The sequence below is a fragment of the Notothenia rossii genome (assembly GCF_949606895.1).
Source record: "Notothenia rossii genome assembly, chromosome: 9".
Lineage (NCBI taxonomy): Eukaryota > Metazoa > Chordata > Actinopteri > Perciformes > Nototheniidae > Notothenia > Notothenia rossii.
The window spans coordinates 27359512-27475452 of NC_136907.1; the positions used below are offsets into that span (position 1 = coordinate 27359512).

The 115941-nt window shown below is 41.3% G+C and overlaps 4 protein-coding genes and 1 long non-coding RNA gene across 8 annotated transcripts; 4 read left to right on the forward strand and 1 right to left on the reverse strand.

Annotated features, from left to right (window-relative positions):
• Positions 1 to 5900: 5900 nt before the first annotated feature.
• On the forward strand, positions 5901 to 8662 carry LOC307019844 (uncharacterized protein; the record flags this gene model as incomplete). The annotated part of the gene is made up of 2 exons (XM_079650947.1): positions 5901 to 6401; positions 6889 to 8662. Exon 2 carries the CDS (start codon positions 6923 to 6925, stop codon positions 8660 to 8662), a length of 1740 nt encoding a protein of 579 aa, XP_079507073.1. The 5' UTR covers positions 5901 to 6401; positions 6889 to 6922.
• Positions 8663 to 31529: 22867 nt separating this feature from the next.
• LOC307018541 lies at positions 31530 to 34284 on the forward strand. The gene is made up of 2 exons (XR_013802425.1): positions 31530 to 31868; positions 33581 to 34284. It is a non-coding gene; the product is annotated as an uncharacterized lncRNA (long non-coding RNA).
• Positions 34018 to 62588, reverse strand: ophn1 (oligophrenin 1). Of its 2 annotated transcripts, none has more exons than XM_079648818.1 (24): positions 61925 to 62588; positions 60405 to 60500; positions 59679 to 59740; positions 58157 to 58228; positions 56833 to 56934; positions 56649 to 56759; positions 55077 to 55181; positions 54847 to 54976; positions 54646 to 54746; positions 53366 to 53457; positions 52196 to 52274; positions 44767 to 44800; positions 44564 to 44626; positions 43942 to 44016; positions 43040 to 43124; positions 42620 to 42678; positions 41407 to 41512; positions 41108 to 41267; positions 40138 to 40282; positions 38870 to 39169; positions 36749 to 36884; positions 35563 to 35613; positions 34968 to 35015; positions 34018 to 34840 (listed from the first exon to the last, which is right to left on the reverse strand). In XM_079648818.1, the coding sequence occupies exons 1-23, from the start codon at positions 62076 to 62078 to the stop codon at positions 34970 to 34972; spliced, it is 2364 nt and encodes a 787-aa protein (XP_079504944.1). In that variant the 5' UTR covers positions 62079 to 62588; the 3' UTR covers positions 34018 to 34840; positions 34968 to 34969. The 2 variants fall into 2 exon arrangements, with proteins under 2 accessions (XP_079504944.1, XP_079504943.1); XM_079648817.1 differs by having other exon boundaries at positions 36749 to 36887; positions 61925 to 62587.
• Positions 62589 to 68727: 6139 nt separating this feature from the next.
• Positions 68728 to 73601, forward strand: gjb1a (gap junction protein beta 1a). 3 transcript variants are annotated; one of them, XM_079651632.1, is made up of 2 exons: positions 68728 to 68885; positions 70714 to 73601. In XM_079651632.1, the coding sequence occupies exon 2, from the start codon at positions 70728 to 70730 to the stop codon at positions 71445 to 71447; it is 720 nt and encodes a 239-aa protein (XP_079507758.1). In that variant the 5' UTR covers positions 68728 to 68885; positions 70714 to 70727; the 3' UTR covers positions 71448 to 73601. The 3 variants fall into 3 exon arrangements, with proteins under 3 accessions (XP_079507758.1, XP_079507757.1, XP_079507759.1); XM_079651631.1 differs by lacking the exon at positions 68728 to 68885 and adding an exon at positions 68933 to 69457; XM_079651633.1 differs by lacking the exon at positions 68728 to 68885 and adding an exon at positions 69471 to 69616.
• A 33222-nt stretch (positions 73602 to 106823) lies between these two features.
• LOC307019682 (gap junction alpha-3 protein-like) lies at positions 106824 to 110092 on the forward strand. The gene is made up of 2 exons (XM_079650727.1): positions 106824 to 107070; positions 108400 to 110092. The coding sequence occupies exon 2, from the start codon at positions 108451 to 108453 to the stop codon at positions 109498 to 109500; it is 1050 nt and encodes a 349-aa protein (XP_079506853.1). The 5' UTR covers positions 106824 to 107070; positions 108400 to 108450; the 3' UTR covers positions 109501 to 110092.
• The last annotated feature ends 5849 nt before the right edge of the window (positions 110093 to 115941 follow it).

Below are 115941 nucleotides of genomic sequence, written 5' to 3' on the forward strand. Positions count from 1 at the left end.
TAGAATGAATCTTTTATTTACAATGCAACAGTTTTCCATATTATGGTATCTAAATGTGTTGTATATTTGCATTGATAATTTAGCACTGCACAGTTATGATATTTGATGCACATGTGTTGAAGATACATTTGCAATGTTTTAAGCTGTGTTATATTACACAGGCTGGGTTTTTTATGATACCCTTGGATTGTGGATTCTGGATTTTCTGGATTCTGGATTGTGGACTCTGGATTTTCTCCCTGACGAGGGGGATGGCGAGCTACCAATGACAACCTGAATACCTCATCTTTCCACTACCAGTGGTAGGATTTTGAGAGGACCTTACAGGAACTGATCAAAGAACTATTTTCTTTTGGGGGTTTATTTTAATTTTATTTCGGGTGCACCCAAGTGTCAAGCGCTTTATTTAGAAGAATGTTGTTTATTCCTGTGCCAATATATATATTTTTTCCTTTATAAAATCTCAGTATTCACTTCATTCACTCTGGTGTTCAACTTCATTTATTACCCATCCTTTAAGAACCTGGAATACTGGTCCAGTTTTCACACACCTGACAGACTGGTTACATTACCATTACGAAATAAAATAATATAGATTACTTTAGAGCTAACGAGAAAAAGATACCAGAACTGATGGAGGGCAAATTAAAACATGACTGACCTGCTTGGAGCATCAGCGCTAACTGAAGCTGGACTCGGACGTGCAACAGCGAAATACACCCCCGGGTACAAAATAAAGGTGTGCATAAACAAACAAAGGCAGAACCAATTTACATATGAAAAGAATATATCATGTTGGTGAAGTTCACAATGAAAGAAAATAAAGATTTTCAATTATACAAATAGCCAAAATAAAAAAGTCATAGAATAGCAATTTTATTTAAAAATAATTATATCAGTTAGGCCAGGGGTTCCCAACATTTTTCACCCAGGGCCCCCCCAAATGACTCCTGTTGGAATTTGCGACCCCCCAAAACTTTGAAACTTTAATTATCGCTGTTGCCGATTTGCCCCCCTGCCCGATCTGTACTGCGCATGTGCGAGATGGTCTGCCATACTGGACAACTCCGTACGGCAACCCAAGTAGGACACTTGACACAGTGGCGTTTGGCAAAGCACAAAAAGAAAACTAAAAAAACCGAGAGAGATGAGTTATTTTTATTACAACGTGACTTCACTATTATTTAACAACTCTTTTTATTGGATTCTTTTATTTGGGGTTAAGTACATTGTCAGAATAAGTGAGAAATGGATTTAATTTCTGTTTGGCAGCTATCATACTGAATAAATATTTACTGTGCATGTATGCAAGAATGTATGGGATATAGCTGTCTAACAGAATTTAAATCCATGTCTCACTTATTCTGACAATGTACTTAACCCCAAATAAAAGAACCCAATAAAAAGAGTTGTTAAATAATAGTGAAGTCACGTTGTAATAACAATAACTCATCTCTCCCTGTTTTTTGTGTTCTTTTTCTGCTTTGCCAAACGCCACTGTGTGAAGTGTCCTATTAGAGTTGCCGTATGTAGTTGTCCAGTATGGCGGACCATCTCGCACATGCGCAGTACAGATCGGGCAGTGGGGCAGATCGGGTAGTGAAAGCCGTGCCTGGTAACAGCGGTTACCCCCCCACACACACACACACATGGCAACAGCGGTAATTAAAGTCTAAAAGTCTCAAAAATGCTACAACTACTGTCACAAACTGGATGAATGTGAAGTATTTCATTAAAGGAGGATGAAAGCGTAATTAAGGAGCAGTATTGGAGTGACTTTGATGGTTATTGGACTCAGGATTAATTAATTTGGATGCCCGCTGTATGAAGAAATTAAAGGACGGCGCAAGTGGAAACAGCTCACAAAGGGATTTAACTGTTTAAAACACATGCTCAAAGTAAGCCGGATTTTGGCGATGTGTTTATGTGGATTCAAAAATCGTGAATAATCTACAAAATGGAGGACACCGATCTGATCGGAGCAGATGTGACAAATAATCCAACTGAAACCGACACTTTACGCGCAGAAGAAACATTTCTGTCTTTGTATGCTTTTATTAGCTACTAACTTGCAAATGTATTCATCATATTTATTTCAAATGTCGAAGAACAGGACACTTCAAAAGAATAGACTACGTCTAATAAAAAAATGCTAATACGGTTGCATAGGCCTGTATAAAACAAAAATCAAAAACTGGTATACAGTATTAAGCAGGTAAATCAAATGCTTGTCTGCCATGGAACAGGTAGCAGAGAGAAGACGAGGTTCAAGTAGGTTCATTAATGTGAACCTTGGGCTTGCCCGCCCGCAACCAGGGATGGAATGTCCGGTGTAATGTGAGTGACAGCCAGTCTAAAGTCGTTGTGAGCGTCCAGTGTGTTGCGTGCTTTTGTTTTGATGGCAACAAGTGCGCTGAAGGCTGTTTCTGATAGATATGTCGTACTGAATGGGAGTATAATCCTGGTCGTGGCATGCAGTGTGAGCTTTGGAGCGAGGCTTGGTCCTTTGACAATCCAAAACGTTTTAAATCCTTTTTCCTGGAAGTATTTCTTTGACAGCGAGTCAGCTTGGATGTCGGTGAGCTCATCTTCGCAATCCAGGTATTCCTCATCCTCAACTTTGGCAATAAAGGGATCTAAAACCCACAATTCCTTGGAGACGTACTCGTCTATGTCAGCGAACCGTGATTGCATTTCCGTTTGCAGTAAGTTCATATGGCGGATGAACTCGCGACGTACAGACACAGGCACCGTTTCAGGATTGTTTTTGGATTGTTTCAGCAGTAGTGGAAACTGTTTCAGCTCCCCCCTCTCCATTTTCCCGACCCTGTACTCCAGTTTGCGCACAAATGCATCGAGCGCCTCTTTACATTGGAGAATGTTGGACTCCACGCCTTGCAGACGCTTGTTTGTTTCATTGTAGAGACTGAAGATGTCGGCCAGGTATGCTGTTTTAATCCAGAATGACTCAGTCACTTGCTCTGACAGTGCGCGGTTACGAGTTTGTAGAAACCCTTCAATTTTTTCCTTCAGTTCTACAAAGCGTGCCAGCACTCGGCCGTGTGAGAGCCAGCGCACCTCAGTGTGCAGGAGGAGGGTTTGGTGCGCTTCATCCTCGCACAAGTCTGCGAATAGACGCTTGTTGGTGGGGCGAACTTTGATGAAATTGACTATTTTAACAACAGTTGAGAGTGTTTCGCTGAGGTCTTCTGACAGTTTCTTGCTGGCCAGGGCCTGGCGATGTATCACACAGTGAAATATTTTGCAGTGTGGGGCCTTTTCTTTCAAGCAACTGTTAAATCCCTTTTTTTTCCACATCATTGAGGCAGCTCCCTCTGTGCAACATGCAACTAAATTCTCATAGGAAAGATTGTGGGATGAGAGGTAAGAATCCACTGCAGTAAAAATGTCCTCACCCCGGGTGGTAGTGGTAAGGTTGACTGACATAAGAATGTCCTGCTTCAAATCTTCCCCATCGATATATTGCACATAAATGATCAGCACAGTCTCGTCTGCTACAGTTGTGGTTTCATCAAGTTGTATGGCAAATGGCCCCTTTCCAAGCTTTTCGAGCAGCTGCAGCTCGCAGTTACTTGCCATATTGTCAATTCTGTCTTTCACCGTATTGTTTGACAGTGGTACAGTTTTTAGCTTCTCCGCCATCTGCGGGCCGCACAGTTTCTGAACAATCTTAATGCAAGCTGGCTTAATGAGCTGCTCGCCAATGTTGTGCGTTTTTTTTGCCTTTGCTATTAAAAGTGCACATTCAAAAGAGGCCTCGGTGGCCTTCTGTGCATCGCTGCCAGCCCTAACAAATGCTGTTCTAATATCCATTGGCTTGTTTGCCTTTGCAAGGTGTTGTTTCTTTATGAAAAATTCCCGATCACGCCCGACTGTTTCTGGGTGCATGGTCTATTGATGTCTCTTCATTTTGCTGGGTTTCATGCTTTCGTTGGCTAGCTTCTCTCTGCATATCACACACTCTGGGCGGGTTTTGTCCGTTCCCTCCATGAAACCGAAGTTAAGATAGCTCTCTAGGTAGGTCCTCATTTTCTTTTTGATTGCAGATGAGCTGTCATCTCCTTTACGTTTTTCAGACTTTTTTAGACAAAAATATTCACCTTATGAAGTCGGTCGCTAGCTAGCAAGTGCAGCAAACTGTTATTATTATGAAAGCTGACACGTTTTTCATTTGGTTTTAAGCGTGAACGTTTAGCATCTTATCTTTTTCCTTAAATTATGAATTAATTTCCTGTTGTTCAAGATATTTGAATGGAATTGAATAAAGGCCAAACATAATGGAAACCCACCACATAAATCATGTCCCTGGAGCCAATGTGGTTTGGTTTCACAGTCAGATAGCTCCATGATGTTTTTCAAGTTTTAAACACTGCAGGGGATGAACATAGAGACACACACAGACTTCAAAGTAAAAGTTTTGGATTGTAAGGCCAACATTATTCTTATATTATTATACATGTTTGCAGCATTGCTTTAGGTGTTTTAGGCTGCGCCAAATTCATGGTCATTCATGGTACCCTCAGAATAAAGCCATCTGGGATTCTCTGAAGTTTAGTTTGGTCCAAGTTAATGACCTTGGTAATCCCCTTTTTTATCTGGCACTTTCAACACACTTACTTATTGGGCAACACACTCTCACTCCATAAACGTCCAGGAGCGACGCTTGGTCAGGGTCCCGTGGCGTGCAGTTGTGACGCTCCGAGGCTCCTTCAGCTTCATAAAGGAACGCAAATAGCTTTCAACTGATTGCAATGTATTCCCATCTGCGGCGGGATTTTACGCTCATGGAAGCACGGCATTCGTTTGTGTCGGCTGCCCTTAAAGAGCATCTTGCAGGTTTTTTTTTTCTACATTTATGCTTAAACTTGCTTGAAAATTACAATTAAAAACGTGAATGTAGGATTTGATATGTTTTACGAGACATAAGGGCAGGAATTCAGAGGGAAAGGAGCAATTTTGAGCTCTGCTCTTAAAAACGGCTTTTTTTTAAGGTCATACGTCAAACGCGTCATATTACATCACACAGGGGACACATCTCCGCTCTCTGACCGCGGGTATAGTTAGTAGTTGCGTTGAGTTGAGCGGTTGTTTTTTAGTGAGCTGGTATTTTTCGGTAGTTTTACATTGTATTTCACCATTTGTAATCATGGTGCAGTATTGTGTTTGTGCAGGTTGCACAAATACCAGCCTGTCAGGACATCGAGTCCACAGTAAAAAGGACCGGAGCTAGCGTTCGTTCCTGGGTGCGTTGTGCATCCACCTCCCTGCAGCACATACTCTCCACAGCTTTATCAGGAAACCGTATTACTTCTCTCTCCCCCCCCTTCGCTGCTCTCTCTCTCTCTCTCTCCCCTCCGGTACGCGGCACCGTAAGACATAGTCTGGAGTTGCATCAGGTAGACCCTCCAGAAAAACGTGATTCTGCGATCGCAGAATTTACCGCATAATCAGCAAAATGGCGCAGATTTTTAACAGGCCGCATATTTGTCAAAAGAACCCATAATCCCTGCATTTTTCCACACAAAGTTGAGGGGAAAAAAAGTTAACTCGTCTTGACGTGACGGCATCAGCTCGCGCATCACAGAATGTAAACAACACTGTATAGAGTGATAGAGATAGAGAAAACACCAAGATGAAAAGATCTAATCCATCTCATTTACCGACGAACATTTCTACTAAAGACCGGGCAAAAAGTGGGGGGAAACTATTCTGCACCCCGTGCAACTGTGTGTTGGAGCATATAGTACAGCGGTTAAGCCCTCAAATCAAGGGAAATTGTGCACTTTTTGAAAGAAACATGAAACTTCTACCATAGTTAGTTTATATCATGAGGTTTATTTTTAGATGTGGAGGGAAGTCAGATTTGACCTCTGAGGCCCGGGAGAGGTCAAATCGGGGATGGCCACCAATAATATTCAAAACTGACTCACTTTGGAACCGAACACTGTAGAAAAACACTTAAGGTGTCATTTCCCACAAATGTTAGGGTGCCCATTCTGTTGGTGATACATTTGAGACCAATATAATTCAAGAAAATGCATTTATGTTAAAGTCAAGGTAAAAATATATCAAAATATTTTTTTTTTATGTACCCAAGAACATTCTTCAATTGATTTCTTTGTAGTCTCAGTATTATTTAGTTATAAGTTATTATTTCATGGGGTGTGTGGATATTTGTATGCATTCTCAGCACAGATTTATCAGCAGTTGACCCCCCTAGACCATTTCCACAGACTACCTGCAATACCACCGCGGACCACTGGTTGAAAACCCCCTGCTCTAAAGCTTCAGTAGCCTACTTATTCGAGGGGTTGTTGCTAGACAACATGGTGAGAAGTATTCAGAAATGCCACTTCTGACACTTCGGACATTTCTAACAGGTAAAAAGATTGACTATGAACAAACAATATTATTAAAAACAATATTAATATTAATATATGCCTTTGAATGCGAATGTATTGAATTTGACTGTAGCCAGGAAGGAGTTTTCCTTGCTAGCTAGCTAGGAAAACTCCTAGCTAGCTAGCTAGCGTGATCAAAATAATTATCCTAGCTTAAGTAGAAGACAGTCTGGAACATTTATGTTTGAGCTGAGTAGTTTAATGATTGAACAGAGTATTTTCTAGAGATGTCAACTTGGTTATTATGTCAAATTTGGGTAACATTTTACCTGTCATAACAGTAAAAAAACACAGTCACGGACATGTCACGAACATGTCATAAACATTATGTCAATGTCATATATATATGACACATATATGTCATATCATTGTCATTAAGTGTCATTTGGTTTAACCTAACCCTACAAAAACCGAATGACACAATGACAACAGTGTTTAATACAATGTTAAATTGTTATCTTTTCAGATTCCCACGTCTTGCTGGAATTTTAACCCTCACCATGTCAAAGCGTCACAGCTTGATGGTCCCTACCCAGCCCTCGTTATCCAAGCAATCCAAGCCACCCCCCAGCACTAACTGGGACATTTGTGTCCTCTGTCAAGTCAAAACAGATGAACCTTTACAGTGTCCTCTCAGAAACAAATATAAACAGTCTGTTGGTAGTGGCTATGTATCCCTCACAGAAGACCTTCTCCGGTTCCATACCCTTCAGCATATGCCAATGGACCTCAACCTGGAGCGATTAGATGATGGAGATGGCATAGAATCCACTTTGAAGAGACACAAGGCAGAGTGGCACAAGAGATGTCGGCTAAAATTCAACAAAAAAGCATATGATGAGCTAAGTCGGGGGAAATTAACTACAGCACAACAACAAAGTACCTCATCTGTACACACGCGATCTGCCCACAGCCATTCACAGTCCACAGAACCTACTTGCTTCTTTTGCAATGAGCCTGCTGCAGGTTCCTCAGGTTTGCATAATGCATCAACCTACAACATTGACAGAAATGTGAGGAAGTGTGCCCTTGAGCTTGAGGACACTGCTCTGTTGGCCAAGCTCGCAGAGGGTGACATGATTGCCATTGAGGCCAAGTACCATCATCGCTGTCTGTCTTCATTGTACAACAAAGCCAGGCAGGCTGCATCTAAACACAATGATGGAGATGATACTTGCCTACATGGCATAGCCTTTGCACAGTTAGTGGCATATCTGGAAGACAAGAACAGTGATGAGAACACTTCCCCTGTCTTGAAATTGACTGACATCGCTCAGTTGTACAAGACCAGGCTGGAACAACTTGGTCTGACTGTAGATAAACGGATTCACACCACCAGACTGAAAGAACGACTGCTTTCTGAGCTTCCACATCTGAGGGCACATTCACAAGGAAGAGACACACTTCTGAGTTTTGAGAATGACATTGGACCAGCTCTCATGATAGCCTGTCAAACTGACAGTGATGCCATGCACTTAATGCGAGCAGCACAAGTAGTGCGCAAAGAAATCTTTGGTTCGTCTTTCTCTTTTGACGGATCATTCCAAGAAAACTGCCAGCAGAGGGCTGTGCCACCATCTCTCTTGGCTCTCGTCAACATGGTACTTGATGGTACAAACATTAAGCATCAGACCACCACAAAACCTGCCCTAACAATCTCCCAATTGATGGTCTTTAACAGTAAGAAGCAGGCACGGAACATGGATTCACCAAGCTCAGCACGTACAAGGCACACCCGAGAAACTCCACTCCCTCTATATCTGTCCCTCAAGATCCATGCAGTTACACGAAGTAGGGGGTTAGTTGACACACTGTTCAACCTGGGATTGTGTGTTTCCTATGACAGGCTGCTGCAAGTCACATCAAACATTGCCAATGGTGTCTGCCAGCAATTTAGGATGGAAGATGTTGTGTGCCCACCAAAGTTGCGTAATGGACTGTTCACAACAGGAGCTGTGGACAATATAGACCATAACCCAAGTTCTGCAACAGCCAAAGATTCCTTCCACAGCACTGGAATCTCACTAATGCAGCATCCATCACACACACAAAGCGGAACTGATCGTGGTGTACTAGTGATTAGTCAAGATGGCTCTTCCACCAAGTCAGTGAAACCTCTGCCAACATCATACACAGTCGTGCCACCAGCTTCCCTCCACAAAAAGGAATTTAGTGTGCCACCTGTACAAGGTCCTGAGACCCTCCACCCTCCTAGTTTCTACAGCCGCCACAGAGGATGAATATGCATGGCTCAGAAAAGTCAAGACAGCTGTTGAAACGTCAGCCATTGATGGCATGATATCGTGGTCTGCCTACCATGCCTGTGTTCACCATGCCGTCATCCCTCCTGCAGCAATCAATGCATTATTACCTCTCTTTCTTGACAATGCACATTCAGTAGCAATGATTCGGCACTCTATGGAAATCGTAAAAAGAGCAATTCAACATGGTCAGATTCAACATGGTCAGATTCCTGTCATTGCTGCTGACCAACCACTGTATGCTCTCGCTAAACAAGTACAGTGGACCTGGCCAGACACTTATGGAGAAGATCACTTTGTGATCATGTTTGGTGGTCTACACATCGAAATGGCTATGTTGAAGTTGCTGGGAGACTGGCTAGAAGACAGTGGCTGGACCAATGCTCTGGTCCAGGCTGATATTGCAAGTTCTGGAACAGCAAATTCCTTCATACATGCCAAACATGTCACCAAGACCCGCCATGCACACCAGGTCACAGCTGCAAGCCTCTATACACTACTGCAATGAGCATACAATGAAAATTGCATATCTGATGATACAGATGCCATGCCACCTGACAGTCTATCTTTTGAGGAGTGGTGCATACAACAAGCAAAGGCTAGTGTTCACTTTGACTACTGGCATAAGACCCTGTCATTGCAGCTTCTCGTTTTGCGGTACATGAGGTCCATTCGTGAAGGCAACTTCCAGCTGTACGTGGAATCCCTAACACAGATCATGCCCTGGATGTTCGCCCTGGATCACACACACTACAGCAGATGGCTTCCCGTACACATCCGTGATATGATGACTCTTGCGGACAGACACCCAGATGTCCTGGCAGAATTCAAGTCTGGACATTTCGTGGTGCACAAAACCAGCAACCAGTTCTCTGCCATGGCACTTGACCAGTGCCATGAACAGAACAATGCCATGGTCAAAGGTTCTGGTGGGGCTATCGGACTGACTGGCAATCCAGAAGCACTCAGACGCTGGATGGTAGCAGGACCAGAAATCGCCAGGATCACTAAAGAGTTTGAAGAACAGGCAACACACCAACAGCATGGACCCAGTGACTCTAGACACCATGACCAGCAACCTGGAGTGCAAGCCACATTCCTGAAGGAGGTTAAGGCCCTTGTCACGGTGCTGGAAGAGATGGGGAATCCATTTCTAGAACACAGCCAAGATCTTTTAGTCATTGACACAAGAGACATCGTTGATACCCAAGTTGCTGATACTGTAAGAAGGATTTATACCATTGGTGAGGAGCAGTACACCGAGTTTGTGACCCAAAGGCTGGAAAGGTGTACAACACCTATCACACACCCTCTTCCAAAAAAAAAGTTGCCACTATTCAGCAGACCACCTGTGAAGGTCAAATCAAAAGAGAAAGCACAACTCGCTGCACTGAAGAGTGACTGTGGTCTTTTTTCAAGGCTGTACATCTCATGTCAAACACGAGATGGAGACATCAACCACTTCTTTTCCCACGAAAACCAGGCAGCACCTCCAGCTCTGTCAAGTGGAGGAAAACTTCGGTTCGGGGTTAAAGCAGATCTGCTTCGCTGCCTGGAGTCAAATCTGCTTGAAATCAAGAGTGTTCCTAAGACTGATGCAGTAATTCTAGATGGTGCAGCTGTGGTTCAAATGCTGAATCCAAAGTTATCAAGAACATTTCAAGAGTATGGAGAAACAGTGTTCATACCATACATCTCTGCTCAACTAGAGGTAAGCATCCGTGTTGACCTTGTCTGGGATGTATACCTATCTGCCAGCCTGAAAGCTTCAACAAGACAGAAAAGGGGAAATGGCAAGAGGAAAAGGGTGGCTCCCCTTACTGTGATGCCCAAGAACTGGAAAGACTTCCTTCGATGGGATGAAAACAAAACAGAGTTATTTTCCTTCCTGGCCCGAGAAGCCGTAAGTCTGCCAGTAGCACAGGGCAAGGAACTGTATGCAACAGATGGAACTGGAGTCCTCTGCTCTCCTGCCGATTCATGTGTGACCTGCCTTGCCCCATGTTCACAAGAAGAGGCAGACACCCGGCTACTTCTGCATGTGGCAGACGCTGTGCATAAAGGTTGTAAGAAGGTGACCATACGTACCGTTGATACAGATGTGGTGGTGTTGGCAGTGGCTTGTTTTAGCAAAATAGCTCCCGATGAACTGTGGGTTTCCTTTGGTGTTGGGTCGAGTTTCCGGTTTATCGCTATTCATGAAATGGTTGCCACAATGACTCCTATCCAATGCCTGACTCTCCCTGTCTTTCACGCTTTCATTGGATGTGACACCGTGTCTGCATTTGCTGGCCGTGGAAAGAAGATTGCCTGGGAGAGATGGAAGTCTTTCCCAGAGGTCAGTGATGCTTTCCAGGAACTCCTGTGCATGCCAAGTGAGGTCAGTGAAGATTCCATGTTACTGCTGGAAAGATTCGTGGTGCTCATGTATGACCGAACGAGTGAGTGCATGGAAGTGAATGATGCCAGGAAACAGCTTTTCTCCCAGAAGTCCAGGAGTTTAGAAAACATCCCTCCAACCCAGGCTGCCCTCAAACAGCAAATCAAGCGTACTTGCTTTCAGGCTAACGTTTGGAACCAGTCACTGGTCCTGGACCCAGAGATGCCAGAGCCATCTGATTGGGGCTGGACAAAAGAAACCACTGGGTGGCAGCCACTTTGGACAACTCTACCTGAAGCAGCAAAGTCTTGCCATGAGCTGATCCGCTGTAACTGTCAGAAAGGGTGCACTGGACGGTGCTCATGTGTCAAAGCTGCACTTAAGTGTACAGATCTCTGCTTTTGTTCTGGGGACTGTTAAGATTTTTGATCACTACCAATATGTGATCCTGACATGAAAGGACTGTGGTGTTGTTAACCACTTCTCCGTCCCTTGATGATGATTAAAAAGTTAAATAATAAATCAGTTAAAAAATTACTTATTATTTCAATGACTGTTGTTATTGGCATTGTTATTATTGTTATTGACATCATTATTAACCTTATCATTACTGTTATTATTTAGAAAATAAACTACCTTTTTGCATCGTTCACCACCCTATGTTTGCATTATTTGACCTCCACATTGATCTAAATGCATTTTCTTGAATTCTATTGGTCTCAAAGGTATCACCAACAGAATGGGCACCCTAAAATGTGTGGGAAATGACACCTTAAGTGTTTTTCTACAGTGTTTGGTTCCAAAGTGAGGCATTTTTGAGTATTATTGGCAGCCATCTTGGATTTGACCTCTCCCGGGCCTCAGAGGTCAAATCTGACTTCCCTCCACATCTGAAAATAAACCTCATGGTATAAACTAACTATGGTAGAAGTTTCATGTTTCTTTCAAAAAGTGCACAATTTCATGGTTATCCGCTCTACTAATAAGAGAAAATCGACGGTGACTTTGATTCATTCAAATATTCGAAAATGCTTTCTGCTGCTGCGGACAAGAAAGCCAAACAACTCACGTTCACCGAGGCATCAACCTCCAAAACCCTTTCGAGGGCTACAAGAAACGAAGTGAGTAGCCTACAAGATTGAAGCTGGTCAGATAACGAACGAGTCAATGAAAACAGAATGAGGCGGAGAAGTGTGTGTCTGTGTGTGTGTGTGTGTGTGTGTGTGTGTGTGTGTGTGTGTGTGTGTGTGTGTGTGTGTGTGTGTGTGTGTGTGTGCCAGCCACAGTCCCTGCTTGCAGACTGCAGGATGAAATAATAAACATTGAATGTGTTTAATTGAATAGTAAAGGGGTTTAACGTTAGTGCGCAGGTTGTGTGTGAGAGAGAATAAATAAGACAGCCAAATATTTAAAAAAATTGTTATTCTTTTTTCCCGCATATTTAGCATATTTCGCAACTTCCCGCAATTTCACCGCATAAAGTCACATAAAAACCCTGCGTGTTTAATCGCATAATCAAGGAATTTAGCCCGCATAATCAAGGATTTTTGCCCGCGTTTTTCTGGAGGGTCTAATTAGGTAACGCTGTGGTGGCTGTACTGCTCCAGCCGTCTCCTTTGTGTTTGTTTGTTTCCCCCTGTCTGTGTTGTTTGTGTGTGCGTGGTGGCTGTCACTCCTGGCTCCTGGCTCCTGGCTCAACCTCCACTCACCTGCTGCAATCAGCTGTGCACCCCCCCCGACTACACACCTGCTTTCCATCAAGCCATTTACAACGGCATATCAACGGAGGCTCCACAACCTTTCTCCGCCAGATCGTCAAGTATCCGCCATATCTCGCGTCTCTCCTCCAGTACACAGCACCGTAGTGTGGAGTTGCATTAGGTAACGCGAGATACGGCTGATACTTGCGCATTAGTTTCTGTTATGGATCAGTATCAACAGTCCTGCCAGTAACGTTACTATATTATCAATGCTACGTTAGTTATAGCCTGATATATGATAGCTAACTTCACAATGTTGTGATGTGACGTTAACTAACATTCTGTAGCTAACTCCGGTCACTCACCAAGATAGCTGCCCAGTTCTCCACTGGTTCTCCTCACACCACAGCTCAATTTCTCTCCGATGGCCGTTATTTCTTCTAATCCTTGGCTGCTCCTGGTCTCTTGGACGCCTAGCAGGCTCATAATTATAAGGTTGTGGTCTGTCATATGCATTTGAATATTCATGTTCAACTTCTTCTGTGTCTTTTGTGTCGAAGCTAGCATTGGGATCCATGTTTATTAATACGTTACACCGGCCGCTCTCCCCCTTTTTTCCCCCATGTTACGTCACACGCGGGAGGTCACGTGCCGAGACTTTTTTATGCGGAAGTGAAAATGTCTTACAAAAACGACGCCAGATGTCACTGAAGTGTATATTTCTGTATATTTTTTTGAAGATCTAGTGTATTCGTCATTTTCCTACACATTTATTCAAGTTGCTCTTTAAAGGCAATGTGAGCGTCCATTCCCATTGGATAACGGAGAATTGTACACCCGGAAGTAAGTATTCCCCTTACTGTCGATTGATTTTACAGTGATATCTGCACTACTCATCGACTAAAAAACACCAGATTATCCTTGCTAATTACACAACATTGATTGGTTTAAATTGTGTGCAATGCTTTTGTATTTTTCCCCTTCAATTCAGAGAAACAAATATTTTTTCGGAGTAAAGGATGGCAGAAGACAATACACTACCCAGAATCCCCAGCTATTGTTTAGGACAGGGATGGGCAACTTTGAGGATTGTGAGGGCCAAAAAAAAATGTCCTCACTACCAGAGGGCCACTTCGTGACCATTCACTTCCATCGGCAGGATACTATATCCACAACATTTAAATAGCCAACTTTAGCTACTAATTTAATGAAAATAACTAAATATCTATAGGCAATAAATGTTTATTGTACCAAACACTAACACTGAGTTTAACAACGAATATTCATCTTTGTATTGTGTTTCTATGCTTCCCTCACATTCCATACATAAAACCAAGAACATATGCATTTTTCTGAACTTCACCCACAGCTGGATCAGTAAGCTATACATCTTAATGAGATACTTGTGGCCTCTCCTGCTGCTGCACAATAGACTGAATGTCAATCAACATTTGTACATCCGATTTGCATGAGATGGAACAGTGTCTCATCTGTCAGTCTGTTTCTCTCCCTTGACTTGATGTGCTTCATCATAGAGAAGTTGCTCTCGCAGATGTAAGTGCTGCCAAACATGCTGGCCATTGAGAGCGCAAAATCCCTGAGGAGTGGAAAGCGGGACTCGGGTAGCAGTCTCCAAAAGGAAATTCCCCTCTCCTGGCGCTTTGCTAGAAAGGGGTCTGACTGTAGTTCGCACATTTCAAGCTGCAACTCAGGGGGCTGCTCGATGATTGCAGCCGAGAGGGGGTTAGTGAATAACTCGATGCGTGGCTGCATGGTGTGGAAATCTTGAAAGCGCTTCTTAAACTGCTGCTGCAGTGTTTCTATGTCGGCTCTGTACTTGGGTAATGTTTTCTCACATTCGGGGGCATTTTTGCGCATCTCTTCACATGACGGGAAGTGCGCCAGATTAGGACGGTCGGCTGAAAATCCGTCTTTAAACAGAGTCAGTTTAGTAACAAATGCGTTCATGTGCGCATATAGATCCAACACGGTTTGGCAACCGCATATTCAGGTGATTAAGATGCGAGGTAATGTCCGCAAGGAAAGCCATGTCGAGAAGAAAATCTGTATTCCTGAGTTTTGCGCAGTACGCACTTGTATCACATTGGATGGTGTCCTCCAAGAACACAGGGATTTCTGCGCGTAGCGCAAAAAACCTCTCCAAGCATTTTCCACGGCTCATCCACCTTATCTGTAAATCACCGTATGCGGCGTTCACTTCATCCAAAAAGGCTATAAACTTCCTGTGATTGAGAGACTGGTTCCCTCCTCGAATGAGATTAGTAGTCTTGGTAACTAAATCCATGACATGGCTAACGTTCGTTGATTTGGCACACAGAGCCTCCTGCAATATCAAAACGAAATTTGATTTAGCCTGATTTTTTTTTTACAAAGAATGCCCACATTCAAAACCATTAGAATAGATAACAATAATGTTACCCACCTGATGTATGATGCAGTGCACTATTGGACAGTCAACGCCACTCTGGCGGAGGAGGCCGGCAAATCCAGTGCGCTTTCCTTGCATTGCTGGCGCACCATCGGTAACAACAGCTGAGAGCTTGTGAAATCCTCAGTGCGCACTTACAACATTTTCAACAGCGGCGAAAATATCTTGTCCTTTGGTAGTGCCATGCAAAGAAGCCAGTTTCAATAACTCCTTGTGCACTTCAAATGAACTGTTAATGTCCCGTGTGTAGATGAGAAGCTGGCTCACATCAGTCACATCAGTGCTCTCATCCAACGCTAAGGAAAAGTATGCACAGTCATGCATGACTTGTTTTACCTTTTGTTCGACATGATTTTGTATTTCAAATATTCTTCGTGTCACTGTCCGACGGGACAAAGAGACGGTTTCAAAGTTTTTAGCCATGTTGTCATCTCCGAATGCTTTAGCCATCTGGACTGCACAACTTTTCACCATTTCGCCGTCAGACAGGGGCTTCTTAGCTTTAGCAAGCTCAAGGGAAACGGCATAAGACGCCGTGAGAGACGATTGCTGTGTAGTCGTGGCTCTGGTAAAAAAGGTCTGCTGCATATTTTCCCTTTCAGGTCAGCAACGATGGCGACTCTGGCAGCTCCTGTGTGCTTTTCATATTTGTCTTTATGGGTGCTGTTGTAGTGGCGACTTAAATTGTAGTCCTTCATTGCCGATTTAGTTTCAAGACACACCAAACACATAGGTTTGCCTTTGAATTCTGTAAACAGATAATCTATTTCCCATTTTGGCTGAAAGAGACGGTTTTCTAGGTTCAGTTTTCTTTTTTGGGCGCTCATGTTTCTTTTCCCGCTAACGGAGGAAAGCCGAGAGGTAAACAGAAGACAATATACACTTGGCTGCAGGCCTCATGAATTTGGGGGGAGCGCCCTCTAGCGGTGAATATTATTAATTACAAGTGGGGTCTGGTTCAAATGATTTGCTTGTTTACAACTGTGAAACCAATATATTTTTGTAAATTGACTCGCGGGCCGCCCAAAGTGAGGGCGGTGGCCACATGCGGCCCGCGGGCCGCCAGTTGCCCATCCCTGGTTTAGGACTACACTGTTTGACAACCCCCGTGATTAGTTCTCAAGCTCTGTGATTGGTTGACCTCCAACTGCATTCCATATGAAAAAAAACATTTCGTAAAAGATAAATTCATACTTTATTCAGCAGTGCTTGCTTTACTCTGAAAGTCATCACATGAATGCATTGTAATAAATTATTTGGCTGCATTAAATATATTACACATCTGTCATAGTTCTTTATTTTTATTTATCTACAGAGATCGGGCTCAGAATAGACCGGAAACTATTCTTTTACCGTTCAGTTTGAATTTCACAATAAAGTTAGTAGTAATATTTTGTTTTGATATTATTGTTTTGTATTAACTAGACCGCTGGGTCATGTTAAGACCATCTTTTCTGTGTTGCTGTGGGTTTTTTCCATCGCTTTTGTGTTACAAATATCAAAACAATAACTAAATATATCCGTCGTAAACTAAACCAGAAACAGCAGTATATTTTATTTTGTTAACACTGTAAACTTGACAGCTTTTTAACCCAAACCACCTACTGGTTAAAGCACGTTATTACACGTTTAGAGTAATGCAATGCAGGTAGATTGTGTTGCTTTTTAATGACTGTTTAAAATGCCTTTTTCTTAATGTCTTTTATTATTATTAACTACTTGTTGCTAGGGACACTGCTATCGATATTATTTCTGTTATCTTGTGTAACTGTTTAATGGTGTTATCTTTATTGCTACCCCCTTCCCCGTCAATGTATAGTGTTGGTCCACAGCGCAAACGTATCAGTTTAACAACATCCGCATCTAAAATTGTGGCATAGATAGCCTACGTTATTTTCCCCTGTGCAATTCTCCATTTACTCAACAATAACACATAATTATCCTTGTGTTTATTTATTTGTTTGATTAATAAACACAAGTTGGAGTCCGTCAGGACCGAGGGTCGGAGCACCTCATTTGCTTCAGAGATTATTACACCCGGAAGTAAGTATTCTCTCCTCTTCGCTTGACAAACCCCGTGATAGTCCTCAAGCTCTGTGATTGGAGAGTGTGCTCCGAGGGTTACGCCGAGCGTCGAACAGCACTTGAAATGGGATGGAACCACGGCAGACTGTCCAAAACTGGATTTGAACGGGTCCACCCCGTCCCCCCCTTCCCCCACCCCGTCCCCAGAACTACACATGCTGGCTATTGTGTTTCGCAACATGTTCTCTATCTATGGCACGTCTCCACTGGGAGTTTTAGTTTTAAAAGACGTTTTCGTATTTCCCATAATAAGAAGTTGCCAGTATACTGTGTACATCCCTGGAGGTTTAGGGGATAGGAAACACTCAAATGTAAAACATATAATTAATAAATGGGTGAAAATTGCTTGTGCCCATAATGGGCAGCATTAATATACTGTATACCCACATGCCAGCTAAGGTCAGAAGAGCTTTATTTAACAGCTGGTCTTATGTCTGTGACCCCTCCTGTTGCTAATTGATAAGCCTGAAACATGCACTTGTCAAGGTTCAGAGGCACATTTTGCAAATATGGCAGTAGCCATCGATCATCTTAAGATAAGATATACTTTATTGATCCCAAGTTGGAAACATTTGCGTTACATCAGCATGTGTAACAGTTGTAAATATGCAGTGGTGTTTATTTGTAAATCATTTAGTATAATCACACAAATTCTGTGTTTTATATTTAATAATTCTGTGTTCTTTATTTATTGATTGTTCAATAACTGACAAGGCCGGAGATGAAATATCTACACACATCTTATAAGAGTATAATACATATGTATAATATCAGTTAAAATAAGTGCTTCAATATAGTTAACATTGCTGGAGGTATGCACAAATATTGATAGATGTCTTGTAATGCACTATTGAGGAACCTGCGACCCAAGTTTTTCATTCATTGCATAACTACACCGTTTGTGAATATGATGTGTCAATAAACCTTAAAAAATCTTGAGGGATGTGCAAAATAGTCATTATATACAGTCTTTAATTAACTATTAGTAGAGAATAACGAGTAATGAATATACTTTATAGGGATCCTATTAATATCTAATAATAAAAATAATGAAATTCAATAACATGCTTTAACCACTAGGTGTCCCTTTATATCAACTGTGCACCTTTATGGTGTAAATACAGCCTATCTACCAATTGGATCAAATATAAAAGTCAGCCGAATTAGTGTTGATACTGCAAGGAGACGTATTATATGAAAATAAACGTAAGATGTTGTTTAATTGCTGATATATTTATGATCCATGTCACGTTTTCAGTGTTGGCGGCAGTTCCTCATGTTTGTCTAGAAGTCTTCTCATCAGGGCTCTATAAATAGAGAACTACGGCAGATATGTGATATTTAATGCAGCCGAACCGTGTATTACAATGCCGTTATGTGATGACTTTCAAAGAGAAAAGCAAGCACACTCGGAATACAGTATTGTTTTTTTTTTTTTTTTTTAATTCGGTCTGTTTCCGGTATTTGTTAATGACGATGTGATGTGAGATGTGAGACTGGAATTGCACAGGGGAAAATAACGTATCTATGCCACAATTTTAGATGCGGATGTTGTTAAACTAATACGTTTGCGCTGTGGACCAACACTATACATTGACGGAGAAAGGGGTAGCAATAAAGATAACACCATTAAACAGTTACACAACATAACAGAAATAATATCGATAGCAGCGTCCCTAGCAACCACCTTGGTAACAATGAAAACATTCTATGGACGCAATTTCCTGAAGTAATCTTCGTAATAACTAGCAAACTAAAGATCATGTACATCCACTGCACACATAATCTGAAATAACAACTCATATTTCTCGCATCAATTGACATCAAAACGCATTTTAACGGCCAAACTAACTTTAAAATAGGCATTTTCCACCGAGAATAAAACGAAGTTCGGCCATGTTTTTTTTTTCTGCAGGGAGAAATTTGAAGATCACGTGACATAGACGCCAGCCATTGGAATGAATGAAATGCAGTTGGAGGTCAACCAATCACAGAGATTGAAAACTAATCACGGGGTTTGTCAAACAGAGCACATGGTGTAGTCCTAAACGATAGCTGGGGATTCTGGGTAGTGTAGTATCTTCTGCCATCCTTTACTCCGAAAAAATATTTGTTTCTCCGAATCGAAGGGGAAAAATACAAAAGCATTGCACATAATTTAAACCAATCAATGTTGTGTAATTAACAAGGATAATGTGGTGTTTTTTAGTCGATGAGTAGTGCAGATATCACTGTAAAATCAATCGACAGTAAGGGGAATACTTACTTCCGGGTGTACAATTCTCCGTTATCCAATGGGAATGGACGCTCACATTGCCTTTAAGGGCAGCCGACACAAACGAATGTCGTGCTTCCATGAGCGTCAAATCCCGCCGCAGATGGGAATACATTGCAATCAGTTGAAAGCTATTTGCGTCCCTTTATGAAGCTGAAGGAGCCTAGGAGCGTCACAACTGCACGCCACGGGACCCTGACCAAGTGTCGCTCCTGGACGTTTATGGAGTGAGAGTGTGTTGTATTGGGAGGCAGCTGTTTCTTTTTGCTCAAAAGCTGCAAAACTAATTAAAGCCATTTCCTCCCACATTCTTTGCCCAATTGCCACCAAACTTGCTTCAGTGCATCTTCGGACTGTCCTCACAAACTTTCCAGCCAAGGTTTTCAATTCTCAAAAATTAAGCCCAGAGTATATTGAAACGTTTTACTGAAAATAGCTAAAGCAGACTCTCACTAATTAAAAATCCAAACATCATGAAAATAAATGTCTGCCATAGTAAAAACATTTTGGTTAATTAAAAATAAATCTCAAAAGTGATTTTACGACAGTATTTTGAATTATATCCTCATTTATTTGTGTAGTTATATGTTTACATTTTTACACTATACTATAGCTGACATGCACCGCTGGTGATTTGCTCAGTCATATTGTAAAACCATCTGTTCCTCACTTAAATTGGCAGGTATAAAGCAGGGACTTGTCTCAATTCAAACATTTCCAGAAAAGATTGAGTGGGAAACAGTTTATTCTTTACATTAAACATTTTGTTTAGGATACCACAGGGCTCATTGTTGGGCCGTCGTGATATTTGATTTTTAATACACAATTATAATGGCCAAAAATAATTCCTGATAACTATGTTAAGGGCTAAAATGCATGTGTTCCATCCAGAGGGAGTTAAGCACTTGGAAAAGCGCTAAAATAAATACCATGACTTATTAGTGTGACAGACCTCCAGGGCAACATCATATGTTTCTAAAATCGAGCTGAACTGAAACTGTAAAGTCAAACAGAGCCTAGGGCTTTAATAAATATAAAATAAAAAACAGATTACAAGTAGTCGAATATTAATAGATATGGATACATAGAATAACAAAATATCTTAACTTTATTCAGAATTTAAATCATAAACGCTAGAAATATGTTTCATTTAAAGACAAACCACCAATTAATAGGATAGACAACAGGTGTAATGATCGCAGGCAGTCCTGCCTCCTCTGGCAAGCTGGGTGTAATCACCCTAATTACACCCTCAAGAAGGGTTTAAATAGTAGTTGTGTGAGATCCTGGTAGACGGGAGGCTTTTCTACCGAGTCAGGACAGGCAGCCGGTAAGATCATATCCATTATGCTGTGAGAGCTCCGCAGAGTGATGAATGGTGACTGTTCTGTTAAATTGTTTGCGTGTATGCACGTGTCTTGTTAGAGCGCGAGCGGCGCTGCGCAGCATTGTTTGTGTGGTTTCAATGTGGTGCGTTAATTTTGCGGCACATTCAGAGCTTAGACGCACTGTTTATTTAGCTTAGAAAGAAGCTTTCTTGTTTAAGAAATAAGTAATGTCTTATAAAGAATTTATTTGTTTTAGTAAAAGCGTTAATAGTGAAGTCTTATTGTATTCATTGAATACCTCTGTTAAAGGAGGACATAATAGTTTCTTGTTTAAAAATAATAATTGATTTGTCAACATTTTCCGTAAAAAGTCAAGTTAAAAGAACTCCATTTCCCAAGATTGTTCTCCAGAAAGGTAGATTTCATTCAGGCAAAAATGAAGGAGTACTGGGGACAGCTGCTTCAGCCAGATATCCTGTGGCATCCATTAAATTAAAGCCAACAGCACTTCCCAAGTTCAGTGGCAACAGACGCGAGTTCCACAGATGGAGGATGGATTGGGAGGCACTTCAGAAGCAAGGAGAGCCTACTGGATCAAGAGAGGTGAAAAAGATCCAACTGCTGGACAGTCTCGAAGACAGAATAACAAGAGATCTTCGCCTCACTGCCTACAACACTGTAGATGATATCTTCCGTGTTCTAGAGAGAACCGCTATGGAAATCACACGTCCATCGCCATCGAAATAGTGGAAGAGTTACAGAAGATGTCAGCTCTCAGAGGATATCAACCACGTAAAATTGTGGAGTTGATCCAAACTGTTGAAAAAGCTCTTCAAGATTTGAGTGACCTTGGGGACACAGGTGCTATAAAAAATCCACTAGCAGCCAAATCATTGAGAGTAAACTCCCAGATACCCTCAAGAAAGAATGGCTTGTCTATGCCACTGAGAGAAAACGTTCTGGTCCGACACAGAATCGCTTTAACTGTCTCCTGACTTTCGTTAAAGAGCAAGAGAGCATATATGAGCAGCTCGAGCAACTGAGGGAAGAGGAACCATGCAGAAAGGAGGCCAAGGCTGATCCAAGGCATGCCAGGACCATGTGTCACGATCTGTCTGTGTTGTGTTTTGTCTTGTCTAGATCTGTCTTTGGTTTTCTGTCGTTAGTTTCCCTGGTGTGTCTAATTTACCCGATTGTGTTCACCTGGTGTCCCTGTGTTTTCTCCTCCCTCCTCAGCTGTGTCTTGTTTGTATGATTAGTCTTGTTGGTATTTAAGTTCTGGTTTTTCTGTCTGTCTTTGTCGGTTCGTCTTGTGATATGGCTTGTTCCTCGGTGAGTGTTCTGTTCAGTCTTAGTTAAGAGTTTAGCCTTGTAATAAAGGAGTTATTTTGTCACTTTAATCTGCATTTGGGTCCTGCTTCCTACATACACTGTAACATTACGAACCGACCAACAAATGCACCCAGCAGATGATCCATGGGAGGTAGAATTACAGCATTTTACCTTCTATCTGGCTTGCTGCTTCGATTGGTGGAAGGGAGCGTCTATTCCGGAACTCGTCTGGCTTATGGAGGTCCACTGAGTATTCAGGCGGCTGCTAAGAGAAGGAGTCGCAAAGCCAGGCTAGCAGCCCGAGCCCCTGCAGCCATGGTTCCGGCTACAGAACCGGCCCACACAGCCATGGTTCCGGCCCCAGTTCTGGCCCCAGCAGCCATGGTTCAAGCCCCAGTTCTGGCCCCAGCAGCCATGGTTCCGGCTCCAGTACCTCGTCTCCTGTTGGCTGTCCGCCCGACGCCAGCTCCCCGTGTCCTGTCGGCATACCGGCCGACACAAGTTCTCTCTCGAGTCCCCTCTCGAGTCCCGTTTCAAGTCACCCTTCCAGTTCCCTCTCAAGTGTCATCTCGAGTTTCCTCTCGAATCCCCTCTCAAGTCCCTTTTCAAGACACTTCTCAAGTCCCCTCTCGAGTTCCCTCTCAAGTCTCCTCTCGAGTTCCCTCTCGAGAGCCCTCTCAAGTCTCCTCTCGAGAGCCCTCTCAAGTCACCTCTCAAGACCCATCTAAAGTCCTCGCTCAAGTTTCCTCTCAAGGCTCCTCTTCAGTTCCCTCTCAAGTCTCCTCTCGAGCTACCTCTCGAGTCCCCTCTCGAGTCCCATCTCGAGTCTCCTTTCAAGACACCTCTCAAGTTCCCTCTCTGGTCCCCTCTTGAGTCTCTTCTTGAGTCTCCTCTCAAGTCTCCTCTCAAGTCTCCTCTCGAGTTCCCTCTCAAGTCTCTTCTTGAGTCCCCTCTCAAGTCTCCTCTCGAGTTCCCTCTCAAGTATCCTCTCAAGTCCCCTCTCAAGTCTCCTCTCGAGTTCCTGTTCAAGTTCCCTCTCGAGATCCCTCTCAAGTCACCTCTCAAGTCACCTCTCGAGGTCCCTCTCAAGCCCTCTCTCGAGTCCCTTCTCAAGTCTCCTCTCAAGTCTCCGTTCAAGTTCCCTCTCAAGTCATCTCTCAAGTCAACTTTCAAGTTTCCTCTCGAGTCTCCACTCAAGTCCCAGGTCCTGTGCCGTTGGAGGTTCCGTTGGGGGTCCTGCCAGCTCCGTGTCCTGTCCCGTTGGAGGTCCCGCCGACTACTCTCCTGCCGGGGGTCCTGCCAATACCTTGTCCTTTTCCGTTGGAGGTCCCGCCGACTACTCTTCTACCGGGGGTCCTGCCAACTCTATGTCCCGTGCCATTGGAGGCCCCGCTATCCTCTGTGTCGCCGGGGGTCCTACCAACACCTGGTCCTCTTCCGTGGGGGATCCTGCCGAGGCCTATCCCTCCGGTTCCTGTTCGGCCGACACCGGGCTCTGCTCGGCCTCTGGAGCTGTCTGGTCTTCGCCCTCAATCCCGGCCCCCTGAGAGCAGCAGTCTTCGCCCTCGATCCCGGCCCCCTGACTTTTCCTGCCGTGGTCTTCGCCCTCGGGCCCGGCCCCCTGACTCTTCCTGCCGCTGCCTTCGCCCTCATGCTCAGCCGCCCGAGTCCCCCACCTTAGACTCTGCCTTGCCCCCGGGCCGTCCGCCCGAATCCCCCTTTTTAAACTCTGCCTTGCCCCCGGGCCGTCCGCCCGAATCCCCCTTTTTGAACTCTGCCTTGCCCCCGGGCCGTCCGCCTGAGATCCCATCCCTTCCTGGTCCTCTGCTTTGCCCCTGGGCGGTCAGCTCAGTCCCGTCCTCCTGACCCCCTCCACCCACCCTGGTGGCCTAGTGATACGGGGGTGGGCTGGGTTCAGCTATAGTGAGTTTCAAACAACCCTTAGCATAGCAGCTAACTTGGCAAATGAGCGCCCGATCGACGCCAGAGTACAGAGCAGAGAAGACTTTATCCGCTATGTCACCCCACATACTTCTCCTGGGCCGAGGATCTCAAAGCGGGGACTTCAGGACCTTCGACTTCTCAAGCTATCCCTACCATAGACTGTATATATAAATGGACGTAGTGTCCGTGACGTCACCCATAGGATTCTGCAGAGTTGCCGAGAAGCCCTTAGTAGGCGGAGTCGGCCACTAACGGCTTGACATCGACGTCAGTCTAATCCCGCCTGCTCCAAATAAGGGCAAAGAGGCGGAGCCGAGGCGGGACCTGCTGCCTCCGAACTGGAAGTAAACTGAGCTAGCTCAGGCTAAGAAGCTAAGCTAACATGAAATACATGCATACCAAGTTACTGCTAACAGTGTAGTTCCCCCATATAAACGTTACATTCATAATCAAATAGAGAATTAGCTATATTTTGTTATTCTTAATGCTTGTCATTCACACGTTACGTAAAGACTGACTCCACCGCCCGGATGTAACGGAGCCGCAGTGGGCTAGCTCCGGGACGCCGGCTGGAGCTAGCCCCCTGCAGCTCCGTTAGCTCCGGCGGCCACCACTGGGATAATTGGGTCCCCTATTAACATTTACTCCCGTTTAGCATTATGGGCGTCATAGCCATAGACTATAAAAGTCTTACCCAAGGCTGAATCATAAACTAAAATGTATATGTATGTATGTATAAAGGGTTACGTCCTTAGCTGGCTAATAAGTAACAAGCTAAGCTACCAAGCACACAAACACCTGTGAACGGGACATGTATAATATTATCATTTTAGACTTCTTGGAAGTTCTGTTAGTACATTCAAGCGCACAGCACAACATTTTAATTGTCTGGTATTTGTAACAATATTCCCTAAAAGGCACAATCACCACAAACACGGCTAAAGCTAAAGGGTCAAGTACAGTAACTACAACTAACGTTGTAGCCTCTATGGTTGTAGCCTAGCAGAGTGGACAAGTTGCTGTTAGCTGACAGTGAAGCATGTACATGTCCATCAAAGTGACCACGCCCTAATTTATGCAAAAGCTTTAAGGCTTAATATTAATTAAACAGATGAGTTGAGAAAAAATTCACCCCCCCAATCCATATTCATGAAGGGGGGATCTAACTATACGGAGAATATGGTTTTGTAAACATGTTTATTTCTGCTGTAAAGTTGGGCATTTTAACATGGGGGTCTATGGAAATTGCTCCCTTCTGCAGACTGCTCCTACTGGCCACTAGATTAACTGCAGTTTGAGGCACTTCCGTATTAGCGTCCCGGCTCTTCCCCAGAGTTTGCCGCTTGATCCCTACAAGAGACTCCGAGCAATGCAAGAAGAGGTAGCCAAATTCTGGCGGAGCTGGAGCCAGCTGGCTGGTCCGAACCTTTTTTGTCAGGAACAAATGGCACACTTCGCAGAGAAATGTCGCTATTGGACACATAGTCTGGCTGTCTGGCCAGAACGCGCTAAGAGGTCAGTTTAAGCTTGGCCGAGTCATCATACCAACCCGGACAGCAAAGGAATAGTAAGAGATGTCAACATCAGGATTTTCCCAAGCTATCCTGAACCTGTGACAAGAGCCCAGCAGAAGACACTAAATCTAACCTCCTAAGAGGGGAGGCGAAAAGATCCCTGCCACCATTCTGCACAGAGACGTCCGGCGGCTGGTCGTCTTGTTACCTGCTGAAGAACAGAAGAGTGACTAGAGTTTATTGTTTGTGAAGAAACACACTCCTCAATGTCAGTTTCGGTGATTTATTGACAAGGATGACGACACCCTAAAACAGAATAATGCAGCAAGATAAGCTGACAAAGTATTACATCCATGCAATTCAATCAACACAAATATATACCACGAAACAGAGTATAGTAGTATAATAGTATAATATATATATAGTATAATATATGGTATAATATAATAGTGGAAACAGTCTTACATGAGTGAGTGGACGAACGTCTCAACTCGAGGCGGAGTGCATGAACAATGTTTGAACTAAAATGGCCGCTCGGCACTTCCGGGTCAGAGCACGGCATAACCGGGCAGCGACAGCAGTGACACTGCCCTCTAGTGGCCGGCGATAAACTCTTCATCCCCCCCAGACCGGAAAGCTATGGGCCGGAATAGGTTAACGGTCTACATCCCGTATCCAGCTGCCAGACTCGGGCTCGTAACGTGCAGGCGGCCTCCTCAAGCGGCCCGGCCGAGTCGGCTGGGCCAGCGTCGGCGGCGACTGCGGCACCGGGAGCGGTGCACCCAGGAAGGCACCCGTAGGAACAGCGAGGTCAGAGGACGCCCCATCAGCAGGCGTCGGTGGGGAAGCGCCAATAGCCGAGTCGCGGGGCCCGACAGCCGGCCGCTGAGCAATCCCCTGGGGCGTCGCCCAGCCCGGGTGGATAGGTGGGGGCTGATGACCCAGGGCGGCGGCGACGGCGCAGCCGACCGCTCACGGGCGCAGGGTGTGGCCGGCGTGTAGGCACGGAGGAACCGCCGGTTGCGCAGTGTCAGACGTCCCGAACCGTCAACCCTGACCCGATACTGGTCGTGGCCCGGCGACTCCACCACGATCCCCGACCTGTCCCATTTGTGGGGGCTCGGGCCTTGCTGGTTCTGGAGGAATACCCTTTCGCCGAGTGCCAATGGGCGGAGCGGTCTCGAGTGAGTCCCCAGAGACTCGGTGGTACGGGACATACGGGTCCGAAGGGCGTCCTCCTTCGCCGCCCATGCCTCGCGCCATAGCAGGCGGATATGCGGGTTCGAGAACTTCTCGAGGCGGTTCACGAAGGAGAGCGAGCCACGAAGTGGGCGGCCGAAGATGATCTGTGCTGGCGAGAGGTCGCAGTCGGGGTCAGGCGTGTTACGCAACTGCAGCATAGCGCGCAGGAAGCGGTCCTGATCAAGGCTGCCCGACGGGCCGGTGTTGGACATCAAGAGGCGCTTAGCAGTCTTAACCGCAACCTCCGCCCTCCCATTCGACTGCGGAAAGCTAACGGAAGACACACGGTGTTCGACGTGCCATAAGCGGAGGAAGTCCTCGGTGTGGCTCGCCTTGAATTCCGGACCACCGTCGCTCGAGAGCTCCTCCGGTACGCCGAAGGTGGCGAAGAACGACCGGAGGTGTTGGACCAGGCCAGCTGAGCCCACCAGGGCAGTACCCGCCGTAGAGCTCAGGACCTCTACCCAGCCCGAGAGCCGATCCCCGACAACTAGGTAGTGACGGCCCCCATAGTCGAAGAAGTCAGCAAACACCGCCTCGAATGGCGTGGACGGGGGTGGGGACGGCCGGGGGGGTGTAGCCGCCTGTGACGGAGCATTGCGGTTGCAGTCTGCACACCCGTCCCTGGTGGCCTGAATGTCCCCGGACATCCCGGGCCAGTAAACTATGGCTCGGGCATGCTGCCCCATGGCTGAGGTCCCCTGGTGAGCGGCATGGAGATGCCGAAGGACCCTCCCACGGAGGGATGGGGGAACCACGACGCGGTCCCGATAGAGCAGGACGCCGTCCTGGGCGTAGACGGACTCACAGACCGATGACAGACTCGCCAGGGCAGGGTCGTTAACGTCAATCCCACCCTCTTGCTCGATGAGTTGGAGGAGGTGGCCGAGGCATCCATCAGCCGCTGTTTCCCGTGCGAGGAGGGGCCAAGAGACGGCTCCGAGCTCCCGTGCGTCGTCGCGGATGGAGGCCATGAGTGCTGACTCCATGGCGTCAGGCCCGCTCGGCAGCCCCAATGAGAGGCCGTTCGCTGAACCCGAGGGGGAAGGATGCCTCGACGTGGCATCAGCGGCATAGTTGCTCTTGCCAGGCAGATGCACAATGTCGAAGCGCCATGGGAGGGTGCGCTGCTTCAGTCTAAACAGACGCGAGTTTGTGATCTCATCCAGCGTACGGTCGCCAAAGATTTTCACCAACGGCTTATGGTCGGTGACCACGACGAGGTTGTCGGACCCCTGCGTGAAGTACCGCGTCTGTTCCAGGCCCCATGCCACAGCTAGGGCCTCTCCCTCGACGGCTGCATAGCGCTGCTCCGCAGGGGACAGGAAACGCGAGCCCGCGAGGGTGACCCTCCACCCTCCTGGACAGCAGTCCGGTATGCCCGAGGCACAGTGACAATGTTGCTGGAGCAGGAAGTAGCCAATGCCACGCATGGACCAGTCAGGGCGGAGGCAGGTACGCTTCTGCATGTCGTAGATCTCCACGCCCTCGCGGATGGCCTCCATTATGGCTTGCTTGGACGTCTGGAAGGCCTCCTCCAGAACGGCGGACCATAGGAACGCACAGCGTGGGCTGAGGAACGGCTTAAATGGAGCCATCGTGTCACGCAACTGGGCGTAGTTAGCCACCTGGTTGACAAGGCCGAACCAACTCCTGATGTCCGTCGTGGAGCCTGGGGTGGGGAAGTCCCGGATGGCGTCCAAGTATTTTGGGAGCGGTTCGATGGTAGATTCCGACACCCTGAAGCCAGCGAAGTCGACGCACCTCTCCGCGAACTGAAGCTTGTCCGGATTCAGCACGATCCCCGATCGGCCGACACGCGTCAGGAAGTCGATGGTCCTCCACCAGTGTTGCTCCAGGTCGGTGTCATAGTGGATGGTGTCATCCACACAACGTTCCTTGCGTTCATAGTCCGAGAGGACGGCGTCAAACCGACGGTTGTAGCCATCCCCTGACGACAGGAAACCCTGTGGTGCCCTGGTGTAGCGCCAACGGCCGAAGGGCGTGATGAAGGTAGTGAGGTGGCGATCCGACTCACGCAGGGGAACACTGTGGTAGCCGTTCCAGGCGTCCGTGACGGTCTTCCAGGTGCCCTTCGGGACGCGGCGTGCGAGGTGGAACGGGGACTCAGTGGCGAAGGTCTCACGTTGGCAGAACTTGTTGAGGGGGGAGAGGTCCACGGTCCTGCGGGGGGAACCGTCGTGCTTCCGAGTGACTACCATACGATGGCACCACGTCACCGGCTCGCCGTACGGCACGCGTTCAATGACCCCAAGGGCTTCGTCCCGCAGGAGGTCATCGTGAACCCTCCGCTGCCAGTGTAGAGGCACCGTAGCCGCGGTGTGGCATGCCTTAGGCGTAGCTGCGGGGTCCACGTGCATCTCGATAGGCGGCCCCTCCATGCATGGTAGTGCCCGATGGGGGCAAGTATTGAATGTCGACGAGGCATATCTCCCGAGTAGCCAACCTTTCATCCGGTTATTGTTCTCTGGCGTACAAGGGAACGGCAGTGCTGCGGGGCGCGCCGGGGGGACCGTGCGCTGAGGACATGAGCATTGGGCGTCCCCGGGGTCACTTGGCCCCACGCAGCCGCCGTTGGTTGACCTCGTCGCATTGATGGACAGGGGCTGGACTGGCGTGTCAGCCGTGTCAGGGCTACGCCTGTCCTTGGGCCCCCTTGCAACGTCGTCCGACGGGAAGTTAATGGGCAAGAGGCCGAGGTTGAGCAACGACTCGTAGGAGAGGTACATGGCCCGGACTGAGCTGCTCACATATACCATGGAACGGCAGGATGTAGTACGGCCCCCGCTGCAGGTCGTCGAGAGCCTAGCGAAGAACGCTCCCTCGATGGCTATAGGGGAGCGGTTGGCGGCCAACAGGCTGAGGCTGACGGGTCGCAGGTCGTCCCGCGTGAAACCGCAGGCCAGGAACTCCTCCAGAGACCAAAGGTCCGACTGCGCGCCAGTGTCTGCGACGGCGGATATTCGAGCTCCGTCGGCCGAGCCCCGGTTGCTGGTGCCATCCCTCGGCCCGACTGGCATGTCCATCGAGATGGTGATTAACGCCCGGGGGTGGTCTTTCAGCCTGGCTCGCCTCCATTCGCCCTTGGAGAAGATGTGGTGCTCGAGTATGATAGGTGAAGGCCTGTCGACACAGCCGTGCGACGTAGGGGCGCGGCGTCGGCGAAGGCTCCCGCGACGTCGGCCAGGGCGGGCTCCAGCTTGCACCGACGAGACCTGGGATACCAGCTCCGACCCCATGGCGGCCTGTTGACTGTCGGATGACGGCTGTTGACGCCTCTGTTGTCGGCGGGCCCTGTAGCAGCCGATGCACACCTGGTGAGGCTTAGGATTCCACCCGCGAGGCCCCTCCGTGAAGACGTTAAAGATGTTCTTACATTCCGGACACGAGGCACGTTTAGCCCCGTCCGCGGGGCTCGGGGCGGGGCTCGCCTGTGGAGTCGTCTTCAAGCGCCGGAATGACGACATGGCTGATAGGGAGGACGACGGGAGAGCGTTACGGGCCATCTCTTTGTTCTCGACGAGTGCAATCACGTCATTAACTGGCTTGACCAGGACGTCAGTTGTCCCTAGCGTCTCGCGGCGTATGTCCGAGTCATAGATGCCATTGAGCAGCACATCGCGGATAATGTGGTCGGTATAGTCCACGTCCTTACCACACTCGCATACCGCATTATATGCGCATGTCTCTGCTTTACCCCGCACTCTGGCAGCGAATGCGCGGAATGTCTCGTCGCGTTCCTGGCGTAACTGAAGTAGTTCGGTGCGCAGGACGCATGTAGCAACTGGGATGACAGCTAGGGAACGCATGACGGTGATCAGGTCTGGCAAGGGTCCGGAAGCGGCGTCGGGGACGGCTTTCAACAGGCTGTCTCCAAGTACAGGCCCAGCGCACTGAAACAGCTGGAAGGGGGCCTGTGCGTCCCCTATGCCTGAGCCGGCGCGGAATACATTCCAACGGCGGATGAACACGTTCCATTCCTCTATTGACACGCCCACATCAACTTTGGGCCGATCGAGTCTCGGGCCGTGAGGGGCTGGGGCCTGGGCTGGCGCGGCCATGACAGGCGCTGCGTGCTGGTGGCTACATCCATGAATCGTCAATATAGCAATGACGAGTGCTTCAGACAAGTCATCGGATTTGAACTCGCAGCCGGGGACAGGGCATCCAACAACGACCATGGTGTCGTCATGAAGAAACACACTCCTCAATGTCAGTTTCGGTGATTTATTGACAAGGATGACGACACCCTAAAACAGAATAATGCAGCAAGATAAGCTGACAAAGTATTACATCCATGCAATTCAATCAACACAAATATATACCACGAAACAGAGTATAGTAGTATAATAGTATAATATATATATAGTATAATATATGGTATAATATAATAGTGGAAACAGTCTTACATGAGTGAGTGGACGAACGTCTCAACTCGAGGCGGAGTGCATGAACAATGTTTGAACTAAAATGGCCGCTCGGCACTTCCGGGTCAGAGCACGGCATAACCGGGCAGCGACAGCAGTGACACTGCCCTCTAGTGGCCGGCGATAAACTCTTCAGTTTGCCTCAAAGCAAGTGATCTCCCAGTGTTCCAAAAGAAACAGGAAGATCGAGTGGGAGGTGTAAAGTCAAACAGAGCCTAGGGCTTTAATAAATATGTCTTAACTTTATTCAGAATTTAAATCATAAACGCTAAAAATATGTTTCATTTAAAAACAAACCACCAATTAATAGACAACAGGTGTAATGATTGCAGGCAGTCCTGCCTCCTCTGGCAAGCTGGGTGTAATCACCCTAAATAAAGAGCCCAGTGCTGCATCCTCAAGAAGGGTTAAATAGTAGCTGTGTGAGATCCTGGTAGACGGAAGCGTGTAGACGGGAGGCACTTCGACCGAGTCAGGACAGGCAGCCGGTAAGATCACATCCATTATGCTGTGAGAGCTCCGCTGAGCTGCTGGTGAATGTTCTGTTAAATTGTTTGCGTGTATGCACGTGTCTTGTTGGAGCGCGAGCGGCGCTGCGCAGCATTGTTTGTGTGGTTTCAATGCGGTGCGTTAATTGTGCGGCACATTCAGAGCTTAGACCCACTGTTTATTTAGCTTAGAAAGAAGCTTTCTTGTTTAAGAAATAAGTAATGTCTTATAAAGAATTTATTTGTTTTCGTATAAAAGCGTTAATAGTGAAGTCTTATTTTATTCATTGCATACCTCTGTTAAAGGAGGACATACAGTGGAGCAAAAAAGTATTTAGTCAGCCACCAATTGTGCAAGTTCTCCCACTTAAAAAGATGAGAGAGGCCTGTCATTTTCATCCTAGGTAGCCTATACCTCAACTATGAGAAAAATAAATCCAGAAAATCACTGTCTGATTTTTAAAGAATTTATTTGCAAATTATGGTGGAAAATAAGTATTTGGTCAATAACAAAAGTTAATCTCAATACTTTGTTATATACCCTTTGTTGGCAATAACAGAGGTCAAACGTTTTCTGTAAGTCTTCACAAGGTTTTCACACACTGTTGCTGGTATTTTGGCCCATTCCTCCATGCAGATCTCCTCTAGAGCAGTGATGTTTTGGGTCTGTCGCTGGGCAACACGGACTTTCAACTCCCTCCAAAGATTTTCTATGGGGTTGAGATCTGGAGACTGGCTGGGCCACACTTTTGGTTTCATCTGACCACATGACATTCTCCCAATCCTCTTCTGGATCATCTAAATGCTCTCTAGCAAACTTCAGACGGGCCTGGACATGTACTGGCTTAAGCAGGGGGACACGTCTGGCACTGCAGGATTTGAGTCTCTGGCGGCGTAGTGTGTTACTGATGGTAGCCTTTGTTACTTTGGTCCCAGCTCTCTGCAGGTCATTGACTAGGTCCCCCCGTGTGGTTCTGGGATTTTTGCTCACCGTTCTTGTGATCATTTTGACCCCACGGGGTGAGATCTTGCGTGGAGCCCCAGATCGAGGGAGATTATCAGTGGTCTTGTATGTCTTCCATTTTCTAATAATTGCTCCCACACTTGATTTCTTCACACCAAGCTGCTTACCTATTGCAGATTCAGTCTTCCCAGCCTGGTGCAGGTCGACAATTTTGTTTCTGGTGTCCTTTGACAGCTCTTTGGTCTTGGCCACAGTGGAGTTTGGAGTGTGACTGTTTGAGGTTGTGGACAGGTGTCTTTTATACTGATAACGAGTTCAAACAGGTGCCATTAATACAGTTAACAAGTGGAGGACAGAGGAGGCTCTTAAAGATGAAGTTACAGGTCTGTGAGAGCCAGAAATCTTGTTTGTTTGTAGGTGACCAAATACTTACTTCCACCATAATTTGCAAATAAATCCTTTAAAAAGCAGAGTGATTTTCTGGATTTTTTTTTATTTTGATTTTTTTTTCTCATTTTGTCCCTCATAGTTGAGGTATATCTAGGATGAAAATTACAGGCCTCTCATCTTTAAGTGGGAGAACTTGCACAATTGGTGGCTGACTAAATACTTTTTTGCCCCACTGTAGTTTCTTGTTCAAAAATAATAATACATTTTATTTGACAACATTTTCAGTAAAAAGTCAAGTTAAAAGAATCTGCTTTATTTACATGTTTACAAATTCTAAAATGTTCTCTTGTTTTCAAAGGTTTTTCACCTGCATAAATTGAACTTCTAAATCAAAATAAAAAGTAGCTGTGTCACTGGAGTGAAATCCTGTTCCCAAAGTCCGGTAGAGGCCTCATCCCTTTCAAGTGGGGAATACGCACAAAAAGCCCAGGAAACTTGACGGAGACCGTACTTACATTTCCTTAAGGTTGTAACTTTGCAAACTCTTCTTGCACTCTTAGTTTGTACACAACACATTTATTAGCTTTAATTGGCGAAAAAATTAGTCTGACACCAAGTTGTATTGGAGAGCAATTAACACCACATAAAGATAGGATTGTTCTCCAAAGAAAATGTGTTATGTTAATGTGCTCTTCAAATCACCCCAAACAGAACACATACAGTCAAAGTAAATGGTAATAAATGTGAAATTGATTTCAATGTAAAAACCGCATGCAATAATACTCACGAGTCATGTTAAAACTTTTCATGTTTATTTTCCAAGGTGAAAAAAAAACCTAACCAGAGTTTTCAAGTGTGGTTATAAAAAAACAGTAAAATTAACATTATAATTTCGGAAACAAATAAAACTATGGAGTGTTATTTTGTACATATTGTAACAAATTCTTAATTCACATTTTTTGTTTCTCCAACAATTGATTTGAGTTGCAACAGAAGAAGGTAAACTCCCCTGAGTCAGAATTAAGGGAATGTACACTAGTTTGTGTAAATTCAAACTACACTCAGTGTGTAGCAAAATACTTTTTGTAATGCCTCTTAAAAAGTGACTTATGGCTGAATGACACACATAATTAAATCTAAATATTATTTTAAAAGACTAAAATAGCTTTGAAAGGAGTAATTACTCCATTGCTTCTTGACAGACCACTACATGGTCAATATTCATAAAATCTAAAAGTTAATATTAAGAATAATTTTCGCATTTTCAAATTAAACTTACTTAATCATATAGTCTGAGTAAGCTGTAACCATTAGTTTCCTTCCATTAACAGTGTAAAATAACAAAAAACTGTAATGTTATTTGACAAAATTGTAAAGTGGCATGAAACGTGGGGAAAACAATAATATTACTCCATCCTAACTTTGGAATAATAATCAAACACTGAGAGGATTACTTTGCAAGCTCATTCTAAATTCCCTTTGCTTCTTTGTTGCATTACACACCACTCTCAGTTCCTAAGAGCCACTTCCTCAGAGTGCTGGCGATGACTCCCTCCAGCTGGATCAGCAGCACATGCAGAAGTCACATGATGTGGTCCAAAACTCATCAACTTTAATTCTGAGGAAAAAAAGCCAAAAGTTTGTGTCAAGTACGAAAAAAGACATTAAAACAGATGCCTTTTATACACAGGTACACTGTTCGCATTAATGCTGTTAGATCCGACACAGTGCCAGAAACATCTCACCTCTATTTCCCATTTGAACTTGTTGATGAGGATGGAGAAGCCGGCGGGCTAAATTAGAGAACAAGTCAATTATAGATTCAATTTTTGGTTTCAGCTCAAACACCAGACAGCCCGGGATTCGCCTAAAGGTCCAAAAATGTCAGACTGTGACCAATGCCTGAGTCATTGCAGTACTGTGATATTAAAAGAAAGGAAATCTTATTGCCATTTGTTTTATCTATTTGTAAAAAAACAAATTATTCTTCAGAGGGCTGACACCTATCCACATTTGTCTACCCAATGTCCGTATTACACAGTTGTAAAATAATGAATCTGTAATATTGTTTAACTGAGACAAAGATAAACTCTCTTTGATGAAACTCCCTCACATTCTTCCCACTCATTTCCATCACTGTGTGTGCAGGAGTGCAACAGGGATCCTAAATTGGACCATCCAAGCAAATCATAAAAGATGACTTGTGTGTTTCTATCTCCAGAATTACATCATTGTGAGTCTGACTCTTTTGTTGAGTTATTATCATCTGTACTGTTGTCCTGACCTAAAGAAAAGGACAAACTAGAGTAAAGACAAACGGAAGAAGTGGCTGTTACATACCTGGTGCCATGCCTGGAGGCATTCTCAAAAAACTTGGTTTTAGAGGCAACACTGCAGAAAAAGAAACAGACATGTTTGTAGTATTGCATGTTTATAATTCAACTTATATGTGAGTATCTTTGTTAAATTCATTGACTTGTTTTTTTAAACATCATTTGTTTTTAGGGGGACCTTAGAACATCTGTCCAGGGACTACAGATGAAAAATAGCCTCTTGGCTAACTGTGGGGCATTGACAGAAATGTACTGTAATGTACACTGTACTTGTGAAAAAAAACTAATAAAAATAACAATTGAACCAAAAGAAAAATATAAGGAAAAGCATTTCTTTTTTATTTTGTAATAAATATAACGATATAAAACATTTATGTATACAAAATGTAATCAAATATATTTATATACTGTATCTATGTTATTTAAAAATACATATGTATTATTTGAGATTATCATTCTTTTAGAATATTATATCAAAGAGCCAATAGTTTACTTTGCAGGGTTGTGTACAGCGTTTATTTTAGAGCTTTTAACACAGAGACCAGCAGCTTGGTGTGTTTGAATATGATGTTGAACCAGAACTTAAAAGGTCCTCTGTTTTAATCAATATATTATAGTTCCCAGATATATACAAAACATGTCTCTGAAGTGTTTGGCTCCAAAAACCAAACAGATCACTGCAGCATCCCATAATCCCCTCTGTTTCAGCCCTGTTTCCAAAGTGCTGATTCTCTGTCTGTTACTTTAGAGATGAAAATAACGAGCCACTCCCCACGCCTCCTTTTGAGAATCATCCCTTCAAAGCTCATGTTCTCAAGACAGAGGAGATGATGCATGCACCTCACTAGCATTCTTTGAGTATAGATCAAAGCAAGGGGTTGATAAGGGAGCTTTAACTGAGCTGATCAGCAGCTTTTGTGGGTGAAGGGAGTGAAGGCTGCTCTGTAGAGATTTGAAGAACTGCTGTATCAGGTGATAACTCTCTTTATATTTATCACTACAAGAGACCGCTTTCATTTACAACTAGTCCATTCTAAATGGAATAAAATAGATAAAGGGTCTTGTCAGAAAGTCTGGAATGATAGAAGTGAATAAGAACGTAACATTCTCGGATGGGATCCTTGAGGACAGGTTCGGGCTCAAATAGGGACAGCTCAGGTGGAGACAGACTTTAGGATGTAAGGAGCACTTACTAGGATGGGGCCTCGCTGCTGGCTGCACTCGGGATCTTTAGTGAAGCAGGGCATCTGGAGGGGGGCTCAGGAGGCCTAACGGGGGGTCTGCAAATGGGACCCCCTGCGGACCTTGTCCTGATCAGACCATCGAAATCTGCTGAAAAAAAAACAATATTTTTTCAGATCACAGGGTCCCCATTATGCTTCTGGGGTTTTCTCTTTCCTGTAGTGTGTGATATATGTTGTTGTGCATGTAAATGGTCTGCAAAGGATGTGTTCCATCCAGAGGGAGTTTGTCTCCCACACACCCCTCCCCCCCAGACTTTATTCATTTGAAAATAAATGAAAAGGAAGAAAACCAACGGCAGATCACTTCCCACTGAAAGCAAGGGTGAACAGGTGGGACAGCCACACAACTGAGACCACTAATTCTACAGCCAACAATTCAAAAAGTGCCAATATTTGCACATCTTATCCCTATGTTTTCCATCTCTTGTTGTATTTAGGTATTTCTTTGTGATGTTATTTTTCCCAGATTGTACTATGACACTTTGGTCAAACTTGATATGATGCAATGTATACGAAGTATTATAAACCCACTCAAATGTGTTCTAGTCGGCTTGTAGCACTAAATAAATTAAAATTTCTATAAATCTTAATAATTCTTTATAACAATCACCCTTAAACAGCATTTTATAATGACTTTTAAGGTCAAGTATCTTAAAATGTGAAGCATTTACTTTTTGTTGTTGCAAGGATCATAGTGTGTCATAGCTCCCATCATTTGAGTTATAATGCTTTATAAATGATGTTATATTGCATTATAGTGTGATACATTCATTCTGTGGTTGGGAAAAACACATGTGAGCATTCATTTTTACTTAATTTAAAGAAAACAATGGCCACCGAGTTACTCATAGCCGCTATAATTAGTTATAAATGATTATATAAAAACATAATAATGCATTATGGGGATGACAAAACGCCATAATGAATACTGTTTTACAAACTGGTCGTTTGTGCCACAAATCGAAACCCATAGAACAGCTGTACAAGAGAGCCATCAAGGTTTTTGACAGAAAGACAAATTCATACCACCACTGTACCATCCTTGAAAAACACAATTTCTTGAGTTTTGACAATTTTAAGTCTTTTAAAAGTATGTGTTTTTTTTATAAATGTTTACATGGACTGCCCCCCCCCCTCCCTTAGGGGAATTCATCCACAAAAAACACACTGGACGCTGCACTAGGTTAGAAACCAGAGGAGACTGTGAAGTCCACCACAGACGGACCACTTTTGGACAAAATGTCCTCTCCGTTAAAGGCAGCTCATTCTGGAATAGCCTCCCAACTGAGACACGGGATTGTCCCACTCTCAATAGCTTCAAAGGTCAACTCAGAGAATGGTTGAGAAACAAACAGACGTGCAATCACCGCTAAATGCACTTTAACACAGGGGTATCTCCTCTTGCACTTTATGCATCTCTTGTATCTTCTCTTGCACTTTATATGTCGTTGCTGCTATATTGTATTACCATGTCATAAATACATGCTCACAATGCTCTTGCTCTTTTGCACCTTTTGCACATCATGTATTTTGTTTTTGCTACTGTATGTTTGTAAAATGTAATTTTCTTAAATGTTTTATGTGAGGGACTGTGGTTGGAAATTAGCTCAAAGCTAAATCTGGCACTGTTACGCTTGATACATTTGAATGTTTTAAGTGTTCATTACTGTGCATTGTCCCTGCCAAATAAACGATTAAATGAAAATGCTAAAGCAGTCAGTGAGGCGGCAGCAACTATGAGGTGGTTGTACACTTGACCTTATTTGTTTCTATAACATTATTTAACATAACTACAGCTACACAGTGCTATAAGCAGATTACAACTCATTAGAAGTATCAGTTCATAATGCATTATAGACATGACTCAATCAGGACTGCCTGGCAGAAGATATCACGTATCACAATGGAACTACTTGCTCAAATGAAATTAGAAAAGATCAGAATGACTTTAAAAGGACTGGATGAATCCACATGACAAACAAGCAGACACAAGTTCTCAGTTTGCTGACAACATTTCATGTTCATGTCTTGGCAAACCAAAAGACAGAAGGCTTTATTCCTAAATCCTACCTTCTCTGTTGGCTGGCGTGCCTTTGGGAGGTAGTTTTCTGCCCTGGAACGAGGGTACTCTGCTCACATAGACCCCAGACTCCCCGTTTGCCGCCGCAGAAGAATCGGGCCTTTGTCTCGTATCGTCTATCCTGCCAGCGTCGGGCTCGTCCTGACGGCTGCCTGGCCTGGGCATCAGCGCCAGTCTGGGAGGGGGATCTCTGGGGAGCTGCGGAGCACAGCCCAGGGGTCTTGACCTCTGCAGGGGGACGGGGTTGGTGGAGACGTCCACAGCTGCAATAGGGCTGTCATTCTGGCCATCTGTTGTAAAGGAAACACACTTATTCATGCAAGGTGGACAGCCAAACATTGAGATAGAGAATGGGATGTTCTTGTTAAAACAGTTCAGTAACTTTCAGCCAAATGTTAATGTTTTCCTTTATGAATGAATTCAAATTATGTTCAATGTGTGAGAAAAGAAACAGGTAGAATACACTGAAGGTCAGATTCATCCAGCATTAAACTGGTAACACATGTTTGGATCTAGTTGAATTCTTTGGTTAACTTAAGTAGAAAACAAAGATATGCCAATTCCAAATGTGTAACCAATGCAAAAAGGACAAGCTAATGGTGCCAAATGTTTCAGCGACAGGGTATGAGAGGAAGGAGACACACCCACTTAATGAGGGGTTCTGACAGACAGAAAATTATACGATTTAGTCAGAAGCCTTGAAAGACAAATACTAATGTAGGATCAAAATCACCACCTCACAGTATTATGCCAATGCTTCACATTCAAGAGGCAGTTTACATCCACGTCTGTCAAGGTCATCACTTTATCAAATAGTCTTAAATGCATCCGTGTATAATTTTTGGTATTTTTTATTATTATGTTATGGCCAAAATCTTGCTTTGTGATCGTGAACCACCATATGACCTTTTTGTTTCCAGGTGAAATGGAACAGACACACAAATACATTTAAAAAAAAGTAGAGTTGATATAAGTGTATTTGTACTTGAAATAAAAGCACCAAATCCATAAACAATAAATGAAAAATTAAGACAGAATAAATTGGATTTTGATTTGACAAAGTACTTCATGTTTAGAAATATGTGACTTTTTTTTTTTGAATGGCATTTGATGGACACAGGAAAACACTACAGTAAATTTAAAATGTTCAGAAAATGTTAAGAAGATAAACAGTAAATATAATGACTGTACACTGGGATAACGTGGGATAACGATGAGGTTGATGATGACAGTGAAGGCAGGGGAGGCTAATAATTACTCTCAGTGTGAAAGTGGTCGTGACTAAGAGCTTGAAAAACACGAGGTGGCCGCTTCGAGATGGTGATGGGTTGCCGCTTCCTCGGGGTGATGCGTGGGGGAGGGACTGGGGGGGCAGTGCTGTCCTCCGGCACAAGGCTGAAGATCTGTAATCACAAAAATAAAATTGTTGCTGTGAGACGTGTTTAGTGGCTACTGAAATAACCAAAGTAACACATGTTTATATACATGAGTTTATCCAAATGAGTTACCTAGTGACCGAGCTAACACATGCTTCTGCCGCACCAAATTAGATTAGGAAGTATTACATTTTTGTTCAATTTGGGAAATAGACTGATTAAACAATTTTAGTCAGGAGGAATGTAAACAGAAGCAATATTGTCATACTTACCCATAGTTATAACATTGTCACTATTTCTAACATTTCTCTGTGTGTAAGTAGTATTAGTACAGCCAGCAGCTAGCTTAGCTTAGCATAAAGACTGGAAACAGCTAGCCTGGCTCAAACCATTGACGTTGTTGTATTATATTTGTATAGTGCGTTACAAAAGTGTAAAACATCAATTTGGAATTTTACTGGGGTTATATGATAGACCTTTTTTTGGCCGGGAACAATTATCTATGGCCTCAAAATGTATCAACTTCCTTTTTTGCATGCAGTAACCAAACAAGTACAACATGTGTTGATAAGTGAGCTTCAGAGGAGCTGGATGTGGATTAAAACATTTTGACAGAGCTAAGACAGCTGTTTACATCTGTTTTCAGTCCTTGTGCTAAGTGAGTTAGCTTCTGCCATTATTTACAGACATGAATGCTATCAATCTTCTTATTTAACTGTCAGCAGGTAGGCAAATATACTCATTTCCTAAAACAGTCAACAATTCCCTTTAAGTAGTACAAAGGGAATCACACACAAGGGTTTTACTCTTTTTGTCTCAGACCGAACAAAAGTTACATTCTCTTCAAAGTACCTTTTTGCAGTTTTCAATCAGGATTTCAACGACGATATTTTGGAACTTGATATCCAACATGGCCGCCACAGTCTCCTCCTGTGCTCTCATCAGCGTGGGGCCGAAGATAACCGCCATGTTTGAAGGGGTCATCCGATTCTCGTCACTGTGACTGCACACACTGTGGACAAACATTATTTTGTTGAATAAAAGGTAACCAAACTCTGGAGGAAGGCAGTATCACATCATCCTAGATCCTTTCAGAAAGACAGCAAAAGGTCCTATTGGGGTAGTAAACGTTTTTTTAAACTAGCACTTACTTGATCAAGTGTTTGATAAGCATCTCCACCATCTCCCGATTCTTCTCTGGCAGTTTGTAGGAAAGAGAATGAATCTCACTCAGCCGAGTATCAAGATTATCAGACTCTGTGTTACAAAGACAACACACAATTACTTAATAAAAGAACAGCATATATATACAAACCATAACATTTAAAAGTTTACCTGCATCACCCCTAAATCATAAACATATACAAAATGTATGTAGTAAAGAATGTCATTTATATAATGGTTCTTTTAATAAAATGTCTGGATTATCAAAAGTATTTGAACAGAAATGATTCAGTTATATATAAAAATATCTGGTTCAAACAATATATGGATAAGGGCAGGGCGATGCATTGCAAAGGCATGACAGAGAGGAAACAAACTAAGTCTCCAAATCAACCTCTGGCCCGGATAATAAGCAATAAAATGAGGAGGCCCTATTCAACTTTCTTAGGAAACACAAGCCAACATTTGTTTCAGAACATCCTGACGGAATGAGGCTGAGGCTAATAAAGTCATCGTGTTCTGTTTTACAGCGACTTTGTGAGATGGATTTAGAGGAGCAGAGGAATCCGATTTATTTTAGTGACTTCCAGTCTGATATAGATTTTGTTAGAATTTTGAAATAGTACTTAAAAAATTATATATTAGTCAACTGGTATGTCACAAGCTGTCAATAGCTGTCAAAAATAAGTAAACATTCTTTGACTACAGCTTTTAAATGTCAGTATTTTCTGGTTTCTTTACTCATCTATGATTTTAAACTAAACTAAATATTGGGAAATATTGTTTTGACTGTTTTCGGGCATTTTATAGATCGGACAAGTAATTGATTAAACTATAAACAATAATCATTATTGCAACCATGATATAAAATCGAAATCTGCATCTATCAAATAATTTACAGATTAAATCACCCAAGAGTCAATAAAGCTCAGAAAAACTTCACTTAAACATTACTTAAAACAAAAATAATTAGGCTATCCCAAAACAGTGTGATCAATGCATATATAACTTGATCTTCTTTTATTTTTGCAAAACATGAATGAGCATGCGTTTAATAGTGAACTATTTCCCCTGTTCCTGTTGCATGCCATCAAGTTTTATTGGTTGGTCTAGATTCCAAAGGAGAGTTGAAAATAGAGACCAATAAAACATGAACACGCAAACCAAGCTGCCTAATCTTAGGGCCAACATGTGTCTTACTTGCAGCACATATGAGGTCTCTGTGCAGACTGTAGGTCATCAGAGGTTCAGACAAACTCCTGCAGAAAGAATACACCACTCGTAAAACAGTGCAAGGCCACAATGAAATATAAGTCACTACTTCAAACACCAAGAAAAACATCAAGATTCACCTTTTGCACTACTACCACAGAAAGGACAGAGTCCAGCACGCATTTGCTATATTAAGAACAAAAGATTGGTCTTCATCTGGATTAAGATCGGCATTAAAAAATGTAATTAAAATGTAATAATAACCATAACTATAGTCTGATGTAATATATCTTATAGAAAGAAAACTACGTCGGTAGAGCACAACCATACACCTAGAACTATACAGCATTTTTCACACATTGACTTTGTGTCTCCTGCCCGCATGCATCTTCTCACACACAAACGTACCGCAGATAAAACTTCAGTGCACTTGTGATTGTTTTAACATCCATTTCACTGCTGTGGAAATCCACGTCTCCTGGGTGTGTGGGGTCTGTGAAGGAGCAAATCCAAACAAACACGCAGAAAAACATTGCAAGTTAAAACTATAAAATGTTGTAGAAAACACTGAAAACCAGTTTAACAATAAGCCACGTGAGGCCATGAATTCAATACACATACAGTAATTGCAGTTTAAAGAAATAAAAGAAAAGCCATGTCACAATAGGAAAATCCGGGGTAAATTATAACATTAACAATGGCTAAATTCCATTACGGTGCAGAAGAATACTTGAAACTAGCAATTTACACAAAAACGCATTTAGAAATATTTACTGAGGTAATTAATCAAGCGAGAAGTAGAGTCATTTTCTCATACACTTCTACACAATCTGGCTTCTTTATGCAAATTGTGGAGTCGCCCCCTGCTGGCCACTGGAACGACAGACGGTTTGAACCACTTTGTCATTAATTTTCAGACCCCTTCCGTCCACTTCTTTTATCCACTATGTTCACCAGGGAGCTAGCTGCTCATTTCAAACAGCTGCTGTTTACTGAAAATAGAAAACAGCAGCCTGTTGGGGCTGAATACATGTCATGAAAGAGGAGGGGTTGCGAATCAAAAATGAAGTTTGGGAAAATGAAAGCAATGATTACAAATCTCTAATAAGGCAATGTCGAGCTGAAATGAACAGAGACATGAGTGATTGTTCTTCTACAATTGGCACCTTTCATCGACTGGCTGAAAATTCTTTGTCATTAATAAGTGGCAGAACCTGATCTGTTTAACGGAGAATTACGAGCCCAAGGGAAGGCACACAGTGAATGGACAGATGTAAAGGTGTTTCAACTTTACAGGCTTATTCTCTTACCAAAGAAGGCATTTAAAAGCTTCTGCACTTGGATGTTGCTGCCAACTGTTCGGTATACTCCTTCTTGTGAAATGCCTAGAAAGAGGAGAGGGGGAGGTAAAAAGAAACAGCTGGACACATACAGAGCAGTGGAAATGTACAACATGTGTCTCTGCATGGCCTACTACAGGAGCCATTATTATGATACAGATGTTCCTGCCTGATTGAGAATGCCCTCATCTGAATATGGTGCCATCTGTGGATCATGAGGCAAATTCCATGTTTAGGACTTGGACACTCCACTTCATTCCTATGAGATGAATCACTCCACTGAACAAGCAGATAGGGACTGTAGAATTATACGTCAAGGTAGAATTAAGTTATTGGGATTTAACTTGTGTTAGCATGCACGGAGAGAGGGGCTTTTTTAAAGATGTGATCATAAAAAATCTGTACAATGTGAAATACACTATTATTTTAAACTTTGAGTATTGTAAGAGAGGACATTTATCCCCTGAGTTTAGCCTGCAGGTTTTGGCATCAAGACTATGCAACAATGACTTAACTGCGCCCCCTTCAGGGCAAGTAGGCACACTAACAGAGTTAAAGAACACTGGAATTAATGTCAAAAAGGAGAATTCACCTTTTGTTTCAATGTAGTTGATGCACTTTCGCACAAACTTGAATCCTGTTTCATTCAGTTCCACTGTGGAAGTAAGAGAAAGAGAAAGCAGATTTAACAGCAGACATCTTTTATTTGACATGAGATTAAACGTGAGACATCAATGTATCACTGTGTACATTCATCAACATCACAGCGAATACAGGGAGTGATGACTGACTTACTTTCAGCTTGATTGTGAATTGGGGAATTATAGATCTGAAATGGAAAAAAAACTAAAGATGTCAAAACAAAATGAAGTCTGAGAAACATCTGGAAAATATCTATGCTGGTCTTCAGCTTGATTAATGAACACGTTTTTCTTCAGACTAAAAATGAGAGACACATTTCATGCTGGCAGGAGGAAACTGAAAACAACTCTAGATAGCTTCCCAAATAAGTAATGGCATGGATTCTCAGAGTGGGGACACCAGCATACTTTCAGGGGGGCAATGAAATAAATTGCTATAAGTTAAAAAGATTTGGAAAGTGATTTTCTACAGATGGGGACTATTTCAGCCAATAAAAAAAGTATCTCATGTCCATTACTCCCACCAATGTTAGCTTTTGGCTAATAGAAACTCTGATAGGATTGTACATTTTTTTCTTTTTAAAGTTAGCTTTTATCTAAATTGATGGGGACTTTGAAAGCCTAGCTACTGTTTGTTTGCTTGAATGATCAAATAATAGAAAAATATAAATATGTCTCGTTGAGTCCAAATGCAATTTTAATAAAATGACCCAGAGTGCTATTAACATGATTCAAATTAAAGTGTGTTCCCATTATCACTTTGTAACATGTCTAAAGTATTAAGGTTAGTAAGGTTAATATGTTTTATAAACCGTTTAATTCCAATGGCATCTAAAAGTAAACGTTAAACAAATTCAAATTGCATAAAAAATAATAACAAAGAGAAAAAATATGCAGGTGGAGGAAAAATAAAAGGTTATTCCGGGGTCAAAAACATCAAACAAATGAAAGGAATTGACCAGTCAGGACGTACAACATTTAGATATCAAAGCATTGTCTTATTCTTCCCCCAACACAGCTGAAACTGTTTTGGTTTTGTTCCTCCCCACTGATGGGTGTCTGAGGTCAGGCCCGCTCAGAGCAGCTGGGACAGGACAGTAGAGGCTTGTTCGAGGACTAACACCCGGGATGAGTGCTTGTTGTCACAGGTTTAAACCTCAACATCACACCCTGTTATTACCACAGTCCGTGATTTGTTTAGGGATAAAATCACTCACTATATTTTAAATCTATCTAATGTGTTCTGTTTTAGCATTTTCACTTGGCAATTAGTAACTTTTAATAAACAATAAAGATCACATGGAAGGTATGATGAAAAACTGACTAATATGACCTATTTATGCAAAAATGATGAAGCTAGATCAGATCATTTATTTACCCATCGTCAAAACTGTATAAAGCCGTCACTCAGTTAAGAAAACCTTTTTTTTTTTTTTTTGGCACTTTTGGAGAGGATGCACTTTTATCTTATTACATTCCATTGGAAAGTGCACAAAGTGGGTCCAAGTGATTTATCTGTATGTGACGTATTGTGTTTGTCATATTGGTTTGGAAATGTTAATATTTTTCCAAAAGACAAACTTAAGGACTAATGGACCAGCTAACTGTCTTCAGAGGCCAGCGTCAGCCTGCTGCTGCCGCCAGAGCTCCTCTCTGGGGTGTTCAAAATGTATATCCAATGTGGGTCTGTTAAATATTATTCTTTGTTTTGGATAACTTTTCACGATATCATCAAATTACTTTTTCTAGACTATTAGTCTAAAAGAGGAAATATTCTGCTCATTTTCATATTTGTACTATGTGCCTTTACTGTGACATGTCTACATCCTTTAATGTTCAAAAAGCTCTTTATCTTTCTCATACTGCCTGTGCTCCAGCACATCTTTTCACCCTCTGTCTGAAACCAGAGCCCAGTCTGCTCTGATTGGTTGAACTGTTGTGATTGGTTAACTACTAAGTGATGTCCCACCCTTAAGGCCCTGACACACCAGGCCGAAATCGGCCGTTTTCGTTAGTCGGACGACGAAGCGTGCCCTGTCGCCCAAACTCAATTTGGTGTGTCCCGCACCGTCGGCCGTGACACGCCTTATTTGGCCTTTCATGGCCGACGCATGGCCAATTCAACATGTTGAATCGGCCATGCGTCGGGTCGGGCAGTCGGATCAAATAAATCACTCTGATTGGCTGTTCAGCTAGCGAATCAGTGCATGAGAAGCGAAACGGAAGTGAGGGACGTAAACAAATACTTTAAGAAGGCAGGAAGAATGTCTTCCGTAAGCAACACTCCAATGGCTGATAGCTCCAGTACCGCACGAGACATGTTTTCGATGGACGAGAGTGAAAATGGAACGCACACGCTATTTGATGTTTGTTTATATCACGGAGTCTGTTCTTCTTCTCTGTCTTTCGGTTGTTGCCTCTTTTGAATGACGAATACACACTAACGCCGCCTGCTGGTAAGGAGAGTTATTGCCGCTCACGCATGCGCAGTTCGTACGTGCTACTTGGCCGTTGGCTAAAGTCTTTGCGTTGTGTTCCAGTGCGACTGTTGGCCAAGAAGCAGGAGACATGAGGCGACACAACAGTCGTGTTCCGTCGGAACGTGTTCTTTGGTGTCAGTTTGGTGTGTCAGGGCCTTAAGCCTATCACCCCATTACAAGGTGTTGAAGCTCTAGCCAATAGAGGTGCAAGTGTGGATGTCACCATGTTGCAGAAGAACACGCGAGTGGGTGAGAAACTCCCTCTGGAAGGAACTTTGGGATTTTAGCCTTTGCAAACCATTAACAAAAAAAAAGCCTATATAACACACTACAGGAGAGTGAAAACCCAGAAAAGCACAATAGGGCCCCTTTAAAGCCACAAATATTATCACACATAAAGAACTGCAGGAAGAAGTGAATATTTGGATTTCTTTCTAGCAGAATTACTACAATTGATTTATTTTTGAATACACTTCCTGTTAAATAGTTTTGTTGCTAGCGTGCAAGTCAATAAGTGTAAGATGGAAAAAGTAAAAGAGCAAAATGCTTTCAGAGCAGGGCGAAAACGATGAACTAAAGGCAGCCGAGTATGAGGACGTTTCAAGGGAATAGAGACAGGTTGAAACACATAACAGTAAGCATGGAAATGCTGCACCTCCATGCCAAAGAGAGTGCCCATGTATATTTCAGCTTTTCAAAATGCTAGAGGCATCCAAAGTATAATATAGTTGTAAAAGAGTGTGTGTGGCAGTGGAGATGACTCCAACTGCAGAGATGATCTTTGTATAGACCTGGCAGCAGAGCACTGGAACTTTCTGCTTCACAATATCTGGGCAGGGTGAATGGAAAACGCCTTGTGAAACTTAAGAAGAAGTCAATAGGGAAGTTGCACAGGAACCGAAAAGTGTGCCTTCTGTTATTTTCACATCCTCTGGCAGTGACTGGTCTAAAGGTTTTGCATACACGACAACCCTCAATAAACCTAAACCATCCAATATGACAGAAGCAGCCAATAAACAAAAGCGTTTGAACTACAACCAAAAGAGGAACTGACAACGTCTTGTTTCTTCACTGCTGAATACAGAAAGGAATGTGGGAGCAGCAGGGTTTGTCTGATCATTTGGCAGTTTTTACTTTCATAGAGGCTTCCATTAACACCTGAAAATGATTAGGGGCAAGGGAAGAGGAAGCCATGCTGTAGGGTGCCATTATTGAGCGGTACACAAAAGGCAACATGTGCCATTTCACACATCTGTAATAGACAATTCATAATGACATCACCTGTGCCTACCTACATCCTGCTGTGAGAAACAAATTACACATGTAAGCTGTCATTTCTAGATTCAGTAGATTGGCTTCACTACACAACTGCCTGCCTGTATGAGATAAAAAGCTGGATATCCCAAAACTGTATTCATTGCATTCTCCTCTCTATTAGCTAGATGCTAAATTCAGAATAAATGTCTCGACTTCCTTCTTAGTTTCCATGAAGCCATTAGACGCCTGAAACAGACAGTTCTAACGTGCTATCTTTCAATATTTGAATTTTGAATTTCACTTGTTTGGCTCACGATGATGTGTTGATGTTGTGCCAATGTACACCTATACAATAGTAGAACAAATCAAGACAAAAGAGGCAAAACTCAAATAAAATGATAAACAACTCAATCGCCTTTCTTCCCATTATGTTGTGTAATATAAAAACTGTGTCTCGACAGAGTCTTCAACACAGGTTATATATCTGTGTCTCTCAAGACGCTGGGAAATGTAGTCTTTAATAATCTCTTGACTACAGAAGTCACGATTGAGTGACAATATTTGGTATTTTTTACAAAAACAAAAGACTGGCTCAAACATAAACCCTCAGAGAAGAGATGCAACACATCAGGCTGAAGTAAAAAGATGCACCCTCAAAAGGCTACATTAGGACATGCAAAACCTGCAACCTAATAATAAACGTTGTAAGTAGCCTACCTGGCCTGGAACTAAAAGTGAATTCTTCTAGAAGGGCACAGTCTGTAGCACATGTGTCAAACTCAAGGCCCGGGGGCCAAATCAGCCCCTTGGTGGATTTAATTTCGGCCCGCAGGATAATTTTTAATTACTATTGGATCTGGCCCGCCGGTATATTGCACACACACCTTCACTCAATCCTGAGGATTTCCTCAGCTCAGAGCCTGACCCCAAACATTGATGAACTTGCACCCAAGATGAGATGCCAAGTATCTGGCTTGAACTAGCATCACAGAGCAGCACACTGAGTTTACATGGATGTTTCCTTCTGTACTTTCTTTCTTGAGACAACAGGGCATGTTTGTTTTTTTCTTTGAGGGAAATAGTTTTTTTGAAGCTGCTGTTGGCCTGTGGGAAAATTTAATCATAAGAAATGACTCCGGAAAATCTGCAGATAGAGCCATAAGAAAGGAATGCAACTGATTATTTAATGTTTAATGTTGTTTTTATATGCAATAATTTAAGCTTTGTTAGTTCCAGGTTTAATATGTGCAATAAGTTCATTTCAATACGTTTTGCAATAAACATTGAACCAGTCCGGCCCTCGACTAGTACCCATCTTTTTATTTTGGCCCACTGTGTATTTGAGTTTGACACCCCTGGTGTGTAGGGACCATGCTTAGATCACTGGTTCAAGCCCCATCGGACAAAAAACATGTCGTGTGGACTGGTAGCTGGAAAGGTGCCGGTTAACCATGATCATCCTAATGTCCTCAGCTGTAGCTGCCTTAAGGACTCTATTTATCGCCTTGCTTTTGTGTATAATATACAAGGTTTGTATGCATTTTAAGGGGAAAATTATTACAATATACTTTATGTACTGCAAATCAACACAAACCATAACAAAACTTAATACAGTGTGTATAAGGTGTCCTTGAGCAAGGCACTGAATCTCCAACTGCAGGGCCCCCTCCATAGAATGCATGCGTTTTGGTTCTATTTGCAGGTGTGTATTTGTATTTTATGAAAATTGAAAATGTTCCTTGAGAGATTAATAATGTACGTGTTCTTTTCTTTTCATTCTGTCTATGTACTTTGAGGTGATAGCTTATGAAATAAATGAAAAGGTCTCTATATATACAAATATTGTACTCTGACAAGACAGAAGATCTCCTCTTTGCCCTGATCCTGTCTCTAAACAGTCACAGCAGATCTTGGTGTTACCCTGGATAGTAATTTGCAGCAACATGTAAATAATTGAGTCTATATGTGTTTGTACTCACTGAGGAATATCTCTAAAATAACTTCAGTTTTGTCCAGCTCATCAACTGTAATACCTTGTTTATGTGTCTTAACAATTGAGCTTCAGAGCTTCTCCACTTTATTCAAAATCAGCAGCTACAAATAAAAACAAAGCCATTCTCTCACATCGCACCGATTTTGGCATCTCTGAATGGGCTTCCAGTCTCTCTCAGAATCCAATTCCAACTCTGATGCTGTCCCCACAGGCCCCTGCAGTCTGCCAGTCAGTCAGTCTTCAAACTGATCCAGAGTCAGGGTTACAAACAGAAGCTCTGGATCACTGAGCATCAGAGCACCTCACACTGTTACCGCTTTTAAATCTCGTCTTAAAAATCTCTTTTATAGAACGGCAATCTTCATAACTGACATTGGGAGTTTATTCAGTGTATGTGCGTATGTGTTTGCAAATGAATGTGTCCATAGTGGAGCAAATGCATCACAATTATTCAATTTCATTTTGGTACCCGACTATTTAAAAAAATAAAATAAACGTATCATCATCCAGTCCCTGCAATCCGGTTATTGCATTTAAACTGCCTTTTATAAGTATTTTTTCTTTTTTTTAAACCAACATTTGAGTTGGTTTAGTAGATCTCAATAAAATCTATCATATTCAAACTGTTATTGTTGTTCGTATCAGTCCATAATTCAGCATTACATGAATATTGGTGTTCTTTACGGCTAAAATCTCAGCTAAGAAAAGCATGTCAAATCAAATATTCAACCCTGTTTTCTTTTCCTCAGAAACGTTCCAAGACAGGCCATTCATTTATCCCAAAAATGTGGGAATTGTTATACACGCCATCATCACCAGTTGACTCTAAAGGCATTTTTTGCTCTGTGGCAAAAACAGCCCTCTCCCTCATCCCAAACTCTGCTGCTAGGATTTTAACTCGGGCTCGGAAATGCGACAACAAAACACAGATCCTGCTTTACCGAAACTGGGGTTCATTTAAAAATAGTATTTATTACTTTCAAAGATTTGAGAGGCCTCGCCGAAATCTGACCTCTTATGTTGATTCCTCTACATACCCACTTTATAGAATTGCTTTTATGTTTTACTCTGTGTTTTGTATTGTGTTCTGGGTTGCTAGTTCCTTTGCTGTGTGCTTGAAATGTTTTCTGTTTTATTGGAAAGCACTAGAAGCTTAAAAAAATAACTTGTCATTCTTGATCTGTCAATCACAGTCTGACCACACAAAGGTGTCATGTAGCTTAACTGTGATCATGGAATTACAATGGAACTTACAGAAGACAGACAGCGTTTACGGAGAGATCGTGTTTGGAGCCAAACAGTGGTCACTTTAAAAAAAAGCAACCTATGAATATTTTGCATCTCAATTAATGCAGGAGGTTAGGCAATGTAGAAATGCAGGAAAATGTGTTTATTTTCCTTGTTTACTCTTCTATAGATTTTGTTTTGAATTTCCTTTGATGGTGATGTATGCGTATTACTGAAAAGTTCTATAAGAATGAATATTGTTATATATTCTTATTACAGGATGAATATAACTACAAAACAACTTTTCTCATTTGTTCCAGTTTTCTCTCCATGGTTCAACAGAAGCTGTTATTGTGAATACAAATCAGCAAGTGAGGTTAATCTTGATAATTGTAGCAAAAAAGGTGTAATTACAGTTTTAACTAGCAGAAACATGGAAGCAAATTTATTTAAAACACGGGTTTGGATAGACTCTGCTCCACTGATTGGAAATGGAAACTGGCGGTGGTAGATGTGTGCACAACAGCCAGTAGTCATGCCTCTGCCATTAGAGCAGACTCCACACTGCAGATCTCACTGGCAGCAGTAAGTCATCCAAACTGAGAAGAAACGAGAAGTTAACTCACAGGCTCTTTTCCGTCCATGGCCTCCATCCACAACTTCCTGTCTCCCTCCGTAAGAGCTTGGAAAGTGACGGGGGTGTATCTATGGAAACAGTAACAAATGCCATTAAAAAGAGACAAAGGCCGTGATTAATTGTTCAATCAAACTGCTGCAGTATCTGAGCATTGTGAACATTTAGTTTCAAGTCTTACACTTATTTCTCAAGCACAAAAACAGGCTAGACAAAATAACACCAGGACTTCTTTTGAAGTAACTGATCACATCCCATATGTTAATGATGGAGGCGGCGAATGGAGACGAATAGACGAGTTTGAAGAGATGATGAAAATCTATTGTTGCAATCTGTCTTCTGCGGAGCAAGGGATTCAGCTGCCAAGTTGTAAAGCTTGTGGACTACTGAATCAATTGTTAACTCAGACAAATGTGCTTCAAGTTTGGAGCTCTTCCTGCCAAATGCACTCAAGTCCAACAACTTTGATAAAATAACTCTTTCTCCTCCTGCGATCTGATATCTGTAGGGGCGGTGTGGATATTTCCTGCTTTTCCTGATTTCTTTTTGAAAATCTTGGATGTCATTTCCCTGAATATGACATCTGGAACAGCCAAACAAAAAATATGCTTACATTGTGACAATTACAGCAAACTAATAATGCCTAGTATTAAAAGCAAATGATTAATATAAGCTCATTCTACGGGAGGTCAAAGGTCATCTAAAAGCATCAGGAGCCCTTCAGGGACCTCTGGAGCCGACAGCATTATCTACACTAGACAGCACTGCCACCTTCAGTTTATCAGCTAACTCCTCATTGACACAAATTAAGTTACTTAACACTCAGGAACACTTTGAAGCACTTTTAAAAAAAAAAAACGTAGAGTGTTTCCTCATGATATGTCGGAGCAGCCTTTGGCGTAAGAATCTTTTCAAATGCACTTTGTACTGAACCGTCTGCTTGTATTAATATGAGCTTGTTGTGTTGCTTCCCCTGAAATCAGAGTTTGCCATCTGTTTGCAGCCCGTGCCCGTTGCTTAGGGATAGTTTGGGCTACGGCCCATTTAGCCCTCACACTCTGTCCTCGTGAGCCACCTGTTCACCTCAACGCCCCAACCTGTTTCTCCCACAAGGCCTCGGTGTTGCCTCATCTCTCAGCGTCTCGGATTTGTTGGCTCTTACCTCTCGATGGTTTCCACGTCGAAGCAGAAGCGCTTGTCTATGGACTCAGTCTTCCGGCGGATGCAGGATTTTAAAGTCAGCTGCGTAGGGCCCTGCAGAGAAAGAGAGAGGAAGATTACAAATGTAAATAAAAGCGCATGTAAAGACCACATTGTATATAAAAGAGGACAAACCAAAAATAAGATAGTCTTGGGATTCTAGACGTTTTGCAATAATCACATTTTAGCAATATTTATCGCCCTACTTGAGTTTATTATGTTAATAAGAAGTGAAACAGAGGGAGAGTTTCTTGGAGCAATTTTTTTCTCTCAGTCATAATTACCCTCAAAATGTAGGTGTGGCTCTTATTGAGAACTCCGGGGGTTTTACCAAGGTACAAAAAGCTAAAAGACAAGTCAGATTTCAGGTTTAGAATCTTAGGGATTCAATGGCCCACTCATTCCCAAAAGACTTGTGGACAAGACCAGAAATGTCCCCAAAACAAGGAGTAAATGGAAGTAGACTGGGTTTTAAGTGGTTTATTGGTAGAAATTAGGAATGCACAATGTGGATTTTTGTAAAATGATAACTGACATTTACCTGCTTTCTACCGATAAGATTACCTATAATATTACTCTTTTGCAAAACAATTTTTGTTGTCAAGAAGTTGGTCAACTATAGTTTATGCAAACCTAAAGGTTAGAAAATATACGATGTAGTGAGCAAAGATTACTTATAATCCATAGCTCTGACCTAACCAAATCTAACTGATCAGTTTTGTTTACAAAAACAAACATCAGATTTTTTTCTACTTAAGAAATAAAATAATTTACAATTGGGATCTCTTATCTAAATTCAAAGATAAAGGAAGTAACAGAAGAAGGCTTTTAATTATCTGTCATAATTTAGTCTGTATCATACATAATAATATAGATTTCCCTTTATTGGCTTATAATATATCGGGCATTTCAAACATAACGTGTGGTGATCATGGAAAGTGAATCTGAAAGAGCTGTGTGGGTAGGTCAGACAAAAAGAAAAGGTAGTGTACCTTCCTATAGATTTTTGTTCAAACAACATTTATTTGTGTTTTTACACCTTTAGAGTTATCCTTACTAGCATGTAAACGTGAATCATGGTGGGAATGTGAGTGGGTAGATGCTGTGCTTTTGAATTTTGTTTTATTATCGTCCATTATTTAATGATCAGAAAAATACATGATAATATACACTTCCACTTATCGGCTGATAATATATCGTGCATCACATAATTGCTCATTTATTTTGTTTTCAGTTAATCACCTGTTTGGCTGTGGTTTTCTGTTCACACGGCACCATGAGCAGCTGTCTTCCCTCCTTGTAATATTTGCAGTAATATTTGACCCAGGACACACCCAGAGCCCCTGTTGGGACAGAAAACAACATGTCAGGCCTTGTCAGAGAGAATTCCAGCAGGAGCTTTTAAAAGTATCACGCTTGTGTAAAAACAGTGAGCACACGTACACTTCTCCTGACAGTACAGGTATCCCTCGATGGGCAGGGAGCTGTGCATCTTACGGATCTGGGACGGGCGTTTCATCCTCTTCATCAGCTCCTCCATCTCCTCACGAGTGCTCTCATAATGGTTTCTCGTCTGCGGGAAAAGCCAGACAGCACTTTAGACTCTCATGGAAGTGATTAAAGGACATTAAGTCTCACTAATGGCAGCATTTTCTGCCAGTTACACCACTTACGTTCTGCAAGCTGAGCTGCAGCTCTTGTTTGTAAGGCATGAAGTCCTGGGTCATCTCCACTGTCAGGTTGTTGAGCGTGAGGACGCTGTGAAGAAACGCCAGCACCTGTGCCACAAAAAGTATTAAAACACATACTTAATGCACAATATGTTTTTTCATGCTACCGTAAAAGATCATTAGTTTGTGTTTGTCTCTCACTCACAACGATAACTAAGATATTTGGCTTTGTGAAGAGCTGTTGCATTATAGTGTAGCTGCCAGCAGTGTGAACCCGGAAATGTTGAGTACAACAAAGTTTTATGTTCGAAATGTATAATACGGTTCCCCAGCACAGAGAAACTGCTGGATGCTAACTTGCATATGTTGGGCAATTTGCACAATTAGCATAAGTTGCAATAATTTGCATATGCAAACAGAAAAAAGTTGGCTTGGCCGATTTGGACCGATTTGGTGTGGTTTTGGTGGTTATTGATGATTTTGAATGAACTTCTGACTTATTTAGGATCAAAAATGGCAATCCAAATAAATAAAATAGATCCAAAATTCATCATAATCAGCCCACCGGTGCTAAACATATGGCCATTTTCTGGCTAAAAATGACATTGTTGATCCTGAAAATGTCAGAAATTGATTCTACTTCCTCAATAAGGTTATTGATAAGGTTATTGAGGAAGTAGATTTCATTAAGGTTATTGAGGAAGTAGGTACAAAACCCCTCTAAAATTGCCAAAATCAGCCAAGGCATTTGCTAACTATAGTCTACATATGCTAATTAATGGAACTTGTGCTTATTGTGTAAATTGCCCAACACATTAAAGTTAGAATCCGGCAGTTTCTATGTGCTGTGGACCCTTACTATGCATTTCTAACATAAAACTTTGGGGTACTCAACATTTCTGGGATCACAATAGGACTGAGTTGTTGTCTTCACCACAGATGTGGTTGTGGCGCTCAGTTTATCACGGTTAGGATTCCTTCAGAGATTACCGTTATGGAACCTTGAGCCGAAATAACCGCACATGTCTCTCCTCTCCAAAACCAACGGTTATGGGGATTACAACAGGTAAAAACACTGAATAAAGAGATTAAACTCGTTTTTTTTCCGATGCAGCTGGAGGGGCTGAGATCTGAGGTTCCACTGATGTTTGCTCAGCTTGTTTCTCTGATAACTTAAGACGTTCAAGAGGTTTTCACCAGGAGCGGATCATTAAAACAGATGCCCTCCTCTCCAAAATAAATGAGTCCGCTGAGTAAAATCGGTTCAAACTGGTTATGAATCAGTTTATCTGAGAACTTTATTAGGGGGACAAAGGATGTAAGAAGTGTTGAAGCTAAACGCTAACCTTTACTCAGCTCTTTTTTGCTTTGTTGTCTGTTTTTGTTCTGTAGGTTTGAATGTATTCTTGAAAAAAACAATAGAATGCTGATAAAGCAAAACCACCAAAATAAGGGCGGATGACCGCTGGGATCTTTTCTGCCATCATCTATCATCAAGTTCTCCTTTTTAAGTGTGTGGTCTGTGTCCTCCACCTCTATACCATGTGTGCAGCAGAGAGGAAGCATCCCACTCACCGGCTCCACCACATCAAACTTCTTCCTGTCCTGCACCTGATGGATCTGGTACACATAATCCACAGACGACTCGCAGAAGTTCACTCGCTCTTTGTCAAGGAGATCGTCAGCCTGTAGTTTAAAAGGAAAATAAATGCAAAAATATTTGTTTGCTACCCAACTGATGAAATGTGTTGTACTGCACCTCTTGGAGTTGACTGTCTTTCTTCTTGGCAGACAGATTCAGGTGTTTGTCTATCTGAGAGAGATATTTCTCACTGTCCTTCTCAAACCTCTTTTTCTTTTCCTGCAGGAAAAATAGAAATAGAAAGGTTTTTTTTTTATCTGGCAAATACACTGAAAGACAAATACTATTCAGGTTCACCTCATATTCAAAGAACGAGCTGAAACTAATACTAGCAAGATTATTTTGTGTGTATTTATTTTTTACCAAAAGTGACATTTTCAGGCTGATTACCAATATTTGAGTGCTTTAAAGAGGACATATTCTGCTCATGTTCAGGTTCATATTTGTATTTGGTGCCTCTATTGTGACATGTCTCTATGCTTTAATGTTCAAAAAGCTCTTTACTTTCAGTTTGGGATTCAGTTTGGGGATTTTAGCCATTGCAGACCATTTACATGCACATACACAAACCTATATAACACACTACAGGAAAGGGAAAACCCCAAAATGCATAATAGGGCCTCTTTAAACTTTTTAGATTGTCAGCCAATATCATTTTTCTTTACATTAACAACCCATGTAAAATTAAATTCTAAATTAAAATATTAGATATATTGCTTTGGAGAATATGTTTACACATGAGTAGAGGAGTCCAAACCATTAGCCTAGAAAAGACTGCTGTTGAAATAACAACCTGAAATACTTTGATATCCTTTTTATCCTATTGTTTTTGGAACAAAATACATATAGGGGTGTATAATCTGCAGTGTTTTGTAACAGGTAGTTATTGGAACATTCACACGCATTGTAAGATGTTACATGATCGTACATTTAACAATGTTTTTAAAACAATACATGTATTTTTCCCATACAGTATATTTCAGTTCCACATGCTGATTAAGCAAACATCAACTCAGCAGCCAGAGGAAAAGAAAGCAGCTGGTTAATAAATACTGAGGGGGAAAACAGTGTTAACCACTGGAGCATAACCAGAAAGAGACTGAAATGTCATGCAGAATAATCAAAGTGATATCCCACAGAGTCTCCTGGGGAACAGAATAAAACGCTGGTGAAGCACACAGGGGGTCAGGTTGGAAAAACACCTACACACCACAAACTGCTTTCAGCAAAATGTCTTCACACATTAAAGACTTTCAAAGAGGAAGAAGCTCTTAAACGGGTACATGTTTCACACAAACATTTGGGGAAGTGGCTCATAACAAGCTGTGTTTTACATAGAAGCACCTCAGAAAGCTTTCATTTATTGGATGAGAAACAGTGTTTATATGATGAGTCATGAAGGGACCACTTCAGAGAAAATTGTTCAGTGAAGAAAACTCACTTTTGTAACTCCAATTTGCTCCTTTCTGAACTTCTCCAGCGGTTTGATGAGCAGATCGGAGGCGTTCTGAACCTGGACAGGCAAACATGGAGCAGATGTTACTGTGGTGCTACTCTACATACACAAAACACAATTACAGTACTGCCATATGTAGGACACACCCTTTACTTAGTATGTCCTTAGATAAACTGTTATCTATGGGGTTCATGTTGAAATCAGCTTAAATATCTCAAGTGTGAGTGTAATAATGTATGTTACATTATAATGCCACTCTCCCACACCATCCCAGAAACAGCTCAAGAGATGACCTCAACTATTTAAATCACACCTGTAACCAGAAAACCCAGTCTAACAGGAAATGCTACTGCAGGGACTTCATTGTGCGAAGTGAAAAAGAAAGGAGAATATTTATGTCTGAGGTTGGTGAGAAAGAAAAGAAAATGTCTGCATACAAATAATATAGATTATGATTATAAAGAAAAAAGGTTTATGACAGAGGGGATTACATTTTGTGTTTTTACATGAAAGAAGTGTCTACACTAACAGCTTCAGAAGTAGTTCTGCAATTAGTCAGCGTGTTTATCCATTTAGTCTACCTACAGAAAAATTACCAACAATCATTTTTACAATCAATTAGGCCTGAATCTATCAATTGTTTTAGTAATTAATTTTTTTACCATTATTCAATTTATTAATCGAGTAATAAAAACATATTTTGCCTTTTAAACATGGGAAATAGTAAGAAATCAAAAGGGACCATCCAAAAATCAGTGTAAACTGTCATAAATTCTAAATGTATAATTTGACTTTGTTCTTATCATCTTTAGCAGTTATTTGTATGAAAACAAACAATACAATGAACGGGTAATACATGTTGTATCACCATTTGAATACCATCTCAAATTAAAAATAATCTTGGCATTAGAAGTTTATAATAAGTATCGTATGCTGCTGAAAGCTTTTGTTAGGACTTGAACCTGATCTGAATTCCCTCTACCCTTTCTATTTTATATGAATGTGATCACATAACTTGAGTATTTTGTGGAATAGTTTGAGCCCAAACCAATATTCGGTGTTCTGTTTCAGCCTCTCAAACACGTAGGTGTCCCGCTTTATATCACATTATTATAAGTAGAAATGTATCACACTGGACTTGAGACAGTGTGTGAATATGTCTGTCTGTCTGTCAGATTAATGGACAATTCAAATGAGCGTTAGTGTCAGACCTAATGAGAAGTGCTACAAACCTAACAACAGGCTTGCAATATGGAACCAATAACAATAAGCGAACAAAGAAACAAAAAGGGGAAATTATAGCAAACATTATTAACAGTATTGCCCTAAAAAAAGGCCACCCATCATCCAAGTGTGTGGATGTGTCAGGTGGTAACGTGTTTCAATTAACAGATACTACTTAACAAAAATTAGACTTGGTTATCTGCAACAGAATGTGCCAGGAGTTCATTTCTATTGAGCGTTTAAATAGGAAGCAGAGTCAGCGTGCAGGAAGTGGATAACCCACCAGCATCATCCTGTCGTGCTCCACTTCCTGCAGGAGGCCGGCAAACTCCTGGAAGGACTGAGCTGCGGATGAAAACACAAAGATGATGAGGGGAATACACAAATTCTTATCTTAAGTGTCTGAAGCAGGAAACATACAGAAAGATTATTTAAATTAGAATATACATGAGTAGACTTGACAATGATCATATTTCTGTGTTATGCACATTTTGTATTAAGCTTTGAGTTCTCCAGACCATGCTATTTGCGGAGGTTATCTGTATTTATCCATTGAGTGATAGTAATCAGAAAGAAATGTCATACATCGTTCTGAAAGTTGTGTAAAAGTGACTTCCCCATCTTGACTTTAAAGAGGAAATATTATGCTCATTTTCAGGTTCATATTGGGTTCCTCTACTGTGACATGTTTACATTCTCTAATGTCTGCTCCGATTGGTTTTCTGGCTGGCTCTTTTGTGATTGGTCCACCGCTCAGAGGTTTCCCGCCCCTTAGACTATCACGTACAATGTGTTGGAGCGCCAACCCAATAGAAGTGCGAGTGTTACATACTGATGTCATTACGTTACAGATGTAACGTTACAGATTACAGAGGAGTCCAATGGAGGCGTTTCAGGACAGAACATTAACATGCACAAAAACCTATTCAATGCAGGAAAGGGAAACCCCAAAAAGCATATTAAGGCCATATCAAAGTCAGTTAATATAATCATGTGTGCATTATCCTACCAATGTTAATCTCATCATCTGTCAGGGATTCACCGATGACGTCGAACTGGAACATGCGGAGAGTCTGAGAGAACTTCTGTATTGCCAAAGAATAGCCTGTAAGAAAAACAACATTTAGGCTTTAACAACATCTGAATGGAGTTCCAAATGCTTCAGCTACAGTACACAAGTATGTATCCTTTACAACCTACTCTACTCTCATAAACAGTGAGAGCAGTCCAGGATTATTTTTATATTTATTTTTCTCAGGTTTCTCAGGAAAGTTACCCTTGGCCGGTTGATCAGCACACCAGGAGCCAGTGTGCGGCTTATGCAATGTATTATCCCTGCTTTGTCTAGGATTTATAATCAAAACAAAAATCAGCCAGATTAATACTGTAAGGCTTTTAGAATGAGGAACTTGGCAACCATACCCAGTATTATATTCAACATCTTTCTATTTTTTGTAATGGGACAGTTTACAACTTTCCATCATTCCACATTGGTTTTCCCATACAAAATGTGTGTCTGTTAAATGTGCTTATTTTGGATTCTTGTTCAAAGCAACTACAAATTGAATGACTGAAAAATGAAAGAACCTGATAAATTAATACACTTTGCAACTTTGGCAATTAGCACGTCTCTAAATTTTTGTGAAAATACATGCGTTTTGGAAGTAGTGAGCATACCATTGGAAAAATTAGACAATTTGTGTGATATTTTGTAAATGTAGCTTTTTTAAATAGTTTCACTCTTTATACACAGAGCCCTTTTACTTCCACTCATGAATACTTTTTTATTTTAGACGGTTTGCAGTTCACAAAAGGCGAGTAACTGATAAACATGTGATCATATTGTGGGTGAAGTATTCCTTTAATAGAATAGTTTGACAAGGCTTTTATTGGAGAAAAAGTGCACAACATATCCAACAATCGCCCAGCTGAAGTTTTTTAAAGTGTGAAAGTTATTCAGTAATGGAGCAGTGAGGCCTGAGGAAGAATATGTGCTTTCTTGCAGTGTACACCAACAATTGAAGAGCACTCGTGACCTCTGGCTATTCTCTGGACTGAATATACAGTGGACCCTCAGCACTGTGCAGCACTGCCACAGCACCTACAATGAAACTTTCTGTTTCCGAGGTGGTGATTTAGATGGACAAAAGGCTATCTTGGGAATCAAAACAAACATTGTTATCTCATGGGTGACACACTGACCCAAATATACACATCTGCATCATGCTGTCATTGCTCTGTCTAGTCAACATCACACAGAGATGAGAGGGGAGCAGCAGCAGAAGAAGAGAACAGCTGACCCTGCACATCTGCACCAGATCCATAACCTTTCAGAGCAGGCTGCTTGGTCCTCTCCCAGGGTAGCACGAGCACCTCCCTGAATGTGCCCTCCCACTCACATTGATCCAGGAGGCCCTTAAAAAGGCCCTAATGATGCTCTCGATCCTCATCATCACACCACAGTATCGACATGCAATTTTCAAAACAAGTGATTCCAAAACTATACAGGTCATATTGAAGTATCCTTACCTCTGATTGCAGTGATCACACTGTTGCCATCTTTTATCAACTCTTTGAGGAATTTGCTGGTCCTCTCCAGCTCCACTTCATAACTCTTGAGAGTCTCTCTGAAGTCCGGGCTGTCCAGATAGCAGTCACTGAACTCCAGAGGAGGATGCCCCATATTCAAGGGGAGTTATTAGACAATAGAAACACTGAATTTGTTGCAGGGAGCCACGCAGCCTACGCTAATCTACAGCACTCTGGTCATTGTAGCTCAGTCGTAGCGACTTTCATCAGAGGAACCATGGTGTCCGTGAGAGCCTGCGGCGGCAGCTGTTCACCAATGAAGTGCACTAAACAGTAAAAACGCACCGTATTTATTTCACTTCCCTCTTCCCCTCGTCTGACGCAGTGTTGGGACTGTAATTTACTTGTATCCTGGTCCTCCTTACCACTTTTTCCGTGTTGCGGTGTCGTGATTATGAAGAGCGGCTAGAATCCATTTGGACGCGTCCCATTTCAAAATGTCAACACTTTCGCGCCACCTCCATTTGTCCTTTACTCTTGGTTGGAAATCCTTCTTTTAATTTTCAAGTAAGCAGGACGCTATCAAACCACTGAATACGTGTTATTATGTTTATATGTTTTCAAACTGGGATAATATTCCCATATTCCCCCATTCCTATAAGTCCCACATCTTAACAAAGAGCCTAACACCAAGCGGAATGGGACGCGGACACTCTAAAAACTTCCCTTTTCCACACCCAGGCAGGAGGTTCTTAAAGGGGCTGCAGCACAGTTGCTGTCATTGTGTTGACGATGCTGCTTTCATGTGCTGTCGGAAATATTGTGATAAAGGGTCCCCCATAAAGGGTTACATTAAACATTTAGTGGAAATAAGATACACAATATTAAATTAAAAACATTCTTAATCTGCCACATGAAATCATGTCGATTTTTTCCACCTTTCTATAAATACTTTATTCTTTCTCTGGATCAATATAACCATATTAAGTTATTAAATATTCCTTTTGGTTGTGTTACACAATTTGTTGCGGGCATAGATAGTGAATGTGGACATTGAAGTAATTAAATATGTAGCACTATGTAAGTTTGAGGAAAACAATTTAAACTGCAAAGAAGCTCATGACACAGACACACCTGCACAAATATGAATGTGAGAGGCTCTGAACATATCACAAGAAAGGTATTATTCCACTGTGAGTCAGGTCACACCTGCATGTGACTGGGTGTGTTCATAATTTAGCTGGTCTTTGTTGCACCTTACAATCAGATGACTGAGAGGCATATTGTGTTGAGATGTATCATTTAAGGAATGTGGTGTTGGTTCACTGAACATATTGCTGGAAGTGAACTGTCACTTCCTCCTACTGATTTGACTAATGCTGAGTAAGATAATAATTATTAAAATGTTGCAATGACTGTTTATGACCTGCAGATGTCATCATTCATACTGAACTGAAGCAGGGTGCAGCAGCACTGAAAATACACTAAAATGTTGCTGATTCATTTGAATCCACCGATTACATTGTAAGTATAAAGAGCATTCTTTCAGTTTCAATTGCATTTGTATTCTAGGTCATTGATATTTTTAAAAAGGACCTGAGAAATCTTCAGGCCTTAATTTACAAAAAAACAAACTCCGAGTGATAGAAATGTTCCAGAACAGGTTATAATTATAAATCAGCTTGGCATCCCATCACACAGTTCCTTTATTGAAGTAAAACAAGTATAACAATCAAAGTTTACTTGAAGTACCAATAGTAAAAGTACTCATTATTCATCATTTATATAAATTATATTACTGGATCATAATTATTGATGCATCAATGTTCCTTAACTTTAATGCAGCAGCTGTTAAATGTGGTGCTTAATTTAACACACTGCTTGGTAGCTTAATCTGTTATAATGTATGATCATTTATTAGTTAATTTGTATGTTATTAAAGTTATCAGTTATATGAAGTGGGGGAATTTTTTTTCACAATATTTGTTCCAAAAATGTTGTGAAGTATCAAGAAAGTACATGTACATCAAATTATACTATACTATAAGCACAGTTCTTGAGTAAATGTGTTCTTACAATTTAGCATTGCCCTTACCAGCATTTCCACTTGGGCAATGTTTGCTGCTTTTTGTAAGTGTATGGACATTGCGCTGATTTAAAATGTGTCTTGCCTGTGATACCTTTTCATATAAAGAAATTGTGGTTTCCATTGATTTAGCAAAATATGCTTCTTCAGATGACATGTTTCTCGAAGGGTTTAAAATGTTTTTGACAAAGCTTCCAATCAATTCCACTTATTGATATCGGTGTCCCACAAGGATTAATATTGGGCTCCCTACTACTTAACAGTGTGGCTGCTTTTGCTGCCTCAAGATAACAATGCCCCAACAATGCCTGTGACCACACCTCACTTCCATGGGGGAACATGGATGCAAGTGCATTTGATTTAAAGACAGCTTGCGTGAAAATGACAAATCAGTCTGAAACCAGCAATGACATACGTGTAAGATATGGCCCTTAGGGTTTGGCTACATATCAGAAATGGAGTTAGTTTCCCTCCATGCTGCTGCAGATGCTGTTTGAGATAAAAGGTGGATCTGATTATGTTTATGACCATAAGAAAACATGTGGTCGTTGCTGACGCTTTGATTATGCCGTGTGATGACGCTGCTGGATCTGAACCCCTTTGATGTCTTGTATTGCCTGATAAAAGCAGCAAAGGTTCAAATCCCACAGCATTAACCCTTACATTCAGGTGGAGGTGGCTGAATGCTTTCAGAGATTTCTTAACCCTCGTAATGTCCTCCCGATTACTATGCACCTTGTGCCCTCTGGGGTCAAAAATGACCCCATCTTGCTTGTTTGATATTTAATGCATAAAATATAAAATGTGAATAAATGTTGTGTTACACCTTTAGTTCTACTTCAGTACAACCCATTACCACACATTTCTCCCTCAGTTTTGGAATTTAGTGCCGATAGACCCTTATTTATATGAAATTATATCATTTTCTGATAAAAAAAAAAAGTGAAACAATGAATTAATTTGACCATATTGTGTTGTGACTATTTGTCTTATCAGAGGCTGGTATATGTCAAAGTTTAGTAAGGATGCCCTTTTTGAATAATTTATATATTTTTAATAACAACACATAATCACACCTTGTGCCCTCTGGGGTCATTTTTGACCCCGTCTTGCTTGACTCTTATTTCAAGCATAAAGTATGAAATGTCAATCCATTTTGTGTTACACCTTTAGTTTTGCTTCAGTCCAACTCAATACCATACATTTTTCCCTTTGTTTTGGAATTTAGGGCCAAAATACCTTTTTTATATGAAATTTTACCATTTTCTGAGTTAAAAAATAAATGAAACTATTTAATAATTTGAACATATCGTATTGTGACTATTTGTCTTATCAGAGACTGGTATATGTCAAAGTTTAGTAAGGATGCCCTTTTTGAATAATTTATATATTTTTTCTGGGGTCATTTTGACCCTGTCTTGCTTGACTGTTATTTCAAGAATTTAAAGTGGAAACTTCACGCATTTCTGATTCCAGGCTGGGTTGATCTCAGACCACAGGACAAAGGAATTGTATGCAGACACGTCGAGAATGTTGAAGAAGACAACTAGGGGCCAACGGGCTGTCATTCTTTTGCACGTGTACACACTGTCAAGGTTATCGACACCTCCTTTGTTGTGATTGTAATCTTCGATGATTTTGGGCTTTTTGTCATCCCTGTCGCTCACAGCTGCATCCCGATGCAGAGTGCTCATCAGAAGAACATTTCTCTGTTTTTTGGGGAGATAGGACACCAGAGCATGGGTCTCGGTGAAAGCAAACTTCGATGAGAAACGAGCCCTGTCGGCTTTTGACACCAGTGCAGGGGGAAGCTCAGGTTTATTTCTCCTTACTGTTCCCACTATGAACAGCTTTATTTTCAGCAGCGCCAGGCCAAGGGCATGTGAAGTAAAGAAGTTGTCACAGGTTATCGTTTTTCCCTGGAGGCCTTCTGTCATGTCAAGGACAACTCGCATGCCCGGATTTTTTTCTGACGTCTCACCAGCAGGTTTGCCAGTGTATATCTGCATATTCCATGCGTAGCTTGACCTGGCATCGCATGCTGCCCATATTTGTATCCCATATTTCCCTGGTTTGCTTGGGATATACTGTTTGAATGGACAGCGACCTCTGAATGGGACCAGGCGCTCATCGACAGTCACATTAGTGCCTGGATTGTACATCATTGGCAGGAGAGACACCCACGTGTCCCAAACGTCTCGAATTGGAGCAAGTTTGTCTCGTGCCCGGCGATCTTTTCTTGTGTCTTTGTCATCAAATCTTATGACTCTGGAGATTTTATGAAACATTTTAAGTGTCATGGTAGCACGGAAAATTGCCCTAGCAGACTCTGCATTCCATAGACTTGCTGTAGCTTCTTTGCTGGATCGGTACACTCCAGCTAGAACCAACAAACCCACGTATGCCTGCAGGTCCATTTGATCCATCTTTCTCCATTTTTTCCCATAAACACGCTGCCCCTCCTTGTTAGTCATGTTCAGCACTGACTCTTCGATGGCCTTGGGCAGAAACAGATAAAAAGCGGACTTTATGTCCTCAATACGAGACCTTGCATACATGGTTGGACCCTGGCGACTTGTCTCTCTCTCTGCTTTCTCTGCTGTTACCATGCGACGTCCGTCACTGGGAGGGATGGAAGACCAGATCATTTTTTCATTCTTAGATTGGAAATATTCTTCCATCTCAGCTGGGTCCTCTTCCTCAGATTCTTCCTCATCAGTGGATTCTTCCACTTCCTCAAAATAAGTGCGGTCCTCCACTTCTGACACTTCTTCCATTTCTGATTCTACCTCTTCATATTCATTTTCCTCCATTTCAAAACCTTCTTCCATTTCAGAAGTGGGCGATGTGGGGGCTTCTTCAGAGGAAGAATTTGGTCTGTAACTTACATCGATCACCTCTTCATGAGTTTCCTCCTCTTCTGACCCTGAATCCTCCTCATCGGTTGATTTTTCCTCCATAACACGGTTAAAGATTAGCTCATGAACCTCCTCCACAGTCAACAGTTTCTGCCTCCTCATTTTGCTGCCTGTCTCTCTCAGAATAAAATGTGAAATGCCCCAACATTTGTGAGAAAAGGCCCGTTTGTTTTTGACTTGACAATTGATTGATCCAATACATCAAAGAATACATCGTGTGTGTGTGTGTGTGTGTGTGTGTGTGTGTGTGTGTGTGTGTGTGTGTGTGTGTGTGTGTGTGTGTGTGTGTGTGTGTGTGTGTGTGTGTGTGTGTGTGTGTGTGTGTGTGTGTGTGTGTGTGTGTGTGTGTGTGTGTGTCGTAAGGAGGGAGGGACTAAAAGGTGAAATGCCCCAGCAACCGTGAGAAAAGGCCTGTTTGTTTTTCGTTTATCTTTTTTGTTTATGATTTTTGTTGATCTAAAAATTGCTTGATCCTATACATCAAAAGTGTGTGTGTGTGTGTGTGTGTGTGTGTGTGTGTGTGTGTGTGTGTGTGTGTGTGTGTGTGTTTGTGTGTGTGTGTGTGTGTGTGTGTGTGTGTGTGTGTGTGTGTGTGTGTGTGTGTGTGTGTGTGTGTGTGTGTTTGTGTGTGTGTGCGCTCCGAGGAGCAGGCAGGGGGTTGTTGCAGCATTATGCTGAAAAAATGTACCCCATTGCTCCACTTTGTCCTGCGGGGTCATTTTTGACCCCAGAGGGCTCAAGGTGTTATAAAATACAATAAAACACCCATAATTCAATGAAATTACTTCAAATGTATTTTACTCGTTAAGAGCATAGTATTGAACCACCCCTATAATTTTCAGACCATTTGATGAATTAAAAACCTATTTTTGACAGCAATAGATTAACTTTTGGGGTCAAAAATGACCCCAGGACAACAGGAGGGTTTAAAGGAAGAAACACAACTGAATGCATAAGTAAAATGTTAAATCATGTCTCCTTTCTTTAGTATCTACAAAGCATTCTAGTGCATTAACCTGAAAAATCACACTTACAAAAAAGAGAAGGGCATTCAAAACCTAATGCAAGGTAACCGTTATCCTACAGGTGACTGAAGATGTCCAACTCTGTCCAAATTAAAGTTTAAATTATCTTAAACCCCAACTTTGTATCGAGAGAGAGAGCAGGAAAATGCTCGTTATTGTACTTTGACCAATATTTAACATTTTATCAAAATGGCTATAATTTAATGGTTTGATTCTGCAAACTGTCTTTTTAATTTTATTGAAAAAATGCTTGTGTGGACTTTGTATAAATGCATTAAACACATGTAGATTTACATTTAGTTTAGGTTATTGAAGGCAGTATTTTAATTTGTATCTGCTAGTGAACTACTTTTCAGTGTAAAAAAAAGGATTCCAAGGAAAATACGTCAAAGTGTGGCCTCATCGAGTTCACAGTGAGCAGGTTGAGTCAGTGGTTAGATGTTAGGCGGGCAACAATGTGAATGTAAAGGTTGAGGCGAAAAAGCTAGATAATAATTATGATAATACACCCTTGTTCTCTTATCTTTAGATGTTATGGGTCATTCTTTGTTTTAGACCTTTTATGCTTTACTCCTTATTGCGTCAAAAACACCCATCACTTCCCATGCAGAACACAGCACAATGAGGATGGGAGGACAGACTGCAGTCCCCACACAGATTCCTCAGCTGAGTCCAAATTAAAGCGTTTGATCTGAACTCTGAAGCTGTTTGTTTGGTGTCTGTCAATGGGGCTATTGTATGCAAATATTGCGCACAGCACCATATGACCTCTCCAGTGCAGGGCAGTGGCTAGTGTGAGGGAAATCATTAGCAATGCAAAGTCATGGTGCTATGATACTCTTGTTCACAGTAACGGATTGACAACAAAAAAAAATCTGCTAATGTCAACGTAAATGCTGCTGGATGTGCTTTATTCCAAAATACAGCTGAAGGTAAGTGTGCTCCATTTCTAACTCAGATCATACAGCTCGGGACAAGAGAGACAGTTTGTGTTGGGATGGTTAAATATGTGTCTTAAAGTGGCTGAGGTGTTTGGAAAACTCTTTGGATGTTCAGTTAAAGTCACATTAAAAAACTGTTACTTGAGATATTTTAAGACAAATGTGCCATTGTTATAGTGACAATCATACCAAATAACATTTACTGCGGTCCCTGACTCACCAAGTTCAGAATCTCCGTATTATGAGTTTAGCACTAGAACATTTCTTATTTAATGCACAACAATTTTGGATCACAAACAATCTTCAAAGAATTGAGGGCAATACAGACACCGATATGTTGGCCACTGATGCCCTCTTTGATTGCTACAACATTGCGACTGATGAAAGCATGTCACATGACGCATGGTGCCAGAATTCAGTGTTGCACTCTTAAGTGGCCTGCCAACTGCTGAGGGGGGCAGAGAGGCTTTCTTCTCCTCTGGATTCACATCCATGCCACACCAGCAGCTCAACACTTTCCTCTACGCTGCCTCCTATGCCTCTTACACCTCCTGCTGAGCCGGGTAACAACTCTCACTTTTATACTCGTCTGGATATTCAGACATGTTGGGGACTCAGCACAATTAATAATGATCAGCGCAGAGGAGATGAAAAACAATTTGATGCTTTTTAGGTTAGAAATTATTTCTGGACTTGGAACATTTTACTAAGACGAAGAAAAAGTAAGAAAGGTATTATTTTTGGAAGCATCCAAAGAACTATATTTAATGTTAGGTGAACTTTTATCTAAAATAGTACTCTTAGGCTGCAGTTTTGTTTTCAGGTTTGCTTCTTAAAAATGTTAGCTTCTTTAATAATCTTTTAAATGAGCATCGTTAGATAAGACTGTTGAGAAGATTGGAAATTGAACTAGTGACTTTTTAACTGTGATGCTTCAGGGTTATTCTTACTATCTATTTATCTGACAATTTCTTACACAGTTTTTCTGTTAATTGCTTGAACTTTGATAAATATTTAAAAATGGTGTTCACAAAATCATGAGGTCCAAGGGGACCTCTTAAAATCACTTGTTTTGACTGACCGACGTCAAAAGCCCAACAACATTTAGTTTATCACGCAGAACAAGGAAAACCTGAGAACCTGGAACCATACAAAACTTGGTATTTTGCTTGAAAGAAAAATCTCCTAATAGTAGCTTGATTTAGCAATTGTTGATTGACATTTAATTTAAAAGTCAACTGTCAATCAACTAATTAATCATTCTTTTGTTGTGTGAATGCATTGTATTTTCAGCTTTTTAAAATCTCCTCTGAAAAAGGGGGCCAGATTGAAGCAGCTTGGAAAAATATTTCAACTAAATAAGCTATCCGCGTTTAAGGAGATGTGTAAAGGTTATAATGTATTTTCCTATTCCAATTTCCCCAGAGTGCACGCCCCAGCTTCTATTTCCCTGAATCTTTGATAAAAGTGTGGCTGTGGCAAAAGGAAACATTATTAGTTAAATATCTAATCGCAAGGCCTCATAATTAAGGGAAGTGTGGTTTCAGTTTTGTAGTTTTATAGAGTAAGACCCAAAACGAGGGAGATAATACAAATGTTATTGTGGAAAACGTTTGTTTTTGTTGTAATATATTTGTATTGTTCTCTGTTTATTGGTGTGTGTTATTTGTATCCTTTTTTTTGAGGATTTCATTTTTTCTTCTGTTCCTCAATGCCTTAGGCTTTTGTCTTGTGTTTCACTATATTCCTTTCGTCCTGGAAAAGCTTATTCGTTACAATGCTCTCTCAGCTCTTTGTCCTATGATGTGTTCTCCATCAGACCCGGAACTAAAGATGAACTGGGCATCGTTTTATGCTGTCATCAGCGGGGTGAACAGACACTCCACAGGCATCGGTCGCATCTGGCTCTCTGTCCTCTTCATTTTCCGCATCCTGGTCCTGGTGGTGGCGGCGGAGAGCGTGTGGGGCGACGAGAAGTCGGGCTTCACCTGCAACACCCAGCAGCCGGGCTGCAACAGCGTCTGCTACGACCACTTCTTCCCCATCTCCCACATCCGCCTCTGGGCGCTGCAGCTCATCCTGGTCTCCACCCCTGCCTTGTTGGTGGCCATGCACGTGGCCCACCGCCGCCACGTGGATAAGAGGATCTACAAACTGTCAGGGCGATCCAACCCCAAAGACCTGGAGATGATAAAGACCCAGAAGATGAAAATCTCAGGGGCTCTCTGGTGGACGTACGTCATCAGCCTGTTTTTCCGCATCGGCTTTGAGGTCACCTTTATGTATTTGTTTTACATGATCTACCCTGGGTACAAGATGATCCGGCTGGTGAAGTGTGACTCGTACCCCTGTCCCAACACGGTGGACTGCTTCGTGTCGAGGCCCACCGAGAAAACTGTGTTCACCGTGTTCATGCTGGCTGTGTCGGGGGTTTGTATTATACTCAACATCGCAGAGGTGCTGTTCCTGGTGGGGAAGGCCTACGGCAAGCATTTGCACACTGCTGGAGAATCGACTGTGGGGGCTTGGATCCAACAGAAACTCTGCTCATAACACAGATTTCATACCCGTCCAAAGGGATTACACTGAAAAAACTGAAATGTTGACTTTAGTTAAATGTTTTATGTCAACAGATTACACATAACTGTATTAAGTTATTTGAAAGCAATACTATCAAATTAAACTTGTTTTTATTGCTTTCAACTAACCTAAAACAGTTACAATACAATACATTTAATTAAAGTCAATGTTTCAGTGTTTTCAGTCTAGATCCAAGTGACAGCCATTAATTCAACTTGAGTAAGGTGTATATAATAAACTGTACATCGCTGTTTCACATGCAAGTGATTTATCCAACGGTTTGGTATCTCAGAGACAAGGCATTCAACGACAAAGCGGGGAAGAAGCGGGGAAGAATATTCTCAAATGTCCTCACCAGATTTAAGAATATATTTCAAATGATTCCCAAAGGAACTTAGTTAGTATTCTGTCAACATTTTCTGCCATGAACCCAAAGACTGCACACCACAGCACATTACTGTAATGATGTAACATAATGGCTTCAGGTCAAACTGAAAAAACTGAAATGTTGAGTTGAATTAAATGTATTATTGTCAAATTGCACATAATTGTATCAGGTTAGGTTAAATAAATAATATTAAGTTGAAACTAATATGTTTTATTTAAACTTAATATTATTGCATTCAACTAACCTAATACAGTTATGTGTAATTTCTTGACATAATACATTTAATTAAAGCCAATATTTCATATTTTTTTTGTCCAAATAAAGATACATTTACTCGCATTATATATAGACAGCATTAGAGGATTTATTTTGCAAGGTACTTTAATGCATACATTGGTGGACTTTCATTTTGTTGAGGACTTTTGGTCTTGAAATTATTAAATTGTGATACATGCTATTTGAAATTATAACATTGTGTCTAAAAGTGTGCCGGATAAATATCTTGATCATTTAAATGTACAATAATCAGCATATATGATCACATTTGTCATGCTTTTGTCTAAATCAAAAATTGATTGAGATCACCGTGGATATAATATAATGGACTGTAGGATTGATGGATTTTCTTCTGCTGGCATAAGCTAGATTTAGTACTAATACATGAAAAACACGTGCAATGATTCAGTGTGTGTTTGATACCGATGCTTAACTTTGGTGGTTAAATTGCTTAGATACAAAAAAGCAATAACCTACAATATAAAAAAAACTTGAATTGCAAACTCTTTTTCTCTGAAATGTAATACTTATTGCTAAACCTGTTTAAATGTTTATTTATTGTCAATGTATTACAAAAATAAAATCAACCAAAGTTTGTTTAACTGTCACTAAATCCTAAATGTAAGAAAAAATGTATCTAACGTGCTGAAATGACTCTTGTGTATAGCATATTAAATTGAACCCATTTTACTCCAGTGTCGCAGCATACGGCAGATTGAAATGGTTGGTAGCACATTTTTATTACCTATTACCAAAGTGAATGTAATACTTGAATACCAGACCAACACACTCTCACTCCATAATCGTCCAGGAGCGACGTTTGGTCAGGGTCCCGTGGCGTGCAGTTGTGACGCTCCTAGGCTCCTTCAGCTTCATAAAGGGACGCAAATAGCTTTCAACTGATTGCAATGTATTCCCATCTGCTGCGGGATTTGACGCTCATGGAAGCACGGCATTCGTTTGTGTCTGCTGCCCTTAAAGGCAATGTGAGCGTCCATTCCCATTGGATAACGGAGAATTGTACACCCGGAAGTAAGTATTCCCCTTACTGTTGATAGATTTTACAGTGATATCTGCACTACTCATCGACTAAAAAACACCAGATTATCCTTGTTAATTACACAACATTGATTGGTTTAAATTGTGTGCTATGCTTTTGTATTTTTCCCCTTCGATTCGGAGAAACAAATATTTTTTCGGAGTAAAGGATGGCAGAAGACACTACACTACCCAGAATCCCCAGCTATCGTTTAGGACTACAGCATCTGCTCTATTTGACAAACCCCGTGATTAGTTCTCAAGCTCTGTGATTGGTTGACCTCCAACTGCATTCCATATGAAAAAAAACATTTCGTAAAAGATAAAATCATACTTTATTCAGCAGTGCTTGCTTTACTCTTTGAAAGTCATCACATGAATGCATTGTAATAAATAGTTTGGCTGCATTAAATATATTACACATCTGTCGTAGTTCTTTATTTTTATTTATCTACAGAGAGTAACATCTACGTCACTTCCGGGCAAAAATTACGGCCCCGCCCACTTTTGGGGGAAAACAACGATGCATTTGAATGGCGGTCAATACAAATTCTGAAGTTTTTGCGCATCCGATCAATTTTTTCTGAAAACCGTGGATTTTTGGATCTTCAAAGAGCTCGATTACGATGGTCAGTCAGGCAAACAATTACATTTGATCATTGGTAATCGACAATCAGTCTTGATATATGGTTAAATTAAAATCAGTAGGCGAGGCTGTAATTTCTCCAGTTTATTGTTTTGTATTAACTACTAGACCGCTGGGTCATGTTAAGACCATCTTTTCTGTGTTGCTGTGGGTTTTTTCCATCGCTTTTGTGTTAAAAATATCAAAACAATAATTAAATATATCCGTCGTAAAGTAAACCAGAAACAGCAGTATATTTTATTTTGTTAACACTGTAAACTTGACAGCTTTTTAACCCAAACCACCTACTGGTTAAAGCACGTTATTACACGTTTAGAGTAATGCAATGCAGGTAGATTGTGCTACCTGCTTGAAATGGGATGGAACCATGGCAGACTGTCCAAAACTGGATTTGAACGGGTCCACCGCGTCCCTCCCCCACCCCGTCCCAAGAACTACACATGCTGGCTATTGTGTTTCGCAACATGTTCTCTATCTATGGCACATCTCTACTGGGAGTTGTAGTTTTAAAGGACGTTTTCGTATTTCCCATAATAATAAGTTGCCAGTATACTGTGTACATCCCTGGAGGTTTAGGGGATGGGAAACACTCAAATTTAAAACATATAATTAATAAATGGGTGAAAATTGCTTGTGCCCATAATGGGCAACATTAATATATATACCCACATGCCAGCTATGTCAGAAGAGCTTTATTTAACAGCTGATCTTATGTTTGTGACCCCTCCTGTTGTTAATTGATGACATTACATGAATTGATAAGCCTGAAACATGTACTTGTCAAGGTTCAGAGGCAAATTTTGCAAATATGGCAGTAGCCATCGATCATCTTAAGATAAGATATACTTTATCGATCCCAAGTTAGAAAAATGTGCGTTACATCAGCATGTGTAACAGTTGTGAATATGCAGTGGTGTTTATTTGTAAATCATTTAGTATAATCACACAAATTCTGTGTTTTATAGTTAATAATTCTGTGTTCTTTATTTATTGATTGTTCAATACCTGACAAGGCCGGAGATGAAATATCTATATACATCCTATAAGAGTATAATACATATGTATAATATCAGTTAAAATAAGTGCTTCAACATAGTTAACATTGCTGGAGGTATATGCACAAATATTGATAAATGTCTTGTAATGCACTATTTTTTTTTTTTAAACAATATGTTTATTAATTTTCATTCTTACAAATACTTACGACAACAAAACATTAAAATAAAACAAATGATGTGAAAAACAGAGACAAAGACAAGACAGGACATCATTAAAAAAATTAAATGAAATTGAAATATAAAATATATAATAAAAATAAGAGACATTAAATAAAATGACATTTTACAATAAAATAAAATTGGGCAGTAGCAACATTATCCTAATAAGTTTACACAGTCACATCAGTTTAAGAAGTACTTTACTTTTCCATTCAACCAGATCGCTCTCATGGATTTCCATTATTATTCCTTAGCATGTTGGGACGCATTAACATCGCCCAACAGTTGAGTAAACGGGCCCCAAATGCTATCGTAGGTTTCATTTTTCCTTTTCAGAATATACGTTATCTTCTCCATAGAACAGCAATTACTAATTTCCCTCAGCCATTGGCCCACATGTGGCCTCTGAGTGTTCTTCCATGACAAGGCAATCGAGCGTTTTGCTTGGAGTAAACACATGTTTATGAGATTCTTTTTATTCTTTGTTATGACTGGGGTGGAGGGGTAAAGTCCCAAAATAAACAATTTAGGATCAAGAGGTATCTTAACATCTAGCATTTTGTGAATTATTTGTGAGATCTCGCACCAGAAAGTTGCAATCTCTTTGCACTCCCACATGCAGTGAAAAAGTGTCCCTTTAGACTGTTCACACTTAGTACATATATCTGGAATGTTATTATTAAACTGATGTAATCTCACAGGTGTTATGTACGTGCGCATCAGCCAGTTGTGTTGTAGTAATCTTAATCTGGTATTCGCAGTTTGTCTATGTGCCTCAGTACATATCACACCCCAGTCATCCAAGGAAATATCCTCCTGTATATCTTCCTTCCAGGCGTTAAGCCGGTCGGTAGAGGATTCAGTGGAGTTAAAAACCAACAAGTTATATAGCACTGAAATAAGCCTTTTCCCATGACAATTATCAGAAATCACTCATTCCAGTTCAGAAAGTGGTGGGGGAGTTAATAACTGGTTGAGGGATGCAGTTATAAAGCTTCGTACCTGTAAGTATTTATACAAATTGCTATTTGAAAGGCCAAATTTAGTATGCAACTGTTCAAATGACATCAACGTTTCATCTTGAAACATATCTCCTATTTTTGTTAGACCTTTCGTTGCCCAATGATGGAAACCTTGGTCCATTCTTCCTGGTTTGAATTGGTCATTTCCCCAGATTGGGCTAAAACGGGACATTGATGATTTTCCCCCTAGCACATCTTGAATTTTATACCAAACATTGATCATATTCAATACAAATGGGTTAGATGTTTGTTCCCTGAGCTTTTTAACATTGGCAGAATACATGTATACTCAGTGTCTACCCACGCTGGGACTGGGTCGGGGGAGAAGTAATACATTATGCTGCGTAATTGGGCAGCCCAGTAATACCACTGGAAGTTAGGAAGTTTGAGTCCTCCTCTGTCATACGGTAAGTATAATAACGTCAAACGTAGCCTGTGTCTTCTATTATTCCAAATGAAATTCGAACAAGTTTTCCTCAATTTAGTGAAATGCGATAGTGGCAAGGGTAAAGGTATGTTTTGAAACAGGTACAATAGTTTTGGAAGGATATTCATTTTCAGTATATTTATTCGCCCTATTAAAGAAATTGGCATATTAGACCATCTTTCCAGTGATTTATAAATTGATTGAAGAGCAGGATCATAATTGGTTTTTACAATTTTTCCCACATCAGGCACTATATGTATACTTAGGTAGGTAAAAGAGTCTGTTGAGTTGAATGAGGACACATGGTCCATAGGATTGCATCTTTCTTTTCCATTCAATAACATTATGGAGGATTTTGCATTATTCATCTTATAACCCGCAAATAATCCAAACGTCTTAATTACATTTAGTAAAGCTGGAATTGAATTAGCTAAATCCGTGAGGAACAAAATGACGTCATCCGCGAAAAGAGCTATGCAATGTTCTAGCTGTCCCAGCCTGACACCTGAAATATTCTTGTGTGTCCTTATTGCTATGGCGAAGGGCTCTATGGCGAGTGTAAATAGGAGGGGTGACAAAGGGCACCCCTGTCGGACCCCCCTATTAATATTGAATGGTTGAGAAATAACATTGTTAGTCAGAATTTCAGCTGTGGGTTGAGTGTACAATAACCTTACCCAATTGCAGAAAGCAGTCCCAAATCCAAAACGGTCTAGTGTTGCAAATAGAAAAGGCCATTCTATTCTATCAAACGCCTTTTCGGAATCGATTGATAGCAGAGCAGTGTATGGCGCGTCTTTCCTCTCGCGAAGTATATTTAACACTCTCCGTACGTTATGAGAGCCTTGTCTCCCTTTAACAAATCCATTTTGATCCATATCTATAATGACAGGGAGAAGAGACTCCAATCTACGTTCTAATACTTTGCAGAGAATTTTAATGTCCGAATTTAGAAGTGAGATTGGATGGAAAGATTGGCATTTATGGGCTGGTTTGTTTGGTTTTAAAATTAAAATGATCATGGCACCTCTCAATGAGGGAGGGAGTGACCCGTTTTTATAGGATTCCTGAAGCATTTCTATAATTGGAGTTAAAAGTTTCCTCTTGAATTTCTTATAAATATCGATTGGTAATCCATCAGGACCAGCTGCTTTGCCAAAATTCATGGCATCAATTGCTTCTATAATTTCCTCTGTTGACAAATCAGAATCCAGGTTGATTTTTTCTTCATTTGAGACACTTGGGAATTTTAAATTATCCAAAAATGAAGTTGTAGCATCCGAATTAGGCGGATATTCTGAGGAGTATAACGTTTAATAGAATTGTCTAAAGGTTACATTTATTTCTTCAGGATCCACAGTCACATCTCCCTTAGAATTTTTGATTGCATTAATAGATCTTTCTGATTGTAGCTGTTTAATTCTCCAGGCCAGAGGTCTACCTGGTTTTTCTCCCTGATCATAAAAATTATGTTTAAGCTTCAACAAGCTATTCGCAGCCCTCTCAGCAGATATTTTATTGTATTCAGCCTTCAGAAGTAATAGTTCCTGATATGGGTTTTCTGAGCTATCCATAAACTAGTTTTTCTCTAGCACTTTAATTTTATAATCCAGCTCTTCCAGTTTTTGACGGATGCATTTTAATTTAGGAGACGTAAAACTTATAATCTGTCCTCTGATACAAGCCGAGGTCTGACTTGTGTTCATTTAAAAAAACATATCTATTTGTTTCCCAATAAAGTCTATAAAAACCGGGTCCTGTAGCCAGTTTATATGAAAACGCCATCTCGGACGGCTATTAACCAGTTTAGAATCTACATATGTAAAAGATATCGGGGCATGATCAGATAACACTATGGCATCATAGTTGCAGTCTTTAATTTTATATCTTATCCGTGTTGATATTAGAAAGTAATCTATCCGTGAATAGGTTTTATGTGTGCTAGAGTGACAAGAATATTCTATATTGTTTGGGTTCAGATCCCGCCAGATTTCTGATAAGCTCAAATCCTTCATAAAATTTAATATAAATGTTCTAGCTCTAATATGGGACGTGTCCGATCCAGTAGATTGGTCTATTTGTGGGTTCAGGGCCACATTAAAATTGCCTCCTACAATGAAATTACCTGGGAGCGTTGATAAGGTCAAGAATAAATTATCAAAAAATGCGGGGTCATCTTCGTTGGGGCCATAAACATTCACTAAATTAAGTTTCTCGTATAGTAATATGCCCTGAAGTATAATGTACCTGCCCTTGGGATCAATTATTGAATTGACTACTTGAAATGGGATTGACTTGTGAATTAGGGTTAGAACTCCTCTGGCATGTGAACTATAGGAGGCTGAAGACACTTGGCCTTGCCATCTTTTTTTGACTTTAGACAAATCACACTGCATCATATGAGATTCCTGCAGGAAAACTATGTGTGAGTGTTTTTGTTTTAGTCTACTAAGTACCTGCTTCACTTTAGTTAATTTACCCAAGCCCCTGCAATTCCAAGATGTAACCTTAACCTTCATAGATTTAGACATACCTCAATCGAACATATATTGTGTTATATAGGTTGTTCAGTGACTGTAATAGTGAGTGGATAAACGATGCTGCCCTAACAAAATACGTGTAAAAAGACATATATTCGAACACATAAGTACACATAAAACCCCAACCCTCTAACATACATTTCCCCCGGAGATCTACAGAAAAATCTCCCCTCCCTCTTACCACCTCCGACATGGCCAACCTACCACCAGACCTGCACACTGTAGTGGGCTGTCCTTTGTCCCCTCTTTTACCCTCCCCCTGCAACGTGTTACAGATTCCCCTTAAGTTAACACTTTCAGAACCCACACAAATACATCCCCCCCCCCCATCTCTTTCCCAAACTCCAAAAGTGCCATTCGTTCACGATAACAGCAACATTACCCGATTCCTAACTTTTGCAAGAACAAATATTGTAAACTTTGAACATTAAGGTGAATAGCTTGAATTCAAATAAGAATTATATTCCAACCAGTGGAACCGTTGTATAATTTACCAATCAAAAAATAAACAAATTGAGCCTCCATTCTAGGGGGCATCGCCTTTCGCTGCCCACTTGACTCCCAAAGCAAAGAAAGAGAAACATTGAACAAATTGAGAGGTTGCCTATGTTGCCTTGTAAACTGGCAATCGTAAAAACGTAAATTATTATTGGGGCATCCGCTCCGAAATTTACATATATATATAAGCGGTGTTCACGTGGTTCATTTCAAACGCCAGGATTCCAGGAATGTGCAAATATCCTTCCCTTCTGCCGCTTCAGGTAAATTCACCAATCCTAAATTGGATATTCTGCTCCTGTTCTCAGAGCTGTCCAGTTTCGAGGTAAGCTTGGCAACTTGTTCTTCTAGGCTCACGGCTGTCCTCTGCAGGGAGACGACGTCATCTTCGGCATTTGATATTCGCTCCTCCGTCTCGGATATTCTCTTCTGACAACTGGTCGGCTCACTTTTAACGCTGTTGACTGCTGCAAGTAGCCCATCCAGTTTAGATGAGAACTCTGTCTTCAGGCCATTTATTGCTTGTAGGATAGCATTGTCGGTGTTGTCAGTGGTAGCGTTAGCTTCTGAGCTACCCTTGCACTCCTTGCTAGCTGAGTTGTCGCCTTGTAGCGTGGCCATGGCGTCCTCACTTGCTCCGTCTTCTGTTGAGTTTTCCGCCTTTTTTGTTTTTTTTGACGGTTTCTGTGGCATAATGGATGTTGTGGGGGTTTAGAAGCAAATACCAGGCAGTTTTAGGTGGGTTCCGATTAATTAGAATAGGATTTTAGTAGGAATACTGTAGCAACCGTGCTGGGGAGTGTCAGCCTCTCAGCTCAGCGCCATAACCGGAAGTCCTGTAATGCACTATTGAGGAACCTGCGACCCAAGTTTTTCATTCATTGCATAACTACACCGTTTTATGTATATATGTCAATAAACCTTAGAAAATCTTGAAATCTTGAAAGGGATGTGCAAAATAGTCATTATATACAGTCTTTAATTAACTATTAGTAGAGAATAACGACGAGTAATGAATATACTTTATAGGGATCCTATTAATATCTAATAATAAAAATAATGAAATTCAATAACATGCTTTAACCACCAGGTGTCCCTTTCTATCAGCTGTGCACCTTTATGGTGTAAATACAGCCTATCTACCAATTGGATCAAATATAAAAGTCAGCCGAATTAGTGTTGATCCTGCGAGGAAACGTGTTGTGTGAAAAGAAATGTAAGATGTTGTTTAATTGCTGATATATTTATGATCCACGTCACGTTTTCAGTGTTGGCGGCAGTTCCTCATGTTTGTCTAGAAGTCTTCTCATCAGGGCTCTATACATAGAGAACTACGGCAGATATGTAATATTTAATGCAGCCGAACCGTGTATTACAATACCGTTATGTGATGACTTTCAAAGAGAAAAGCAAGCACACTCGGAATAAAGTATTATTTAAAAAAAAATAATGTTTTCGGTCTGTTTCCGGTATTTGTTAATGACAATGTGATGTGAGATGTGAGACTGGAATTGCACAGGGGAAAATAACGTATCTTTAGATGCGGATTTTGTTAAACTAATACGTTTGCGCTGTGGACCAACACTATACATTGACGGAGAAAGGGGTAGCAATAAAGATAACACCATTAAACAGTTACACAACTTAACAGAAATAATATCGATAGCAGCGTCCCTAGCAACCACCTTGGTAACAATGAAAACGTTCTATGGACGCAATTTCCTGAAGTAATCTTCGTAATAACTAGCAAACTAAAGATCATGTACATCCACTGCACACATAATCTGAAATAACAACTCATATTTCTCGCATCAAATGACATCAAAACGCATTTTAATGGCCAAACTAACTTTAAAATAGGCATTTTCCACCGAGAATAAAACGAAGTTCGGCCATGTATTTTTTTTCTGCAGGGAGAAATTTGAAGATCACGTGACATAGACGCCAGCCATTGGAATTAATGGGGTTTGTCGAACAGAGCAGATGGTGTAATCCTAAACGATAGCTGGGGATTCTGGGTAGTGTAGTGTCTTCTGCCATCCTTTACTCCGAAAAAATATTTGTTTCTCCGAATCGAAGGGGAAAAATACAAAAGCATTGCACACAATTTAAACCAATCAATGTTGTGTAATTAACAAGGACAATCTGGTGTTTTTTAGTCGATGAGTAGTGCAGATATCACATTGCCTTTAAGGGCAGCCGACACAAACGAATGCTGTGATTCCATGAGCATCAAATCCCGCAGCAGATGGGAATACATTGCAATCAGTTGAAAGCTATTTGCGTCCCTTTATGAAGCTGAAGGAGCCTAGGAGCGTCACAACTGCACTCCACGGGACCCTGACCAAACGTCGCTCCTGGACGATTATGGAGTCAGAGTGTGTTGACCAGACGGCAGCAGGAATAAATAATACACAGAGATGATCACATGAGTCACAGTATAGTGCCCGCTTTCTGTGAACCTCAGCTGTCATCAGTGGACCTGGGAGAAAAACAACCAAACTCTGAGATCCCTGGAGCCGTGCTGCCACCTGTGAGGAATCGTCTCCGGCTGATTAAGTTCTTCTTAAAAGCTCTTACAGGCCAGAGTGCAGAGTGTGGTGTTATCAATAGCCAGGCCAGTACGGGGTCAGTGTGTGGGTCACAATGGTCGACCCCCTGGACAGCTGGACCCACCGTGACCTCACATGAGGGCACTTCTCTTTTTATGGAACACGTCAACACCAGTCCACACACCATGTATGGAGTTCCGATTGGCAGCAAAAACGAAATCCTCCAAACTGTTACACGTTATATGAGGGGCATCTCAATCCCATGTGTTGCTAAAAGGATTAGAAAAGTTATTTTAGAGAAGGTCATCAGAAGGAGGCTGATTTAGTTGAGGATCTTCTTAATTAATGTTGCAAATTAGTCAGTTATTGATTTAAATAAGTTGCCAACAATACTGCTGATCTTCTGTGATGAGAACAGGTCAGGCTTTATCGGCTAAGGTTGTTACTGATCAACTTCAACCCTATTATGTGTCAATGGTGGATATACAGTATGTATGAAATGTACTTGATATCGTAAAAATCTAAACTTAAACTAAATGCCTGCATTCAAAATGTGTTCATACTAACATCAGAATGTTATGTTATGATGTACAGTATGATAAAATATATTGTGGTGTTTTTGTTACTTACAGAATTTTAAGGTGAAGCAAATACGATCTAAATTATATACATTTGGCAGGTATAATCAGTAATAATGGAGAGCATTTCATAGCTGTAACTTTAATATAATATAATAACACTTTCTAAAATGCTATTTGAACATAATAATCTGCAAATAGCACTATAAACTTTACTTTAAGTGATATTTGATGATAAATATTTTGGTACCACTTTACAATAAGACTACCCTTATAAGGATTCATAAAGGGTTTATAATTAGGTTATTAATGAGGTTTTAAACACTTTATTAATCATTAAGAACCATTTATAAAATCAGTTCTAACATAGTTTTCATACATCAACACAGGCTCACTATTTGGCAAGATGATTAAGCCTTATACTGGCTTACTTAATAATAATTAATAGCTTACTTTGTCTTCTTCATCAGCCAACATCCTTGGTATTTGTTGTTCACTGAGTTGATTCTCCCCCCATCCATCTTGATGTTTCTTGGCATCTCTTTATGACCATTTATTTATGAGTTAACATTTATAACTGCCAAAAGGGAGCCTTGTAAAGTGTTAAACAAATCACCATTTATTAATGAGTTTCTACCATTTATAATTTGTTTAAGTTATATTAAGCCTTAAAGTTATGCATAAATTAGGGCGTGGTTACATTGAGTGACAGGTCATTCCAGTGACTGCTGTTGTTAGATTCCTGTCTCTCTGCTAGCAGCTCCGTGATGCTACAGGGACACTGCCTGCTCAGCTCATCCGGGGAACATAAGTTGAACTCGGCCGTGTTTGTTGTGCTGGTGCCTTGTGGACTATTCTTCATCATGCTTATATTGTACTATTGCTCCACGTTTAAAACAGACGGTGCATGAATGCGGTTTTGCGGTAAGTGAAATTGAAGTACTTTATTTATGTGTTGCTTATGTTTTGAATCAGCTAACGTTAATGAATGTTAAGGCTTGGGTCACTTAAGCATGTAAGCAAGTGGTAGCTACATCTGTGCTAACGATGCCAAGTTAAAACATAATAGTGAAGTATGATAATACTGTAGAATAAACGGCTTCTGTTTGGGGTTGGTAAAATAAGGTAATCCTTCTAAATTAAAGAGATATTTTATTAGGTACGTAACTGTATGCATTGCTAAGGTTAATTTAAATTCGCTATGCTCGATTATGTAGACAAGCTAACCTCAAACTTAAAGTAGTGTTGAAGAGCGGCGTAGTGTATGTGAAATTAACCTCACAATAAGATGTGTGTATATTACAAATAATAATGTCATTTTTCAAGATGATTACTTAGATATTACAATGTGGTTGGTTGAGCTGGAGTTCATTATTTTTATTAATTGTATTACCAAATTGGCATCAAATAAATAGTAAGCATTGGTAATACCAATGCTGATAAAGTAAACTATTTTATTTGAGTATTTGTGTCTGGGAGAAGGTACTGTACCCAGTTCCTATGTCGCAGTTATAGACTGGGCTTTCTTGTACAAGAAAATAAGAATATATCAATATGGGCCATTACTGTATAATTATCCTTAAATTATGTTATACAATGCACCTAATAAAAAGTATGGCATTTTGAAACATGATGTACAACAATTTTTACTGTAATTTGTGTGCATTTTGTTGTTAACTAAGATGATGTTATGATTTATTTTTTGTGTGGACACTTTGGACATACCTGGAGAAGGAAGAAATGGGTGGGAGTTAAAGACAAAAGGCAAGGCAAGGCAGGGCAAGTTTATTTATAGCACCTTTCAACACAAGGCAATTCAAAGTGCTTTACAAAAATGAAAGACATTAAGATCATTAAGAAACATATTATAAAATGATATCTAAAAACACTAATTTAAAAGCCATGATATAAAAATTAAATTTAAAAACACTAATTTAAAAGCAAAGATAAAAAGCAAAGATAATAAAGGTTACAGTGCAGTTTAAGATATGAATATATCATTTAAAAGCAGCGGCAAAAAGAAAAGTCTTAAGCCTGGATTTAAAAGTAGTAAGAGTTGCAGCTGACCTGCAGGTTTCTTGGAGTTTGTTCCAGATATTTGGAGCATAATAATTGAACGCTGCTTCTCCATGTTTAGTAGACTCTGGGGACAGAAAGCTGACCAGTTCCTGAAGACCTGAGTGTTCTGGATGGTTTATAATTTAGCAGGAGGTCAGAAATGTATTTTGGGCCTAAACCATTCAATGCTTCATAAACCAGCAGCAGTATTTTTGAAATTAATTATTTGACACTCAGGAAGGCAGTGTAAAGACTTCAGAACAGGAGTGATGTGATCCACTTTCTTAGTGTTAGTGAGGACTCGAGCAGCGGCGTTCTGAATTAGCTGCAGCTTTCTAATAGATTTTTTGTGAGCCTGTGAAGGTCCATCTTTTCTTGAACTTTAATGCGATACAATTGGTATTTTTTTAACCATATTTAACCGGATGAAGGATTTTAGTCACGGACGTCTGGGTCTTAAGTTACGAGAGCAACAAGTTGAGCTAGCTCGGTTAGCAGCGCCAAACTGCCCTGGACACATGAAACTACTTTATTCAGGGTTTTTACCTTTAATCACCGGGTCCGTTTGCTTTGGAGATTTGATTGTGATCGGTGGTTTGCTGTGCATGCAGAGCCTGCATGTCGCTCACTCAAGTACCCCTGACATGAGAGCCGCGCAAGTTTTCCTTTTGTAGCAAGCAGCAAAATAATTGTAACATGACGTGTTTGAGTTAATTTGCCAACTTAATATTGCAAGTCCTTTTTTTGTTAATAAAAATGTAAAAGATCGCACTTCCACACAATGTGAATATCCCGCATGCGCATATCGCGATTATCGTCGCCACACGATATATCGTGCAGCCCTAATCTGAGCCAGTGGTAACATGTAGATGTTAAAGAGAAGAGGCCCCAAGATGGAGCCTTGAGGAACCCCACATGTCATATTTGTCAACTCAGATGTGTATTTACCTATAGAAACAAAGTTGTTTCTGTCCTTTTAGTAGGATTAAAACCAATTTAGAACTATTGCCGAAAGTCCCACCCAGTTTTCCAGTCGGTCTAATAATATGTTGTGGTCAACAGTGTCAATCGCAGCACTGAGATCTAATAATACTAACACTGAAGTTCTGCCACTGTCTGTGTTTAAGTGGATGTCATTGAAGACCTTTACAAGAGCAGTCTCAGTGCTGTGGTTTGGACGAAAGCCTGACTGGAACATATCGAAACAGTTATTTAAATGCAAGAAATTACTAAACTGTTGAATAACTACTTTTTCAATGATTTTACCTAGAAATGGGAGATTTGTTATGGGCCTGTAATTTTTAATTAATGTAGATCTAGATTGTTTTTTTTAAGAGCGGTTTAATGACTGCCGTTTTCAGGGCCTGTGGAAAAAAGAGACTACTTGTTTACTATATGAAGTAGATCTGATGCCATGGAATGACATTTTTGTTTGAAAAATCCTGTTGGAATAATATCAAGGCAGCAGGAGGAGAATTTTAGAAGTTGAATAATGTCCTCTAGGATTTCATCATTAATCTGATAGAATTGCGTCATGGTGATTTTAAGTGGACACAGGGACAAAACATTTGCTGCACCTGATACAGAGGCACTGACTGCTTGTCTAATTTTCTGAATGTTGTCAGTGAAGAAGGAGGCAAATTCATTGCAGGACCTGGTGGATAGCAATTCAGAGGCTACTGACACCGGGGGGTTTGTTAGTCTGTCGACGGTAGCAAACAAGGCACGTGCGTTGTTTTTGTTTTTGGCAATGAGGTCAGAGAAGAAAGACTGTCGTGCAATTTTCAATTCCAAATTATAAAGGCCAAGTCTCTCTTTATAGATTTCAAAATGTACCTGGAGATGTATTTTTCGCCACCTGCGTTCAGCTTTTCAACACTCTCTTTTTTCTGTTTTCACGGTCATGGCCTTTCTCCATGGAGATATTTTCTTGCCAGTCACTTCCTTTACCTTAGTTGGAGCAATGGCATCTATAACATTTTGAATTTTTTGAATTAAAATGATCTACTAGCTCATTTACTGAGATGTTAGCAGGGGCAAGTGTGGAAGAAATATTCTGAGTAAATATTTCACTAGTATTTTCAGTTAGATATCGCTTTGTGGTTACCTCTTTTTGAACATTTTTGTGAACAGAAGCTCTCAAATAAAACACAGGAATGATCAGAGAGTGCAACATCAGTCACCACAACCCAGTGATGGAGTACTCGAGTGCCGATTTTCGGGACTCGTGACTCGACTCGGACTCGCGCACTGATTGACGCGACTCGGACTTGGACTCCCGACTCGTGAATTCTTGCTTACGATGACTCGTGAATTTTTCCCCCCACGATGACTCGGACTCGACTTGTACATTGATGATCCGACTTGGACTCGGACTCGGGCAAGTTTTCTCTGGAGTCTGATGTCCTCTATCCTGGCGTGTCCACCTGCGAGGCAAGTTCACGTACTGGGCCCCGCTATTCCAGTCTAAAGATGTCTAGAGACACACCCCGCATCGTGCTGTATGCTTTCACACATTCTGCTTCCACATTGGAAAAGAGCAGCGCAAAATGCTCGTTATGTGGAAAAAATATTGAAGAGAAAGCTCCGTAACACATTACTCTAAGGATCGAGTTCAGACATATAGGCTGTCTTGAACACTATCATCAGAGTAACGTGATCTAATCAATAAATAAAGATTCAGCCGATAACACGAAAGCACATGGCTACTTAACGTGCAGAATGACGTAATTTCGCATGCTAAGTAGCCATGTGCTTTCTGGGGCTTAATCTTTATTGATAGAATTTAAACATTCACTAAAATAATTGTTGCGTCCCCGGCTGAATGATGGTCAGACTCTCTAACTGATGGTATCTGTTTATTGATCACCCTTGCTTCTATACAATCATTACCAACGTAAGAGCTTGTGCCCTTATCAGCCAGGTGCTAAAAGCCGAATGCAACTATTTAGTATATGTTAATGTTGCTGTCATTATACATGTGTGTTTACACTGCTCCGTTGTCCATTGACTTCCAGTAAAAGTTCCTTCAAAATAAGAGTCCCGACCTTATTACTATCAAAATGAAAGTGCAAAACGATAACTTTATATTGGCATACAATATAATCACACATTTTAAATATAGTTAGACATTTTGTTTGTATAGCACAGGGGTGGGGAACCTTTTTCCTCTCAAGGGCCATTTCAATTTTTTCCACATCCTCCGAGGGCCGTACAAATTATTGACCTCTGCTTAAAAAAACTAAGATCACAGCCCATTAATTTCGCCTTTCTTTCATGCTGTGCAAAGAAAAAGCAACCTCTTAATCCAGAGATCTTACCATGACTCGCGCATGCATGCACCCTCTCGGGGGGGTCCGGGGGGCATGCTCCCCCGGGAAGATTTGTTTTTAAATGTTTAAGTTAAATTCATCAATCTGGTGCACTTTGAGAGCAAAATGAAGAGATCTCTGGATACATCTCAACATCCATATGAAACAGAACTGTAAGCAGATTTTCTTTTTCTTTATGGATATTTTACAAATCACTCCCCTTTCAAAGTGTATTCATGTTTATTAATAACAACTTGGTTTTACTGTCATATAGTGTATTTGATACCTGTTTACTTTATTCTCTTATTTTTGTATAACTATAATGATCATATCAATAATAATAATAATAATAATAATAATAATACATTACATTTATAAAGCGCTTTTCCTGGTGCTCAAAGCGCTTACAAGCAAGTAAAACAAAATAACAACAGATAAATAAAGATAAAATAAATAGTGGTGCCGATAATTATCGGTCCGATATTAGGAATTATGACGTCATCCCGATAAACCCGATAAAAGTATTAATAGCCCCGATAATATACAATATATTTTTTGGGTAACATTTTTTTTTTAAATACTGCGGTGTGGGTGGATTGAGATGAGGGGCGCTTGTTTTTCACTCGGCTCCTCCCGTTTTGCCAGTACTGTGGTATTATTGATTTAGGAAGAGGGGAGTTTTTCACAAATCCAGCGCTCCCTAACTCATGCCTGGCTGTGACGTAAATGGTGTCCGGCCGTGAAGCCAGGACAGTAAACAAACATGTTGTCGGTAGTATGGGACTATTTCAAAGTTTCAGCGTTAGATAGTTCGCTTGCTATTTGTATGAACAAATGCAATGCAGAAGTTCTACACGGAGGGAAAAAGGCAACGAGCTATAATACTTCCAACCTGATTAGTCACCTGAAACATCGACATCGCTACGATGGTGTGTTAAAAGCGTAAGAAAGACGCCTACGCTGCTAAACTAGCGGCAAATCCAAAGCCAGCTGCAAAGGCACCGGGGCTTTTATCTATCGACGAGGCTTTTGAAAAAGGCAAGAATTTTGCCAGAGACGACCCCAGGGCTAAAACGAGGAAAAAACTACAGGTACATTTAATATATATATATTATATTATTATCGGTTATCGGTATCGGTCTTGAGAAGCAGGAAGTTATCGGTATCGGTTTAAAAAAAACAATATCGTGCATCCCTAAAAATAAATAAAGATATCAATAAAGATGATGATAAAGATGTGCCTTTACCTACTGGTTGGAGAAAAAGCTTCTTATATTCATTAGCATAGCTAGCTAACCAGATGCTAATAACAACAAAGTTATTGACTGTATGATCAGTATGACAGATGAACAGATCGCCCAATGGGCTTTCAACTAAAGACACAGCAACGCAAAGACTGCGGCATGTGTACGGCTCCTTAAAGTGCCGGAATGGCGTTCTGGTGCTCTCCGTCGGAACTGCACCCCTGTCAGACGAGACATACCACGTGATGACACGTTAGGCTTGTGTTGTGTTCAAGGACCCTGATCTTGGCCAGGAAAAACAGGCACTCGCTTTTTTTATTTTTTTGCGGTCTAGATTTCTTCAATTTTTTCTTTTTTGCGTCTGTTTATAAATTACCTCGAGGGCCGTACCAAATGGTCTCGCGGGCCGTATATTAAAGATTAATACATGAAGACTTGTGACTCTGACTTGACTTGGACTCTTCTTGGATGACTCGGACTTGGACTCGGACTCCAAAACAGGTAATGATGACTCGGACTCGACTCGGACACTCCTTGGGTGACTCGGACTTGGACTCGTAATCGACTACGACTCTCCCTTGGTGACTCGGACTTGGACTCGGACTCGAAGAGTGGCGACTCGAGAGTGACTTGGACTCGTGAATTGGTGACTTGACTACAACACTGCCACAACCTTAGAGATATTCAGACCCTTTGAGATAATTAAATGTGGGGTAGGTAATTTTGGAGAAACCAGCTCGAGTGTGCTAGAATTTGAAAATACACAACTGGAAAAAATCTGCCACTTCCTCACAGAGCCCCTCCTCTAACACCCACAAACGCGCACATGACCAATGAGGGCATGAGATAAGTTTGTGCACAGATGGAAGGCTGACAGGCAGTTAGGCAGTTAAGTCCAGAGTGTGCCCCTTATTGTGCGTGGGCTCCGTCACATGCTGAGTCACTCCATAGTTATCAAGAACATAAAACAGTTCTTTAGCCCCTTTGTCCTGGGGGTTGTCAACATGGATGTTAAAATCACCAACAATGACTAGACGGTCAAAGTCCATATAACACTATATACATCAGTTCAGTAAAGTCATCAAAAAAGTTTGCACAGTATTTGGGTGGTCTATAGATATTTAGGAACAGAGCTTGAGAGGAGCATTTCAGCTGAAGGGCCACATATTCAAAAGAAGCAAAGTTCCCATAAGATTTCTTCCTGCATTGAAGGGAATCATTGAACAAAATAGCAACTCCATCACCTTTCTTATGCATTCTTTCCTGACTCATAAAACTGAAGTTGGGAGGTGTTGATTCGATAAGAACAGCTGCACTGTTATTTTGCTCAATCCAAGTTTCCGTTAAAAACATAAAATTGAGATTGTGCTCAGTGATAAAAACATCGATTAAAAATGTTTTTCCTGCCAAAGACCTGACATTTAATAAAGCTAGTTTAAGTTTGTTGACTTTCATTACATTACATCACATTGCATTTAGCTGACGCTTTTATCCAAAGCGACTTAGAATACAAACTTGAAGAAAACAGAATCATATAAGTTCTTTAGGTTTCATATAGCCAAACCATTTCAAGTGATACTCAACAGGCTTTATATAAGCCAGTCCTTTGTTAGTATATACGTGCTTTGTTAGTATATAAGTGCTTAGTTAGTATCCAAGTGCGTTTTATTTATTTGTTATTGCTCGAAGTGGAGTCGAAAGAGTCTGCGCCGGAAGATGTGTAAGCTTTCTGCTGTCCTGATGTCAATGTGGAGCTCATTCCACAATTTTGGAGCCAGGATAGCAAACATACGTGTTTTTGCTGATGGGAACTTGGGTCCCCCTCGCAGTGCGGGTGCAGCGAGCCGTTTGGCTGATGCAGAGTGGAGTGCACGTGCTGGGGTGTATGGTTTAACCATATCCTGGATGTTGAGAGTGCCATACGCCCTTGAGCCTGGACCCAGCACATATCAGTTAGAGTTTGCTGCGTTTTGTATACACACATTCTTATCAGGCTTCAGAGACCGCAGATGCTGTCTTGAAGAGGGGGAGGCGGATGACGTAGGCATGGTGATGAAGACGGGGGAGATGGTGCGCGTCTCTGCTTCTGTGATTGTGGCGGGCGTCGTTGAGGGACGGGGGTAAAGGACATGCTGCCAACCCTGCGTATCGCCTTCATGCGGTCATTGATCTCCAGGAAGGAATTGGTGCCAACCTTCTGTTTCTTCTTCATGTGGTCGAACTCCAGGAGGGTGGGCCAGGGTGAAAGGGTGAACGGAGAGTAGAGAGAGCTGGGGGGTGAAGGAAGAGTATTCTCAAAGTTGATAGGGGGGGTGAAGGGTGGTGGAGACTTCTCCATTTGTCTCATAGGTTTCCCATAATCAAGACATTCCTCAGGCGGGTGCAGTGATACTTCTTCAAGGTTTTCTGCGCTATGTTTTGTGTCTTTCTCCTGTTTTGATTCCTATTGCCGCTTGTCCTTGGCAGAGGGAATAGATTGATGATGCAGGCAGTTGAATATGTTAGAGATAAACAATTTCACTCCTGAATTGTTCAGGCAAACTCCATCTGCCTTTAAAATATATCTGCGGTCCCAGAAAAAGTTAAAATTGTCAATAAAATGGACAGAATGGTCAGTACAGGCAGTTTTTGACCGTTTCCAACAAACATTTAAAGTCTTCTTTCAGCACTTCTGACTGTTGTTTCACAACATCATTTGTTCCAATATTCAGTACCACATTTTTCACAGTCGGATGTTCAGCCCCAATATGCAGGATCTTCTCAGCCAAGTCAGTGACCATATCATTGGGAAAACAGAGTACTTTGGTGTTGTTCTTACTTCAAAGATGTTTTACATCTCTTACAGCAGAGTCACCCACAATCAGAGTTTCAAGCCCAGTCGTTAGCTTTCCCTCTAGCCTTTTACTTTTGGAGTAGCTATTGGTCCTTACCCTGCTGTGTGAAGAGGACAGGTTATCCAGGTCATCAGAAAGAGATCTCCGGTTCTGGGTCAGCGGAGCGTATCTGTTCTGGATTGGCACACTTGGTGGTTTAGGAGGATTAATTGTAGTTCTCCCTTTAGCAGCTGCCCACGGCTGTTTCCTAGTATGAATAGGGGTTGAAGAGGCGCTCTTCCTGGGTGATAACAATGTAGACCAGCCGGTCGCATCACAGGTTTCAGAGCGCTGGGCTCTGCCTGTTATTCGTCCTCCCAAATCCCATGGACATGATTTACTCTTAGGTTTTGCACCCAGAGAGTTCCAGGGAGGACTACCACTTGTAGATGTATTACCCGGTACACAGCCCTCCTGTTCCTTGGAATCCTTGTAGCTGCTAACTAGCTGTGAGTTAGCATGCCTTTGTCCATTATTTTTGCAACACTGGTAAAGTGGTGTCATTCCAACCTATTCCATTCACTTCCACGTTAACTTCCAACCGTTGCATTTTCATTTCCAGCACGGCCATCTTCTGTAGAGGTTTGTGGAAGTGATCTGTAGAGAACGGAGGCATTTTCTGCTAACTAGCTTAAGCTAAATATCATGCAGTATCAGGCTTTAGCTGTTGCTAGGCCACGCTACTGTAGGACTGAGGTTGTCATAAAAAATATTGAAATATGGCTGAAGCCCTCCATCTATTTACGAAGAATAACTGTCCCAGTGATAAGTTAATGTACAGGAGCCGCTGCTCAAAGTTTTCATAAAAGACAAATAGGAAAATCAGCACAAAAAAGTAAGCAGAGGCAAGAGCAAGCAGAAAAGCGTCTACACTGTAAGAAAGCAGGAAGCACACTCTCTCTCTCTCTCTCTCTCTCTCTCTCTCTCTCTCAGAAGGCGGAGACTAGTGGAGAAACGATCAAGATGCAACCTTGTCCCTCTGATTAAATGGCATGTTAAGTCAGGAAGTAGCATTATTAGTGATGAGTGGAGGGCATAGGAGAGTGCTGAGTAACATGAGGCACAACCACTACACCATAAACCACAGCAGGTGGTTTGTGAACCCCCAGACGGCAGTCATATTCAAAGAGCTTGGTCGACTGTAAAAGGACATGTCCGTAGACTGAGAAGAAACCCTACAGAGAGTTTGTTGGAGGAACACCTCAAGGTTCTTGAATGGTCATCTTGGCTTGGCTCTGCTCACCCTGATGGACTGCTTGGACGCTTGTTCAAGAATACACACAAAGCCTTTCCAGTCTGAGTACCATTATGTCTTACCAAGTCTTTCATTTATGTCTGAGAAAATCTTTTACGTTTAAATATGTGTATCAGTCAGTGGCGAACCGTGTCTCTCACAACTGGACATTGTGTCCCCCCCCCCACCCCTCCGCGGCATTATAATATCCGTCTTTTCACTGAATTGTCGTCTTGAAAAGGGTACTCACAACAATTCCCCAACAACTTCATCTTCACCTGTTGCACTTGTCATTTCAACGTTAAAAACAATAAAACGGCATGAATTGCTTCGTCACATTCATCTAGATCCTCTGTCTCGAGCCAGTTAACTAGCGGGCCTTCTAGAGTACCCTGGAACCGAGGGAAACTCTGAAAGAATGCGCCCATTGGCTACAAATCAATATATGATTGGTTGGTCACACTGTCAGTCCAAACGTACGCTCTCATTCAGTGCAACGGCCATGGCATTCGATCAAGGATGTAGAATACCTTGGTTGGAGGATATAGAGTGGCGAAGTCACGCCCATCTACTTCCGGTCCATGGGACCTTATTTCGGAAAAATTATGTATTGAAGTCAATGGAGAGAGAAAACGTATCTTTCGATCCTGTGAATTGTGCCACAAATTACACATATGATGTTTGTCAATCTTAAAAAATAATTTCGATGTCAAAAAAGTCACAGTTTGTCGTAAAACTGTTGAAATATAAGACTATGAAAAATACGCAACTAGAAAGACTACAAATCCCAGAGTCGCGTAAGTGATGTCACAATTGTTTTCCTCCGCTAAATATAAGAGATAGCTAAGATAAGATAACTTTAACAAGATGCCTGTGTGCTTAGTACCAGGCTGTAATCATACCAGCAATGGGTCTTGCTCGTTCTTTCGCTTCCCGTCTGATGAAAGGACCAGGGGCCTCATTTATAAAGGGATATACACTCAAAAAATGGCGTACGCCAGTTTTTACGCAATGTTTGCGATTTATAAAATACTAACTTGACGGGAAAATGTGCGGTCCTCCACGCAAATTCTAAACCATGCGTACGCACTAAGCACAAAAACGGGAGAGACGAGAAACTGCGACACCGTTGCCAGAACGAAGAATGGAGAGAAATATGTGGAAATAATACCATAAATAAAATGTTACCTCTCATTTATCATATATGAAGAATTCATTTTCACAAATTGATTAAAGCCAATCTTAAAATGATTTAACAAACACCTATTTGAGACTCCTCAGTGCACACAAAAACATAACTTGGAGAAATAAATAAATACTAGGGATGCACCGAATATTCGGCCGCCGAAAATTATCGGCCGAAAATGGTTAAAAAGGCCCTTTCGGCTTTCGGGGTCCTAGCACCGAAAAAATATCACCGAATGTCAGAGAACAGGGTTACGTTGGTAAACTAACTTGTTGTTGTGATGACGTAATCAAAACACGGCGACAAGCACGGCGCGCGACCATGCTCGCGGCTGGCTCACAGCCAACATGTCTGCAGCTTGGAGATATTTAAAAATATCAGAGAAAGAGGCGCGGATTGCGATTTGTAAAACGTGTTCAGCTGACATTTCTCGAGGGGGTGTAACTGCAAAGACTTTCACCACTTCGGGATTACTCCACCACTTGAAATCAAAACACCCGGACAAATATGCGGAGTAAGATCAAATCACAAGCACTGACAGCGAGAGACTGTTCAGCGCTGCCTCTCATGTGCTTGATGAGAAGAGGAACAGACTTATGGCTGATAAAGCAGAGAAGCTAATGTTCATTAAAAAGAACCTCCCACTTTTCCTTAATAAGTAGAAAAGGCTGGCTTATCATAAGCTTATCTAGTTCTACATGTCTACTCTATACCCACTTTCCTGAACAATTTTCATTGTGAGTTATAATTCACCATCTCAGGTTATCATTAGGGGGAAATGACAGCAGCACAGTGTTCAATATATTGTACTTTCGGTATCTAAATGATACAATGTTGTTTACATTGCTCATGAGGACAGACCACCTTATTTGCAGATTCTTGAAATTGTAATTTAATTTGTAATTGGTTGTGGATTTTGTATCCAGTTTTCACTTTATGTATCTTTATACAATGTTTACTACTTTGCTTATGAGGACAGACAGCCTTATTTACAGATTCTTGAAATTCAATTGTAATTTCATTTGTAAATAGTTACATTCATGTGGATTTATCCAGTTTGCACATTTGTATGCATGCACTAGGTGCATTTGTTGTTGTTGAAGGCCTGGCTGTTAGTCTTTATTTACACTATTTTGTTGTGGGCCTACTGGCCTAGATGTTTATGCAGTTTTAAAGCACCTTGGCTTTGTTCTGAATGCACTTTGTTGTAGTTATCCTACAGAGAAAAGAAAATGCACTTGACTTGGAATGAATGTACTGTATGCATTCAAAAGTGCTGAATAAATGTTTTATGGACCCATAATAGTGATTATTATTTAAGTTAAGTTTTGCCATAATCATTTATTTTTCCATAATCAGGCAACTGAACAACATTGGTAAAAAATGTATACATTATATATATATATATATTTCTATTAATCATTTTCGGCCTTTCGGCATTCGGTTTTCGGCCAACTGTTTCCTATTTTCGGTATCGGTTTCGGCCAAGAATTTCCCATTCGGTGCACCCCTAATAAATACGGATATGTTATTTAAATTCACCTCGAATATGTTGTGTTAATGTTATGAAATGTTTTCTCATAAATGATGCGGTAAGCAGGAGGACAGAATTACGTCTAAACTGACGCCGTTTTACATTTCTATGGTTTGTAGATACGAGCATGGTTTTATATACTATCACGTTTAATCGTGTTTTATGCCGTTTGCCAAGACTTGATAAGTCGCTCTTAAAACACAGGAGGTATGGAAACTAAGAACACCATATGTGGTAAATTGTACAGCTAATATAACACAACACATTAGTTGTATTTCCTTTAACTGGTGGATATAGAGTTGCTGCGGGGGGGGGTTTGAGAGGCGCAGGCTGCAGTGGAGACGCTGCACACAGCTGATCGACAGCTGGGACAAAAACAACCAAATACAAAAAAAGTATTCAGATCCAGTCATCATGACTCCACTCCGGAGGGATTCCCCGATCATTTCTTACAGTTTCTCATCAAGGGGGTGTCTCCCAGGTACGAACACACTGCCTGAGGAAGGCTATGTGTATTTATTTTGTCATTAACCTTTTCCGGACCACTTATTTATTTATTTTGGTGACGATCTGACCTCCATGCTGCTACTCTGGTGAAAATTGCATCCACCAAACAATATGATTTATCTCGACCTCCCCAAAATAACCAAAATCTGACACGGTGTGAGATGTATTTTTTAGCTGTTCTGTCGTCATTTCCTGCGAACTTACCTCAGTGGCCAGATTGACTTTTTTCTAGAAATTAATGACACCAAGGATATTTCGAGGAGTGTTCTATGGGAATCCCTAAAAGCTTACATCAGGGGACAGGCTATTTCATACACTGCACATAAAAAAAAAGAGCGATCTAAGAAACTTAAAGAACTGACACACAGCATTGCAGATGTTGACAGACGGTATGCTCTCCTGCCCACGGCAGATCTTTTTAAAGAAAAAGTACTGCTTCAATCTGAATTTAACACACTTTCGACATGGAGAGCTGAAAAAAATATTTTAAAAACTAAACAGGTTTACTATGAACATGGGGACAGAGCAGGGGGACTCCTCGCACTTCAGCTCAAGCAACAGGCGGCTGGACAGACGATCCCAAGGATCACTACAGGTGCCGATTCGACTTTGCATAATCCCCAAATAATTAATGACTAGTTTAAGCAATACTATTCTACTTTATATCAATCAGAGGTAGATGTTAACTCGTCTGAAATTCAGTTGTTGCTGGATTCCTTACATATCCCAAAACTCTCACCAGACTCCCAGTGCTCCTTAGAACAGCCATTAACGGTTGGAGAAATAGAAGGCGCAATCAGGCTGTCTAGTACAGGGAAGGCACCAGGTCCGGATGGGTTCCCCATCGAGTTTTATAAAGAATACTCCTCAAAACTTGTGCCGGTTTTAAAATCTGTTTATGAAGAATCACTGGTTAATGGTAAATTGCCACCAACACTCTCTCAAGCGACAATTTCAGTGATATTGAAAAAAGACAAGGATCCCTCACAGTGTAGTTCCTATAGACCAATCAGCCTTCTTTGTTGTGATTATAAAATATTGACTAAAGTCCTTGCGCAGCGATTAGAAGCTTTTATTCCTACCATTATTGATAAAGACCAAACAGGTTTCATCTCTGGGCGACATTCATTTTTTAATGTACGGCGGTTATTTAATCTATTACTGTCCCCTAAATCCACAGTACGGCCTGAAATTATCCTGAGCCTTGATGCTGAAAAGGCGTTTGATAGGATTGAGTGGAACTATCTTTTTGCTGCCTTGGAAACATTTGGAATGGGACCTGTTTTTTGTAAATGGATTAAGACAATATACTCAGCTCCTACAGCCGCTGTAAAAACAAACAGTCTTATTTCCGAATATTCTATGCTCTACAGAGGAACAAGGCAGGGATGCTGCCTGTCACCCTATTTATTCGACATTGCAATTGAACCCTTAGCAATTGCTATCAGAACGGACAATAGGATTAAGGGCGTTTCCAGGGGCAACACAGTGCATAAAAAATCTCTATATGCGGCTGACCTGCTTTTGCAAATATCAGACCCAATAGAAAGCATGCCATGTGTCCTCTCCTTGCTGAAGGCATTTGGGAGCATTTCAGGTTACAAAATTAACTTGTCAAAATCTTTACTGTTTCCTCTCAACGACTTGGCAAGGCTGGAGGATTATGGTCATCTGCCCTTCAGGATTGAAAATGAAAGATTTACCTACTTGGGTATTGAGATAGCAGGCTCGGTTAAGGATATTTTTAAGTACAATTATAAATCTATCTTGGAACGCACCAAGAATGATCTAGATAGGTGGTCGGAGCTACCTGTCACACTAGCAGGGCGGATAAACGCTGTGAAAATGACAATATTGCCCAGATATTTGTACCTGTTTCAGATGATTCCGATTTTCATCCCAAAATATTTTTTTGCCCAACTAGACAGCCTTATCTCTGCGTTTTGTTGGGGCAGAATCTCTGCTCCGCGCCGTTCTTATATGAGCGGGTTCTCAAAAGAAGGAAAAATTCAAAGTAGCCAGGATAAGGGTTAAACAATAATCTGCTTTAATGGCACAAACATACAAATACTTCACCGAATCACGAAGCACTCTGCAGAGTACTCCGGGCTCAGGTTGTACCACCGTGTGAGAGATGTCTCAGGAACGGCCAGTCAAAAACAAGAGCGCGAACCAAAGGAAAACACAGGCTTTCATACTAAAAACACAGGAGGAGGTGTGTGAATGCTTCCCCCAGAGGTCATCTTATTGGGAGAGACCAACACATGGCCTGTCGTACCCAATCAGCGCGACACAGCAGAAGAAACCCGGAAACAAAAAGTCTCTTTCAGTTTGACGAAAACCAGATACCTTTTGGTGTCTGGAACGAACCTGCTCTAAACAACAAGTTTCCTTATCTTATTTCACATCTTGCAGCCAGCACACACACATCCCCTTTATGACTCTTTGTCTCTGTGGCCATCTTCCCCCCCTCAGGTTACCACACACAAGTTAAAAGTATGTTTTAAGATATAGTTGTTATAGTTGGCTAAATATACGTAATACATGTAAATTACTTTCATATCAATAATAACGAGGAACATATTACCTATGCTCTTAAGCAGTATTAGAGATGCTTTTCAAATAGTCAAACTTCACACAGGCCCAATATAGAGAATACACTCATTTTTCCTGCTGCCTTTCCAGCCATTTGAGCTATTGTTCACATCTTTACTTCAAATAAAAGGTTTCACATTGCATATTTCCAGCTTCCTTTACACATACTCTTATTATTAATACAAAGTAATCAACCACACACATCTATTTAAAGAAGTAGATTTCCCTGATAATTGACATGCTGAAAATCTTAAGAAGAATGTCCCCTCCCCCAGCTCTCTCGTCCCTGTCATAAAAGCTGCTTCCATTTCATATAGAGTAATAAAACATGTTTAAGCTAATTTCTCCACAATGTTTGTAGCCATTTAGTACCCACACATGAAAGAATAAAAACAGAGGTATAGTTGAACAGTAATCACGCAGCACATATATTTACTGCAATGAAAAAACACACATTTGCCCTAAGCATGTGTAACGCACCCTCTTCTTTTATGAGGGAAACATTCCAGAGTTTTGGAGCTATCCCCAAACAAGGATGTCCCCTGCTCACATCCCTCTCTGAACACAAAGACTTCACCTCAATATATTGGGGAGGGAAAATATACTTTGTCCCTTCAAATTTAACACACATGAATAGATATAAGGTGACTTTAAAATGAATATACTAGATTGAACTTTCCTGCCATAACACGGTACTTTAATACTTCAAATAATTCAAATAATCCTTCAGTTTATATGGAATAAGAAGCCTGCACGCACAAAGAAGGCAAATCTGGAGAGGGTCAAATCTGAAGGTGGTTTGGGTCTACCTAATTTCCTATTTTATTACTGGGCAGCTAACATTGCTAAACTCACATACTGGATTACCACATTTGCAGACAAGGAGGGCCCAATAGGGGCTACAATGGAGTTGGAGTACACACTCCCAGTTTCCCCAATCTCATTTTTAACTGCCCCCCTTCCATTGAATGTTAAAGTAAGTGAGTTTAACTCAAACTTAGTGGTCCAAAACGCAATTAAGATCTGGGGTGAATTTAGGAAACATGAATCTGGAAAACATATGCAGTTTCTCGCCAATAATGTCTAATCACCTTTTTACACCATCCCGTTTGGACATGGCATTTGCTGTTTGGCATAGAAGTGGCTTGGTCTATTTTCAAGATCTTTTTAGTGACGGCAGTTTTGCATCCTTTACACACTTGTGTAGGGATCACAACATACCAAAATCTCACTTTTTTAGATACCTCCAGGCTCGGTCTTTTGCGTCTAAACATTTTCCAGGTTATCCATGTCCACCCTCTAAAGATTTAGCTCACTCGGTTCTTAATGTGAATCCATTTAATAAAGGGGCTGGGTCCAAAATATATACATTGATTCTGAATACCTGCCCTCCCACATGGGACAAAACAAAAAAAGCATGGGAAGAAGATATTGGTGATTCTATCTTAGAGGAAGCCTGGGAAAGCATTGTCTCACGTATACACACCTCTTCTTTCTGTATTAGACATGGATTAATCCAATTTAAGGTAGTTCACGGGCTACATTACTCCAACGACAGACTATCTAAGATCTTTCCCAGTGTCGCTCCAACCTGTCCCAGGTGTCATTATTCTCCTGTTTCCCTGGGCCATATGTTCTGGTCATGTCCGTCATTAAGCAGTTTCTGGGCTTCTGTGTTTCGGTCACTCTCTGCAATATCTGGCAGGACACTATCTCCTAATCCTCAAACAGCTATTTTTGGAACTGTTGATACTGGACTAGGGTTCTCCTCTCTCCACAAAAATGCGGTTGCCTATGCGTCGTTGCATGCCCGCCGTCTCATACTCCTAAATTGGAAAGGAAAAAATCCCCCTTCCTATATTCACTGGATCAGGGAAGTGATGCTTGGGCTAGACTTGGAGAAATGTAGATATGCAGTGCGCGGTTTAGTCAACAAATAAGACAAAATTTGGTCGCTATTTATTACCCATGTTAGAGGCCTATCCCTCACCTGATTCACTGTACATTTTTCTTTGACTATTGACCTGGGCACTGGGGTCCTTAACTGTGGGCTTGAAGTTGTTACGTACCTTGTCACACTAAGGGTGTAGAAGGCTGGCAATAAGAATAGCATAAACTAAAATGCTTATTTGGGTTATGTGTGTGATGTTTTATTATATCTGATTATCTACTCGTACACTGTCCATTATCGTCATTTTTGTTGTATGTGCTTATTTTGGTCTACTCCTTATTATTATTATTATTTATTTATTTTGTATTCTTTTCATTTATTTTACTTTTATTTATATAGATATTTGTTTTAATATTTTATTTCTATGAATGAATTAACAGTGCATGCCCTGTGGGCCATCTAAGCTAATTTACAGATGGCCCTGAGCCCAATAGAGATTGCCCTGAAAAATGCGTGCGGACGAAATGCCACGAAGGGTTTGGGGGGCCTCCCCCTAGAACATTTAGATTTTTGCAGGTCTTAGATGCTGTCTGGTGCATTCTCTAGACTGAATTATAAGATGAACCAGCACAATATTATATTGTACAATTTCAATTTTATTCTTCATTTCACTTGTTTGTTTGTTCTTGTTTGTGTTTGCTCGCTTGCATGCCCTGCATAGCTATAAGAAATACTTAAGTTGTTGGTCAAGACAGATGTAAAAAAGTAGAAACCATTACATTCAGTTGTAACTGCCAAAACAAACATTATTTACACTATTATGGCCCCTGTTAACATTTTTTGTAATGTTATCTACTGTAAGTTGGTCGAACGAATGCCTCCTCATCCAGAAGCTGACCGAGCAGACCCAAGCAGCGGTCGAGAGGAGCTGAGCGCATCCGCGAAGCATACAAAATGGCGACGTAAGAGTTCCCGTTGGCTGGGCAACCAGCAGGTGAGGCTTCATTGCCCAAGCTAAATACTAGATGGCCCCGGGCCATCGGGCAGCCCTTAATGTCGAGCCCTGATTAATGAATGGGCGTTTCTTTGACCATTTATAGTCAAATATGGGCGTTACATGAAGCCCGCAAAAGCTGCACCGCATTTCGGGTCGATTGTGATTTATAAAGGGAATCCGGCGTAGGAAGTGCCGTACGCACTTTCCTCGCCGGTACACAATGTTTTGCGAGTCGTAAAATGACGGAACATTTCTGTACCTATTTTTTGGATTTCTACTACGTAAGCAACCTTCCCACATGAATCCTACGCACAGCGTTATAAATGAGGCCCCAGGAGTGGCTGGCTGGATCAAGTTAGCTACCTAGCTAGTACCAAGCAAGTTAGTTAGCATTACAGTCTTAGCCTTGTCATTTTTATTAGCCTTAACATGAAGTAACATCAAGTAACCCAAAATGTTAAAAAATAAGAGTAGTAGTCATATTTCGTGACCCCTTTGAAGAGTACTGTCACACCGGGGTGATCATTCTATAATACACCATTTAAGCCCGGGGGAGAAATGCTAACGCTAACGCTACATTAGCACCGGTGATTTGTTCTACTCCATGCTATCTGCACAAATGGTTGACATTAAACATTAAAAAGATCAGGCAGTTCAGAGAGAATCAAAGGAAGGCAGGCAGGCAGGCAGGCAGGCAGCTTTGCATGACATTCTTCTGGACGTGTTTCATTGTGTTGATAGTGAGGGTAGCCAATCACTTTTTTGACAAGACAGTAGTGACGGCCATCTTTTTGACGTGTGTTGTTGTGAGAGTCTGCGAGACCAGAGATGTAGTTCATTGAGCGCTTCACACAAAAAAATGTGTTACTTCACATTTTTACGACATATTTTAATTATTATCTTTTAAATTGACAAACATCATATGTGTAATTTGTGGCACAATTGAAACGGGATCGAAAGATAATCTTTCTCTCTCCATTGACTTCAATACATAATTTTTCCTAAATAAGGTCCCATGGAGCTCCCCCGGAAGGGGAGGGACTTCGCCACTCTATTCTACCCAGAGACCCAGAACAAGATCTGATTGGTTGCTTTCTTTTCTAACACAAAACCACTGAAATGCGTAGTGCATGGTCCGAGGAAGACAAACAAATCAACGTAATACTGTAATATTTGATATCAACAACACAGATACGATTCTCATTTTTTCCTTTTATATTCATTTTATTTATATAATTAAATCGATTTTTAGTTTTGTTTTATCTGAGTGTTCCAGGGTATTCTCTGAATACCTTGAAGGCCCTGACGGTTCACCACTGGTATCAGTCATACTAAATAGTCATTATAAATACTAAATAGTCCTGATTTTCTTCATGTGTGAAGAAAATGTTTTGCTTGGTTCTGTTGCATCTTACTTTGCATTTCATGTGAAAAATATGTATTAGATAAGCGTGAATGTTATAAATCATTCATAAATTGACATTTGTATTAAACTTAAAAACAATGCACCCTTTCAGTAGTTATACATGTTAGTGACTCATCAATAGATGGTGATGTGTTTCACACTTTACAGTAAGGCTCCCTTTTACCAATTATAAATGGTAGTAACTCATTAATAAATGGTGATATGTGTCACACTTTACAATAAGGCTCCCTTTTACCAATTATAAGGTAACACATTAATAAATGGTGATTTGTTTCACGCTTTACAATAAGGCTTCCTTTTACCAATTATAAAGTAACTCATTAATAAATGGGAATGTGTTTTACACTTTACAATAAAGCTCCCTTTTGGCAGTTATACATGTTAGTAACTCATTAATAAATGGTCGTGAGGTGCCAAGAAACATCAAGATGGAATCAACTCAGTGAACAACAGATACCAAGGATGCTGGCTGATGAAGAAGACAAGTTAAGCCAATATAAGGCTTAGCAGTACAGATAAATGTGGGCTCACTATTTGGCAAGCAACCGGTCACAGTTGCCCTGTTTATCTCATGTCTTATAAAAGCGTATTAATGATTTATAAAGTGTTCAACTTTCTTAAAGCAAAAAATGACCAACTGGAGGGACTTATATTTATAATACATTATAATGCATTAAAACTGATTACATTTTTAAAAAAAGTTATAATGCAGGGTATATGCAGGAATCCTGAAGTCAAATGTAATACCTTTTAAGACCTTTTTTAAAACCCTTTCCATACATTTTAAGACCTCATTCCAACTTTGAGTTCTAACCGGTTACATTGGCTACACACTTTACCTCACATTTACTATATTGATAGTAAGATAGCAAAACTAAACAGAGTGCAGACAGACTACTGAAGCCTCCTTTCCACATGAACTTCAACCTCTCTGTGAAGGTCAGGTTTAATGCAGTATGCTGCTTTTTTGTTTCTGTAGACTCTGTGTTCTTTCATTCCAGTAAAACTCCTCAGAAACCATTAGAAACCAGTATTTGACCAATAAACAAAACAATTGACAAAACTTTGAACTATGAAATATGTTAAACTTTGGTGAACTTCAGCGGGGTAATGCCATATAGGAGCTCCCTCTCGAATACCCAGGGGTTAAATTGGGCTGGGGCTGTCCGGGGCTAAGCCCTGGCACATAGGATGATGCTCTGACGTCATCACCCTCACACATTTGTCATATGTTTACAAAAAAGGGTATATATGTTATGATTTTTTTCGTTCTTAATATAGACTATATTTAGGGTCGATATGTGTTGACTTTACTTTAAAATAGCAGATCTCTGTGACCGGATATAGTTTGGCTTAGACCCCGGCCCCACGAGGACGCATACGCAAGCGCAAAAAAGGCTTCCGTTCACACGCATTCGATTCATTAACGTGCCCGTTCACACTAGACCGCTGGAAAAGCTGGAAACGAGGCCTGTAAGTGGCGCTGCTGCCTCCCGAAATACACCAAAAGCAGTGAAGAAGACCCCGGAGCATGGTTGCCCTTCTGTTTATTCTCCGCGGTGGACGGCGTGTTCTCCTGCTGTATATCTCTCCGGTAGTCCACAGCAGATGAAAAACACCCACCTCACCGCCTCTTCCAAGGAACGAGGGGACCGTGCGGCAGTTTCCGTAAAAAAAATGTTCCGCCGGTCAACATGTCCGTTAAAGTTTAAATCTTCCGTACAAAATTAGAAAAGTGCCGGTCAGAGGTCTTCTTTGTTATTTATTGAGCTTTCAAACAAATTGATAACGACTCTGTTCTCTGTATAATAATATAATAATATTTAATAAACGGTGCCTGCCTCTTTTCCTCCCCCTCTTCTGACAGCCCAGCAGCAGCAGGAGACGTGGGGAGAGGGAGGCTTGCTATTTCATCGTTATCAGAAAATGATCATATAGCGCACACACGGAGCCGTTGGACCCCCAGAGCGTTGCGTATGCCGGTCTACCCACCTTGGGACCCGTTACCGTAGTCGCTTAGTTCCCCCCCCACAGAGCGGAGCAAGGCAACGAAACTTAAAATAATAAGCAGCATTTTACGGCGCGCGCTATGCATGAGGCCGCCTTGGGGGGTTTCCCGACATGTCGTTTCGGTAAATTAAAGGGTGTTTCACTGTTTCATGTTGTCGTTGCTGTGGACCTTCTTAATACCTTGAAAATGCCGTTTAATACTTTTTAATACTTTTTAATAGCCTTAACTTTCGCTAAATTGATTTATCAACTTTTAATACTTTTTAAGACCCCGCGGACACCCTGTAATGGTATTATATTCCACTATGAATGTTACAAAAACAAAAATCATGAATAAAATAGTGAAAGTATGTTTGTAATCAGGGGTGCACATAACTGGTAAGCAGGTACGCAGACGCGGCAACAATCTGAAATGCGTACCGTCACTTGTGTCACAAAGCGCATACATATACAGATAATAATATATATAATATAACATAATATACACACAACATACCGACGTACTTGTGAAGCTTTTCCAGAAGGCGGTTAGATCACCGGACGACAGAGTCGGTCTCCGTGTGCACAGAGAGGGCTGCTGTTAACGTCGGTCAGTACAACGGAATTGTGCCAAAACTACGCCAACCGGCTGCAGAGGGAGACTCCCCCCCTTCACTGGAGAACTGCGCTAAAACAGCTGATCACAACAGTCATGCTCTGTGGTCATGAAGTACTCCACTAGTACTCCACTAGCACCCCCCCCCCCCCCCCCCCCCCTCCGTTGACGTGCACCCCTGTTCATAATGCATCATAGATGGACTTATAGAAAGTTCAACCAACATTTCTCCCTGAAATACAGTGAGGTTTAAAGTGTAAAGAAAGAGAAGGGGTAAAGTTGTACAGTATTAGAAGATGTACTTTGCACAAGCCAAATACATTCTATTTGGATGCACATTTCATGACACCCAAGCACACAATGCAGTTCATAAAACAAGCAAAACATGACAAAAACACAAGAAAGGGAAACTTTGCTTGAGTTTCCACAAAGAATGACAAACTTTCAGATAATAAACTGGATTAGGAAAAATGTGTGCATCTTGTTTCAGAATTATAAAAGCAGTAACACTCACTGCAGCACTGAAGGGAGATTTGAAAGTGTCCAACGCCCCACCATGCAGTCAAGGTTCAACATGAGAGTGACAACAAAGCTCCTCCCATCAAAAGGAATTATATTTAGACCTCACTGACATGTAAGACTAACCTGCATCCTCACTGGCCTGCTGAGCTGCCACTCCATCCAACAGGAACACCTCTTAGTCAGGGTGTTTTATAGTTGATCTCCAAGTGGGAATCTTCTCATATACTCGCACGCAGACCAGGCTGTGGTGGCTTGCCGAACACCGGGGTCAGAGAGGGAGGGCAGCAGGCGGGATCACACAGCGTCCAGAGAAACGAAAAGTTTATCTTAGCACTCCAGTTCCCTCAGTGGCTCAGGAGAACATGGCCTCTCTGTGAACCAAAGAGGCTCAGTCACCAACTGACTCTGGATCGGCAGGAGATGATTACCAGGTATGCTTTTCTTAATCAATATATCCAAAATACATATTTTGAATGTCTAAATGAATCATCAAAAACATACTAGAGTTCTAAAGTTAGCTTGGCAGTCTAGATATCTAATTTGGGATTTATTTCCAGGCTCAGTATTTAACATACTTAACAAAGTGTTAATCCATCAAGTGTTCCTGTAAATCCTACCACAATAGGTTCAAGCAGGTGTTCAGATTCACACTTTGTCAACCGCTGATGAGTCGACTAGAGGACAAATACGATTATATTTAAAGAACATTTCTGCTAAGTTGTAAACCAATAGGCTCTGCTATATAAACTACAAAACTAATTCTGGAGTCGGGGAGCACTGCCGGGTACTGTGTCACAAGATCATAAGAGTCTCCCCAGCCTGCTGCAGGGCGATCTCTCACACACAGTCAGCTGTGTCCCGGACTACATTAGATAGGACACAAACTCTGGGAGGACAAACAGTGAATTCATAATAAATATGTGTTTCATTTTAGTATGTCTCCTCTGAAGAAAGTACATAAGCCTTTGGTTGTGGGGGGACAATCACAGACCAATACCATATTTATAATTGTAAGCCTATAAGGGATGCCATACATGCCAGTCAATAGCACAGCAAGTAATCTGTTTTGACTTACTGTAACTAATGGATTTAATGTGATTATGTGTGAAGTGTCATTTAAATTATTAATAACATAAATCAGTGCATGCATTAAAAGCAAAAGAAAAGGAGAATTTGAAATTGACATGCTCACTGAATGATCATCCGACCCTACGGGGGGAGGAGGGGGTGCTGTCGGAGGTGTCATGTCCCTTCTGCTTGTGGCCCCCTGAGTGTCTTGGGCCCCACTGCATAGGGCTGTCAACAAGGCAGATATCAACCCGCAATCAACAGCAAATAATTATAGCCTCCCAGACTAAATATCTAGATATTTCCTCTCAGGACCTAGTAGGGACCACAAACAAAGCAGACAGCAATGCATTCAAACCAGACAGGACTCTACACAACTCCAAAGTAGGTCTAGAGTAAATGGCCAAATATCCTAACAAGTTCACCATATCAACTTAAAAGGGTTGTCTCCACAACTTGCATAGGTCAAGAAATCTGTTAACCCTGATCAAAATGTCACTAAGTAGTGTATTTTGTGTAAGAGAAAATAGAAAAATATTTTCATAACCAAGGTTTCGGAGCCCTGTCCAAGAAAGGGCCTGTGACTTCAGGACATGCTGTAGGAAGTCTGTTTAAAATTCTAAGCCAGAGACTGCAAAATTACAGTGTTTATTTAATCCAAGTGAAAGTAAAAAATGTCCCTCTCCTTTCAGGTGAATCTCCTGTTTTTGAGGATAAATCTGAGTCTCTATTTGTGAGCCAATATGGGGGACTGGAACTCATTGGGGAAGCTGCTGGAGAGCGCCCAGGAACACTCCACTGTTGTGGGCAAAGTCTGGCTCACAGTGCTGTTCATCTTCCGGATCCTGGTGCTGGGGGCCGCTGCTGAGAAGGTGTGGGGCGACGAGCAGTCCGGCTTCACGTGTGACACCAAGCAGCCCGGTTGTCAGAACGTCTGCTATGACAAGACCTTCCCTATTTCTCACATCCGCTTCTGGTCGATGCAGATCATCTTTGTCTCAACGCCAACTCTCATTTATCTCGGCCACATCCTTCATCTGGTCCGCATGGAGGAAAAGGACAAACAGAAAGAGAAGGACCATGCCATGCAGGGTGAAAAGCAAACCCAGGAGTTACTTGTCACTAAAGCCAAGAAGACCTCAATTAAAGACAACCAGGGCCATGTTCGCTTGAAAGGCGCACTCTTGCGTACCTACGTCTTCAACATTATTTTCAAGACCTTATTCGAAGTGTTCTTTATTGTAGCTCAGTACTTCCTGTATGGTTTCGAGCTCAAGGCAATGTACACCTGCGACCGCTGGCCTTGCCCTAATATGGTGAACTGCTACATCTCCCGACCCACTGAGAAGACGATCTTCATCATCTTCATGCTGGCCGTGGCCTCCGTCTCCCTGCTGCTCAACCTCGTGGAAATTTACCATCTAGGTTTCAAAAAGTGCCAGCAGGGCCTCCGTTACAGACGATCACATGCTATTAGTGAGGCTTCCAAGACCCGAACTGAAGCCATACCCTGTGTCCCAGAATATAGCTACTTTTCTGGGCATCATGCAGTGCCTGGACCTTTCCATAAGGAGCAAACCTCAGCCTTCAGCCCCTACAGCAGCAAAGTGGTCTTCAAGCAGAACAGAGACAATATGGCGGTGGAGAGAAAAGGTCAAGAAGAGGAAGATGATATGGAGGAGAATAAACTCGCCAACCAGGCCTTATTAGAGATGCAGAATCAGCATAGAACTAGTTGTCAGTCGAGCAGACAGAGCAGTCACAGGAGCCGGATGGACGGCCTGAATATCTAGAGACTTTATATGATTTTCATCGGAGACTCAGGAACAACATGCATTTGCCTGTGAATATTTGCATGTGTATGGAAGACTATTCGAGACAAAACTATTAGGTGACTGCATAACAGAAAATAGCCGAGATCAACTTTCAAGTAAAGATCTCACTGTAAGAGGCCTTTACAAACAAGCTTTGAATGACATACCCATAAATGGCTCCTACTGTTTGGTCACATTTCTCAGGGTTAAATATGGCGAGACATAAAAATGTTTGCTCTTTTTTCACTAAGAGTTAGATTGTCTTTGTTTGTCTTGAAAGACTGTCCCATGTTAACGATTCTGCTCATGCATTTTTTGAAATTTCAACTTAAGGTTCAAAATAGTTTTCACTTTACTCTACATTTTTGAATTGATGAACTTCCATGTTTGTGGGTGATTAAGTATACAATGTACTTCTTAAAACTGTGAAAAGCATGCAAGAGATGTCCTAACAAAAGCAAAAATATGTTGTTAGTCAAAAATTGACCTCTTCCTTATACTTATTGTGACTTTGTAATTTGATTAAACTGATGTGATTCAAAAGACTGTTCTGTTCTTACTCATGTTTAAATCGGATAGAGGATCTGTTGTGTGGAAAGGTCAAATTTTAACATTTCTTCCTCACCTGTCATAAAAATGGTCACAGATTTACTCTAGTGATATTTTTGTTCTACTCACGTGCAGCTTTTACACACCATAACCAGTACTGGAGGCCAGTTGGGGATAGAGTGATGTCATAAAAACAGCCATAAATGTTTTAAGAAATGATTTGTTTGTCCACAGCTCAGAAACATGAACGTCAGTGTTTCCCCTAACATTGCCATGGGGGGAAGACAAAGCATTTTATTTATTAATAATTTATTGATGTCATATTTGCCCTAAGGCCACAGGCAGTCAACTTAGGAAAAACACCAAACCTATTATAAGATGGTTGATGTTTCAATTTATCCCAGCATTAAATGATCAAATTTCCCTTACTACGTTTCTAAATAGCATAATTTTTAGCCCCCTCTCTGCAAAGACAGTTGATCGCTTTCAGTTTAGAGCCTTAAGTACTACATTCAGAGGCTTATTCAGACTTCAGGGAAAAAGCAATAAATATTTTCAAGTGCATTTTGTTATAATTAATTAATTGACGCACATGAGTTTATGATGTTATTTGGCTACGTAAATTGTAAAACTGTTGGCAAAACTGCACATTTAGTTTTCCACAGTTCAGTGGTTCCATCGCCCGCCTTCTTTACTGGGGATGTAAAGATCGATCAATTTTGGTCAATAGAGATAGCTACCAACCGCTTCTACGAAATAGAAAAGCAGCAACCTTTTCCTGTTTGATTGTGACCATGGGCGGTTCTGGGGGGGGGCTAACAGGGGTTAGTGCCCCCATTACACTGAGCTGGGACCCCCCTGTGTCCCCCCTGAAAAATGTTGAGATGACGATCACTGTCTTTGTCTCTTTATGGCAAATTAAATGTGCCCAAAATGATAGGCCCCAACCTCTAAGTATTTTCCAAAGACCAACTATTGAAAAATAAAGTGTTTAGAGATTAGGTACTATATGTTTTTTCAATAAATGTTGTCACATTGATGAGTTAAATCAATTCAGACGTCACCATTAATTTGTTTTGGTTTTGGTTATAAATCATATGCTTCTGATTTAGCTACATCAGCATATTTATTTCTCATAGAGTATTTATTTAGTCTGCTATAACTCAAGGGAGGAATAATGTAAGAATGTCCTGAGCCGCTGCTCTGGATCACTATCTGGGCCGATCTGGACATATTTAGATCCCTACAGGCTCAAATAAAGCATACCAGAATTTAACCTTCCTTTACTCAGCTGTGTTACTATTGTACTCTACTGTCTTTGTCAGCTACCAGGTAACTCTCCGTAGCAGTTCCGTTTTTCCCGAATCTACAGTAGCTAACTTTTGCTGATTTCTTCAATGTTACTCACCCAAAGTTTAAGTAAATAAACTCGGACCCAGTAATGGCAGATGACAAATATTACAGTGACTCCACTTTGGATCATAAACAGAGGAAACTAATCATTCGATCATACCTAGATTAAGGTTTTCTATGGTGTTTCACAATATGTCTAGTAAGGCTGAACATTCCCAATTTGTACTCTGATTGCTCAACTGCTTTCAAATGCTATACTCTCACCTGATTGGCTAGGAGTTGTCAACCGTAATCTTTGGCAGCCAATCAACTAAAAATCTTGTGTTGAATTGATCCGTTTGTTTTTCAACTGCAGAAAAGATGACGTTGTGGTCATTCAGCTCAAATAATATGAAAATACAGTGACGTGATGTAATAAATAGAGGTTTTTGTAATTCTGCAATCACTGCTATGATTTGATTTGCCCATGGTTTAAATTGTTCCCTGCTATTTTCTTCCTGAAGCCGTCATATTAACTGCTTGGTTTCCAGCAGCTGCAGCGGAAACGTACAGACTGCGGCGTGTGGATGGAGCCATTTACAAAACACATACCATCGTACACTGGTGAGGGCTCTGCTTCAAAGCCTCCACACTGCTGCTATTAATAACTCTCATGTCCACTTCCAGGAGCATTGTGGGTTAATGGGTTCAGGAGACATCCATTAAACCACATTTCTTCTCCACTCGTCTGCAACAATAACAAATTGTTGCCAACAATTCAGCCCAAAAATAGGTAGAGGAGCTTGGTTTGCATTGAGCAGGCAATCATCTTTGATTAACTACTTTCATCCATTCAGCCACATACTTGAAATACATGTTGACTATGTGTGTGATGAAGCATTGCTTTTTATTTGAACTTTTTTGTCTTTTACAAAAATGTTAGAGTTACAAGTTATTATTACAGTATAGGTTTAACCAAGGCCAGTGGCATATATGATTTATTATCAGTCCTGTGCATTGCACATTTTTATTTAGTGTAAACATTTAAATAACATAAAATAACTAAGAGACGCTATATTCAACCAAACCAAATGGCTAAACACAATGTAAAAAATAAGGCTGTCTATATTAGCTTCCATCAATGTTATGAGGACTCCGACTTACAAACTTGCAGAGCAGTCTGCTCTCCTGACAGGACAAGGCTGAAAACTGAACAGGTGACGGGGGTGAAGGTTGTGAACTATGGGTAACAACCATATGCAACCAAATCTGTGAGCCAGAATAGTACGAGTGATACGCAGAGACCATCCGTCACCGAGTCACACTCGTAAATCAAAATGACAGGATGCACGCTTTAGGACGAGTTAATGAGGGCACATTTTACTGTTAATGACCAATAATTGTGGGCGTATATTGACTGTAAAGTCTGGTTATTAAGAGGCTATTTTTGTAACGCTGTATCACCAGTGAGCGGAAAGAATGAAATTATCCATCATAAAGCTGATAACATCTACATTCAAAATAATAAAGAATAAATCCGTATCTCTCTTCTCAAGAAATAAAACTTAATTTTCTCTTCCTACATGGAAAAATTGTATTGGTTGTTTGGAAACAGGATATTCTAATACTTGTTTTACCCTACTCCAACAAAAAGTGATGTGATAGGCCAGGAATTTCATATCTGTGAATTGTAGGTTTAATTTGGGGACTGTAAAGCTGTCTTCTTCAATGCATTATAACATAAAAATGATAACCTAATGGCAGGATTTTCTTTCATATGGTCATGGTTACTGTAGGCTGTGCCACGGGCTGGGCACCACATGAGGTGTGACCTTTCAGGGTTATGAGAGCCTAGAGTCTAGAGTCTAGACCATAGACTGTATATATAAGGCCCAGACAGGGACCTCAGTATAGGCACTGTAGATATATATTATCACCTTATTATTGCCCTCGCAGTACGGGATGGGCACTGCTTGTCAAAGCCATGCTGAACCAGGACCTGCACTGACTGAGGCAAGTTATTTTATCCAAAATGCACAAGATATTGTACATTGTCCTGCAGATGATGCTGTGAAATACAAATGTTAAGGGTACAAATCTATGTGGCGAACCATCTTAAGGCATATCCCTAACAGTATCTCAGGCTCATAAGAAATATATAATAACCCTTTGATATAATAAAGTGTATAAACAAAAGTTTCTGTACAGCAGTTTGACGTTTCTGTAACAAATCACACAGAGAGGATGGAGCGAGAGCCTGAAACGTGGGAAGTTTAATGTAATGTAATGTTTCCATGGGGTTTCTATGGGTACTATTCCTCAACAATGATACGCAAGCGTTCACACACTGAATTTGCATAAACGTAGCCGGCCAATCAGGGCGAGCCTAACTGAATGCGCGCGCAGGCCGCACAGTATATAAGGCAGCTACACCTCCTGACTGTCATCCTTTTCTCTTCAGCGAGCGGGACAACACCTGAGAAAAGCATTCGAAACAAGTAAAAAATCTTACCTCCAGGCAAGCGAATGGAGTCGCCTGTCCCTCATGCCCAGCTCAATAGCGGGCGCTGATCCCCATCAGCTCTCTTTCGAGTGCCTGGGACCAGACCATGCCGAAGACGAGCTCGAGGTAGTGGACATGGGAGACCAGGATATGGCCGAGGCAACGCCACCAACGTTCGCCATCGCAGCCGTGTGGGTTATGGCTCCGTTTGCTGAGGAGGAAGAAGATGACTTCGCCTCATCGGTTTCTGGCACTTCCAGATCCGGAATCCGCGGAAGTCCGCCACACATGTCTGCCCGCCAGGGCTTCCCCGTTGTGATGGCAGAAACGTGTCGGACTACCGCTCCCCCCACCACTGCCGCTGAAGCCGGTGTGAACGCAGCATTAGATGTCTTGAGGGCTTCATCGTTATCAAACATGTAAAGTGTTGGGCCATTTGGAGTATGAGAATACCGTGTTTCTTGGCGAGCATTGTGTTCCATGGCAACAGCATTTGACGAAATCTCAAAACTGACATGAAGATGTCTTCAGGGTTGGACCGTTAGCACATGTGGGAAGCTTGAGCACTTTTTGAACATTTTCATGGGAGTTACAGCAATATCGTGTTTTACGGCGAGGGATGCGTTGCCATTGCAATGGCTTTTGAGGAAAACTCACTAATGGCACATAGACATGTTGAGGGTTGGACGATTAACCATCATCTGAGGTCTGGCGCTGTTTTGACCATTTTCCGTGGAGTTACGACTACATCGTGTTTTATGGTGAGGGATGCATTGCCATGGAAATTGCATAGATGACACCCCATAATTGACAAAGAGCTGTTTAGGGCCGGAGTGTTAATGATAATCTGAAGTCTGGTGCCATATGGACGATTTTCCTTTGAGTTACGACTACATATTGGATTTTCGGAGAGACATGCGTTGCCATGGAAATGGCATGTGATGAGACCTCAGATTAAGCAGATTTGACTTAGAGCTGTTTAGGGCCGCAGTGTTAACCATCATGTGACATTTGGCGGCATTCAGAGTATGTCAGTTGGAGTTATGACATCATCCCGTTCCATAAGTGTCGGACCCCAGGAAGAGTAGCTTTTGTCAAGAGCAAAAGCTAGTGGGGATCCTTAATAAACATAAACATGGCAAGGGATCGCCTAGCATCGAGCGAACGTGAAAATGAGCACCGCATAACGACTACCCCATGCGGTGAAAAGTGACGACTTTTCATCCCCCATGTCTTGAGATGCAACCCTCTGAATTTGGAGTGGATTGGATAAAATCCCAAGGAGATGACCTCTGAAGTACGGAGGGCGAAATTCAAAATGGGCGACTTCCTGTTTTTTTATAAACCTCCAAGAGGGTAGTGATATTGGATTTTAAAACATGAATATTTTTCTATTCATGTTTTTGTCAACTCATAAATATGTGTAATTCAGCCTACTTTCAGCTACAGAAACCATATTTCTATAAATATAAATGGATATATTTATTACTTCTCATTTATACATTAACTACATTCCTGTTCATATTTCTGTCTATATTTAGTTATTTCTTGTTTTGTATATATATTTTTATCAATAACAATGGCAAACCTAAAGAACAACATATATTATACTTAATATTTTAATAAAATAACACTGATGTGAATACGAAACGTTTAGAGTTAGTGACAATGTATTCTAGTTAGCTAGCTTATCGATTTATTAAAACATTTGCAGTTTACAGCATTCACACGCATTTTCAGCAGGAAATGCATTTTTCTAGCTTTACAAATTGGTTTATTTTGACCTTTTTTAGTTTATTATAGAAAACGATTGAGGGCAGCCTCATCATCGTATTCCATGGCGAGGGATCGCCTAGCATCGAGCGAGCGTGAAAATCTGCGCCACATCGCGGCTACGCCGTGCGATGAAAAGTTGCGAGGCTACCTACTGTCATGATTTCGGCCCCTTTTTCTGTGCTTTTTCACGTCGCTTTCCCTGTTTTGTGTATTTTGCATGGTTGTCGCTCACTCTGGTCTCAGACCCCAATAAGTCATGT

What these genes read in the sequence shown, in the direction of transcription:
- ophn1 (XM_079648817.1), bottom strand. Translation starts at nt 62,078, where the DNA reads ATGGGGCATCCTCCTCTGGAGTTCAGTGACTGCTATCTGGACAGCCCG. An exon ending in AGCACGACAGGATGATGCTG is followed by an intron (nt 58,229 to 59,678) that starts GTGGGTTATCCA and finishes TTGCCTGTCCAG; the next exon opens with GTTCAGAACGCCTCCGATCT. An exon ending in AAGACAGTCAACTCCAAGAG is followed by an intron (nt 56,760 to 56,832) that starts GTGCAGTACAAC and finishes TTTAAACTACAG; the next exon opens with GCTGACGATCTCCTTGACAA.
- gjb1a (XM_079651631.1), top strand. Translation starts at nt 69,430, where the DNA reads ATGCCTCTTACACCTCCTGCTGAGCCGG. An exon ending in TACACCTCCTGCTGAGCCGG is followed by an intron (nt 69,458 to 70,713) that starts GTAACAACTCTC and finishes GTTCTCCATCAG; the next exon opens with ACCCGGAACTAAAGATGAAC.
- LOC307019682 (XM_079650727.1), top strand. Translation starts at nt 108,451, where the DNA reads ATGGGGGACTGGAACTCATTGGGGAAGCTGCTGGAGAGCGCCCAGGAA.